This window comes from Polyodon spathula, chromosome 11, assembly GCF_017654505.1.
Source record: "Polyodon spathula isolate WHYD16114869_AA chromosome 11, ASM1765450v1, whole genome shotgun sequence".
Classification (NCBI taxonomy): Eukaryota; Metazoa; Chordata; class Actinopteri; order Acipenseriformes; family Polyodontidae; genus Polyodon; species Polyodon spathula.
The window spans coordinates 5,586,164-5,705,287 of NC_054544.1; the positions used below are offsets into that span (position 1 = coordinate 5,586,164).

Genomic DNA, 119,124 nt, shown 5'->3' on the forward strand with positions numbered 1-119,124 from the left:
AAGTGAATACTATTGATCAGCTTCTTTCATCCCGCTCAGTGGTGCATCACACTTACCGATACTGCCAGCCTGTGACCAGGTTGGTGTATTTCATCAGGTAGCCACAGATGCTCTCCATGTGATCACTATGAAGAATACAATCAAATAAAAGTTGTAAATCAGGAGTATGATCAGTATAAAATGTTAATGCCTCATTTCTGTCACCCTTTCATAACAGAGCCAGTTCTTGCTAATCCAGTATTGGAATTCTGACGACTCAAACAATGCTGAGGAAAAACAGGTTTTTGCGATTCAAAACCTACCTTTGAAACTGCTGTGTGATAATTTAAAAGTTTATATAAAACAAAACAAGTGTCCTGTAACAAAGATAAAATAATACGTTGCTGCATTAGCTGTTGCCAAGAAAACAAAGACTAATGTAAACAGTGGTTGAGCTTTAAGTTTGTTTTCCATTATTTGGACTTGTTTGACCTTCAGTGTTTAGGGAAGCTGGGCAGTTACTGTAGTCAACTCTAAAACAAGCAAGATTTTACACATTTAGCAAACTAAAACCTCCATGAGCAAAATCTCTGTGAACTGTAACGATCAACAGACCAGTGCAAAAACACCACTGCTTCAACAAGCACATTTACAGGACAGTACCTGTAGCCCATTTGGTGCTTATCCTTCTAACTGTGTGGAGTCTAATAATGTGAGTGTTGCTTTTGGGTTGGTCACATGTTTCAACTTTCACAGAGCTGAGAATCTCTTTCACTTTTTGATGTTAATATTAACTGTAGGTCACCGATTACAGCTGGATCATTGGAGTGAGAAATACTTGGCTAGCTCTCCATATTTAACAAACACACAAAACACAGTAAACAGTGCAGTCTAGTGGTTATAACTGAACATGTTCTTGCTATGTGAAAACGGGACTGTAATATTAATATAAAAACTGCTAACAATGTTTTATTTATTTTTAAATAATTAATAAAAAAATAAAATCAGGATAATTTACATGCTTACTGTATCACCTAAAATACCTTCACTTTTTTAAGAACTGATCTCAATGAAATTCCATCAGTCACGTTGTTTTAGTTTGAAATGTTGTTTCTGATAATCCCGGCTAAACTCTTAGTAACTGTAAAACAATTTTCATTGACCAGGTACTGCTACAGTCCAAGGTGCCTCCAAAAATGACCTTTGAATTTTAAAAACCAGTGCTCTCTACAATACAAAGATCAACATCAGGATGAAGTGCATATAGTTAGTGAAACGCAGAGCCCAGCAGGATGAAGTGCATATAGTTAGTGAAACGCAGAGCCCAGCGTGATCTGTCCAAATGATCAAACAGATATTATAGAGAGTTGCATTATAACTGTGTCTATTTCCTACACTGGTGGTCTTCAACCCTATCATGTTATATCTATTAGGGATCTAACCCTTGAAATACAAGGATCAAATCTGTTTCTTGACAACTGAAACATTCTCCTGAAGTCCTGATTTCAAACATAATCAGGTTAGCAGGGCAAGCAATTGTGTCAGTCCTAATTTGATATTCACATTTTATCTTGCTGATAGAAAGTTAGCATTAGCTTACTGTACACTGAAGTCTCTGTCTGCTTTTTTGACATTGTTACTAAAACTGAAATGTGTAGAAAATGTGTTCTTTGAAAATCACCTTCATGCCTTTAAATACCAATATCATAACTGTTCAAATTAACAAATAAAAACAAAATACAACTCAACTCTCAACTCTGCCTACAACCTATTGTAATGTTAATGTAGTCTGAGTAATATGTTAGCTTTTTTGGGTCTCCTAGCAACCTGTCAATTATATTCACGGCTCCAGGGAAGGATCCAGTTACCACGTGTACAGTAATGCGATCCGCAAAGCTCCATGCAATGTTAGCCATGCCTGCAATATCACTCAATCTGCTAAAGTGTAAGCAAAGTTTGAAAGTGACTGCGCATCAAGGTATATCATTTCAAGACCAAGCAGATAGAATAAGCCAGCGCACCAGACATTATAGAACAAGACTGGAACAAAAATAAAAACAATGTACCAATTTAAGAGACCTATAAAGTAGTCATGTCCTGTGCTGAGAGACAGAGTATGGGTTTAATTCCCCAATTCACATTAATCAGTCTAGATTAAATAAATATGGTGTGGAATCACTCTGCTGCTCATGAAAGGTGTTGTACTATTGTATTGTACTGCAGTGGGAGCTGCTGTGCACTACTCTGTCCTACTAAAGAAGCAAGCTTGCTGTGGACCACCCACTAATGGACAGCTGTCCTTGGCTTTCTTTTTCAGGCTTCCTGAAAACCATCAAATGCTTTTACTTTTGACATTTAAATGGATTTGATCCCAGGCCGTTAGTGTTTAGAATATGCAAAAGGCTTCAAAAGTATTCAGGTAGCGAATGCTCGGTAGAGTGGTGGCATCCAATATCAGAGATCCGAGCCAGAACATTACACTTTTGGTGATGTCACTGGTGTAGTCAGGCAAGGCTCAGCTCCTGTACAATAGCCCCATGAAAGTGTCGACTCAGCCAAAGCTTCAGTTCCCTGTCAAGAGAATACAACACTCTCTGCTCCATCAAGTTTACCAATGTATTTTTATTTACGTTACCAGTGTATGGGGTTTCCCTGGAAACAAGTGAGAACAAAAAAAGAGATGGTGGCAGATGCTTATTCTATGTGGTACTCTCAGTTAGAGAATATTTTGAAACTGGAGAAAAATACTTGCATTTGTTCAGCTCAGTTTCATGAAGGTGGCCCTATTAGTGCTTACATTTATTGACATTTTCTCCACATTTCCACTGAGTACTGTGTGCTGCACTTCTGGGATTATGATAGACTTGTGTAAATTGTGTGTGTGCACGGATGGCGTTAAATATGTCCCTGTCAGCAATCACAGGGAGGGCCATTCCCCAGTGAGGTAAATGATGCTAACTGGGGAGTGGTCACACTTATATAAGGAAGGAGAAGTATATAAGGAGAAGTCCTTTGTCTGGTGGAGGGAGTTAGGAGAGTGTTTTGGTGTATTGTTTTTTGACTACGTGTAGTGAAAGCGATTGCCCAGCCTACAGCCACTTAGTCTTTTGTTTAAATGTTTATTCTCAAACAGCCAACTTCCCAACGTTTCTGTATGTTTAACATTCCTTTGTCAAGGGAAAGTGTGTTTGAAAACAATCACTGGAGGTATTTATAGGATTTTGATGTTATGGTGTGCGTGTGTGTATATATATATATATATATATTTATTTCTTTCAATTTATTGAATTTCTCCAAGGTAAGTCTGGAAGTGGATCAGATGCTTTGTAATAACAAAAGCTTTTAGTGCTGGCAAGATAAAGCCTACTCTTTGATACTGTAAAATAACAGAGAGCTAAGGAATCCTTCCAACACCCATACACTTACAGCAGTCAGTAGCACCATTAACACTTAATGTTTCGGAAGGTTTGATGCATTTTATTGCTTCCTTCATTTTACTGTCATGGGAGTAATTGAAAACAAGTTGTTTTTTACCTTTAAAAAACCCACCACACTTAAACTAGATAACCGATTTTCCACATGAAAGTAACTGCCAATTATTGGCCAATATATCTCTTTACCCTAGCGGTAACTCAAATTTTTGGAAGAAATTCAAAAACACAAGGTTGAAGTTCAAATCAATACATTTTGCACAGGACTACAGGCTTTTCAGGAACCATGACCTTCACCAGTGTGACAATAGTCTGTACATTCCCAGTCCCTAACTACAAAACAACAGTTTCACTAGCCCTGAACTGGTGTGGTAGGAAACAGCACTGTGATCCAGCTTCACCTGATACTTTACTGCTGTCCTCAAAGCATGCGGGCATGACAAAGCAAGAGATTTCTATGCAGTCCTTTGCACTGGTTTCTCATCAAGTAACTTCCTCCACAAATCAAAATCGGTGAGACCCAAAAGGGTCTGAATTGAAATTGGTCTGATCTCGATTGGCTGCTGATGTGATCAAACTGACATCAGATTGCTTTGAAGTCTGTTCCAGTGGCAGGTGGAAACATAGCATACGATGACAAGGGTCCGAATCCGAGCCCACTGGATCAATATAAGCTGGGAGACACCCTAACCAGAACTCAGAACAATTAAAAAATGGATCAATGTGAATCAACCGGCAGTACTGGAAAAGTCAATTAATCCAGGTCCAACCAATTGCTCAACAATCAGCTTGGTCAATCTAGCTACCTAACCTACTGTACAATGGTCTGGTTGTAAATATGTCAAAGAAGAAAGCATGTGTGTCTTGCCCACTAATACCTCCTTTTAAAAAGAAAAATCAACCATGTAGTTCCAAAAATTATTTGTCCAGATTCTGTTACAAAAGAATGACAATACTACCAGGTCACTATGCTGCAGCAGATAACTTGGCTCCCACTGCAGTAACTGCTTCCCAAATCATCTTCATTCAGTCACCTCACTGCAGGCAGCAGGTGCTTGGATGGAATATTCTGTGCATTCACTATGAAATCCAAGGGCTTCAAAGGGCAAATGGAATCACAAGCAGAAAGTACACTGAGCAACATGTCTCATTAATCACAGGACTAACGTGCGCTTTCTTATCATTTCAATCAAATCACCCATGTCTTATACTCAACGTTACAATGAAATTACACAGGGTTGTTTCCAACCCTGAGTTGCATAATTCGTTTATGCAACTCAAGTATGAAAGGTCTGTGACAGTAAATAGTGCCATACATGAGGTATTCAGGTCACCCTGGTTTGTATAGAGTAGAAACAAATAGTTATACCCAGCGTATTACGTACATATTTCCACACACATACATCTATATATATATATATATATATATATATATATATATATATATATATATATAGTCTGTCATTTATTGCAGGATATTTATTTTTGTTTTGTTAATACCGTTTATAATGAATGACCAAGAACTGTCTGTCTTGCACTTGCGTTAAAATGCAAATTTCTACTACGACTACAAAAAAAAAAAAAAGTGTGCATGTTTACACTGGCCGTATCTGTACTGTATTATACATGGCACTGAAGCTGTCTGGCTACACAGACACATGTGGTCATTTTGCCAGTACGTTCTTGGTATCAGTCACATTGCACTTAGAACAAACAGTAACACTATCGTGGTTTTTGCATATCTCGAGTCTCCTTCAGTGCAATTCGATGCGTATTGTTACTCACCTGGAATCTTCGCCTATCTCTTGAATTTTCAATATCTGATAACTTATTTACAAAAGAAGTGACCAGCTAAGTGGCGGGCAGATATGGGGGTCGCACAGTGTCAGAAATGTTGGCAAGCCTATATATATATATATATATATATATATATATATATAAAAACAAAAGGGTTCAGTGGGACCTATCTGCAGCATTTTAGTGCCTGCACTAGTGTGAAATAAATAAATAAATAAATAACAGACAGTAGCGGAATATGACAGCAGTCTTTTTCTATAAGCCAGTACAGAAATCCGATTTTAACTGAAGTGCATTTCAAAATTATGAGGTCGACTTTGCACTGACGCACGACAATTAATAGCGTTTTGGCTTTTGGGGATATGAAAGCATTTTAACAAAACAAAGAGCAGGCCGATTCCAGTCTCACCTGTACTGCCAATCTTTTGAGTTCCCCTTCACAGCGGCAGGAGTCTTATTTTGGTTGTAAAGCTCCTGCTTTCCCTCGCTTTCAGAGACTGGCATTGCTGTCGTTTCCGCTTGCATCATTCCCGACTAAACTCCCAGATCCCCTCAGATAAAGTGAGAAGGGGTCTGTGCGGAGTCGCACAGTTAAAAACAGCCACCCTCGGGGTAACAGCGACAAGCACCACCCCCACTGGCGGGGCCTCGCCTCTTCCTTCCAAGCCTCAGCTGTGTATTAACGACTGAAAAGGTGCAGAAATAAAGTAGAACAAATCACCATGTTTCACCGTGCTAGAAAAGCTGGTTCTCCATGATCTTCGGCACAGTATAAGCCAGGAATTATGTCAGAATTCCGTCACTGTTTAGTAAGAAGCACCTTACTCTCTCATCCCTCCATGAAAATGACTCGAAAAGAGCCACTGAATCACGTGACTTGCGTTAAGGGTAAATGATCACTTCCTATGTTAGCTGTTTGAGTGCGGAAATGTTTTTTGATGTGCTGGTACACTTAGAGATATTCTATATCAAGGGCTGTATATAGAATATCTTTGGCACAGTTTAGTCTGTGATCGAAATCTATACGGGTGTTGCTGTGTGAAATGTAACAGCCATGTTATATTGATAATTACAAGCATATGGACGTAATATGAATACAATTGTGTTCACTACACTGGACTCGTATGATTGATCTGATTATACATATTGCTGACAAAGCTGTGTTTTATTTTGATTTTTTTATACTTTTCCTAAGTGAATCCAGGCTATGCTTTGGTCAGCATCTTGTGTTTTAATAATATAGTTTTTAAGTAGGCCAACTATTATTTAACATTTTTTAAACACATTATTCTAATATTTTTGACATCACAAGTGCTTTCAGAACTCATTATGACATAAAATGCAGGTCTGTGACACTATTCTGACCAATGTAATGATGTCATCATGATAATTAAAAAAAAAAAAATGTCATAAAGATAATTTTAGTTAATTGTTTTCATTAAGGTGGTTGTATGTTACGTTGTTTGTGAATTAAGAAAAGCAGCAAGGGTTGGTGTTGGTGCATCTTTAGTACACGCTTCCACAGTTTAGCCAGAAAACATACAATGATGAAAGTCAGGTTTGTTTACATCCGCCAAAGATGGTTATCCTGGTGACTCTACTGATGGTCATTGATATTTCACAGAAAACTGGAGATTTGACATTCAAGGAGTTGAAATGAGCTGACTAAGTTAACTTTCTGGAGTTAGAAACAAAATGTTTTCTTTCACAAAAGTAACTTACTATGTCTGGCACCGAGTGTGGCTGGCAACAACATTAAGACTTAGAGGGCGAGGTCTGCAAATACCATAATTGTGTTTTGGATTCCAAAAGTAGAAGGCTGTGGGAAGGATAGGGAAGTAGTGGCTGGGAGGAGTTAGAATGTTGACACAGTTTAAAAAAAAAAAAAAAAAAAAAAAAAACCCTCCAATGACGCAGAAGGTAATACACGGCCGTAAAATGCTGCAGCAGCAGCTCTAGAGAACGATACAAGTTGCTTTATTTCTCTGCGGAGTCTGATCTGATCTGCACAGCACTAATCGACAACTGAAATAATCACCAGAAAGCAGGACGTGTACTACCGTACTGAGCAGCACCCAGGCTACTTTATGTTATAACATTTGTGAAGTTGTGACACGACCAGTGGAAGAAATAAAGTAACAACGATGCCTGGAAAGAAAGTTTGCATTGTTGGATCAGGAAACTGGTGAGTTACATTATAATTTGAGCACTCTTTACAGTTGATAATTTAGCACCTCTGTTTATTTGGATTAGCATTGCACTGAACCACGCGATTCAGTAATCATATGCCTCTACCTACTATACTCTCGTTGTTGTTGCTGTACAAATCCACCTTATATTTATTTTTAAATTAATACTCGAATGTGTGATTAAGTTTCAACTGACGCTACTTGTGAAAGATTGCTTAACAACCGGCAAATAACTTCTTATTTAATTAAGAGTCCCGGTGTTACGCTCACATGCCCCTATTGCATACTCGTAGTGTAGCAATAGTACTTAAGACGGGAGTTTTGTGTTCCCAGAGTGTTGCAACCCCAATTCCATTTGGAGACTCATATGCCACTAGTTAACAAGCTCTGCAATCGGTGATGTGGTAAAATAAGAGATTACTCCATTCAAAGTAGATAGTCAGAACTACTGTACTTGGTTTCATGGATCTGTCAAAGTTACGTTTGCGATTCAAGAAGGGTTCGCTGTCATTAATTCGGTAATGCTCGCAGGGAGCTCCATGGGATGGGCCGGTGTATCTTACCCTTGCTCTATATACTTACCCTTTGCCCTGTTGTAATAACCCACCCATTAATACTGTTTCAACCTCATGAGCACGATATTGCAGTTTTATCTTTCTCTTTATTTTAACCTGGACTGCATTTAATCAATTTCCCTGCCACAACACCTTACCTTTGTTTTTAGGGGATCAGCTATTGCCAAAATTATTGGCAAGAATGTTACAGGATCCAACAGATTTGATCCCATAGTGAACATGTGGGTTTTTGAAGAAGAGGTTAATGGCAAAAAGCTGACAGAGATAATCAACAGCGAACATGAAAATGTGAAGTATTTGCCTGGACACAAACTGCCAAACAATGTGGTAAGACTTCTTGAGCAACTCTGCTTGTCCTGTAATATGGACTATGAATACTCATAGTGCTGATGCAATGTCTTTTTGGTCTAATCTGTCAACACTTTCACTTATGCTCCAGTGGCTTGTTGCTCAGTATTTCATAACAAAGAATTTAATGCAATTGATTGTTGAAGGTGTCCCATGCCTAAACCCTTCTCTACTGGACTAAAGCTTATTCAGCTTTGATTACATTTAGTGTTCACTCTGGTTTATCTTCTAGCAGAACAATTATAAAGCTTTCATTGATCCTTCACAGTCCCAAAGCAAACTGATCCAGGCACAAACACAAATAATTAATATTATTTTCCCTCAATCACTTGATTGGTGTTGTGGAAGTAATCCATTACACTTATACCTATCTTGAACAACATTGTAACTAGTTACAGTAACTTACTGTTTTGAAAAACATGCAACCAGTCACTGTTACAAATACAGTAGTTAGTTATCAGGTGTGTCCAATTCCTGTCCTCACAGACTATACCTTATGAACTAAATGTTGTCATAGGTAAGACAGTCAGACTAGGGCTAATCAGGCTCTGTGAAACCAGCAGATTTTGGTATCTATCACAAGTAGGTCTTCAGTCTACATCTTACGATGTCAAATCCCAAATGTCCATGTGCACTATTAAATAAGTCATTAATGCATTTCCCAGATTTAGCCTTTAATTCCTCATTTGCAACAACATCTTACCTTCATTAGCCCTGACGGTAAAAGGAGACTTAGATTGTGAAACATGCAGGAACTGGTGCTAAATAGTGTTTCATGACTTTGTCGTAATACTGTGTAAAAGTACTGGCTAATTTACATCTACAATGGATTAAAGTAAAAGGCTATGCATTAATTGCTTTCATTGTACTTCCCTGGGGAAAGTGTACTTCTAAAGGATAACCTTGCCAGTCAATTGCACTGGAACACCATAGCTGCATAGATACCTTTGACGTTCATGTTAAAATGGTGACTAACGACAAGTAAATTTTTGTGCTTGTCAATTGTCAGATTGGCTTTAAATTGTAGAATTGCAACAGGAAGTAAAGTCAGCGTTTAGGGGAATGAGTGCAGAAACTCAAGTTAGTGAAACGTTGCTACTGAAGTGAGATGACCCCCTCTTGCACACCTGATCCATGTTTGGGTTTCTTTTTTCCCCAGGTTGCTGTCCCAGATGTAGCTGAAGCCTCAGCTGGTGCAGATATTCTGGTCTTCGTTGTCCCCCATCAGTTTATTTCCAAACTGTGTGATCAGATCAAGCCCAAAATCAAACCAGCAACATTTGGAATATCACTCATTAAGGTTGGAAAACGGGCACAATATTTTCTGCTAGGCTCATGAATTGTATTAAGTCTTTAACTAGCGATCTGTAACCCTGTTTAGCTGTCCTCCTGAGGGACTGAGAGTCCTATCTGGAAGTGGGGGATGTCAGTCTGCTTCCCTCCACCAACTTCAATGTGCTGCTTTAATTCCTGACTACAGGGTGTGGATGAAGGTCCTGACGGTTTAAAGCTCATCTCCAACATCATTCGAGAGAAGCTGGAGATTGAAATCAGTGTGCTGATGGGTGCCAATATCGCTAGTGAGGTGGCAGATGAGAAGTTCTGTGAAACAACCATAGGTAATCCTTACACGAATTGTGACATAAGAAACAAAAAGAGAGGAGCTGTATCCTATCCATCCTTTATATATATATATATATAGACACGGCTGATACTGCTAGCTAAAAGGGTTAACTGAATGATTGATTACTTGTAATATAGAAATATCCATTGTGCTATATAAAGTACTGTTTATAGTTGGACCGTGGAATGCATTTCAAACGGAATGCTGAAACCAGAGCAATGTACCCCTCTTAGCATAGAAATGTGAAATGTAACACTTGAGACACGATTTGAAATGATCTAGTCTGGCTTGTTGGGTCATGATTAGAGGATCTGAAAGCTTAATTTCTTGTTTGTATACAGGATGCAAAAATGTGCAGCACGGTCAGATTTTTAAGGAGCTGTTTCAGACTCCAAACTTCAGAATCACAGTGGTGGAAGATTGTGATACTGTAGAGCTCTGTGGTGCTTTGAAGGTGAGACGTGAACTTTACCAAACATCTTTTTTTCTGCACCTCCTCGACACTGACACTGTTTAGTCTTCCTGTAAAGTGACTTGGTGCTAAGCGAATGGCTGCCCCTGTTTCACTCTGTGTTTCCCTGCATTTACAGAACATTGTAGCAGTTGGCGCTGGATTCTGTGATGGGCTGGGCTTTGGTGATAACACCAAGGCGGCAGTGATTCGCTTGGGTCTGATGGAAATGGTGGCCTTTGCAAAGTTATTCTGCAAAGGGACAGTATCCTCTGTCACCTTCCTGGAGAGCTGTGGAGTGGCTGATCTCATCACCACCTGCTACGGTGGGCGCAACAGGAAGGTAGCAGAAGCATTTGTGAAAACAAAAAAAGTAAGTGCCACCTGGGACATCTGGAAATGGGTACATTTTCATTTTTTTTCTTCTAAGTTCTCTGCCAATGCAGTCTGACTCATTCGCATAATATTGTAAGATTACATCCTGATTTGAGCTCTGTTCCTCAGCTTTGTTTTATATGCTGAATGTGGGGAGAATTTGTGGCATTTTATTACCATTAAACCAAAGAGAAATCCTGAGCATATATCGGTATGGATTCTAACAATGTATTTTCCTATCTAGTCCATAGAGGAGCTGGAAAAAGAAATGCTTAATGGACAGAAGCTGCAGGGTCCCCAGACATCAGCAGAGGTGTACAAGATTCTCAAAAAATTTTATATGGTTAACAAGTAAGTGTTTAAAAAAAAAAAAAAAAAAAAAAATATATAAATATATATATATATATATATATATATATATATATATATATATATATATATAGCTTGCTTAAATACTTTCTAACAGAAACAAAAGAGCTCATATACTGTAGATTGTGAAACTTGTGGCCGAGATGAGCCTGGCTGATCTTGTAAAAAGCATTGGAATGCGTGCATCTGACTCTGACACATGCCCTGCTGATACCTCGGAGAGGGGGGCACTTGCATCTGAACTGACTTGGCTGTGTGCCAGCTTAATGTACCAAACCCTGCTGGCCTGCTTCCAACTGGGTGCAGCTCGAGAACAAGAGGGTTGTAATCATTGTGACACGCTGCCAGTATGGACTTGCCCTCTAAAGGGATCAGGTTGAAAGTACAGTGCCAGACTCAAACTTGCAGTAACACACATTGTGTGTGTGTCTATACTATATATATATAATCTGTACTTTTTCTTTCTCTTTCTGCAGATTTCCACTGTTTACTGCTGTGTATTTGATTTGCTTTGAGGGCACGCCAGTCCAAGAGTTCATTACTTGCTTACAGAACCACCCCCAGCACATGTGACCAGGGGAACACGTTGTCCTGCTCCCTCCTCCTCTACCCACTCCGTAGTTCTCTCCTACATTTTAAATGCTTTGTACTTTAACCATTAAACCATTTCATTGGCCTACTTGCTGCTTGTCTTCTTGTTTTTAGAATAAATGTGGTGATTCAAAAGCTAAGAGCTATTAATAAAATGACATGAAAGAAAGCCTTATGCTTTTTATAATAACACAAAACAAAAGACTTTCCTCCATTAAGGATTTAAATGATAAAACATTTATTCAGTCTTGTGGTGTGAGAAACAAGGGTACATGTTCAATTGTGATGTTTGAGCAAATTCTGGTTCCCATTACTGTTGTGACTGTTTCCAAGCCAGATGCCCTGGTTACCACAAGATTCTGAAAACCTCAAGCATTGTATTAAATAATGTATGAAATATGAGTGTACTTGTATACTCTGAACCAGAGGATAAGGTGAAGCAGTGATCAATAAGTAGAAACATGCTCACTAATACTTGTTGTTATAGGGACCACGCACACACTAATATGCAAGTCTGTTATTACAGTAAACTTGATTTTCAAAAAATTACGGGCACACACTTTTTCAATTAATTTATTCATTTATTTCTAGCATTCACATTAGTAGTACATACAACTAGCTTTTTAAACATTTTTTTTAAGCAAGCTCAGATTTGTATCTATAGAAATGTCTTTGGTTTCATTACATAGTAGACAACTCTAAACCTATGACTGGAGTACAGAGCCCTTGCAGGTTGTCATATACTATTAACACAGCTCTGGTAACAGATTCTGGAGCTGTATACTGAAGTGTCTTTCACAGCATTCAGTGTGCTTTTTAACAATACAATATACAAGCATAGTGAACTCTCTCCTTGTGTCCACTTTCTTCCAGAGACCTGGGCTCAATTGCAGGAGCTTTGCAGAAGTTCAGGTTCAGCTCAGTTAACACATACATCTTTCCTCGTTGCTCTTGTTTTTAAGATGCTGCGAATCTGCTGCCACTCTCGTCGTGGTCAGAATAGAGGGATTCCACTGTAGACTGTAAACATAATACTTTCAAAGCAGAGCATATTATATGAGTTAACATTATCTAGAAAGGGGAATAACTAGATGTATACTTTCCTCCATACACACATATATATATATATATATATATATATATATATATATATATATATATATTTGGGATTTTGTTGAATACAAACCTTTAAGTATGACAGATTGCCTGGAAACAACTATAAAATGATCCCCTTGCTGGTAACTGGTGTAAAACCCATGTTCTTCCAGATTCTATCCAAACTTGGCATTATGGAACACTACAGAAGCATATTGTATTCCAAAAAGAATGTTGTCTAAAGAAGACATTTCATTAGTAAAATAAATAAACCATGTGACTTAAAAAGGTATGTGCAATTCAAACAGTTTCAGTAGTTTTAAAACATTGTAGATATTGGAGTGTAAATAATACCACGCAGATCATAAAGCTTTACAAGCAGGCGAGTGAGAACTTGTGGCAAAGTGGCTAGTGAAGGGGAACAGGTGTAGCGGTGATGCGATGCAGGAGTGACAGGCAGACAACGGTATCCAGTGAAAAAGGTGCTTTCATATAATCAAGGTCTGGTGACCGTAAAATAATGCATCCCCAGCTATACACAACAATGCGTAAAGTGCGGGGATAACAAAAACAGGGCACAGTCCCGAACAAAACACAAAACGCGGTCACCAGTCCTGGGTGAGTGCAGACGTGCAGGTGCTTGGTGCAGACACAGGTTCTGTGGTGTGTAGTGGTGCTCCAGATCGTGCTGACCCTGGCGACAGCTCCGGAGGCGTGCTTAACTGCCTAGTGGTGAATACAAAAACAGACAGTTACACGAACAGACACAATAACACAAAACACGAATGCAATTCACTCTGAAAGCTCCTCTCTCAGTCCTTCTCTCTCCAAGCGTTAACCCAAACGAAGGAAAAGATCAGCGTTACCCTGGCCTCTATATGTAATCCCGCGTGATATCTAGGTAAACGGTTGCAGCTGTCTTATTACTTGCAGCTGCCCCTCGTTTACCTTTCAAGTCAATACGGTCTTACAACAGAGTATCACTTCTTTCCAGGCTGACTAACTTCCCGGCCCTGGAAAAGAACTGTCAGGCCAGCCCTTCCAGATACTTCTCCTCCCGTTCTTTAGCACCCTCACAGGTTGGGAGGAAGATTTATCACCAGAACTCATTGTATTTCTGTCACAGAACTATATTGGGGAGAACTAATAATTAAAAAAAAAAGCAGAAACAAAAGTAATATTGAAATCCCACTGTTAAGTGCATCTACAATAAAGCATCTACAATTCACTGTAACAATCACAGATCACTAAAAACTGCTTAAATTAATCTAACCCAGGAGTATAATACATTGTTTAAGATGACAGTCCTGCAGGACCCTGGTACCCTGGTACAGGAACAGTGCATCAACCCCTGCAATCTGACAGGCCAGGATACTTTATTTTAAAACTTACCTTGTCAGAGATGTAAGACTTACGCACAACAGCCAAAACCTTGATTGAAACTCTGTTTTCAGAGTTCTTACACAGCAGCAACTTTCATACAACACTTTGCAGAGTTCAACATTATTAATCTTGTTTAGTGTTAGTCAGTGGGCTTAGCCCATGCCAAGTGTGTTAAAGGGGGCATTATTATTAAAAGTGAATGATTTTCAGTACATTGATTAGGCATATAGACGTAACAAGAGGGGGTGTTCATAATTGGTAGGTTTGTTTCTCAGAGCTTGTACAGTACACTATACTAAATGTCAGGCTTTTTTTTTTTTGTTTGTTTGATAACAAAGTAGACATTCTTATAACACATTGAACAAAATATACATATTTCAAAAGGAAACATATACACAAGACTTTTGTACTGGGAAAGAGTAATTAAGCATACATAATATATATTTTTAACATAATGTCATATCATTGTCAATGCAAGTGAAAATGTTATTTACAGCTTCAAAATTGTTTGGACTGCATTTTGTGAATAAACACAAAACATCATCCACTTTGCTGACATAAGAAAACCAGGCCAATTATGTTTTTTTCAAAAGAATAGAATTCTGACATTTTCACTTCTTCATTTACCCTAGCAACATAGCGGTGAATCTGAGCAAACACTTTGAACACAGCTCAGAAAATATCAATTTGTGTTGCTTCATTTTCAGCTGATTTCACCTTCCTGTCAAACAAGGTACTTAAAAAATGAGCTCTCTGGCAGTATCAAGCTGATCCTTTGTTCTTTAATACATGACCATAGCGCTAGGTTTCAACAGCAGCAGTTACAGTATCTCCAGCAATCTTTTCTCCCAGTGATTGTGCTCGGTCCCCAGCCACCTTGGTTCTCAAGCTCCATCCCCTCCAGAATTGAGCAGTCAGCCAGGATTTCGGGCTTCTTCCTATAAATTACACATGAAATCCATACATCTTTTGTCAGGCTTCTTGGACACTTGCATTACTGTACCTCAACCAGGAAACATCCCAAGCTCATTTTTTTATGGCTCATCTGTCAGGGAATATCATATTAACAACTACAACCTGACTCTAAGCAATTAAACAGCTGTCTAGAATGTGACAGTAATGTAGAAACCAACTCTAAAAAAAACACAATGAAACATGTAGTGTTGTTTGACTGATTGCATACAACATAAAAGAGATGGCAGCAAAACCCCCATTGCACAACATTTGGACCCATTCCCGGTTTTACTAGGAGTTTGATAAGACACACCTGAGATTGTTACATACACATAATCAGGTTCATATTAGAACCTGGAATGAGTTGAACTGCAATGCAATAAGAGGCTTATTCCCAACCTGTATAATCATATGCATAACCATATGTTTTGTTGCATGAAATATAGAATGCTTACAAGGACTCGAAGAGTTACGAGAAGGAGCACTTCATGATGCACCATCCTATTGCCATGGATATCCCATAACCTTGATGCTCTTCTCACCACCTGATCACTCCACTGGTACAATCCTAGACTGTAAAAGAAATCAGAAGCACTGCCATACACTTTCCTATAAAACTGACATTGCAAAATATGCACTGTGTAGTTTAAGAAAGACAAACAGTTTCTTTCTGGGGAAAGAATATAGAAATCCACATTTAAATGTTTTATTTAAATTTATTTATGAATAAATACCTTCGATTTTAGTGTTAATTATTTTGAGTGTCAGCTGCTGCTCTATAATATAGTATATAATATACTCGATAATATTAGAACTCTGTGGAACGAGGACATGATAGAAGGTCTATTCAGCAGCAGTAAATCTATCTGGAAGCCAGTTAGAGTCAATTATTGGAGGAAATGATTTAAACTCATATTTTTGCATAAAATGCATAAAGCTCAGCTGGGAAACCCTGTTAGAAATACACATACATTCATTTCCTGGTCAAGCCAGCCAGTGGGAAGAACAATGAGGGGCCGCATACTTTACAGTGTGTCCGTTCAGACATGAATGTCACTTGTAACTGCAGGTCAAAATTCTCCTTCCCTCTTCAATAGAAAACTTTTCACTCATCACAGATTTTTTCAGTGTTGCTATATTGTAAGATAAAAGTGATTTCAAACAGCCCTGATAAGTTATGCCCTAATGATCCCAGCAGTATATCCTTGTTTTCACAATATTTTATTACTGCCATTGCAGAGCTGCAATGGCAAGCCATCTCATCTGCTCCTAATCAATAATTTTCTAGCTCCAATCCCCCAACCCCTACCCCCCACACACTAAAAAAAAAACCCACAACAGCACTACACAATGGCTTCACTTCTGGGAATACCTAAACACAGCCTTTCAATACTTCCTAAGAGGATTTTCACATGACAGTCTGAGTAAAACTGTACCTATTCAATTATTAGACTGCACACAATTAGATCAGGGCTGTCTGGAAGGTTATTTCCAGCTCTCACTTTATACTGTTAAGGCTTTCTTACCAGCGCATGGATAATTTCATGTTTGACAGTGGACAGCATGCCTATAAACTCGTAGAAATCATATTTGGACACAGGTTAGTATATCCAGCAATGGGCCTAAATGAAGGAAGAAAAGGTTTGGTACTGAAACAAATGCATATTGGTGCTCTTTCTCATTTCAGTGTTAGAAGCTCAGTTAAGACAGAGTATCTATCTGTTGAATACGTTTTATTTATTATGACTATGCTTTTGTATGGTGAGAGGTTCAGTAAACAACTAAATGCAAAAAAAAATCATGGTCTACTATGTCAGCAATATCCGCAAGGTTATAAAAAACATTACATATCAGTATTATGATAAAGTAGACCCCATGACCAGCCAGCTACACAGTATAACATCCAAATGGCTATGCCACGTTTACAGTGTGTGGATTAACTTCTCATACAAAGATGTACCTAAAAATATATGTAAGACATGCACACTGTGGCTTATAGACCCTCCATTAAATCCTGAATTTCTAATAGCAGAAATGCTTCATGACGACCACACCGTTGTTTCTCACCTCTCCGGTGCAGCCTTCAGTTGTCAGTATGCAGCATAAACCACAATGTTTTCCTGTCCACAATGTTGTGGTTAATCCACTAACATACAGCACGAAGTCCACATCCTGGACTCCTGCACCATCAGGCTCTCCAGCAGGCCCACAAGACTTGCCATTCTCACTGCACAGACAAGAGCAGTGTTACACAGGCAATCCCCAGGAATTACAAAGGAGAAACGTTGTAAAAGGTCATTCCACAGTGGTGGAGGATTATTATATTGTCATGCAGTAGACATTATTAGTGGTATATTTACAACACGTTGTTGATTGTATACAAGAGTCTTCTTCTAACTGCAAATTGATGTCACCTTGTCATGTAGAAAATACAGTGTTGCATTGTGATTTAGCTATCTTGGATTAAAAGATTGTGTAAGCCTTGGACAGTCAAGTAAGCAACTAAGCCCATAGTAACGCAATTATTCTTACCTGTAGATGTTGCTCTGTCACAATGACTGGACCACAGTGTGTGGTCTCAGCACACGCTCCCTGACAGTATCGGTGAGGGTCATCTCTCTTCCTCAAGTACTGACTGGAACATAATTAATTTACGCATTGACTTCATACCAAACATTCAATAGGTATTGGCAAAAGCTTGAAAGAGGTACATATAAAAAAAAAATATACAATTCTCAAACAGAAGTAAAATTGAAGGGTATTTACAGGATTTCGCTACAGAATGGCAATGAAGAATGGATTTGTTTTACATTGTTGACATGCATATTATTTTAAAACTGGTTGAATTCAAAGTTTGCTTTTTAAAAACATGTGTAGAAATATTCTTGGCAACCCATAATCATTAACAGATCATATGTATATAAAGATGTAATCAATACAAAATCTACTCCAAGTTGAATATAATAAGGAAATAATCTAGAACAGGAAAGTTATTTTGAATTCAGCTCTTGGTATTTTGTATTGTAAAATATTTCACACTGTGCCAAAATGCATTATTATACAATTACTGTTCAAAAGAATTACAGCTGCAACACTGCCGTGCCTTTACTGTGGGTTTAGCATACTGCATATTTTCTCTGGCCCTAAAATGCAAAAAGAAAAAATACTAATACAAATTAACAATGCAGATATTGTGATGGACTTTATTTGGGATAAGACTGAACGATCCACATACAAACTCTTACTCATCCATGCTTGAATCATACATGATCTTTATTCTTAACGGTTGCTCAGCACTTCTCTTGGTTATCGTTTCTGACTCCAAATTAACTTTGTAAACAACCTGGGTTAAAAAAAAAAAAAAAATGTACATCTTTAAAATTCAGGGATGGAAATAAGACTCCTATTACATAGCAGTTTCATTCATTCCAGGTTTTAGTACAAGCTTGATTAGCCACAGTGTATAGGTAACCAGCTCAGATGTGTGTTGGGAAACCCATAGTAAAACCAGGAATGGATCAAATTGATATGCAATGGGAGTCTAATTTCCATCTCCCTTAAATAAATGTGAAAAACACACAACAAGAAATCATAATATAAATGAGATTCCGAGTCAAAATGACAGTAACAAGTGACTAGTATATTCCCATTAACTCATTATTTTATATATGGCTTGAACACAAACTCTTTATAATTACTGCAAGGATATTGTCCTAACAGGGTTACTGTGGATAAAAGTAAAATACAAAAGAGCAGATATGCCTGTGTGTTCTATTTGAATATCCATTCATCTCACTACTGACAAATGGCAAACACACCTGTCTGCAGCTCTCCAGAGTTAACTGTACCTGCCTCAAACGATTTCAAACACAAACATGCTCTTTATTGTCCGCTGTTGACAAATAATAAAAAAGACCACCAGCCAGACTGCTTCGTTAAAGACAGCTAAACACACACATAAATAAGCCTTTACAAAATACCACTAAATTACAATCCCTGGGACTGGAGATGCTGGAATGAAGATTGTAAAGAAGGCAATTCGTCTATAGACAGCTGGTTGTACAATATGTTCAAAATCGAATTTAATTTAATATTAATTTAAGACCAAATAGGAACTCGTGCGTACAGGTAAAACCCTGAAGAACCAAGATTTGGTTCAAACCTTTTGTTCTCCACACCCTCCGGCACACGTTGCTGTATGCATTATATAAATATCTCAGAATCAGAATGATTAAATACTCACTTCGGCTTCCTTTGAAACAGTCTCTGTTAACAAAAAACAGTGGGTTGGCAAATTATTTATTTATTAATGTATTTTTAAAAATGATTTGACTGCCGGTAGTATTTCAAAATATATATGTGAAAATGAAACTACATGTTGTAAACGTGATGTATTTTCTTTCTAGAAGCTATTACCGTACCTACTTAATTTGTACTTTAAATAATAATAATAATAATAATAATAAATAATAATAATAATAATAATAATAATACATTATTTATTTTATATAGCGGATTTAAACGCAATCATCTCAAAGCGCTTTACAAACACAAATCACACACACAAAAAAAGCACAGAAGACAAAAACATTCACAAAAATTCCTTTTTAAAAAAGTAAGTCTTTAAGATAGATTTAAAAGCACTAAAAGTGGCTGAATCCATGATTTCTTTAGGAATGTTCCAGAGTTTTGAGGCATAACAATCTGTCAGAAGTTGGTTTAACATTCCAAACCCAAACATTCCATGTTTGATGTATTCTGAGAATATCCTGAAAAGAAAACCTGTTTTGATCACATATGTTTAGTAGAGCTATTCAAATGTTTGTTGCTGTTTCAGTTCGATTCCAGTAGATGGCAATGTAGACCCTATAAAGAGCAAATTTTGTAACTGCAGTTGTGCAAAAAAAAAAAAAAAAAAATCAGGACCATCTCATTAAGCTTTTGATGTATTTGATGAAGGAGAAACAAAACAACTATATCAATTGGCAAAACATCTCTGCTCTGTGCTGTTTTGCTGTTTCCATAGTTTTTTTTCTTTCAATGCCAACACTTAACATCAGGGCCAGATTAAAGGTCGTGGGGGATTTTGGGGTCCCTACGCATGTTATAGCGAAGGGTGTTATTGGCATATTGGTTAATCCTGCCCTGTGTTGGGGACCTACACCAAGCCATATTTTGTGGGCAACCTACATACTAACTGGCTTGTCAAACTGGACAGGTTTTTAAATTGGCCCTAAAACTGAAACAAATGAATATGTAAATTGAACCTGCTTCATCAATTATATCCCGTAGTAGTTGAACTAGGGACAGATCTCTCCCAGGAGGTTGAGGGCTTGGGGCATTTGGTATTGAACATTAGCAGGAAGCTGCTTGCGTGAGAGACTCGGAGCAGGTATGGTGCAATCGAGAAGGAATCCCTAACCATCATAAAAGAAAAAAAAGAACTGAAAGCAAGCTTCTATGCGCCTCTCTTCCTGTGTGTGTGGGCCCAGCCGCCCACGTGCAGTTTTTGTAAAATGTCCCAAAAAAAGTGACCTCGCGTGGGCCACAATTCTGCTGGGGGCCCTGCACTATAGTGTAATTTGGGTATAAATTAATCTGTCCCTGCTTAATATACTTTCCCACGACTGCAGTCCCTAACTGCAGTACACAGCACTGTCCTTTACAATGCTTTGTTAGACTTTACTACGCTTTTCTATGGCAAACCTTTATGAGGATTGGTTCATATATCCTTTATAAAGAGAGGTTGGTGATACAGTAAATTGTAAATGCCAATATTATTGGGTCATTTGTTGGTTAATTAATCTACAGTTTCGCTAGGGTGTAAATCAATGCATGTTTTTGCATTAATTAAAACTTCTATAAAAATAGTATTATATAATGCCACAATTTACTTTATGAAAACCTTTTTATTTTCTACACATTGTTCTGTATTAAATTTGTAAACTCGCTATTAAAATAAGACGGAGACTAAGCCTTGTGCTTCTATTATAAAAAACATATATATATATATATGTGTGTGTGTGTGTATATGTGTGTGTGTGTGTGTGTGTGTGTGTGTGTGTATATATATATATATATATATATATATATATATATATATATATATATATATATATATATATATATTATTAATATATATATATATTCTTAAATATTCTTCCCTGTTTGCAGTTGTTCTGTTGCCAGGTTCTCAAATACTTGATACACATTTCACACCCTGCCTTAGAGGCTGACAAACAGGCACACTTCTCGCCTCTCGTGTTTTTCCATGAACATGTTTTGCTCTGCACAGCATACAAATGAAGGAAGCCTTTAAGAATGGTGTGTTCACTACACACTGTGCAAGTCAATATAAACAGGGGCTGTGTAAACAGTCTGCTACGGTGCTTGTTAAAAATGCAACAGTATGGTTTATAACTAGAACTAGAAAACTATAGCAACAAGAAAGCAGTATAACTGCAAATGACAACAGTAACAATAACTGCATAACAACAGTACTGTGGTCAAATTCATCTCCTGAGGGGACTGGAGTATAAACGCTCTGTAGTGTAGATGCTAACCATATATAGCACCTTTAAGCCGATTTAAAGGCAACTAATATGGTTTAATTGGACAGGGCTTTAGTTGTTTGGTTCTAGTTTTGTAAAGCTAACTGGTGTTTTACCTGTTTAATAAAATACAAAACTGGAGTAAATGTTTTAAAAATAGTAGAACATTCTATTGACTAAATCAAGATTAGCCTAATGTCAGAGTTGTGTGTTTGTACTCTTCCGAGATTATCTTACCAGCAGCCACCACTTTCTCATTCAGTTTAAATGGTCAAACAGCTGGTTCTGCCAGAGTTCGCTCACAGATATCTCTTGGAAGTGCAAATTTAAGTAAACACACAGATACACAGGCTTTTCCCTTCAGCACTCACTGATCTCAGTGGTGAATTGCCAGCTGATGACAACGGAGTTTCTCCTGTTCCCAGGTCATATATGTTACATAGTAGAGGTCACTGTCCCTGGCAGCCTTTGAAGGCATCATCTGAAGCAGAGAGCTTCAAACACGGGCAATGCAGTCATCTTATATTCAAGTAGCATTCGAGGGAATAACATAGAGAGGCCGCTCAGTGAATTGAAAGCATTTCAGAAACACGGATTTATGATTTCGAGACATCAAAGAAGTAACACAGACCAGGAACCCTGAATAGCAGAAGGAGCCTGACACCTTGGGAGAGGTCACGTTTCTCATTGGAAATACGAGTGAGGGATCTGGAACTGAAACAAGCAGGTATGATTGTATTCTCCCGGCCAGTTTATCTTCTAAGGGAACTTTCATCACCGTCTGATGGTGGCAGTTCTGATGACACCCCTGCAAAGGTTGGGATTATGGCTCAATGTTACAAGCCTGTGTGAAAGAAGATCTCTACTGCTAGAACAACTGACTAGAGTCTATTCATGCTGTCTTGTAATAATGCCTTCCCTTATTCAGGAATGGACAGGACATCACAGCACAGACAAGGCTTTTTAATGGATACCCTTGAATATAAGGAGGTGCTGTTGCTAGCATAAAACTTTATTATGTAAAAACTGAGCATGGGTAAATTAGCTGGAATTCAATAGATCTGTTTTGGGGAAAAAAAAGACTATGAAAAAACATAGGCAATTCCTAAAACAATGTGCTCTGTAGGGCAGGGTGCTCTGTATCGATCTCACTAAATACAAGTGTAACCCATAATTGTGCCATCCATGCACATGTATTTTTTTATATGTGTACTTTTTGGCAGTACTGTAAAAGATAACAGTGATGTTTGTTTTTGAGAGATGAAATGGTCTTGTATTATTAAAACAAATAAATGAATAAATGCCTTAAATCTTTTCTGCTTGGCATACAATTCAATATTCTTATTTGTACTCATTTGTGTTTTGTACTGGTCAATGCTCTGTGCACAGTTGTTGTCTTTATAATTGTCTAAACCTGAAATGGTGTTCTGATGAGTTGATGAGTATACCCTTTTTACCAATGTAAAGAATCATGTGACTATACTGTGCATGCATTCCTTATGCTGAAGGCTTGTGATCCTCTTTGGCATTTTGAAAAGGTGTTAAAGGTTGTAATAAATTAGCTGTTCTACTTTTGTTTTTAATTAGCTGTAATTAAATGCCTGAGACCTGCTGAATAAAACTGTACATCCATTGCAATTGATTACACAGAGTGTGACATTTACAAATGTACATAATCTTTTGTGAAATTCACTTTGCACACAGCAGTGATATTATTTGATTTATTTTATCAGTGGTTTCCTAAAAATAAAGAAATATAAATCACAGTCAATTCAGCCACACACCTGGCTTTAAAATCATGTTTGCACAGGAATCCAGGATGGAGGGTTTTGTAGGATCAGATCTCAGCTCCCCTCAAGGACTATATCATTTTAATGACCAGTCCCAACGGAGGAAGTGGTAATTTTTTTTTATTGATACAGTGTCTAAAAAACTGGAATTTGCACCTGTTTGAAAAAACAGTCAAAAACTAAATTCATAACCCTCTTTAAGTTTGACAGTATTTAACTGTTCTTTAATCATCCTGTCCTTTTGAAATGCAACATTATTGAATTTGTTATGGATTTAATGGGGGATAAAAAGTTGGAATGCCATTTCAGGGTTCAGTAGTTTAGTCTGATCAACCCCCGCCCATATGGCGCCTGCAGCAGGCATTGTTCATCTGCAAGCAATGGCCCGTTCACAGCGCCATCTGTTCTATCCCTCACAATGTCCAACATGAGATTCTGCATCACAGAAAAGCATCTGAATGCACCTTGCAAGGGGAGCAAATAGCTTCAAATGCCTGTTTATCATTGCGCTCCACCATTCTGGATATTAATGGCTTCTCTCGTTGTAGCACTGATTTCAGTAATTCACAGTTTTAATAACCAGTGGCACAAGGGAATTATGCAGAATCCTTCATGTTCATTGTAATGTCACTTTTTATTTTGGAAGATGAACTGCCTACTGGGCTTTTAAGCAACACATTTTGTTATCAGTGCAGATACAAATGAACTGTCTTTAGCCACTGCCAGGCTATTATTAAAATAATTTTTTGATCAATGTCTCGTCACATTCTAAATGCTTAGCTACCTTTCTTGCACAGGGGTCAGAGCAAGCTGTGCAGTTCTACTCAACAATAAGACATGCCAGGTCACCACAGAAGCACAGCTTAGCTATAGCTTAAGGATCCAGGGAAAAAATGATTAGGTCCTCATGGGGAATAAGCAGATGTATTACAATGAATTTCAGATGAAAGAGTCATGCAGATGAGGAATGTGCAAACCCAGGACCAGTGGCCAAATGTGGGCCTGCACTGGCATGTTGTATTATAGTGATACAATCCCAGTGCTATATATTCACTTGACCCAAGTGAATGTAACAGGTTCAGGAATTTATTATTTTGCTTAATAGATCACATTTCCTGTATATATTTACCATACAGCCTGTCATAAAGATGCAGTATTTTACTCTGTATCAATGTGAATTTGGAACTAAAAGTTGAGTGCATTTGGGCCTGTAGCTTAAAAAACACACACACAGTAAAACTGAACTAAAATAGAATTGAGATTTTGTTCCTCATGAAGTGTAACACCCTTCCCTAATAAAGCCTTCATACTCTTTGGTTACATTGTGCAAGTGCTTCACTACGCCACCTGCTGATCACTCTCGCAGTACTGCAGCATTCTTTCTCAAGCAGGAGGCATGGGATTTTAAATCAGCCTCTTCTTCAAAGGAGAACAGCTGAGCTAAAGAAACAGCAGCTTCAGATAAGCTGTTTTTATGAGTTCTGCAGTACAATGTCCTTACTGTTAATTTTCCTCAACTTATTAGGCCATTACAAGGGTACATATATATGAAATAGATTTTTTATTTCTAGTTTTGATCATTTTTTCTTGGGTCGATTCAAGCATAGCACATTTAGGGTGCACTTTCTTCTGGTAGATAACGCGTACGACTTGAGTATAGACTGTTCAGAGAATTGGAGTTAGATTCAGTGGTGTCCCCAGACACACAAAGACGGGAAACAGGAACTCTGCGATTGTTGCTTGCCTCCTGTTCAACAACAACAAACAACAGGCCTGCGTTGGCATGCAGTTGCCTGCAGAAAAAATCTGAAGCATCCAAGTTCTTGTAAAATATGGATGTTTTGCTGAATTACAGTAATTAAACCATCTATCTGTTTGTGGTTGAAAACAAAATCAGCGTTTACTTTGGGAAAAAAAAGAACCACATCAGAAGCCCTCTGTTTATTATATCACTATATTTATTATTAAACAAGCCACTTCTGGAAGAAGCTTTCATTTGAATAATCTGTTCTCTAATTCCATTCTCTGTAGGGTATTTGGAAAGGAATGTCAGTAATTAACAGCTTTGAAACCAATGCTAGGTTACAAACATGGAACTATTTATCAATTACATTTCAATGGTGTCCTAACAAGTCACATCAACATGAAAAATTCTGAGGTTATTTTGTTTACGTAAATCTGGATTCTTTCCAATTGTAGCACATCAGGATAATGGCAAAGCTAGATGGTTGAAAATGTATCTTGTAATTTTCACTTGGCATGCTGAAGTAACTTATTTAAAATGCATTCTTAGTGATCTGTCTGAGGAGGAGATTAGTATCTTCATTGGTTTGCTATAGGTGAAACCCATAGAAATGCAAGAATAATGTTACAAAATCATAAGTCCATTTAAAGCATTCTGTTTAAATAACACATTACCATGTGAGGGACTGACAATCTCCAACCCACTCGGAATTCATTTGGACAGTTACATTACAAATTACCTCCCATAGCATTCCTGTTGCATATCCCCACAATCCCTCCTGAACCTGCTAAAAAGAGGGGGTCAAAGGCCATATCCTTTCTTCTTTTGTTGTGTGTTATGATCCAGACCCAGGCTCTCTCCACAGCTGGCTGCAAGTTTGACGAGGTGCTGTGTTCAATCACCCCACTTCACATCCTCACATCCGGCCTTTCAGCAGCTGGGAGCCAAAAAACCTGCAAGGGAGTGAAGCAGCACAAGAAGAGCGATTAATGTGTATCAGCTCTTATTGATCACCTTGTTAAAAACTCAAGGCAATGTAGGGAAGTAAACTATAATACCGTATGCACCTTTGATCTGCATCTGGTGTGCCGTCTCATTACACTGCTTTTTTTTGCCTCTAGTAAAGCTGTTTTAAAGATTTCTTCTGCAGCACTGTAACCATGTGACCCATGTTATGTATTAATAAAGACGCATCTTTAAAGCTTTTCAAAACCTATTCTTTGTTTTTCTCAGATGTGCCCAGCAGGCTCAATTATTGTCGTAGGTTTAATTATTTTCTTCTAACTTTTTAAAAATGTAAGCTGTGTTAACTTTGAACATAAAATAGTAGCGGTATGGCATTGTTGACTTATTGACGTGAATTTATGAACTTAGAAGGAATTATATTTATTTATTCTATCTATGATTTGTGGTATACAATTCCTAAAGCCTCTATAAATATTATGTGATCAGATCTCTGCAAAAACAGAATAATTCATTCACTACCACCAGTGAATGTGAATATAAAGAATCATTACCAGACAAGGCTAGTCAATCTAATCAATACTCTCTTGACACTTTGTATTCTGAAGTAAAATAACACCTTAGGGATCTAGCATCTATACACTGCATCCACTGCACAGCACTACATCTCCAATGTATTTATTATACCCAACACCTGATAAGCAACAGCAAACAATGCAGTGCAAGCCAAACTCAATTCTGTGCAGTCTAAACAAACAAGTGTTAGTGCATGGAGCTCTTTAGGAATCGTAACTGGTACAGGCTTGTTTTAGTTGCAGTTTCAGATTGGGGGCATCAGAGGATGATTGGGCAGAGCAAGAAGGTTGCGACCAACTTTGATCTTCATTCACAAGAATTACTGTACAAATAAATCAACAATGAGATACTACGCCGTATCACCTCTTGTGTGAGTAAACCACTTTCTAAGCCTTTTTTCAATGGAATGGATACCTTCACTAAACATGTGAGAGGGAAGTAGACTGCTGCTTGTTTCTTCAGCAACCGTCTAAAATGTGTCATGAAAACAAACTTTGTTTAATTGCTCAAAACAGACTTTGAGTAACTCACTGTGGTGGTTTTTGTGAATAGGGTCCATTGTTTCAAACTATCGCCCATTTGTGTCTGTTTGTATGGTTAGTGATTTTTTTCTTTTCCTTTAGTTATCACTGCTTTTCACACAACTTTCACTGACCTCAATGTCTGGACCACAACCAGCTGAGAGTTTGTAAGTCTTCAGACATAACTGATAGTATGAGCTAGACTTATTCTTCCATATACATCTAAATCCAGACTGCAGGATTTAAGCTCCCTTGCTCAAGTCCCTTCCTCATTTGACACCCATGGTAACAGGTATTGTGGGTTGTAGAGAATTTATGAGGTTCTAACATTGCTGAGAAAAGTGGGTTTATCAAGAGTGAGGCTTGGTATCTGTTGGTTTTAGGAGTGACTCAGCTCACCAATAGGGATTGTTAGAGAGGGTGTCCTTGCCAGAAAGCATTATGTAATTAATATGCAATCGCTTCTTATGAATGAGAAGTAAAATGAAAGGGCCAAGTTATTTTTTTTTCTGAAAGCTGAGTGAATACATGTTTGGCACTTTTAAATTAAAATTTTTAAAATGTTGTATTTTAAATATTCACCACTAGAGGTAGCTATGCTCCTTAACTGGGAGACAGTAAAAAAGTGAATGCCTGTTATTGGCTACTGTATTGTGTTACAGAAGCAGTTAACTACATGTATAGATAGTAGCGTTTTATTAAACAAGTACTGGTACCAGAGTTAGTGAAGCCGTGAAACTAGCTGTGACAAAGATGTTTCTCGGAACTAAAAAACTGCGCTCTGTCTGAACCTGTTCACTCTCCTGGGCACTCAAGAAACAGTGGTCACAGGAAAGGTCTAGCTCAGAGGTTCTACTGCTCTGTATCTGGGAATGGGCAATTTAGTAGGGACTTTTATCAAGCATATTCTATTAAACGTTGAAAATCTTATGTTTTACTCTTGCTTATGAGACATTTGAGTTAAAAGCCAGCATAGTGATCCCATTAACAATGATATCCTCACCCTAGTACTCTGTAGATGTTTTTATTGCAATGCACAGTAACAACAACCTTTTTAAAATGCGCGGACTACATTTTATTGGATTTATATTTATGTTCAGTATTTTTCGGGGGGTGTGGATGTGCTTTATGGATGACTTTCCTATTTATTTATTTTTAAATTTCTTATACCAAAATATAGTTAATAAACTCTGCATATAGAAATGTTGAAGGAGGTGTGTGTAAGTTATGTGGTCAGTGTCTACTCAGAACAGCTCTGGGAATTCTTGTCTCGCCACAAATCTGACAATGTCTGTCACTTTCCCATGCAGAGATGTAAACCTCTTTATTCTGTGCTCCAATTACACGAAAATCGGGAATTTCTCTGGAAATTAATCACCAGTCTGAGCCTTTTGATGTCTTTTGACTGATTCCCATCTGTATTTGTGAATCAACAAACCAAAATACATTTCTGTCTCAATTTGCAATCTTTGCAACAATTCTCACTGAAGGGGGATGAATCATCTATCATGCAATTGGAGCATAAACAGTGGACGGCATGCCCACCTTAGCATAGGCCAAGTAATGATTGATTTGAGAACGATTCACTTCATCTTCATCTTAGTTTCTTGTAATATCATGAAGGGACACGTTACAGGTAGAAGTGTGGAAAGACAATTACTATCAAATGGGCCTGCTGGTGTAGGAGTTATTTATGTGCTAAATACGATCCACAAGGATCTCTTGGGGGAGCTGCAATTTAAATTAATACAAAGAACTGCTTTTGAAACAGGAAGTACTCTACTTAATGTTTCCTCTAAAAATGATACCTCATCCGTCATGTTTTAGTATTTGTGGTTAGTGCAGTGATCCGTCATCAATCGAGTGAAAATGAATTGCTGCTTGCTTTGAATGTCTGTAGATCTATGTATAGATATGAAAGTGTGCTTGTATAGCTAGAGTTTTTTGTTTACATCAAACGACATTGCAGATGTTGCCATAAAAAATAAGAAAGCTTTAAACCTTTTTTTTTTTTTTACCATTTTACATATTTGTTGTATGTAAATTATTAATTTGTTTCTTCTTTAGTTTAATGATGATTTGCTAATCAAGAGTAAATGATATGTAATGAAGCAAATAACATTAAAATAATTGAACATTTTTTAGGGCATATATATATATATACATACATATATATACATATATATATATATATATATATATATATACATATATATATATATATATATATATATATATATATATATATATATATATATATACATATATATATATATATATATATATATATATATATATATATATATATATATATATATATATATATATATATTCTTAACAGCAGTCAAACTATTTTGACATGGTCACTGCTCCCCTAGAGGCAGCCTTCATGAATTCTGGACCTTGCTTCAAATGTTTAGTTTCAGAATGACGTTTGAACATTCATTTATTTGTGAAAGCCTCAGTTTTTCATTACTAGTTGTGTAATATATATAATAAAAATCAATGGTGCCGAATTGGTAACTTTGGCCTATTGTTCTACTGCAGGCAATGGCTACAGGAACAAGGCTCCCCAAAACCCCATTCCATTAAAAAGGACACGTTTTCTAACCATAGTGTTTGGGGTATTGTTGTTACACTCCTGTCCGGGACAACGTGTTCCTCAGGCACTTCCTTGCAGAGGTGCGGTGGTGGTCCCATCAATTATAGAAAAAACCAAAAAACTCATAGCACACCCAAATAGGATGGGGAAAGGTAAAGAATAAACTATGTCTTGGTCTTTGCTAAGGTGTAAACAAAACTCTGTGTGATATGCATAGCAAACAGTGATATCTGGTGAATGAACGCTTTAACTGTGGCAACGGCCTTGAAGGGCAAGTCAAATTGAAATTTTCTGCACACATCTGTTTAATATGCACTGGTTTAGTATTTTCCTTTAAAAAAGAACATGGGTGTTTCCTTCACCTTGTTTTATTTATTTATTTCCATGCACAGTTACGCTGTTGTGAGGAAGGTGTGCAGTAGATGACACTCTGCTGTAGATTTACTGTGTGTCTTGTGCTATAGCTTGGGTGCCATTTCACACCATTGACAATTGTTCTGTAAACATTAACCCCAACCTCCAGCTCAGTCCATTCCACTTGTCCCATAATGATTAGATTTCTCGTGCTAAGTGTCCCACTCCTAACACCAGACTGTGCCTATCTAACCGATAATAACCATATGGTTGTGTCAAGGCAGCATCAACTTTAATCATTGAAGTACAGCTTGAGGGGTTGGGTGACACAATGGATTGGCAACAGGATATGATGACCCTAGGTCTCGGCTATTGATTCAGTAGTGACAGATAATCATTTCCACGTGATAGCTGGTCAGTGACCTATGTGAAGTGAGTTATATGGTCTCAGCCAAATTCCTCGAGGACAGGTGTCCATGTAGGATCCAAAGCACGTCTTTTTTTTTTTTTTTTTTTTTTGCAGAAACTTCTGTAATGGAGGGTCTTTGTGACAGCCCCCTGTATTACACCAGAGCTTTCAATAATAATAATGTATAACTGGGTCACACTTATTGCTTATTCAGGGTATGAATGGGTACCATGGATGCTTACTTGTTATAAATTTAATAGGATCTCATTACTAGTATTTTACTAGTTAATAGTTACCCGTAGTTTTACCAGTTACCTTTTTTTTATGTTCATGAACTGCTTGACAATATCGAGTAGAGCTCTAGAAATTGGAACACTGTTATCAAGGTCTCTTTTCCAAACTGCTTTCTTCACAGTTTTTTTGTGAGAGGAAAAATAAAAAGCAGCATTTTACAAAACTCAAGATAGTTCAGAAGATTAAAGGACTCTGAAACTGTCTGTTGCAAGTAATAGCTTTGTAACATTAACAGTTTGGTTTTCCTGTCACAAAAAATTGTGCAAATTGCATTTAAAAGTCCTTGATATTGTCCAATTAACCAACCTGTGAATTTCCTTATTTAAAGAGTAAGTAGCGGTGTTCTGTAAAATATAGTATTATATGTCCCCACGTGTTGCTACAACTGTTTAAATAATGTACCTGTCATTTTCTTTTCATTGTTAATGTCCTGACAACTTTTTACACTTATAACTTTAAAATCTGTTTAAATTTTTGCCCACATTGTCAAACAGGTAGCACAGCAATAACGATCCATGATGTGGTACGGAACAGAAAAGGCAGAGCACTTGTTGTTATGTTTTTTGTTTTTTTAATCTCTCTTCCTTCAGTGATGTGGAGGACAGATCTCAAACCCCAGTGCACTAGAGCAGCCATTTTTTTTATAGAGTTTTGAAACAGGCGTAAAAGTTATAAGTGTAAAAAAAACAAACAAAAAAAAAAACAAAATAAGCATGTTATTTAAACACTGTGTGATTATTTTTGAATGACATCAGACGAAGCTCTGCAGCAGCAATCACAAGTATCTTTAGTGAGATTTTCAGAGTGCTTCTCCAGCCAGTTACATCTGCCACAGCCATGCTTCAAATGTAAATCACAGCCAGGTGATTTTGTATTAAATTCCAGCAAATTTAAAAATGAATCTTTAGCAGCAGCAGCTGCTGTTATTTGATGACATGAAAAAAATAAGACTTCATAGCTTGGTGACAGATATAATCACACACGCAATCAATATTTGAGAGACAATCACACACACAATCAGTATTTGAGAGACAATCACACACACAATCAATATTTGAGAGACAATCACACACACAATCAGTATTTAGAGCAATAACCTGAGAATCTGAGACAATCCACTTTTTTTTTGTCTCTTTTTCAGACTGAATAACAGTAGATTCCTAACTGTGCCTTTCAGCGGCGCCCACCAGCAATGCTAATTCTTTTGTGCTGTCTTTAAGGAAACAAAGCGGGGAGACGTATTTGTTGGGTTGTCAGTTTTCCGCCCACTTGCCTTTTTAAAAACTCTGCAAGCCTTGGCAGCCTGCCCGATGTGGTGCTGCATACAAATATTGACAGAACACAGTGGCATTTGTTAGACCCTCACTTAGGAAGCCAGTGAATTTGAACTTGGAGGAAAGTGTTTAGAACTGCAGGCATTTAAAGAGCCAGTATGACTACATTTCTTTCTTTCTTTCTTTCTTTCTTTCTTTCTTTCTTTCTTTCTTTCTTTCTTTCTTTCTTTCTTATTTTTCAGACTCAAAGCAGAGATGAGCAATCAATTTAAAGCACAGAATCAGCATGTCTGATCTGGTTTGTATGTAAGATCAGTTTCTTGTATAGTGAGGATGAATGTGGGAGATCCTAATCAAGAGACCCATTAAAAATAAATACAAATGACATGTTTATATTGTGGATTACAAGAGTTAGGAAGATTAATGCTAATGCTAAAGCTAATGCTAGCTGACTATTAGCAGGGCATCTCTCACTCTATCCCGAGACAGATTCACTGCTTCAAATATATATATATATATATATATATATATATATATATATATATATATATATATATATATATATATATATATATATATATATATATATATATATATATAATTGACCTAGTAGTAGTGTGTTAATATCTAGCCCAGTTTTCGATTCGTCATTGAAATTTCTATAATTGCAATACTAGGAAAACAATCCCTGTAGCCATTATGGTTGTTAATGGGGGTACCAGTGGGACTTGCAAGTAACTGTTTCATTTGCTCATTTGAGGTAATATCACTGGTCTAAAAAATGTAAGGTTATTAACATACCAAAGTGAGGGGGGGTCCTTCTTCCTGTGGTATTTCTGTATCTGAAGTTTATTTGCTGCGCCAGTAAGAGATCCCCAGCAGATAATTCCAGTTATTTATGCACATATCTGAACATCATGCCTCATTTATTTTCTCAAACAGGAAGCCATTCTGAGCGTAGCCCATCTTGAAATGACAACGTGGAATGCAAGATAATCACACAATTGCCAGAGGAATAAGACATTTTGCAATTTAATAGCACACGACTACACATGCTGCAGACATCAGAGATGGAATGCATTAGGTATAAAAGTAAAACACGACTAGAAATAGCACAACAGATAAACCTGATAGAGACTTAGTCAAATATCACATTGAGGGATTCACTGAATCTTTAATGTAAGAAACAATAACATCACAGAGCCTACAATGAAGGCTTCTCTTAGAGGGAGATTTTACTAAGCTAACATCTGATGCTTCTTTGCCTTTCTGCTATTCGGAACAATTTCTAACATATCCTGCCAGACTGGGAGCCTGTCTAATAAGCCAATGATCCAGCTTAACCTCTACATTGTTAAGAGCCACAAACATATATTGAGACTGATTTTAATACTATTAATATTCCTACCTGTTTATTTGTACAATGCCAGCATTGCTTTCCAGTCAACGATACCAGCCTTTGATAGAAGTTATCCATCCTAGCAGTACTTTTCATAGAGAAAGAAAACATGTTGAATGTGACTGCAATCTATCTATCTATCTATCTATCTATCTATCTATCTATCTATCTATCTATCTGTCTGTCTGTCTGTCTGTCTGTCTGTCTGTCTGTATCTATCTATCTATCTATCTATCTATCTATCTATCTGTCTGTCTGTCTGTCTGTCTGTCTGTCTGTCTGTCTGTCTATCTGTCTGTCTATCTATCTATCTATCTATCTATCTATCTATCTATCTATCTATCTATCTAACTATCTATCTATCTACAGTTGTACTCAAAAGTTTACATACTCCAATGGAAATTTACAATTTCTAGAAATTTCTCAAAAACACATAATTATAGGAAAAATATTTTGTAGCAAAAAATTTAATTTTGTGGGTAAGGAGAAAAAAGTTACAAGAAATAGATTTATAAATACAATTATTTATTTCAGTAATTTTTTTGGGGGAAAACTCTAAAAATACTAATTCAAAAGTATTCATATCCCTTGTTTCTATGATAGTATTGTTTACAAGGTCCTAGAAATTTCAATATGATAATGCTGGATTGGAGATGAACATTCTTAGAGAGTATAAAAGGGTTAGGCATAGGATGATTGCTTGCATTACCAATAAGTCAATATGGGAAAAAGTAAAGAGCTACAAAATATTTTTCCTATAATTATTTGTTTTTGAGAAATTTCAAGAAATTTGCAATTTCCAGTGGGGTATGTAAACTTTTGACTACAGCTGTATATATCAAGTTGCCTTCACGGTCCTTAACAAATATGTCCCACTGTAACTAAATAAGTACCCCATTAAAGACTATTCCACATTGCATGTCTGGTATTTATGAACAAACACAAATATGATTTGTTGTTTAGATGAAGGACATACTGTAGCTAAAGGTCATGTACTCTCCTTATATAAAAGAATGCTTGTTTACCATAAACAATTCCCACAGCAACTGATTGTGCTCATCAGCAAATTAAACTCCTGTGAGTTAACTAAGCTAATTTAATTTGACATTTGCTGTCTCTGTTCTGACTTGGCATTTCCCTAAATCAGATATGAAAATTAGGTTTACTATGTGATGTTAAATGTTTATAAGATGTGGAACCTGCATAACTGCAAACAGTCCACCAGAAATGTGAACATTTAATATCATTCGAGAGAGGCATGCTAGTAGGTGCACAACATAAGAACAACAACATAAGGAGGCCATTCAGATAATCTAAACTGGTCTGGTTCTGAAAAGCTGACAGATTTCAAAACTCTGTCAAGTGGGGTCTTAAAGGATCCAAGAAATTCAACCTCAAAAACTTGACTAGGTAACTTATTTCATACCCTCACCTCTCTCCTTCCTAAATCTATCTCAACTTCATTTCCAACTGTGACCTCTGCTTCTGTACCTAGTTTAAAGTATTGGTTAGGGTTAACTTTAAGATTTTAAAGACTTGCCCCCTCTATTTCTTATACAGCGGTCCTCCAAGTGTGAAAGCTGTGCTCAGGGTCAACTTCGGCCTGTCTTAGGACCTGATAGTTACCATGCAGTGTATGTCAGCTATTGTCCTATCCATGTTGATATTAGAATATAACAGAAAAGAAAGTGTGTGAAATACTGACAGATGACTGAAAACAAAACTATTCAAATGTTTGGATGCAACATAAAAAGTTCTCATATAGTTCCATTTTTTGGGGGAACCAAAACACCTGGACTGCCCAGACATGAACCCCCAGATTTTGAATTGTGTGCCTCAATTAATAAATTATTCTTTACTATTTGATGTCTTCCATAAATTAAACATCTTGACAGCACCTCTGTGGTGAACGCCATATACAATAAAGACATAATAGTTTTTTCCTCCATGAGATTCTCTGACCAGACTGTATAAAAGTTTTTAAACTCAAATTAAAGTAAATAATTCACTACATTCAGGTCCCAAGAGCGTGCACTAAGTAACCTCGGGATAACCATTTTCTCAAGACACAGAATTCCTCTCCTCCTTATCATAATTGCATGTAATTGCTTTAACTTGGGTTCAAATAGGCTGGACTGTGGAGGTATTCAAGTGCACGTGCCAGAGTCCCAATACAACAGCTGTGGGAATTAAAGAACGACAATTACCCCAAAAGTGTAGCTTGTTTTACAGGAAAGCATTCACCAAATTGCTTTACTCTAATTATAGCAGATAACTTGCACACTTTTAATTGGGTAATAATATACTGTATACAGTATTATACTACAATGTATTTTATAGGGTAGTGCACAATACATATTATATAAGAGGTGTGCATTAAAACAAGCCTGCTCATTCATGCATTTGTAGGGTGAACTATATACAAAGGGTGAGCGTAATATAACAACAATGACGGTATCAATTAACATGAAGTGTCTCCAATTACTCTGTATTTACATAGTAGTTACTTAGCAAATACAGATGTACTTACACATAATTACAATGTTATTATGCATAGTTACAATGCACTTAATGTGTAATTGTTTCCATGCTATAACCCTGATTCTAACCATAACCTTAAAACCCTAACTCTAAACCTAACCCTTTTCTAATACAATTGTGTACTTACATATATTGTGCAAAACGATTTCTACGTTGAGTATATTGTAAAGTGTTACCAAAATGACAGTGCGTGGTATTGGACCAGCTTTTACCCCAGGACAGTATGGTGAGAGTTCACTGTAATGGGACAAAAGCAGTGATGTCTGTAGGCCATTTTGGTGCCCTATACTTGTTGGAAAGCTCCTCTGTATAATAAAAGCTGCATCTCGCTGTCAGTTTTGGTCATGATAGACAAGACAGACGATAAGGTCTTTGACAGAGGGCTGAAAGCGGGCTTTTGGTCCAAGACTACATGACACTGTATTGATAATGAAATACTTTATCTTAAAAGCTATGCACAAGCATGCTAGTTATTACATGTTTTAACATTTCAGTGTGGTGGTATTTGTTGTCTGGTTTTTATTATCCAAAAGGCTTTAAGCCTGCCGTAATTAGGAATGAATTGCAGGCAGTGCTGTTTAACGTTGTGGACATGGTTAGGACGAGATGTAATGTTTGTTGTAGCATTACAGCAGTACAAATGGAATGCACTGGGGATAATCGTGTCTTTATTTAGTGCAACCCTTCCAAACTAAAAGCTACAAAGAGTCTGAGGGTGGATGGGGTGTGTCTAAAAGTTTCAGAAAGAATTGTTGATTTTATACTCAGATGTGTGTATACAGCAGTGAATGGTATTTGAAACTTTGTATATTATTGGACTATTTGTAACATTTCAAAATTATTTTAACCTAGCCTTCCCAGACAGCTGGATTCAGTCTGGGAACACAGCAAGCAACCAACAATTAGTGATTCTGTTGTTAGCAAATATGACGTAACCTCTTATTGTAAAGTCTTATTTTACTCCCACATGTTGTTATAGAAACATTCTTAGCAAAAGCACCTGTCCATGGTGCCAAGATGTACATGCTGTAGATAATAGCAGCATTGAGAATTGCATTATTTTGTTCATAGCTGTTACATGAACTTTCATAAATTTGGTTTACTACTACAAATACTGAGGTCAAGCGCTGTTGGCTGGGAGGACACACTTGGTTTCCATATTTTGTAAATGAGACCAACAATGAATCTACCACACTCAGATTAAAACTATTACTGTACGATATATATTTTAAACACTTTGAAAAATATTTTTTGTCATAAGCTTGGGTTTACTGTTGTGAAATGGCCCTGTTCTTACAAACAGCAAGGTTTTAGCCCAGCAAGCAAACATGGTACTGTATCTCTGTTATGTGTTGTTACTATATATATTGTATAGAAATATAGAAAGGTTAACCTTCTTTTGTAGCATGGTTCCATCCAACTTAAAGTAACCACTGTCCAGAAGTCATTGTCACGAGAGTGAGGCTCGTGAGCGCTATACAAACTGGTGCAATAATACGCTTTGAAGGGATATGTACTCAACAAGGGGGCAATTGCTGACCTGTTGATATGTCATATCTGCTAGAATGTAATAACTTCAATTAAGAGAATTATTTTTAATACTAATACAGTTTTTACGGAAGTGTGTTATTGGGACTAAAATCCTCTTTGTAAAACGGAATCTCTCTAAAATGATGCCTAATTGTTTGTATGAGTTGATACTGTCTCCTGCAGTGTTGATGGAGCCGGCACAGGGGAATTTTTTATGAAAACTACTGCTGCTGAATTACAGAGGGAGGAGAGCAATTAATTGGGACACAGTAAATACAAGCATGATATTCCAACTCTAATGCACTCCTCAGCACGACAATGCTTCTTTTATGTGTCCCTTATCATGCACTGCAGGGTGTTGGTGCCCACTATCATGCCTTTAAAATCCCAAATCCATTATATAGCCCGCTAACTAAAACCTGCTCTAACCCTTATATACAGCAATGTCTATCACGAGACAGGTCACGAAGTTTCCCAGCTTTTGGATAACATTTCCACATACAGTTTGAGTGCAGTTAATTTATTGAATGCTGTTGATATACAAGCTACACAGACAATGCAGGAAATATAGTAAGATCTAATTTAAAACTAATAGAAAAAAGAAAAACTAGGCAGACTTGTGAATAAAGGGCTGTAAATTACAAGGGAGGCTGTCTGTTTTGAAGCTGACAATTCCTGTTCCTTTTATTGTCTTACAGGCGTGCTGAACACCGCAAATATGCTTAGGTTGCAATGCTAACTTCCAGTGGGATTGGAGCCGGAGGGCTGAATGTGAATTGACAGCTGAAGTGCTTTTGATCAAAATAAAGCACAATAAGTTATCTGTGCACTTGAGAGCTGTGCAAGGAAACTGTGAACCAATTGATTAAGAATGGTACACTGGATAAAATGAAAACAGAATGACATTTCTTTTGTACAACTTTAAATACAGGACACAAAATACTGGCTAATGCAATGCACCTGTTCTCCAGATACGAAATGATCCAGTCCCTGAGTGCTGGGCTTTGCAAATCTGTACTACACTCATGTACTTCAACTAAAGAGGTTTGGGTTCCTGTTTTAAAAGCAAGGAAATGAAATAATTTCTGCTAATTTTGTGGAGCACAGATGTTTAGCTGATAATTTGTTTAAGTAATCTGGAGGTGTGACTAAGGATTCTTAGCAGTCCTAATCTTAGTGCTAATCAAAGTGGATTAGGCAATGTTTACATCATTTAAATTATAAACTGGGAAGAGAATGAAAGGTAATCACAGAGAATGTGCTGTGAAGTGTATGACAAAACTAAAGACTTTCCAGAATCAATAACTAATAAAAATGAGTTCAAGTATCTCCATAAATAAATCGTGTCACAACAACAGAGTGACTTTGTCATTGATTTTGGCAAAAAGGAATATTGAGTTTATGTTCATGAGAACATCACACCTTATGAGACACAGCCCAAAAATAACTGAAAGATTGAATGGGTACTGCAGCTAAATCTAGTTGCTGATCCTATGAAATTTTCTATTAAAGGTAAAAGTTAGCTAGATAAAACTAACCCAACTAAAGTGTTAACATTTGCAGATGCTTTGCTATTAAAAAAAAAAAAAAAAAAAACATGTAGCATTGTTATTAAAAAAAATCACATCCAAATGAACAAACATAGATGGCTAGATTCACAAGCAAGTATTCCATATAAAAAGGAAAAACTAAATATCATTAGAAATGCTTTTATTTCAGATCAGCCCTTCTCCGTGATTCCCACTAAAACTCTAAATATGCTGAATTCAAGAAAAGCCTTTAAAATGTTTACAAGCTTCATACAGTGCTAACAGTAAATGCCTACTGGATTCCTACTATGATTGAGGTACCCCTGATGTCTATCTGCCTTACTGCAATCAAATTGCCATGGCTCAGAGGCTTTCCTCTACACAATGGAAGTTAAAGTAAAAGGGCCAAAAAACAAACATACATAATGTCTGAGAGGGGCTGGATCTGAGCCCCAGGCCTTTTGTTTAGCGTACCAGGTTTAGAACCATCACTGGAGGTTCCAGTCTCAAAGCAAGGCCTTAAAACCACCGTAATGAAGAAGAATTTACAGACCACATGGTCAGAATGGTGGGCTGAGAGTATCATTAGCACAGAAATCAAATGAGCAGGAGTGGCTAGCTATGCAGCAGAGCTTTCCCACTGCGGAGAGGGGAAGGTCAAGAAAATAAATACCCCAGGATGACACAGCGTGACACATGGAAAGGCAAACACTGCAGCAAAATGTCAGTTATTGTAACATTTCAGTAGCATGGGAAACTTTCTCTTTGTTGTTGGTCGTGTTCAGTAGTGTAAAGCATTTGCTGGGAATCTGAGTTATACTGGAGATATTTACTGGCTGTATGTATGTCACACTTACATGCACTTTGTACGTCCCTTGATATTGTCATTGGGAGAAAGAGCTGATTTTACAGTGGTGCACAGGACTTTACTGGCTCTGCAGTACTATTCTGATTTTATAGTGGTGCACAGGACTTTACTGGCTCTGCAATTCCATTCTGATTGTACAGTGGTGCACAGGACTTTACTGGCTCTGCAGTTCTATTCTGATTTTACAGTGGTGCACAGGACTTTACTGGCTCTGCAATTCCATTCTGATTTTACAGTGGTGCACAGGACTTTACTGGCTCTGCAATTCCATTCTGATTGTACAGTGTTGCACAGGACTTTACTGGCTCTGCAGTTCTATTCTGATTTTACAGTGGTGCACAGGACTTTACTGGCTCTGCAGTTCTATTCTGATTGCACAGTGGTGCACAGGACTTTACTGGCTCTGCAGTACAATTCTGATTTTACAGTGGTGCACAGGACTTTACTTGCTCTGTAGTACTCTTCTGATTTTACAGTGGTGCACAGGACTTTACTTGCTCTGTAGTACTCTTCTGATTTTACAGTGGTGCACAGGACTTTACTGGCTCTGCATTACTATTCTGATTTTGCTAGTATCCGTTTCTACCTAATACCGGATCTATATATGAAAAACATTATACCCTGCCAACATGCTGTGTAACCTAAATGTGCAGTGGAGACGTAGCTGCGAGGGCAGAGGCAGAGTAACATTATCAAGTTCAGCAAATAAGTAATTGACCTGATTGGGGCTACCCCGCATGAGTATGGAGTCTGGCTGCATGTCAAAAGCATGCATATGGAAACACACTATTTCTATTGGTCGTTGCTATGCTGCATGAACCTCTGATCCTGGCTGAACACCTATCGAAGAACAATAGTGGCATGTGACTGGCCTTGGCAGCCTTATCAGAGGGTACTCTTTGATTAATATTAATTAAGATATATATATATATATATATATATATATATATATATATATATATAAATATATATATATAATATCCTTAAGGAATAGAGAGAAGACAAGCGTTGAATTGACAACAGAAATGGCAGAAGGCATCAAATCAACAGCACGGAGGTCACTCTTGAAATCAGGACTTAAAGGTTGTGTTGCAGTAAGAATACCTCTGTTAAGAAAGGGGAACAAGACTAAAAGGTGAAAATGGACCAGTTCTGTTGTCAATTCAATGCTTGTCTTCTTTCTATTCCTTGAGGTACTATTTTCAAGTATTGCTCATCCTTGTTAGGCAGGTTCAATTCAGCTTGACTTCCATCCACAAGTAAAAAACTGGGTTATGCCCAATCTTCACAAACTTCACTTGCATTTCCAAAAACAACTAACATTTCAATTTGTAATTGCAGCCATTTGTTTACAACAAATTAACCTGTTAATCACAATTTTAACTACACAGTTCAACAAAAAAAATAAATGCATGTGTGTCTATACTGTTGTTATGCTATTTCTTTTTTTTATAATTCGACATAACCAGACTAATTTCACTTGCTGTATGAGTGCTCTTCAAAACATTTGCTTCCATGGATTTTTGTAACGTTTCTACACAGTTCCCTGACAATAAGGACTTCCCACCAGCAGTCTTCTGGGATCTTTCTGCAGACACTTTTTATCAATGTCTTTAGATGATAAAAATATTGATAAACATAATTCTTCACTTCAATTCTTTTAACACATTATATTGAAGATGCATAATGAATGTGCACCAAATGAGCTGACTGCATCAGAGGGAAACATAGTCCTCCCTACACAGGAATGTCGGGAGAAACAGAAAGATCTCCTTCTTGCTGCTTTGCCCGGGATTAAACAGCAGTGTTCTCGTCCTCCTGGGGTTTGGAGAATGCAGACTTGTATATTCCTACTGCCCCACTCCACTGTAATTCATTAACTCAAGCTGCCTTCTGGGGACTTGCCAAGAAATTCATTTTAATTAACTGTTGCGCAAATATTCAAAAGTAATTGCTTTCAGAAATCAGTTTCCGACATTGTTCTGGGCAGATTGAGGGTCGTGTGTATTTCACTGCACCACAGCAAAGTGTAAAAATTATTTTATATCATACTAGGTCATACATAATGCAGCAATTACAATCTTTTCTGTATAGCTTTGTGGGCAATTATTAAACATAATAAGAACATGAATATGCAATAAAACTGCCTGGATTCATTCAGAGTGCCTAAAAAGATTTGATGCAAGAGTCAATGTTTTCTAGAGCTATAACAATCATGCCAGGCTGAGGGAAAATACGTATTTTAATACACAAAATAGGTTATTGTGAATATGGTACTTAGAGACCAGGTTAAAGCTGACCTCCATTGTGTTTATGGCAATTTCAGTGAGGTTGCATTATATATCATAATAACATGTCTGGTTTAATCAAATAACAGTCAAAACAGCTTCATTAGGTCTGTCTTTTTACAGAGCTTGCGATGGGTATGAAATATTAGATTTATCTTAAGTGATATAGTCTTCTTGTTGTTTTGATTCAATTTGTATCATTTTGTGTTGCAGTCAACACACCCTGGTGACTTTTTACAAGAAATCACAAGCTGAAAGGATCCCAGTGGCGTCAATAGAGCTCTCAGCATCCTGTCTAACCTCCACACCCATCTTGTGCAGTGCAGTGTAACAATGTACCTATTCCCCAGAAACAACTGTCTCTCGCTGATGTAACAAATACATCAGTGATAAATCTCAAATAGCACAAAATACTATTCATTACATCCCTTGGCTCTTCCAATCCATTCCACTGCAGGACTTTGTTCCAACCAGAACTTTAATTGTTTAATTGACCTCCAACAGGGTGAATTAAATAATGAAGGGTCAGGTTGGAACAAAGTCCTGCAGTGGAATTGACTGGAAGAGCCAAGGTTGCCTACCCCTGCACTAGACTATTGTTCTGTAGTTCTTTCCAAGATCCCCATTGCTGTTATTATAATTTTAAATCATGCTTCAAGGGCTTTTCCAACAAGAAGTTGAGTAACTCCCGTTGTTCCGCTTGAGTTGGGATTACCCAATATGTAAAAGCTGTCATAGAAGGGAATCTATTTTAATAATCCAGAAGACTATGGGAGGCAACCCAAAACACATATTTATACTGGTATGAATTTGCAGGAAAAAGAAAACCTCTTCGGAGCAACGTCAGAAATTTAAATTGAAAGTTAAAGAGGGGTTAAAAGCTTTGGGCTGTATGATAAATACCTTGGACTGCACATTTGTTTTCCACAAACATCATCGTACAACATTTGGCATTGCTGATCAAGTGTCTGTGTCCAGGGAGCAAGATTGTTTGATAGTACATATAAACACCTGAAGCAAAACAAAATACCTTAGTGATTAAAGTACAGTAATAAATATCAGCTGAGAAAAGTAAAAAAAAAAGAAACCCTACTGGCTTTTACATAGCAGCTGTGTGCTGTGAGCTTTACATCTGTAGCAAACTGCAATGAAAGCAAAGAAAGTAACTTAACAAAGTCCCTGGTAGGGCATTTGTGTTTCAAAATACAATATGCACAGTACAGACGTACTTCCATTTTTTAGCTAGATATAATCTTCCAAATGAAAGTTCAGTGAACCACATAACATAATAACATATAGCTAACCTAACTGAGTAATGTATCCTAAATCATGTACTGCACGGTACGGTTTGGAAAGTATCAGTTATCTATACAATACTATTATTGTAAAACCCAACAAGCTTGATTTATCAAGATTTTGGTTGAGTCTTTGCACTGGAATAAAAGCTCAGTCGTATGAATGTGTGAATTTAGTGCTCATAAAATGTTTGGCATGGCTATTCTGTACGCAACCTTGTATTTTTTATAAAGCTGCCTCTGTGACAGTGTGAAAACCTTATACAGTATCTCAGAAAACATTTGAGATAGTGACTTCATATTTGCAGAGTGACATAACACCTCCATATTAAATGTATGTCATTGACCTCGACTTAATGTAGTTGCCATATTGAGATCAATCTGACTTTTTAAGTTTCTGCTGTGTAGAGACACAACATTGTGTTAGTGTCCTAATGTTTGGTAGACAGCTTTAATCTTTAATTTTCTTACTCAGGTTCCGTTACAAGTGGTTTCCAGTAGAAATGAACCATTTCACATTCGCTTTAGGTGATGCCCCTGGGTAGGCTTGGTTTTTGTTTACTTGCGGTGTTTTTGTTTTTTATAAAGGCCTTCTGAGGTGTCAGGCAAGTAGAGCTGGCGGCCTAGTAAGTTTTGCTTTCGTAAGGATCATCTAAAAGCCTGAACATCTGACTTTTTCCTCTCCTTCAAAACCCATTGCTTGTTTGTTACCCTTCTTGTTTCATTTCTCAGTAATTCCTTCAGGGGAGATACTTGTAGGGGTGGGAAATCTAGAGCCAATATTTATTTTCTAGACAGGTTTTTGATATTTTTCCTGGTGAAACAGCAGCAATTTGTACAGCTGAGCACTCACTGTGGCCCAAAAACATCATAACTGAAACAGGATGATGCTGCTTGTATGTATTACAGAATATGTGTGTGTGTGTGTGTGTGTGTGTGTGTGTGTGTGTGTGTGTGTGTGTGTGTGTGTGTGTGTGTGTGTGTGCGCGTGTGTAAGTATCCCAGGTTTACAATCTTTATGTTCTGACTAACTTTAAATGCTGTAAAAAACTGGATTAACATAAAAAAGTTACATTTCAATACTGCCAAGACCGCATAACCTTCTTCAGTCTCAATTAATAATACAAAATAAATAAAAACATTCCAAGTACATCATGCAGTGCTGCAAAGAAACACAGTTAAAACTGAACTTGGACTGGGTGGCTCATCAATATTCCCTTGCTGGCAGTGGTAATGCAAGTCACATGTTTCCCCTTTAAATTCTGGAGATCCTTGTGTGTGTGTGTGTGTGTGTGTGTGTGTGTGTGTGTGTGTGTGTGTGTGTGGGGGGGGGGGGGGGGGACTCTGCTGCAAGGCACTTGAGGAATGTTTTCTGCTGCTACTAATACTAGTCTTACTACTACCAGACTATTTCCTGATACATTTATATTGCATTTCTCCACAAAGAAAAGAACAAAAAAAAGAAAAAGAAAACATTCCAACAATTTGCTTTGCTAATGTATGTTTTGGAAAGTTGAAAGGGAGAGTGGTGGTTATCGCCTTCCCTCATTGAAATCACATGGGCGGTGTGTATCTGTAGATGCAGAACTGAGCTCGGGGGTTGGTACTTGGGCTCTGTTTGACAGCCTGTTAATGAAGACTCAACAGTAAACAACTGCCTGTGATGTAATGTGGAACTTCTTCCACAGAGCTTGTATTTACAAGCAGAGAGGCGTGCGAGAGCAGCACTGTGCTCAGTGAAAGTGAAGAAGTCCAATGTTGTGTAAGCGCTGCCAGTTATTAAACAAGACTCACAAGAAAGAGTGCAGCTAGTGATTACACCCCTCACTGCTGGAGAGAGGTTTAGAAGGGTCAGCCTCAGATGGTTACCTGCTGCAGAACTGGATTCACAAAACTACAGACTGAACGTAAGTGTGTGTTTCTGCTAGATTGATACAGATACTGAAACAGAAATGCTTAGTTTAAATCACTTTAGAATGCATAATGTGTGTGTGTGTGTGTGTGTGTGTGTGTGTGTGTGTGTGTATATATATATATATTATATATATATATATATATATATATATATATATATATATATATGACTTTGTTTAGAATTTGAATTTGTAGTTTCTTGCTGCCACATTGCAAAGTTGCCTTATTTACATTGTTTATATTTACTTGAGATGTGGAACTATTTTTTCCTGAATTGACCAGTATTTATAGTTTAACTCATGTACTTTAAAAAAAAAATGTTTTGCCAACAAACAGAGTTAGTAAAAGGTGCCATGTAGTAATGTGCTATTTATTCCTACGTCAATCACATTTTGGCACGGAGCTTCAGGAAATATTAGTTAGAAGCAAACAAGCTTTAATAAACTGGGACTGCAATACAGTATCTCAGACACATCAGCTATGCAGATGCCAACATGCCCAGTAGCCAAACAGGTATGCATGACTCTAGGGACCTGGTTTAGCAGCGCTCTACCTCTGCTGTAGCTCCATCAATGTGTGTGGGAGTTTACATGATTCTGCATTTACTCTGTCCTTCTCATAAACTTGCCTGTCTTACTGTGCTGTGTACATTTCACATTGTTTAAAACACGAAAACACAATCAAAGAGTAATATTTAAACTCAGGAAATATATCATTTCTTCATGTCTTTCTCTGCAGGAAACTGAACTGTCTTCAGGATATTGCAGAGCTTCCTAAACTGCAGTGTTTGAGGTGTGCTCTCATAGGAAATCAGCTTTGCCTTTATTAATTGGTGGCATAAGGACTGGACGTCTTTGTGCTCCATTATGCTATTGGTCAGGAAACTTACAGTATATGTACAAATAAGAATGTTCTTAATGTTTGCTTCAGATTGGAACAGAATAATCCATTCCCTGTCATTTTCAAGGCTGACTGACTGTGTCTCCTCTGAATGTCTTGATGTTCATATTAGGATATTGGGCATGAATGACAGGAAATGTTATCACAAGCTTAAAATACACAGCTAAATATAAATATTAAGGCAGTAATATTGATATTTCTTCTCATCATTACCAATGGTTGCTACAGTACCTGTAAAGGTTTGAACACCTGGTCTTTATCCAAGAGTGGTCCATACTGCTGTAATGAAATAATAATGCTGATATTGAAGAATATACACGCCTCTATGGTCAGTGTCAGCTGAGCTGTAGAGCCCAGGTTATACACCAGGGCCACCCCGAATGGAAGCCACTTCTGTTTTTTTGTTTTTTTTTACTGTACTTTTGTCACTACGGTGTGTGACAACTGTTGTGACCTTTGTGCATAAAGTGAACGGCAATCACATGGTTTCAATGGGTTTATCGTGCACTATTTAGGTCCTGTGTATAAGGTATACGTTGGTTCCTGACCTGGGTGCAAATCTACACTCGCAATTGAGCAATGCTTGTAATCTGAAGTAGCAGACAATATCACTGTAGTTAATAATTAGAATCATTTGTTTGATTACAATTCCCATATGCAAGCTTACCATGGTATTTTTGCACTGTATTTTTGCATGTTTACCCTGCTTTTTCCATGGTAACACCGTGCATAAACCATAATTTACCCTGATTTAACATGATATTGAATACGTTTTACCATACCTCACTGTTCTTTACATTGCTTTGCTGTGCTTTCACTATGATTTGTTACACTAAGCTAAGCTTTTACTTTTATAAGGGTTCTTCTCAGTGTTGTTTCTGATAAGATGATTTAGACCTACATGCTTATAATGCATCTACTATAGTACTGTATGTTATTAAATATGCTAACAACTGAATCAATACGTTAGCCGTAATTGAAATATTAGTTCAACCAGATACCTGTCGGTAGTTTGAAAACCATTATCCTCTTATTATTATTGTTATTATTATTATTATTATTATATATTATTATTATTATTATTATTATTATTGACTCACATTTAAAAAATAAAATCTATTTGCAATTAGAAATCAGTGACAATAAAAGAGTTATACAATGCAACATATTGCCATCGTGCTTATAGAAACATATCCCAATTTGTTTTCTGCTTGTGCTGCATTCAGAAGGAAAGACCCATTAAAGTTACTTAGTACGTTATACTCTGATGCATGCCCATGGAAATTTGGAATTTCAAACTATACTGAGATTATTAAAGGCCACTCATGTAGGAGTGCTTATCTTAAAAGTATTTATAAACACTGTACTTATTATATTCATAACGTAACAGATATGCCAGCAAGGCACAAAAATAGTAAACACAATAGGTGTATTGTTCAGTGCAAAGTGAATTCTCAAAATGACTGAATTATACAGTGAGCCTGTCACCTGATAAGGGCTTTAACCTTCTGACTGTCAGCCCTGGGTCTGATTTTGACGCTGACTGAAAAGAGACGTCTATCTGGTGCCAATTACAAGTTATAATAATCTTCCTTTCTATATAGCACCTTTCATAGTGGACCACCATCACAAAGCACTTTATACGATACGAGACTAGGGTGTGTGAACTATCCATCAGCTGCAGAGTCACTTACAACAACATGTCGTCTGAAAGACGGAGCACAAGTGACCTGCTCAGGGTCATACAATGAGCTGGGATGTGAACCGGGTACCTCCTGGTTACAGGCCTGTTTCTTTAACCACTAAAACACACAGCCTCCTATAAAGTTATTTCCAGTGAAATCAGTGTGGTTTACATTGAACAAAGTTGAGGTAATATGGAAATATGTTGTTGTTTCTAAAATAAAAGTACACCAAACACTGTATAGACCTTCTGTGTTAATACTGATACATCGTGTCAGCTATAACGAATCTGCTGGCAGAATGTTAAACTGCAACATCTCTTCTATATGTTCAAAGTTCAATGTTTCCGTAGCTCATTTAAGAATACTGTGTACAGTATGTTCCATATTTAGTTACATGGTTTTAAAGTGAAGGAATATTATTGTATTACATACTCCAAATTTGGTTGAGACTTGGCAGGACTCAATGTTTATGGCATATTCAAAACACGAGTGTGTAACTGCTATCCTACACTGGGTTCTCAGGTATTCAAGCTATGCTGCTTTCTGGGCAGTCAACTCTGAGGACCCTTTCATTCCTGTATACATGCATAGACTCAATTTGTGGTGAATAATCTCAAGCCATTGTTTAAAGACAATGCCTGGTGATAAATATGGCATTTTGCATATATTTGATGAGACGATAAGCAATTCAAATTTTTGTCTTGTTCTTTAAATGTCAAAGATGGAACTGAATGGTGGTGATACAGTGTATAGTACCTAATGTAATAGTTTATGACCCACTAGGACCCATGGTGGTTGTTCTAGAATTGTTTGTGTGCGAGTGACCTTGGAGCACATTATATTGTCCAGACCCCTAAAAGGGGTAAATAAGGACAGTACTAAAAAAGTTTCTGTAAATGTTTTATTGGTGCATAATAGTGATTACAGTAATTGATTACAATAATATAATGCACGACATGTGTATGACTAACACTTTGGGTCAGACCCTTTGTTTAATGCTCTCTGTGTATAAACCACACACCTCTTGTATAGCACTCTGTTATAACACCAAACTAGAATATTAGATAGAATACTATTACCCAAGTATACCACACATCTTGCAAGTAACACATATTCTGGCAGCACAAGTGGCCCCCAAGGTCTGAGAGCTTTCTGGACTTGAGTATGTGTAGGAGTCAATCTATCCCTGCAAAATACGCGCATGTATAAAATTGTCTTTCAGAGAACTACAGTATACAAAGCAAGACACCACATACAGCCAAACATCCCTATTGTGTGTGTGTGTGTGGTGCCACCCATCGTGTCTATATGTAGGTCTTGCTGAATTACAATAGAGCAATATATGTGATAATAAAACAGCTGCTGATTTGCTTTTGCCCTAAGCTGTGCCTCCTATCCACTTGCTTGTGATATCCAGCCAACTCTTTCTTCATTGCAGTGACAATGTGTTAACTATACAGGTGGACTCTACAGTGTACGCCACATTGCAGCAGTTTAACATGAGTGAGAGAGAATCGAAACCTTTCCATAAAAGGATCAAAGGAATTTGATAACAATATTGCCTTTTAAACAGTTTAACTGATGCCGAGGTATCAGGTGTAAATCATATGAACCTAGCTTGGCCCTGTACAAGACATACATATTCCATATATTTGTTTTCAGATGAGATACTGCACTGCTATCTCTTCATCAGGTGCGTCATGTAAGATGAAAGAAATGATTCCTTAATGGAAATATAGGTGTGCATTAGGAAACACCCTGCTAACAATACCGCAGCAGCACAGAAGAGGTGTGTGGCTGACTTTGAATCAAACAAAAATGTGTGGATTGGAAGCAATGTAGTGCACTTGAGAAACTGATTTTGGAAAACACTTTATTATTTAGAAGATAACATTAGACATGCAATTTGAATTGGATCATATGGGTTAGATGACGTGGATAGTGGTCGCTTCTATTAGTGCTTTAATTATGCTGCATCTTCATAGAGACCCCTTGTGATAACAGCCAATTATTTCAGTTATTTTAAATCTTCGGTAGCACTCTTTTTATGCAAAACGTAAATATAAATCTGAAACAAAAACATATTGGAAATGTGAAAAAATGCCAAGTTATCAAAAATGCCCAGCCATTTAAAGTTGAGATATCAAAAACATAAGCCAAGTTTTAAGAAACCACAAAGCAAATAGGCACAACTGTAAAAGGTTGCCCCAATTGTTTCTTCGAACTTAGCTTGTGTTTTTGATACTGTAATTTGCAATAGAAAGAAGACAAGTGTTGAATTGGCAACAGAACTGCTTGTTTTTTCAACTAATTGTGTAGCATTGACAGTAACACAACACACTTGCAAACCTAAGGTTATAGTTTCAAATACCATACATGCTAGATATTATATTACATGCAATTTATTATATAAAAAATAGTATTTTTTGCAGGCAAATGTTCCATTTTAAAAGAGAAATAAATCATTTAATATAAATGAAATAGATGTCACAATAAGTGCGCTCCCAGGTATATTTTCATGTTGACAAAACAGGTTAATTGTCATTAAACTTGGATGTCCTGTAATGTACATATGCGTGGATAAAAGTGCCTGGGGTCTGCAAAAATCAGCAAAAAAATGTTGGAAGAAGGAGAAGGACATTTCTACCTTACTTTGAAGACTTATTTCTCTAACAGTGTGACAGAACCTAGCTTGCCCCTTGTAGTGTTAAAAGTGTAATAACTCAGTCAGCAGGCATTGAAACCTTAAAGTATATTTCTACCCTTTGGATAACTACAATATATTTTCTAGAAATGGGGTATATGAGTCACACATGTAAAATATACAGCTTCACAAAACATATGATGAACCTAGACTAAAAAATAAATAAAATACAAATTCTATCTATCTATCTATCTATCTATCTATCTATCTATCTATCTATCTATCTATCTATCTATCTATATATCTATCTATATATATATCTATATATATATATATATATATATATATATATATATATATATAATATATATATATTTATATAAACGTATGATTTCTCTCGTTTGAGCATTCTCTCACTATGAAAATTACACGAAAGAGAGCAACACTATGAAATTATTATTCTGGAGCTAAACCAGACATAAAAAAGGACATTACCGGGCTCTAAATCTGTGAAAATCACCCTGTTAAGAATATTAGACCACTCAGTGCAGGTGCTATGTTAGAAGTAAAAGAGCAAATCAGTATTGTGCAGCTCCAGATGCATTATTCTAATCTTACATGGAATAGTGAAACAGGTGATTATGCAACACAGGTCTGTGCACAAGTATGAGTTTGCACAAACGTATATGTAATAAAGGAGACATTCAACATTTCATTACTTGTACATTTTCAATGTGTTTTCTGTGTAGATCAGAACTAACAAGATAACATCTGAAAAAGGTACATTAATCAAACGGTTACACTTTACATTAAGTATCTCTAATTCCTGTGTACTTACATAGCAGTTAATGTGTAAATCTTTTTTGCATGATATAACCCTAATCCTAAGTCTAACCCTAACCCTAACCATTTTATGATACAATTGGGCACTTGCATATTTTGTGCAAAAAGATGTACACATTAAGTGCACTGTAATGAGAGACAATCAATGTAAGGTCTTACCAATTAAACATAACTGGTAAGACCTAAACAGTAGCACCCTTATACTGAGCTTCCCTTCCTCTCTTCTCGTATTACTGAACACATGTGGCACTGCAGCACAGCATGTAACACGTTTCTGTCAACTAATAATCCAACAAAGACCAAAATTAGAAAACACATATATAGTAAATGCCTCACTTTGGTAGATCAATATTTCAATAAGTGATTGCAGTAATGTCCAGTTCCCAAATATATGACTACATGCTTAGCTACTACAGTTGAAAACAGATATCCACCAACAGTGAGTGCTGTAGTACTATCCATAACCTCCTTTACTACAAAGTCTTCAATCCAACTACCTAGTAGGTAGTACCTTTTTGTCTGGCTCTCACTGTTTTTAGACTGCCCTGCTCTGTTAATGCTTTCTTGGAAGTATCTGGAGGTAGTACAGCTTCCATCATTCATTAATTGAATAGGTTTTCAGCTTTTTTATTCAAGAAAGGAAAAACATGACATGGCCACAAGAAAAGTCAAGAGTGTTGTAAAAAGCATATGATTGGCTGTGAGATGACCCAGACCGAAACAAAAAACAAAAAATCAAAAAACACAAAAAAAAACATCAAGCATGCAAATGAGATATAAGCATAGGGACACCTGTATATAGGTTGAAGAAATTGTTCATTTTGGTGTTTGTATTCATCCTCAAAAAAAGGAAAAACAAATCTGGACTGGATTAAAAGTACTTGGTGCAGCTGCAAAGGAAGCTATCACAGGAAGGTTCAATGTTTTCAGTGTCTATTCTCAAAGTATCTTCACTACTCCAAAGTATTCTGATGCCTCTGGGTAGTGTGTTGAAAGTCTTAAGGGTGAACCTGTATTCCTCTTTTCTTTATAGTGTTTTCTTCGGCAGTTACTGTTTTATTTTTTAATCATTGGGGGAATGGGAAATGGCACAACCTGTTTGATATTCGTTATTCCCTATTGTAAGAGCAAAAGGCCCTTTTGAAGAACTGTGGCTTATGGAACAATACAATCTCGGCTCGCAGGTCTTTCTTGATCCAGTACAATAAAGAAAGAGAGTGGGAGGGAGACAGCTGTGTTTAAATCGCACTGTTTTGTTTTGGAAGTGCACACTAAAGACAGGGACATAATGTGGAGGATTATTTTTCTGGTGGTGTGAAAAATCACACTGCGACTTAGACCCCCTGCTAATTTCTATTGACCGTGGGGCTCATTCAGGGCCTACATTGACTTGACAGCAGTTTATGAACCCAGTTATGGGGGGTGGTTGCAAAAGCACATGCCCTGGAATTGTTGCTGTCTGCCTGCACCTGTCACGACTCAGTACCCTTCTTCTTCTTCTTCTTCTTCTTCTTCTTCTTCTTCTTCTTCTTCTTCTTCTTCTTCTTCTTCTTCTTCATAATAATAATAATAATAATAATAATAATAATAATAATATAATTATAATAATAATAATAATAATGGAAATTCTAGTATAATATCTCAATATATTGGATTATATGAAAACAATCTTCAAAATGATACATAAATAAAGAATCTCTACAATACATAAAATATTTCTGTCTTTTTTACATTCATATGGCACATCAAGTGTTATACAATATTACACACACATAGTAATCCCATAGTAAAGAATTATTTCAGATTACAGTTTATTGTGGAAGTACACTGTATCAGACACATGTATTGAAAAACACTGCACACTGAAGCTGGATTTAATAGCTTCACCAGTAGAGGGCCTTGCTGAGCTGAAGTACAGTACTAGTGATAATGCAGAGTTAGTTGTGTGTGGGTTTTTTTCCCATCATAAAAATATTGTGCATACAGAGGATTTTGTATTAATCATTTATAAACTAGGTCTTTGCTTCAGAATTATCTTAAGCTGACCTCTTTTCTGTTGTCCTATGAAAATAATATTTTACTTAGACTGTGAAATATTAAAAGGTGTACTGATCAATCTTAAATAAAAAACTTTATACCCCACCCCACACCCCATATAACAGTTATACATGTTCTATATGAAACTTACTTCTGTCCATTTTGATATTTATTACAAATATTTTAAATAGAAACTAAATAGATATGATGAATATAAACTAATCCAAGAATATAACTCATCTATTTCATGTAGCTAAACAAAACTCTGTGTAACATACAGTAAGACTGAATACTTTCATGCTATAATCATTTAGAATAAGCACTTAGCAAGTCAGAAACTGGTGGACTAAGCTGGCAAAATATACCAAGGCCAACCGGAGGACCCATTCAGAATATTATACCACAATCTTCTGGAAGGGGTTTCCAAGTCTAAGTATAGCATAGTCAACTTACTGAAATAGTGTTGCAGGTTATCGGTTGCTGAGGTTTTATTTAGGGAACCCCTCTTCCTTTACAGTTTGGCACAGACAATGCACACACTGTAATGCAGACTCTGAATAGGCTGCACTACCTTGTTGGAGAAATTATACAGCGAACTGAAAGTGAAAAGGAAAGCAGGTGATTGTTTAATCAGTAACATGCAAAAGATACGTCAAGAGATTCAAGAGATAACATGATACACTCTCCTTGTGTAACACAAGATAGCCACTCTCCTTGCGGGGATTCACAATCAAAAGCGAAGCGAAGACGGTTTTGTTTCTTCAGTTTGTAGTAAGGCTTCAGCTTTCTGTAGTTTTGTATTTTGTCACACTTTGTCACACTGTTCGGCTTGTATATTCAACGGGTTGTGTGTTGCTGAAGGAAAACTCCTCTGCAGCATCTGATTATTGACGAGACTAGCAGATGTTAGAATTGTCTTCACTCTTGAGGAAATCGTTTCTGCTCGGGCTGTTTACTGTGGTTTTTTACTGCGCTGAATGTGGTGCTGATGTGTGTCTTTAACTGCTGGGCGAGGGATACTTTTACATATTGATAACTGACTTTGTTATAAATCAGTTAACAACAGCAGAAAAGGAAATGGGAAAGATCTCTGAATGACAGATTGAACCTCTGGACAATATAAGAGTGAAGCACACCTGACATTTATTTTGCAAGGAATTGCATTCCTTTTCTTTAATTGTTCTTTATAAACAGTTTCTCAAAACCTTTTCTGCTTCCTAATTTTGACGAAACAGTTTAGTTCTGAGGATTGTTATCTTGTTAAAACTGCTGAACATATAATTCTGTAATCTAATCAAAAGTTATGGATATTGATCTATCATGTTACAACCTAATTAAGAAAGTCACATATGTTTTATTATTGAAACCTACCTACATGTATGGCACTGTGAGAAGCAAACAGACAGGGCCCTGCTCCTGCTTGCAGCAGTAGAAGATTAAAACAGTCATCATCAAACTCAGGAAACAAAACAGTCATTTGCAAATAATGCTTTGTTATTGTGATAACTTCTACAGAGTGGGTAGTTTCAGCACTGTCTTACAGTATAGGAAAACAACCTTCTAGATTCTACTTTCAATACAAGACATACATATTCCATTTATTTGTTTTCAGATGAGATACTGCACTGCTATCTCTTCATCAGGTGCGTCATGTAAGATGAAAGAAATGATTCCTTAATGGAAATACAGGTGTGCATTAGGAAACACCCTGCTAACAATACCGCAGCAGCACAGAAGAGGTGTGTGGCTGACTTTGAATCAAACAAAAATGTGTAGATTGGAAGCAACGTAGTGCACTTGAGAAACTGATTTTGGAAAACACTTTATTATTTAGAAGATAACATTAGACATGCAATTTGAATTGGATCATATGGGTTAGATGAAGTGGATAGTGGTCGCTTCTATTAGTGCTTTAATTATGTTGCGTCTTCATAGAGACCCCTTGTGATAACAGCCAATTATTTCAGTTATTCTAAATCTTCGGTAACACTCTTTTTATGCAAAATGTAAATATAAATCTGAAACAAAAACATATTGGAAATGTGAAAAAATGCCAAGTTATCAAAAATGCCCAGCCATTTAAAGTTGAGATATCAAAAACATAAGCCAAGTTTTAAGAAACCACAAAGCAAATAGGCACAACTGTAAAAGGTTGCCCCAATTGTTTCTTCGAACTTAGCTTGTGTTTTTGATACTGTAATTTGCAATAGAAAGAAGACAAGTGTTGAATTGGCAACAGAACTGCTTGTTTTTTCAACTAATCATGTAGCGTTGACAGTAACACAACACACTTGCAAACCTAAGGTTATAATTTCAAATACCATACATGCTAGATATTATATTACATGCAATTTATTATATAAAAAATAATATTTTTTGCAGGCAAATGTTCCATTTTAAAAGAGAAATAAATCATTTAATATAAATGAAACAGATGTCACAATAAGTGCGATCCCAGGTATATTTCCATGTTGACAAAACAAGTTAATTGTCATTAAACTTGGATGTCCTGTAATGTACATATGCGTAGTTAAAAGTGCCTGGGGTCTGCAAAAATCAGCAAAAAAATATTGGAAGAAGGAGAAGGACATTTTTACCTTACTTTGAAGACTTATTTCTCTAACAGTGTGACAGTCTTCACTGGGGATTCCACAGGGGTCAGATTGGCTTTGGCACTTCTGCAGGTTCAGGAGACAATTCTTGGTAAGTATGGGCAGTTTTCAATGTGCTGTTATGCATTTAATTTCAAGCAGGTGGTGTTGGCAGATATACTGTAGGTCTGGCTGTATTTGAAAGAGGTGGTTTGGTCTAGTGGTCAAAGTTAAGACTGGTCTTGGTGTGCAAGTAAAAATAACAGCATGCTTGGAATATATAGAAACAGGACAATGGTAACAGCCAGATTTTCTGCGCTCTTCTGTTTCATTGCACACATAGGCTATGAAGATACGTGTTCTATCTCAGCTGCCTCTCGGTAGAGAGAAACAAAGTGGATATGTATAAGTTGCAAACAGACGGCAGGGAGTGTTGTAAACAAAATGCTTGTACGTCTCAATTGGGTACCATTCTACAGCCACTAGTCTACACAGCACAGTTAACTATTAACACGATGAGTACAATCTGCAGGCCTACTCTACACATACAGCCGGGTGTGCTAATAATATAAAAATTCATCTTGTTGTACTGCAAAAGTTGTTTGAAAAAAAGATACAAAAACAGGTTGTGCTGTACAGATTCCTGTCTCTGACAGTAGAAGACAGCGAGGGACCATAAACTGAACGTGGAGCTCAGGCTTGATGATTACTGTATGTGCTCCAGAAAGAAAGTGATGGAAGGGTTAGGCGGTGATTAACTTTTTGCCAGACTTTCCGCACATACTGTTGGATATGTCAGCACCTAAGAGTTTCTGGTTTCCAGGGATTCATTTTTTGATATAGTTTCTTCAAATTCCCTGAATTATTTCTGACTACATTAATTAGTCTGCTAGTTTTAATCCCTTAATCTTTGCTGGCACAGCCCTCTCTGGTGCGGATCATGTAAGCTTGTGGTTTTTCTAAGGTTTCACATGATAGACTCATCCAAAGGTACATGCATTATGATATTTGCATAAAGGCACAGTTGAAATATTTCTGATCTCCCAGAGGTTTTTCAGTCCTATGATTACCTGTGTTTTTTATTTGATGCAGCTGTGACGAACAAACATGGGACTAAAAAGGTTAAGGCCAAGACAGGAAGCAATAGCAAAGCTCATTGAAGTTTTAGGGGAGTTTAATCTTCGAGTATAAATCTCCCACAGTACATGAATATGTACCATTGTTATTTGTAGAAGATTTGTTTGATTGTATACATGGTTGTGTGGTTGGGGTTTTTTTTTTTTTTTTTTGGAGCTGTCTGTGCTTCAGCTGTGCAGACTATGAGTGTTCACTAAAGGCAGGCGTGTGTTTGCATGTTCCAGTATCCAATGAGAAGCAGTCACAAAACCTTCACACTCAAGCCTAGACTCAAAGCAAATTTATTCAGGAATGTGGGTGTGGCAACCTTCTTAATTTAGAGTATATTCTTTATGTTATGTGTTATTTATATGTATATATGTATGTATGTATGTATCTATATTATTTTAATGAGTAACTTAAAATGTAGCACCCAAGTTGCTGCTCTTCACTATTAGTTCCTACTGTAGATGTAACTAACTCAGCTAATATGTCTTTATAGAATTAGAAGCCACGTGCAGTGATTTCAAACCTGGTTAAGGGGACATTGTAAAAAAGAAAAGATAACTAATAATTGAATTAAAAAATAAATAACAACTAAGAATCTTTAGGATAATAGTAGGGAAGTTTCAGCAGCTAAAAAAAAATCAAATCAGTTAATGAGCAGCTTTCATTTTCAAATACTGGACCAAGCAGTTACAACTGAAAATTATTCTTTTTTTCTTTTATAAAATAAATCTAGGCAAAAATTAATTAATAGTCTAACATTTGTCATTTAAGTGACTTTACACTTGAGCAAATGCTTTGTAAACCTGCCCAATAATTCCTAAAATTCACTACAGATTGCATGGCTGCCCTCATTTTTACACAAAGGTGCTGTCTGTGAAAAGCTAATAAGCGATCTCATCTCAATCACCCTGTTCCGAGTGGTCTGAGATCTAGACCACAATCAGCAGTACCTGGAACCTGAGTCACATCCTTACCTTAGAGTCTCAGAAATAACAGACAAGGGACTGATACAGCAGGGCTTCTTCTGTAAGCACATGGGTTACTCCCCTCAGATTCATCTTCCCTTTGCAAGCTTTCCTACTCTCTTCTGCATAATGTGTTGTGTTCTCCACATGTTCCTGTTGGTTCATTTCGCTACATTCAGAACCAAACAGTGCAGGTGAGTGCAGCAGTGGGGAAGCACTTCCTTGCTGCTATGTACTGAACCCCAGTCTCTCCATGTTTGGTTTCCAGTTGTCCTGGCTCATACTGCATATGTACTATGAAATCCTTGCATCTTATAAGACCTTTATCATAGGAAGCTTAAAATATAAACATTTACCTAAGAAGCAGCAGAAGAGGTGTCTATTACACACACACACACACACACACACACACACACACACATATATATATACAGTACTGTGCAAAAGTTTTAGGCAGGTGTGAAAAAATGCTGTAAAGTAAGAATGCTTTCAAAAATAGACATGTTAATAAATTTATCAATTAACAAAATGCAAAGTGAGTGAACAGAAGAAAAACCTACATCAAATCAATATTTGGTGTGACCACCCTTTGCCTTCAAAACAGCATCAATTCTTCTAGGTACACTTGCACACAGTTTTTGAAGGAACTCAGCAGGTAGGTTGGCCCAAGCCCTTGGAGAACTAACCACAGTTCTTCTGTGGATTTAGACAGCCTCAGTTGCTTCTCTCTCTTCATGTAATCCCAAACAGACTCGATGATGTTGAGATCAGGGCTTTGTGGGGGCCATACCATCACTTCCAGGACTCCTTGTTCTTCTTTACGCTGAAGATAGTTCTTAATGACTTTCGCTGTATGTTTGGGGTCGTTGTCATGCTGCAGAATAAATTTGGGGCCAATCAGATGCCTCTGTGATGGTATTGCATGATGAATAATTATCTGCCTGTACTTCTCAGCATTGAGGAGACCATTAATTGTGACCAAATCCCCAACTCCATTTGTAGAAATGCAGCCCCAAACTTGCAAGGAACCTCCACCATGCTTCACTGTTGCCTGCAGACATCTATTCGTGTACCGGTCTCCAGCCCTTTGGCAAACAAACTGCCTTCTGCTACAGCCAAATATTACAAATTTTGACTCATCAGTCTAGAGCACCTGCTGCCATTTTTCTGCACCCCATTTCCTATGTTTCCTTGCATAGTTGAGTCGCTTGGTCTTGTTTCCACGTCGGAGGTATGGCTTTTTGACCGCAAGTCTTCCATGAAGGTCACTTCTGACCAGACTTCTCCGGACAGTAGATGGGTGTACCAGGGTCTCATTGTTTTCTGCCAATTCTGAGCTGATGGCATTGCTGGACATCTTCCATTTGTGAAGGGAAGTAAGCATGATGTGTCTTTCATCTGCTGCAGTAAGTTTCCTTGGATGACCACTGCGTCTACAGTCCTCAATGTTGCCCGTTTCTTTGTGCTTCTTCAAAAGAGCTTGGACAGCACATCTGGAAACCCCTGTCTGCCTTGAAATTTCTGCCTGGGAGAGACCTTGCTGATGCAGTATAACTACCTTGTGTCTTGTTGCTGTGCTCAGTCTTGCCATGGTGTATGACTTTTGATAGTAAACTGTCTTCAGCAACCTCACCTTGTTAGCAGAGTTTGGCTGTTCCTCACCCAGTTTTATTCCTCCTACACAGCTGTTTCTGTTTCAGTTAATGATTGTGTTTCAACCTACATATTGAACTGATGATCATTAGCACCTGTTTGGTATAATTGTTTAATCATACACCTGACTATATGCCTACAAAATCCCTGACTTTGTGCGAGTGTACCTAAAAGAATTGATGCTCACTTTGCATTTAGTTAATAGATAAATATAATCTATTAACTTGTCTATTTTTGAAAGCATTCTTACTTTACAGCATATTTTCACACCTGCCTAAAACTTTTGCACAGTACTGTGTGTATATATATATATATATATATATATATATATATATATATATATATATATATATATATATATATATATATATATATAATATATGTGTTCGCGTACGTTTAGTCACATGTGCGGTGCAGTGCACCCGTCCTCCAAGCGCAGCTTTGCAGGCGCACCACCGCCAGACAATGCCATTGCATAATAAAGCTCTGCTTGCCTGCATATGCAGAATCTCTCATGTGAAAATAGGAGTCTTTTAAAGACAAACACAAAGAACACATTATGGCTTGTTTTTATTGCTTGGTTAGTTTTGAGCATTTTCAGTGGCAGCTTTTGAACAAGGTATTTATCTGCTTTGGTTATCCTGTGAACTCCAAACTTTTATGTATGCAGCTGTTGTTAAAACACATTACAAATGCTGTTTTAACCACATTTTGCATTCTGTTCCCATTTCAGTAAGATTTCTTTCAGAGGATAAGTTGTGTGCACAATATACATGTTTGTTTAGCACACCCTTGACAACTGAACGGCTTTCTTTCACATTCAGGAAACTGAGAAGGACTTTGTTGCAGAGCTGACAGACACATCTATGGGATGGACATGTATGTGGAACAAGTCTGTCAATAGCATGACATCCATGCTTCTGGGGACAAATGCAGCTGTTTGCTACAGTATAACCATTACTTTAAACATGCAAACAGAAATCCTGAGGTAAAACTTAGCAAAATAATGAGAAGACAAATGTTTCAACTTCATCTCCACTTTGTAGTTTAACTCATACATTTCACTTACTGTGTTGTAAAATGACTTTCCTGGGGTAACTGCAATGTTGTAACTGCAATGTTGTTGTTGTTGTTGGCTTAAACATGTAAAAGCCCTGTATTAATCTCCTCTGAGCAGCACAATGGTACTTAGTCCAAGAACCAGTTTATTCTTCTCACCACACAATAGCAGAACTGCAAACAATTTGCAGTGATGGTTCCTGTAATTACTTCCACCCCCTATTTTGTTTTCACAACCTAATCATCAACATACTTTTTAATCCTTTAAGCTCTTTTACAGTTTTACAGTCTTTGTCAAACCAGCTGAAGTCCATGCAATCAAAGCTGCTATTGCTTATAATTGTGCTGTTTTGTTGTAGAAAACATGATAACGACTCCCTTGTTTCTAAAATGAGCATTCAGGTGTTAAAAGCAGTCTTTTTATATACATGTTGTCTATGTGATCAAGTAAAAGAACAATTTTAATCTAAATATGATGCATACAGTTCAGAAAGTCCTGTGCATCTGAGTGGAATAATTTAATCATCGGTGACTCTTGTACAGCAGCATGCAAGCACGATACAGTGTAGGGCAATGTGTACATCATCAAGCTGAAAAGGGAGTCATTCGTACTGAAAGTCTGGAAATCAAAATACCACCTTTATCACTTTTTGCATTGTTGTCTTATGATATAACTTACAAGTAAACAACTGAATTTAATATCCTTTTAGCCATGTAGCATGCCAGTGTTTTAAAGAACAGGGAACACAAGAATAAGGCACAAGCCAAAACTTTTGATTGGTTGACTTTAGTTTTATAAACGATGACCTCGTTCTTGTATTAGATCAATGTTCTTTGTGATACATGTTGGCAGTTACTGAAGTGATTATACTGTGTATACATCTTACATATTTTGATGATTGTATGCTTATAAAAAAAAAGTACATTCATATGACAAAATCCAGGATAATAAACTGTAATAATGTCATAGGCAGCACAGTTATTGTGGTTTTACTCCTATTGCTTGCCAAGGTGCTTATTTACCTACAGTATATACCGCAAGTGACTTTGAAGAAAGCACTAAAATGTAATCTCCACATTCAGGTTAAAGGTTGTAAGGCCCTTCACATGTGTTTCTTAACAGTTGTAATAAATTTAGTAAATAAATACTGTGCTCGTGCTGTTGGAAGAGTCATTGATTGCTCCAAGGGTTGTATAGAAGTAGTATACTTGAAGTGAACTGTTTATTTTTTCCAGAGGCCCCTGAATGGCCAGCCAAGCCCATTTCCCAGATCTGTTTGGAAAGGGTTAGAACAACACAGGAAGGGATAACTGCAGACCATATAGACATTAGGATGATTGCTGCTTCAGCTATCTCACACACGACACTTTCACATTTCCAAGCTTACTGCTGGAAAGCAAGAGGAGAGAAGAAGAAAAGCATTTGCTTGTAAAATGATGTCTCATGCAATACTGACCGAGTGAACTCTAAACAGAGGTTGAAAGGGATTTCCACCCTCGTGATTATACAATGGGAAACATGCAGAGACCTTCAGTGTTAATGGACTGACTTTCTTTTTCAGTGGCTCTTGGAGGTGTAGCGAGTCATTGAGAGAAGCAATACATTTGTGCCATGGCTGGAAGCAGACAGCAGGAGAAGAGAGAGCTCTGGAAGCGACTGTCTTTGGACAGCAGCCTTGTGGTAAGGACCTTCCATTCTGACTGCGTTTACAGCAAGACCTTGTTTGAAAGCCAACAGATTAGATGAAGAGGTTTTAGTCAGAATCCTAGTGGCTGTATTCTGAACAAGTTGCAAGCGGGATACCACACATTTTGGGACACCAGAAAAAAGTGCATTACAACAATCAATTCTAGATGAAAGGCATGCATTAGTCTTTTGGCATCAGATACAGAAATAATGGATCTAAGTTTGACAATATTTCTTACATGGTAAAAAGTTACTTTAGTAAGTTCCCTAATATGAGTCTCAAATGATAGATCATGATCAAAGATGACCCCCAAACTCTTAATTTCTGGTTTTGATGAGAGACTGCAAGGGCTGAGTTCATGTAATCCCACATTTCCTTTTGGTTGGTTCTGTGATCCCACTAGCATAACCTCTGTTTTATCTGAATTCAACATTAGAAAATGCTGTGACATCCAAGACTTGATGTCTGCAAGGCAAGTAACTAATAACACCCAGGCAGAAGAAATTCCTGGCTTTAGGGACAGATATAGCTGGGTATCATCAGCATAGCAATGGAAATTCACTCTATGTTTGTGGACAATGTCACCTAATGGTAGCATATATAATATAAATTATATTAATTAATCCAAATACATGCTGCTCAATTACTACTAAGCCACAGACTTACTTTAAACACATCAAGGTGATTGTAACGTCACTCGATATGTCTGCCTGCCACGTAAGTAGAAATTATGGCATACAACTTAATTAGACACCTTGGCTGGGTTTATTTTAGTCACTAAATGACTGTTTATGGCTTTCAGAAATTTTGAATAAAGTAGACTATGCAGGAAAACATATCATGGATAGTTTCTCTGGATACAGGAGTTATATTAAGGTACAGTTGAAATCATTGCTGTTCTGAGCATTGTTGAATGATTCTAAAGTCCACCTGATTGAACAAGCGGTGTCGCTTGGAAGTTTTTTAATCATACCGCTACGTCTAATTTCGTTTACCTTGAAAGAGAAACGGAAACAATGAGTCCCTCCTTACTTATCATAAACCATGATTCATCATGCTGAGCAAAGAGGTGACATCCTGTTTCAGCAGCAATCGTTACCAAGCATTTATGATTGAGTTTATTGCTGTCTGAAGACATAAAATGATACTTTTAACAGACCATTATTACTAAAACAACAAAAAATCAAGCTTTACAGTAAGTGATGGGAATTCATGTGTAGTTACTTGTTAATCAGTATTTTCTGTTGAATTTCAATGATGTAATCCTCCAATTATAATTTACAATTCACACACAAGTTCTTATTCATTCAGCCGGGCACTTACTGACATGATGTATTACTTAGGCTCTACTCAAAGTTAACCCATAATGTTTCTGAGCCAGGGATTCAGCTGTTTCCTGAACTTTATTTTCATGTTTGGTCTTTAATGTTACTGGGAAATTGAAATTCAGCACAATCTGAACTAAGCATTCATAGAAGTCTGTGTTGTATAAATAATTTCCATCTAAACAATAAAGAGATATTCTATGCGCCTAGCATTGCCTAATCCTGGATCGATTAACAGAAAGCTGTAAAGATGACAGTGAAGACGATTAAGCAATACTGTGAAAGCCTTTATTGGACAGTAAAAGACATGCTAGAATAGTTGTAGGCATATATTGCTCTAGCCAGTCATCTACTCTGTGATTAAAGGCATACTTTAATTCTGCAGTCACAAATCAAGTCTCTTTTAAGCTACCCAGGCATTTCAACACTTTGTGTAGAACTCTAATTAATCACTATTGAGGGGGTTGACTACTTTAAAGAAGCATTTATGTAGCCAACAAGAACAGTTTAGTTTGAAGAGTGATTTACCTTCCTACCGTGCATAATCATGAATAAAAAATTAAGACAATGTTTCTTTATCAAGGCACTGAGAGAAACCCAGGTTATGCTGCCAACGAGTTAAAGAGCTTCCACAACTATTAAACAATCACTAGAGTGCTGAATTTAGAAGCACTCAGAGAAACGTCATCATTTCAATGCCACGTGTTTTAACTGAAGTTCTTTTTTATTGCCTTTAAATGAAACAGCAAAGATTTAGGTTAAAATATAGAGGCACCATTTGCAATTGAAGCTGGCTATGCCTCTTGAGTAGAGTATTAAGAGTTTACACAACTGTTTGAGATATCCTGGCTTATATGGGTTTACATAAACATCTTTTCGCAAGTGGAATTAAGTAATTCTTGACATGCTTCAGTGTAGGTGGTATTACATTGTAATTACACATGTAGTAAATTAGTAATTACAGCTGCAGTACACCATTGCATGTTCTAACAACTTGTCATTAAGCCGAGAAAGTTTTCCCGTTGTTATGGTTCTAACACCATTACTATTACTGCATAGTGAGCTAATTGCATAATGCCTTAATTATCTATAATACAGATTCATGTCTTTGAAGCTTGTCTGTGTACACAAAGCAAAAAACAAACTATAGTAATAAAACAATCAAGACATACGTTGCTTTAATATAAAATGCTTTCACTAAGCTTATAAGCATTCACTGAATGTATTGACTTTATTTACCAGAAGCATCATGTTCAGCTGCCTAGCCAGGATTGAGAATTACATCTTCTTAGTTTCAATGAGGCATTGCTGTACTAAATGTCTATCATATTTTACTTCATGCATCTGCAAGCTTTTTAACCCTGATATCCCTCATGGAGCTACATCCATGAAAACATTTCCTGGAAGGATATGAGATTGTGCTACTGTACATTTGTTTTTTCAGGCATCTTCAAACAATAAAAGGCTCATTTAAAAAACTCAAAACAAACAAACAAAAAAACCCCATTAAATTCCTCCTATGAGTACAGCCATGTTAAAATTCTTTAAAGCAGAACTGAAACTTTCCATTCTGACTTGCAGAATTAATACTTTTACCGGTAAACCTTTTCTCATTAGCTGCAATACAGAACCGTAAGCACTGTAGCTGCTGAACTATCAACGATAATGTACTGCTATAGTGGGCTCTTTATTGCTTAATTAGACTACAGATTTTAAAATACTGCCCTGGAATGTGTTGGTTGGTTTTTGTTCCACATTTGAAAAACAGACTGAACTGAAAAAAGTATTTTATTTATGATTTTTAAAAAAAAATATTTATTGTAATCAAAGTTTCAAAATATAAAAGCCAAGTGTCGTTAAATTTGGCTTAATTGCAATAATAATAATAATAATAATAATAATAATAATAATAAAATAGATGGTAGACTGCAGGTTTTCATTAGTCCTCCAGGCTAGGATAGAGCAACTCTTAGTTTATAGACCTGTAATTCTAGTGTGGGGGAACTGCATATTGATTTGAGTGCAGAGGTTAAAGTAAAAAGAACAAGGATACTCTCTGTAAAATGCCAGTTCTCTTTTATTATAGGGACCTTAACTTTGTTGGCAGTGTACATGAAACCTGACTTCCCAAAGTCAACTCATCCATGTCCAGTAAATGAATAGAGCCATCATGGCATGAACCCTACCTGTATATACATATTCCGCTTAGCCAGCCAGCCCCTAGAGTAGTGAGTACAGCACATCCTCTACACCCAGCTTGTATTTAAAGAGAAAAATGACAAGGTTAAATATTTACCCCCAATCCTGTTGAGACATGTGTTGTATTTAAATACACTTTACACACGGTCCAAAAGGTCATTTTTATTTATAGTATTAACAGTCACCTTCAGATGAGTCGAATGTTTTTATATTCAATAGGCCATGCTAATTCTCAACCAAATAAATAAATAAAGCACGCATTTATGAATGAGTTCTCCAATTTTTTAAATTTTATTTCATACAACTCTATATAATTTATTGGAAGGCAGCATGTTAATAAAAAAAAAAAAAAAAAAGACCCTATAGTGCACGTTTCTTCAAGCATCCACCTCCTCATTTTGAACGAGCAAAGTGGATCCTATAGTATCCCAGTGGAATGCAAAAAGCTGCTGTTCTTTTGCGAATACACTCCAGTATTTAGAGCTCTGTGATCTCCAGATTTAATTTACAAGTTCATTTGAAGTGTTTGCCTGCATGTACTGTACCTGCAGGTCCCACACAGCGGGATAGGTGCCTAAATAACAATGTGTAGCAGTGCACACTAGGTTTTACTGACAGAATTATTGCTTTTCATTGTTTCCAGCAGTTTGCTTTCTGCTGTCAGGAGAGCTATACATGGAGGCACAGTACAAAGAACTGGGAAATTTATTTTTGCAAAACTTAATGATTACTAAACATGGCTAACCAATCAGATGCCAACCTGGTCAAGAGACTGTGATGAATTTAGATCAAGGATGGTTCTAATTTAGGGGTGTAACTGGGATAAGCCCATCTCCCGTTCTTTATTTTGTTGAACAGTATTAGAGTAATAGATCATTTTGTTTTTCAATGCACGTATTGTAGATTATTACATGATAATGCACAGATTTTGATTTTACAGGAAGGGTTGGTGATTTGGCTGTAATGTCTTAAGTCAACTTGGTCCCATTTTGGACCCGAAAGCTAATTTAGTACCATTGTAAACTGGACCGCGTGATTATTAATCCTCATCAATTAGATTCCACTTGGGATTTAAAAGGTCATATATTTCTGTGAATTTTGTGGTACAAGAAAACAATGTGGTTGCTACAAAGGCTGAGTGAAAGCCGATTTTCCTTACTCACAATAGTTCTTTTGCAGCACATTTTAACCTGGCAAAAACTAAACAGCATGTATAGAAATTCCCAAATGTGTTTTGACTAAAATTCAGAGTTTAAAAAGTACTTAATATAATATTTCATATTATAATAACAGCTATAATAATGCAAATAATGGAAATAATGACGGTTATTATAATTATAATTTATTCCAATGTAATGAAAGTTCCTTCATGCAAAAGTGAAGTTGACTGATCTATGCATTTAAAATGCACTCTTTAAAATTGCCAAGAAAAAAAAAACGAACAAAAAAACAGTTAGCCTGACAAAATTGAAAATGTTTCTGACCCTGAAGGCTGGGTCAGTGCGGTCTGGCAGAAACCTCCCAGGTCTTGAATCGCCGTCTTAATCATTAAAAAAGTTTAAACTGACATTATTTCTTTCAAGTGCAATGGAACAAACCAGCTGCAGTAAAAGGCACATGTCTAGAACTGTGACCTGTATACTTATCACCCTCATTGGTAATGGCCTCTGACTTTCAAGTTGAAACCCTGAGATTTGTCAGGGTTGAAGATTATTTGTCTCATTCGCTTGGTTGCTGCTGTCGTTGGTGGACGGATGATTGTAAATCTTTACAGAGACAGATTTGTTAAAAGTGTCTAAAAAGCATGAATTGTGGTTTTTGTTCAGTGATTTAAAACAAGGCATTTTGTTTGAAAGTGGTCGGGGTGCACAGGAGTCAAATATGAGTAAAGGTCAAGTATAATCTTCTAGACGAATATACAATTTTTACGTCACTAATGCAGTATTATGCATTTTTTTTCAAATGGCTCAGGATGCAAATATAGCCTTCATCCATGTGTGTATACACACACACACACACACACACACACACACACACACACACACACACACACACACACACAGAGACAGGCCCAATCTTACCTCTGTGCACCCCATGCGGAGGACAAATGGGGCCCCCTTTGCCACGGTATAATTAGCTAAACAATGTCTTAAAGGGGCTGGTAGCCTCGACAGTCTCGCAGGGTTCATTATAGTCTTTTCTGGTTAGCAATCAGTAACAAAGCCGTCTAAATTATATGTAGATATATAGTATTTCTTAAAAACGTCCTTCAATGTTGGCTATACATTTAGATATCGAAAGTAGTTAGCTGTGAACACAAAGGCTGCATGTTCTAACTTTCCCTTTTTATGTCCCCTAGACAAATATAGATTGTGTGCTGTACAATAGAGGGCTGGGTGCTGACTTTGTTTAAGGTTTTGTTGTTGTTTTGTGGGTCAATATTATTTTTTTATGAATGTATCTAACGTCAGCATTGCGATGTACACACCCATACAATGCTCCACTTGTTTCATCTTCAAGTAAAAGTAATTTTATTATTTTTATTTCCGTTTTGATTATTCTTTATTGTTTAATACCTGATGTAGGACGGGCCTCTGTGAGCCATACAGTGACTTCTGCTTAACTCAACAAAGGGCATTCAACGTAAAAAAGAGCCTTCATTATTACTGAACACGTTCTTCCTATTCACCTTCAGTGCAATGCAGAAGAATCAAACTGGTCCCTTCCAGTCTGACTGGTCGGCAGGATCTAACTTCATTACCATTTACCTCTGTTTACCTTGAATTAATCTGACCTTGGCTTCTGGACTTTTGCAAAAACAAAATGTATCCAGGTGAATTGAGCAGATAGAAAAATAAAATAATACAACAGTCCAGAATGTTGAAATAAACATCTCAGAATAATAATCCAAGTACTGTACTCTGGGCACTGTGAATCTTAAATTGTTGTGTACAAGGTCTGTTAAAAGCTGGCCTAATTTCTAATGCTTTTCTCTTGAGCCATCATTTCCTCATTGTTTTCTGAATTGAAATACACCTGTTGATATTATAGCAGTAGTAAAAACTCAATTTAGAGACTCTCTCTTAGCAAGCACTGAGCCAGTCTTTACTAATAGTTTCTTAAAATGAGACAGGCATGTGTTCCACAAATTACACTGGATCATAAAGTTACAGAGGCAACAGTATTATTTATTTATAGATAAAAAACAGAATTACTGTAAATATTGTCAGTTTTACTTGTTTAGGTTTTCAGAGGGTGGGAATCAGAAGGATATTGAAAAAACACACTAGTTTAAAACAAACAGCACCATATTAATTCCTTATTTTACCTCATTTGATTTTGAGAAGCGTAACAGGTCAACAAGGCTACTGATGTGCTAGTCAAGTGTCTCCCCGCTTGCTGAGTGCCTCCTCTCTGGCTCATTGAAAACAAGTCCATTGTTCTCAGACACTGACATGGCAGTGTTATTGAAGAGCTCTTTCTGTTTACGAAGAAGATACAGAATCCCCAGGTGTTTTCCCTAGGTGCTTATATACATTCATTTACGTGTCTTTGCTTTGGTATTGACAAGGTAGTATTAGCGGAGCACAGGGTCTTATTTATAAGCTTTAGTAAACCTGTATCCCAACGTTGTTACAGGAGACGCACAGAGGGATTTAACTAAGCTGGTGCTATTGAATACCATTTTTGTACTACTCCACTGACTTCCACTGGATTTAGGATCATTACAGGCTTTGTCTACGATTACCAGGATCCTAGGATGTATCACTCAGTAGATACAGTTAAGCGATGAGCATCAGGGATATCATTAGATGGAGCTTGTTCAGAACTTGTGAGAATTATACTAGCAAAGAACAGACTGCAATATGTGTGGGCAAAGACAAAGGTAACACTTTCAATAGCATGCAGATTGCAACAATGGCCAATGTGTTTATTGTGCTAAACCAACTTGCACGGATTTCAGAAAGCAGATTATCAGTCTGATGTTGATGGCCTTTTGTTTTATTAATAATATTGTTATAACAATTAGAATAATTGGAAGTGCAGAATGATTTGGTAACTAACTTTTGTCCTTAACAGTGATGCACAGTATTGATCTTAAACACATTACATGAGCATAAATCACATTAAATGAGCACGAACCCAATACTTTCCCTAAAGAGAAATAGACATTTGCAAAAAAACATGCTGCTTGGCAATGCAACAGAATTTCTCTGACAGTATTTCTTTCTGTTTCAAACTACATTGCAGTCCAGGAGGAAAATGAAACTAAAATCAACCTCAAATGGGGAAAAAAAAAACACACTGGTGGTCCACCCGTGAGACAATTCTTGTGCAGCAGAGCAATGATGCATTGAGGCGATCGAGTACTATAATTGATTTTTGTGGAGACCACTTGATATGATAACCATGAGGTTAATAATCAATTATTATAGATTATTGACCAAGCAACAGTGCAGCATTTGTTATCTGTTATACACTAGGGCCACTTAAAAACACAGCTTAGATCAGAAGATATCCAAGTTACTAGTACTACTCTGGGATGTTTTTACAAGTGCTGCACAGTAGATTGAACCTCAATATATGCATGCAAACTGTCAGGATGTAATGCAGCCTCCCCCAACCCCCAACCCCCTCGCTGTCATTATTCACAATGAGTTCCCCCGAAGTACAGACAGTGTTACACGCTGCATTACTGGCCAATCACACCCATTGTAACAGTGCTGGCGAATCTGTGGAAAGCACCGAAACGGGAACCAGAAAACAAAAGACTTATTTTCAGGAGCGGGGGATGTTTGGCAGCTGATTAGTTTAGTCTACGCTACATTTAAGTGCAAATGATTTGGAAGCAGCCTTGGCACAGACAACCCAAAATAAACACGTAATTTTCTTTCACTGTAAGCACTGTTAGGGGTGGTAGTGCCAAGTAGGAACATTAAAGCTTTGCAGGGGACCAGTAAGTGCTGCTAAGAGGCGCAGAAGTGCAGACGAAGGTGGTTGACACATCACTCTCTCTTGCACATAAACATGCAGATTAGAGGACTTTAATAAAAGTCGAGTCAATGGTGCAGGGAGCTGTGTACAGGTGAAACTAATAACTTCAGGGCTTTCTCAGTGGGGGGCCAAATGAAAAGAGATATTTCACCAAACCACAGGTGCTGAAAGGCAGCAGCTTTCTGATTGCAACGGGGGCATATACAGTTTTAGTTTTAAAATTAACCACACTGTGTTCTTTTGTCCATCAGTTTAAAGTTATCTTAAGTTACCCAGGCAACAGTACTAAACTTCATAGTTAACACGATTATAAATTGTACACAGAGTTGCAAGTCAGCCTGCTTCACTGTAGTTGTCCCAGTGTTTAAGCTTTTGGTCTGTGGCATGGGGCTGGGTTTTAGGGTCAATGAGCCGTGGTTAAATCCACAAAGTGTGACCATCCAAGTGTGGAGCTGGGTAAGGTTGAGGATGGAGGAGGCAGGGCTAACTTTGTCATTTGAGGCACCTTTTTCCTGTTGCATGCTGACTAGACGAGAAAGAATAAAATCAAAACCAAACAAGTCACAAGAACTGTACTGTATGTGGTCTTTTGGAACAGGTAAGAGCCATTGATTTATTTTACTTTATGTATTAATTATAAGGCATTATCATCAGGCAATCTTCACTCAAGATGATTTTAATCATTAAATGGGACACTTGCCAAGGTCTAAAGTGTTTTCTATAGTACGGTATCCTATCCTGCAAGATCTACAATTACAGGGTTACAATTAGAAACAACACAAGGTTTGCTCAAATTTACAGCAGATGCGTTTTTAATGAGCTGTATGTTCATCCAATAAAGTAGTTAGGCATCTTACACAAAACAAATGCCTCCTCATACCAAAGGCACTTGCTTTCCTTCATTTCCATCTTGATGGATTTGTTCAGTAAAAAAAAAAAAAAAAAAAGCACGGCAATGTTTTCTTTTCTCGTGTTTCAGGTTCTCTGTGATATCCGTTGGTAGGACTTGCAGTAAGATCGTTTGTAATGTGAGAATGACCATTGTGAAGAAAGCCTTTGCTAAGCAGAGCAATTGAAGTGTTCATATGGCTGGCATGACCTTTTATTGAAAAGGCCCTGATCCTAAGTCCTTGCCCTTGGCTGGTCACTAGCAGGGCCTCAGGGAAGATTGCCATGGCTGAGCTTCTGATAACTAAGAGAGAAGCATCTCTGCTCAGGGACAAAGTGACCTTAAACATGGGGGCTAGGGAGAGATGCTAAAACGGAAGTCTTTCTAATCTCAAGCGAATGAATGGCAGCTAATAACCTGCTACAGCACACCTAGTGGTTGCAGAGGCTCTTTCGATCCTATAGATTTGTACTGTTGTAACTTAAATTCAAATAATTCCCTAGTAACTAAATAGGAAATGTTATGTTTTATCATAGATCGTCAAGGAAATACAGCTGAACTGCAGTTTATGTACATTTTCATGCACCGAAACCTTAAGACACCTAGATAAAGTACAAACAGTTGAACCAAGGAATCATTGAATAGCCAAGTAATATGTACTGTACACTGTTATGTCTTAATTAAACACGCACAATAATACTTATTTTACTTTTTTTGTATATATATTGAAACAATTAAAGGCAAATTATTACCCATATATATTAATGCTGTGTTAGAAAAAAAACATTCTATTAATCTAATCCATGGGTTTAGTAACCTGTCTCAGTTTTTTTCCTCTGCCTAGGAATGGTGTAGTAGACATTTCAAGCAATATTTATAGCAGCTTCATATGAGGATACATTGGATCCGTTCGACTCCACTGCTTTCATGGTTGTATGAAGCAATTGATTCATGAAAGAAAGTGACAGAAAGGTAGATAGATGTCCTAGATTTATTCATTAACTCATAAGCAACATGCTCCAATAATCCACACAGCCAGGACATCAACAGAAAAGCACAAGGCTAGCTGAAAACAATAGCTTTTCAGTGAAATTTGGGAGCCTTTTCACATACAGTTTGTTTTCAACTCAGTTTAGAGCTGACACATCCTGAAGTGCTCTCTGTCTGGTTTGATTACTCTGAAGGGGATTCATATACGCTTTCAAACTAACCGGACCACACTCGGTTACGAAGACACTTTCCAAATGAACAATAATAATCATAAGTAACAGCTGTATCACATGGATACTATTAACTGTTGTTTTGTGATTCTGTCAAGACTATACCACCTTTATTTACCTGGTGTACAAATATTTAAAACAATGCTGTTAAATACTGACTAGGGGCCTGATCTCCTCTGACTGTTTATACAAGCCTTGTAAGTAACAGATGACATATTTGACATGCATATGATAGCCATGTGATCTGTATCGTGAGATAGCACTGGTGAAATAGATGAAAGCTCTGGGATTTAGGTGAAATGAATCTTATTTAAATAATGGGCAGTCCACAGGAAGAAGTTTTCATTATTCTTAAGAAGCGTCTTTGTTCTAATGCAAACAACATCACATTTTGACCTTGTCTTGTCAACTGACTCTGGTTTGATTACCCAAATGACTTTGCTGTTACACTTTCACTGAACAGTGGTGTTGGTGACAAATGTAATGCACCCGGAATGCTGGAAAATGCACAGTAGATGTAATTAATAACCAGAGCAGAACATTTGATCACGGCAACAGTGAACTCTATATGTGTCCCCTTGTACACCATAATACTGTTATTATTATGTGCCTGCCATCATATTTTCAAGGAATGCTGGCTAGAATTAACCCTTTTCTTCTTAGAAAAATCAGTGCAAGATTAAAGTACTCACTAGAAAAGATAGCTAGGATTAGAGTCTTGGAATATGCATTGTTTGGACCTGTCCAACCAACTGGTTAGACTGCATCAAGAGTCATCAGAGTATATCATCATTGGATCTTAATCCAATTGAGCATGTTTGGGATGAACTTTAGGGATGCATTAGTCACCCATGATCCTCTGCAATTGCACCAACTGTGTGAAATATTAATTACTGAATGGATTAACATTTCTCAATACATCTTCCAGCACCTTGAAGAGTTTATGGCAAATTACATTTAATAGAGAAAAGTGTAAGGTACTGCACACAGGCAATAAAAATGCTCATTACAAATACCTAATGGGAGATACTGAAATTGAAAAAGGAATCTATGAAAAAGATCTTCAAAATGTCTTCATCTAGGCAATGTGGGGAAGCTTTAAAAAAGGCCAACAAAATGCTTGGACACATAATGAAAAGTGTTGAATTCAAATCAAGGGAAGTAGTGCTAAAACTTTACAATGCAGTAGTAAGACCTCATCCAGAATATTGTGTTCATTTCTGGTCACCTCACTACAAAAATTATATTGCTGCTCTAGAAAGAGTGCAAAGAAGAGCGACCAGAATTATTCTGGCTTTAAAAGGCATGTTATATGCAGATAATCTAAAAGAATTGAATCTGTTCAGTCTTGAATAAAGAAGACTACGCAATGATCTGATTCAAGCATTCAAAATTCTAAAAGCTACTGAAAATGTCAACCCAGGGGACTTTTTCAACCTGAAAAAAGAAACAAGTACCAGGGGTCACAAATGGAGACTAGATAAAGGGGCATTCAGAACAGAACATAGGAGGCACCCTTTTTGGAGGAGAATTTCAGGAAAATTGTTGGAGTCTGGAACCAGTAATGTTGTTGAAGCTGACACCTTGGGATCCTTCAAGAAGCTGCTTGATGAGATTCTTGGAACACTAAGTTAATAACAACCAAACGAGCAAGATGGGCCAAATGGTCTCTTGTTTGTAACCTTTCTTATGTTCTTATGTTCTTATGTGTCGTGTCAGGGCTATGAGCCGGGTAAAATGTGGCTCAGCTGGATACGAGGTACACATCCTAAAAAAGTGGCCTGGCAGTTTATGTTACAATATACAATAGACAGGACTTCTGTATCCCTTACAGAGTCTAACAACACTTTTGACTGTAATCAATATCACGTGGGGTTACAAATCTGTGTTCGATCAAACTTAAAAAAAAAAATAAAAAAAATAAAACCAGTTCTGAGCTGATCAGAACCCCAGGGGGTGCACAAAGAGCCCCCGTAGTGTCAGAGGGCACTGGGTTTAGCCCTGATAACGGAATAAGTACAATTTATCTTCTCACTTGTACTTGCTGATGTTACCAACTAATGTTTCAGAAAAGTCAGATTGATTGTAACACCTGAAACGTTAATTTAATTTATTCTTTAGTCCAGGCACTTGAAGAAAGCTAGCAAATGATTTGCAATCCAGAACTAAATGACTCATGGCTGGCCATATGGTTTGCATATTGAATTATAGGCTGAGCCATCCTGCCTTACAGCGGAATGAGCCGTGGAACAGTGAAGCAAGAAACAAGCAAACTCAGCACATCTGGCTCAGGTAATGTGGAATGCATGCTCCCTCTGGGAATAAGACTAGCCCAGTGCTTCATTGCCTTCCCTTTTGTTAATTAACAAATGCACTGTGTGTGTGATCTTGCCTTGCCCTTCAGATTTCAATAGGTTCCATGTTAGCATTTTAAGTGTTTCAATTAATCACATGAATCACATTCTACCCTAAAACATTGATCAAAATACAATTATTTTCATTTATTCAATTGTATTAAGCAAAAACTACTATGACATACCACAGCAGAGATGGTAGTTTTGGATAAACACCTGGTTGAGCTGTCTTCATATTTTAGTCTATATTATTTAATATAACAAATTACAGTGCTTCTCCGGTTCAACACAAGCCCTGTGTACAGCACACTTCCTAGGCATAAAACACTTCCTGTGTATAAAACACATGATTCAGCAGCCTTGGCTTGGATTCATGATATAACGCAAACTTCTTGTGAAATGTGCACGACTTGAATACTATCCTATCAAAAAAACATATAATACTATATATAATAATATACTATAGGAGTAAAACGGGCACCCGTGTATAAAATGCTCACCCTATAATGTGCAGAAATTCTTTCATAAAAGGATGCATGTTGCATTCTGAAATTCACTGCAGATTTTTTCTTTTTACTTCATGATATCCCCTTAATAACATACACTAAATAAAATAACTCATTGGTATATGTATATAGATATTTAATAATGAATTCTGAAAAATAAATTGGGAAAATGTGGTGTCCTACAGACATATTCATTTTTAAAATAAAATGTAATTCCTCGGTGACTCTCACTGCATGCTTATCATACGTAGCTTTGAGCTCGGCACACACTGACGCAGATATAAGTCCAAGAAGTTAACAGTTAAAAAATATAGCTTTGTTGAAGATGTAAGTACATAATCCTTCACCCTTGAAACCTCCTTGTCATAAATATTCAAGCTTTGTCTAGTATAGCTCAGAAAACAAAACAGAAATTGAAAAGGGATCACCTTTTATTTTCAAATGTTTTATTTGTTCTACAGATTGTTTTTTTAAAACATTTTTGGTGTGATTTCAACCATAGTAGCAACAGCTTGTGGCCTTGGGCACATCAGCACCTAGATTTATTGAATTCTGAACAGAGCTAATATTTGTTTCTGTGAAAACAAAACATACTCAGAGTTCAAAGGGATCCACAGGCCTATTATCAAATCTCCACAAAAATCTTGCAGACTATTTCTCCTAATAGTCAGTTTTAGGCATAATTAAAATGTACTTTTTCCTGCACACATTCGAGCATATACAGTAGTTTGTTCTTGCAATCTTTAATTATGTTGAGAACAAAGCCAACATAACATCTCTTCCTACAGGAAGTTGTCTGCTGTTCTGTCTATGGTACATGAAACACTCTGTACACATTACATCAATGTGTATGAGGCTATAATTAAGTTAATTACAGACAGCATTTGTCATGGGCATGTACTGTAAGACTTACCTCAGTGGATCCTGTGACATTCAGAGGAACGAGTCCTGCAGGTTTTCATCATCCGAAGAAGGCAGTTCATCAATCTGTATGTCAGATTTAATGGTTTTCCTTTATTACTGTTATTGTTATTTTTTTAGGCTGCTTGTGGTAACCTTTGTTCTTCAGTGAAGCATTGTCTTAATTTTATTAGACGGTTAAGGGAATTGTACCTGCCTGAACTGTAAATATTTGCTATGAGATTAAAAAGTTTAGAGGCTTAACCTTTGAAATAAACGCAGATCTCCTGCAACTGAAAAGATCAGAGGGGAGGGAAATATTCTTGAAGGGGTGCAGTATTAAGAAGGAGTTGAGTTAAGTATTAAGAATTTCTTAACACAGTGAACAACAAGGTGTTGGGAGAGATAGTGCTTGGCTAAAGCTGTGTCTACTGACTTCCTTTACCATCCTATCAGCTTCTATTGCAGCCATGCTATGCGTTACAGCAGCAATATAATGGAAAGAAAGGAATGCAGGTGCTTATGATTTCTAAAGGGTATTCCTTTCAGAATACAGGAATTTACAGTTTAAAAAAAATGCAATCAGACAAGTATAATCCCTCAGACCTTTATTTACTGTCCCATTATTTCTCAAGGGGGAATGAGAGCACTCTAACGATTCAGTTGATGTGATTTTAAAGCTCTTGCCAACCTGTACTATATCAGCTGTATTGTATACATACTGTACATAAGGGAATTAGACCAGAAAAGGGGAATGTTCCATGTATTTAACTAAATTGTGCTTGGAAAAGGACCATGCCAGAGTGCTGAACAATGAACGCAGTGACAAAAACCTACTAAGGGCTGGAATGGGTCATCAGCTGCAACCTCTCAGAGGCATTCCAACTAATAATCTAGAGGGCTCTAACAGAAACCCCTTGGCTGACCTCTTGGGAAAGAAGACCAGCTCTAATGGAATCAGAGAAAGTAAGAAAATTGCTAGAATAAACAAAGGTGCTCTGGATGGTTGGTGTTACCCTCGGTGTGTGCTCTGCCTTGGATGGCAGCGTCATTTCTCAATACTGAGATGCAGGTTAGGGCTTCTAAGTTACATGGGGGTTATGTTTCATTTTGTGATTAACACAGGCTGATGGTGACATTCTCTGTGGCCAGTAACTACTAAGACTGTCTATTAGATATGACCTTGTTAAAGATGAGTAGGAGGAGTAGGGGGGGTTTCTTAATGCCATTCTCTGACTGAACGAGCCTCAACAGGTGTGGAGAAGGGTTGGGTTAGGGTTAGGGTTAGGGTTAGGGTTAGATAATGTGCGTACACAAACCTTGAGTGAAGCCAGGGATAACTCTTGGAAACAGCTATGTATGGTGTGTTATTGAAAGAGGTTTTAAACCCAATATTGTACTGTATAATTACAGTACTGGAAACATTTCGTTGACATCAGCCAGCATATGGGAAGAGACATTTTAATATGTAATCCAGTGTTGCCAGACACAGTCAGGGTCTAATTGAAGAGGCACTGTGGCAGACAAACATCTGAGAGACTATTTAAAAACCCATATACCTAATGTACAAGCCTTATTCATTTAAAAGTGTTACATGCCCTATTCTACAGCATGTATTGAGCATGTGTGTTTTGCAGGGGGGTGTAGTCAATGTGTTCCATGGTATCTCTTGCAGGACTACAAATACTTCAATAGGAAGCAAGCACTGTAAATACTGCAGACAGAAGCAATTCTGGCTTTGATATTGGCAGTGATAGTGTTCAATCATGATTATTGTTATAGGAAATAATTCTGACACATGATTTGAAAATTCCTGTGGCACTAACTGTCAAATGATAATCTGTAGAATTACTCACATGATTTGAATAAGACATGTTGAAACATGATTTGACCAATGTTGCTTAAAACCCACCTTTAAGCAGAATGTCATTCTTGCAGTGATTCACCATTGAATAACAAGTGCAGCGCAAGAGCTGTAGAAAACTCCAGTGCTATTGCTCATTTCTGCTGGAACTTGAATTCTTATGCAACTGAACTGCAGCTGCATATGAGCATGAGTCTTTACACTCCCGTGACGCATTGATTGCTCAAGCACTGCGCGAGGTCCTTGGATTCCCTATGAGTCAGGAGGACCCAGAGAGAATTCATATTTTCTCATCACTCCAAGTGCAATGGCTGTCAGTATACACACCCCCTTCTTTGAGAGCTCATTTGTGCCAGAGCAGATTGTGATAACATTTCTAAAGATTTATTATTCAGGGTACATTCTTCCCTCTTGGCTTGTAATTAAGAATCCACGACCCAGTCAATCATAGATATTTGCAGCCTTGTCAGCTGTCTTTATGAATAGCTTGATTTGGTGTAAGATCCTGTTAATTAATAATACAAGAAACATATATTTTGTTATCCATTTTCAGTACTGTACTAGACAAAGGATACATAGAAACAAAGACGCATGGTCCCCTTTTTCAACTATCTCTGTTTCATCTAAAAAACCTCTTTACCACTTTTAATTGGGAAAGTCGAGGGTAATTGCACCGCTTCTAATGAGGCACAGTTTTTAGTGTTTGTCAATTAGCACTCATTCAGCACAAAGAACCTTGGGTGCATCCAAACTAAACACTGTTTAGAGATTTTAGCTGAAGAAAAAAGAGCAGAGTGGCAGCTGAAAAAAAAAAGGATTTTGCTTTGCAGATTAAAGTAGGTAGGACTGCATTGGAGCACTGCATTAGGCACCTGTCACAGCCAGAGACAAGACCCTTTAGACCTTTTCTTTACACAGCAGCTGTCCAATAGGGGTTACTACTGTAAACAAAACAAGCCAGGGTGGGTCATGTTTATTTTAGGTTTTGATTCTGAACTCACTGTGACACTGACTCACTGTGTGACCTTGAGAGAAACTCACCAGACCCTTTGATGCTCCAGCCCCAAACCCGGCTGCTGCAATGCTCCACCAAGATAGAGAAAATATATCCTGCGTCAAACTGGTTTAAATTTGTCTACCCATATATAGATTTACTGTAGTAAAATTGTACAGCATTGTCAGTTTTAACCACGCCTTAGTGAACAGCATAAGTTCACTTGCAACTAAGAATTTCTCTACTGTAAATAAAGTAACAGCAGCTGTTTTTGTCTACATAAAATCACATGTTGAAGTTCACCAGGAGTTATTGTAATTTCATATGCTTATACTGTACCTTGTGTTTTATACATTGAAATTATAAGAAAGGTAACATACATGTGCGGTTCAGTAACCAAATACGCTGGGATCAGAATGACAGGTATTAGGCCCTATCCAGTATCAACCATGGTTAAAAATGATCAGAATGACAGGTATTAGGTCCTATCCAGTATCAACCTTGGTTAAAAATGATCAGAATGACCAGTGTTAGGTCCTATCCAGTATCAACCTTGGTTAAAAATGATCAGAATGACAGGTATTAGGTCCTATCCAGTATCAACCTTGGTTAAAAAATGATCAGAATGACCTTGGTTAAAAATGATCAGAATGTATTAGGTCCTATCCAGTATCAACCTTGGTTAAAAATGATCAGAATGACCAGTGTTAGGTCCTATCCAGTATCAACCTTGGTTAAAAATGATCAGAATGACAGGTATTAGGTCCTATCCAGTATCAACCTTGGTTAAAAATGATCAGAATGACCAGTGTTAGGTCCTATCCAGTATCAACCTTGGTTAAAAATGATCAGAATGACCAGTGTTAGGTCCTATCCAGTATCAACCTTGGTTAAAAATGATCAGAATGACCAGTGTTAGGTCCTATCCAGTATCAACCTTGGTGATCAGTAAAAATGATCAGAATGATCAGAATGACCAGTGTTAGGTCCTATCCAGTATCAACCTTGGTCAAAAATGATCAGAATGACCAGTGTTAGGTCCTACCCAGAATTAACATTGGCTAAAAGTGAGCAGACCTGTTCCACAATGCCTTCCAGTAATGAGCAGATTGGAATTTAGTTGCTTCATAGGTGTGTACAAAACATGCAAATAATGTTCTTTTTGCATGACAGGGTTGTTAATCATTTTCCATAGCATATCTGTGTCAGTGCTTGATGTTTCGAGTTCATTGGTTTGAGGTCTTCTTTGGAACAGCAGGTGAGTTCAATATTAAACAATCATGGGTTATTTGAAAAAACAAACAAAGCAAACATACAAATAATTTGTTTCGGGATATGGACGTCTGTTTATTCACTTGCAGTGAGTTTAGAGGTTGGATTATATTTTTAATATCGCGACAAGCCAGATTATGTTGTCTTTGGTGTTTAGACACTGTGGTGTTTAAACAAATGTGTGGTGGTCTGAATGTTTTCTGGTTTATAAATCTGTGAGAGAGACATATGGTAGTAATAAATTAAATTCTTTATTTTAGTTTATCGGATCATTATAGTCAAACTGGACTGCATTAACTAGTAAAATTTTGTGTTTTACAGAAAAAGTACGTGACAAGTGTATGAGGTTTCACAGACAGACTATTTTGTGCCTCTATAGTACTGTACAGTAATGTAAACCAACAGTTTTTTTATATGCATTTCTGTTTTCTTTTGGCTAGTATAGTACTTTTGCTCAATTTATACATTGAAACTGTGCATTATTTTGTTTATATATTATATATATATATATATATATATATATATAGATATATATATATATATATAATTCCTGGATTTTAATTGTTACACTGAGTTTTGAGCTCTCATACACAACTGGATCTTCCCCCTGCTTATTCCACTTATGGGACTTTAGGCCTTGACCAGAAAAACTTGTTGGAATGTTTCAAGGAATGTTTATTTGGAAAGTGTTTACTCCTACATTATAAATAGTGTTTTGAAAAAATAGAATCCTCTGGTAAAGCCTCTTCAGAACAGCTGAAGGGGTTTTAATGAAGTGCAAACTTGATTCCTTGACCCTGACATTCCTTAAAACAATCCATGAAGTCTCGTGGACAGACATCAGGTACCCCAGCATCTTAACTGAGTAAATAATGGAGTCTTAATGCACAATGCGATCACTTTGGTCTAACACGAATTATTTCCTTTGTTGTGTTTTATTTCACTTTAATGATTTAACTAACATGTTTCCCTACACAAGCAATACATTATTTATCAGTCTCTCACTTGAAATAATAATGTGGTGATTATGATAATTTGTAACATTGAAATACATTAAAAACCTATTTTATTGTAATAGTTAAGTGATATATTTTTGCAAATGCCTGGTGGCTGGGCTGAAGGTTGTTGACAGTAATGGATCCCCTCCCCCCTTTTTTTCCCAAAATATAATATGATATTATACCCTGCATTCCATTCCTTTATATCTCCTTGTGTGGGTTTAGAGAACTCAAGTCATAAATAACCAATATTTGTTGGGAAAGGTATTTTCCTTGCTATACAGTACACTAAATAAAATATCATATGATCTTCAACATTATCTTCAATCAGACTGAATGCCAGCAGATTGTCGTTTCCGTCTGCCATATTGTTGCAGTCTTATCTCTGAGCCTCTCTCTTATGCACTGCAAGCCGGTCCTTTTCCAGCTGTTTTGTGTGCTATACGACCTAATATCAATCTATAGAAAATATCCTAATGTCTGTCCACAGCACTGGCAGGTTTCTTCACCTGTAGTTTAATTGAACTCTCAACCTTCCCAAGAGCACAGTGCTGTAACGAGTACTGGGGTTTCTCGCTTCTCTGCTGACTCTCACACTGGCTTAATTTTGTTTGTCAAGCCAGAAAAGTGAGCTTGTGCCTCAGAGTATTGGCTCATACTATGCAGGTTACATGGTATGTCGAAATATGTCATAATAGATGCACTTGTGCATTTACATCACCATTGAATATCATGGGGCGAGTTGCCCTTTGACATATACTGTATGGCAAAGTCACTTGAAAATGTTGACGTAGGTAGTTAGCAGTCAGCTGCTCAAGTCAACCTCATCTGGATCTAATGAAATTACAATGGCTACATACAGTATGGTGTTCACTGGCTAACAAAGAAATTTGATTTGAGTGTGAGGCAAGTTTTTTATTCCACTGCTGGATATTCTCGTAAAATTCATTAGCCATGAAATAGTGTATGAAATCCCTCCCTCCCTCCAAGTATGGTGTGTTTCAATTTGAGCATGTTGAACCAACACATGGCTGAATTACATTAAATGATGTAATAAATCAAGCTCTGTTGTGTAGGGGACAGGAGGTGTTGCGCATGCAGCCGCAAAGCTTTCCAATTTCACAAACTGCGCCGTTGATTGTTCACTGGGATTCAGCTGCTTTTTTTTTTTTTCTGGGAGTGAGGAATGTGAGAGAGGGTTTTTAGACAAATGTGCTTTATGTCTTTGAAGGTTACATGTGTGCGGCATGGGTTGTAAAAGAAAAACAAAACAAGTTTGTGATGATCGCATATTACCAGAGATTTCCCATTTTGTGAAATGGAGCTCCATTTTCTCAATCTCTCTGCTCATCCAATTTTTGTTGATACTTTTCTTCTGGTAACTGGTTTGAGAACCCCCAAAAATGTAGAATGATGTTGGCTACCAATAGAAGTCATCTCCAATGATATTGAAAAATTGTTGGTTTTTCCCCCTATACAAATTGTACATCCTTCCTCAGTCATGTTTAAATTCAAACTGTTAATGTATAGTGTGGCCTTCATCTGCATCTTGCTGCTGTTTTGGTTTTATACTTCAGGGGTAGATTTCAACAGTATGAAGCACATTTCCACTCAGAGCTCTTAACTTAAAATGCAAATCAAGTTTCCTCCGCAAAAAATTCAGAAAAAAAAAAACTTAAATAAATTCTTCAGTTTTTAAATTAATATGTACTGAGATTTTCATTGATTTTAATGTCACCAAAAGTCGTGACACAGCAGCAATATTTAAAAAAAAAAAAAAAAAGGTTATTTGTATTTCTTTCCACTCTATTGCATTCTCTTTCTATATATTTATACGTCCGGGCAAGAACCAAAGAACAGCAGCAAATAACACACTGCTCAGGTCTTTAAAATGCACTGTCACAGCTGCAAAATAATAATGCACATCAATTATTTAGGTTAAAAGTTTAAACTGGTAATAAAGGTAGACAAGACAGACAGGCAAGCAAGACAGACAGGCAAGCAATTTCCAGTGCAAACATGCAATTAATCTAAGCCAAACACCTGGTCACACTAGAGAGCTAATATCTGAATAAAAATTATACCATTTTATGTCTGTGCAGTGGTTTCAAAACCATAGCCTTGGGCCCCTGTTATTGTTACTGGGGTGTATTGCCATCTACAGTACGTATAAACAAAGGGACAGGGTTTGAACTGGACTGATTTAATTTGTTAACGAGATTATAAGATCAAGTGGAATTATTTTTTATCAAAAATGGTTAATTGTGAACGAGATTATAAACAAATCCTACTGACTAAAAAAAAAACAAATGGTTTAAACCTGTTTTCAAAACCAAAAAACACACATGCAATTGAAACCCACTGAGATTCTTCACAGTAATCTTGACAGCTTTTGAGTGATGACTTCCAAGAGCAAATTTCTATCATTTCTTAAGCCAGCAATTTTAAAACTATGATCCCTGTTTTGTGCAGCTATTGGCAGTTTGTTACTGAAGTGTAAATTTTTTTTGTGTTGTATCCAGTAATACTTTTTTTTTAAGTTTGAATATTAGGTGTGACCCATATAAGTTTTTTTTAATAGAATAGTTTTTGAACATTCCAATTCTCTGGAGAGGTTTCCTGTGTTTCCCATTGAAATGTGACCCTTGTGAGTTTGGGTCATGTCTTTGTAAACTGTATTACAGGACTTTGATTGTTCTGTTAGTTACTGTTCTTAAAGCCTGGGAGTGGCTCGGGAGGTGGAGCAATATCATAACCGATTAGCTTAAATCCCTGGATAAATCTCACTTGTTTGCTACCTCCCCCCTCTGCCAACCCTGAAACAGTCTTCCTTTTCTGGGCAGGTTACTTGGCTCGGATGCTCCTCATCAGGTCCATATCTACAGTACATGTTCTGGAATGAAAGGGCTGTCTCTTAGAGGGTGGTCAGAGAGGCGACAGTGCATCCAAGACTTTGGTCAAATGCCCTAGGTTTTTTCACTCAACTACATTGTTTGACATTCATAATTGTAACAGAAGACTACTGCATATTAGACTGAGCTGTTTGGAAGAGTAACAGAACTGCTTTTCTCTTTCACAGTGCTAGCTGGTGTGTTTTGGTATGTGTTAATGTTTAATGTGGATTTGTGCTTACTGCATTTCGTTCCGAAGCACTATCAGTAGTTAGAATAGTTGATTTAATCCAACTTGACAAACTACTTAAATATTGACAAGACTCTGAGGAGCACACAAGAGCTCAGGCTAGAAGACCCCGACAAGCGAACGGCTTCCTGCATCGTTCCGGTGCTGGCTTTTTTACAGACTGTGCAGCAGCAGCAGCAGCAGCTATAAAAGAAACAAAACAATGAACCATTTAGGTGATCATGCTATTGTCCCTGCCTGTGGAAGATTTTGCAGAGTTCATCTTCTTCAGCTGCTGTTGGTAAGTCATTTTTTTGTGAATTCCGCAATACTGGATCATGAATCTGCATTTGTGCATGTGGTTCATTACAGATTGAACATTTATGCAATTGCATTTTACAAAGCATGCTGCAATTCCAGGTGTTTTGTTAAAGTATACTGTAAATGTAAGAGGGTTTTGACTGAATCTGTAGCAATGTTGTAATGTAGGTCAGTGACCCACTAAGTGTTAAAAACTCTGCATTACAGATCTTCCTGACTTTAACCACGAATGGTCATGAATGTTAGGGCTTACTGTTTAAAACTGGGAAGTGACACTGGTTATGTTCACAGACTGGCTAGTGTAAGAGAACAATACTCTGGTAGACAAATCCTTATAATTTTAAATGGTAAAGCTAACCTTTTAAGCATGTCTTTTTACTCTTTCTGTTAAATGGTATATGATTTATTTCTGTTTGTTTTCCAAGGTTCCTCTCCTTGGCTTCATTCATAATTCATACACTGTCTCCTTCTGAAATCTGCTGCACAGGTGCATGACAGCTAGAAATTGCTTCCCCACTCATACACTAATCTGTACTGCTTGGTTCTGCATTTTGATTTTTTTTCACCATAAGCACAAGTCAGTCCTGCTGAGAAAGGTTTAGCTGTTGCTGGTAATACTGTGGTCCGCTCATATTTCTTTTCATGTTTCTTTGACGCTGGCATTATACATGGTTTGGATTTCTCCTACACTGCTATTGTAATTGTATTCCCAATGGTATTACTAAACCTTTCTGAAAGGGAGTTTGATGAAAAGACCCTCCACTTTGCCGGCAGCAACAAAGAGTGTCACACTGCAGATGTTTGTTTGTAACTCCACGTCGGAGACTCTGTATGTGATGTGCCAAGCTTTGCTCTTGCTTGTGGGGTCCTGTCTCTTCCCTCTGTCTCCAGCACTGCCTGTTTGCTGGGCTCGTCCAATCCCTGCCAGTCACTTCATTATCGAGAGCATTCAGCATGTAACAGAGTTTCTTCACATGATAAAAGATCACCTGCCTTAGTTTACCAAAGCCCAAGGGCTTCTGCAATCATTGTGGAAATTTGTAACTTATATATAATGAGAACGGCTGCACTGACCTATTCAATGGAGGGGGGGGGGGGGAGGGGGGCAGACACAAGCTTCTCTATTGTAGCTATCAGCTGCAGGATCTTTAAAGAGCCTTTTAATAGCGGCCTTGCCATCTTTATTGAAATGTCCACCCAGCTGTGACAACTTTATACTTGCAGAATGATTTTCTCTTTCATTAACATGACTGTGGATGCGCATTACTGAACAAATGTTACAATGAGTTGAAATGCTGGTATTATGGGACATCTCTCTGTGAAGGACTAATTCTTCAAATGCAGCTAAATGCATCCTGTCAAAAACATTCATAAACCCTTGAGTAAGCCTGCAGTCTGATGACATCCCAAACATACCTCAGGTGCATGGCAACCTTTTTCTATATGCTCAGACACAGCTGCTATTAACAGCTTGGAAAATACCTGTAAGCACGACAGAATGATGGCGTATCAACATAGTTAATCCAAATCTAATGATTTTAACAAGTTTTTGACTCACCTAACAAGACAGTGGATTAATTTATTGTATATGTCAGTTATAGTATCTGCTCATAAAACAATTCTCCTCACAATAATATAATGCTATATGATCACACTGCCAGCGGCAGAAAATTAATAGTTACTAAAATATATATTTACACAGCGCTAATAAAAGTCAGTAAAATGGCAGATGTTGTTTACATTCCTCTGGCGGTACTGCTCTTGTTTTATGTCAGATGTGTTTTATTATTCACATTTGAGCTCTAGCCCACTTTTTAAATATCTGTATCATTTCTGGGTTGATGAATGTTTGAAATGACATGGAATAGTCTGAATGCTGATGAATGTCAGGAAGAAGAGAACAACAGTGTTTATGAGTGTCAATGTCACAAGTGTCCATCAGAGACAGTAAGCATGTAAGTGCTGGGAAAAGGTCACAAAGTTGATGCATGTTGGTATAAACATGCTCTTGAGAACTAATTTGTATTTGTTAATGTGTTTTGTTATTTATTTTTTTTTTTTCATACTCTGTTACCTACTGAGGATGTACAGGCATCAGGATACACAGGATACACTATCCTACAAAATTCCAAAGTTTGATATTTTCAATATTAGGGTAACACTTTACATTAAGTGTCTCTATTTATTGTGTATTTACATTGTCGTTACTTGTTAAATACATAGGTTCTTACAAATAATTACAATATACTTATATATAGTTATAATTTACTTACTGTGTAGCATTTGTTTTTACAATATAACCCTATCCCTAACCCTAAACTCAACCCTAATCCTAACTCTAAACCTAACCCTATCCCTGACGCTAAACCTAACCCTAACCCTTTTCTAATACCATTGTGTACTATATCATGCAAAAATATACGATAATTAGAGATCAATATAGTATGCTTGTGTTTACACTATGAATATATTTTGTCATTTTGTTTAATATAGTTTTTGCAGTGGCCAGAACCACTGTTTAAATGAAAGTAGTGACAAATCCAACTGTGATACAATAACAACAAACAAAGATGACAAATACATACAAAACACATACACTGTGCTACATAATAGCTGCAGCACTGTCCGACATCTTCTGAACATAGTCATAATTGTTTTTAAATTAGGTTCTGTATAGACGGAATCTTTTTTATTGAAGCCTATAGACACATATGTTACATAACTTGGGTTATATCAACAACGATATTTATCTTTAAAAGCCAAAGGCTGTGTTTCTCGGACATGATTATTTGTCAAAGTTGAAAAGAGAGCCTGTGATTATGTATGTATAGAGCACTCAGCTTTTCATTAAAAATGGAAGATTTCCACATTGATAAAAAACCAAAAAAATCCCAAAAAATAAATATATACTGACAAGCAATGCACCGCCAAACAACGAGTTGTTTTAGGCAAGATGCTTCCCACTGATACAGCAGTGTATAAATCACATTCATTGCGACAGGTTTGCCGTATATATTTGCTTAAACCCTTCAATAATAGACCCTGTCGTCATTCACATGTTTTACTGCCACAAACCAATAAGCCCCCTGCAGGTAAAACACTTCGGTGTTAAGTAGAGAGTCTGAGGACCTTTGACTCTTTGCCAGTTATACAAGGAGGCCGCGGTCAGTGGTCTGCCACGCTTCACTCCAACACCCATCTGCTCTGCCAGCTGGCCATCCGACACCTGGGAGGGTGGCTCTGGGAGGGGGCTCTGGGAGGCTGGCTCAAGGAGGATGGCTTTGGGAGGGGGCTCTAGCAGGATGGCTCTGGCAGGATGGCTTTGGGAGGATGGCTCTGGGAGGGGGCTCTGTTAGACTGGCTCTAGGAGGATGGCTCTAGCAGGATGGCTTTGGGAGGCTGGCTCTGGGAGGATGGCTCTGGGAGGGGGCTCTGGGAGGATGACTCTGGGAGGATGGGGCTGGGAGCGGGCTCTGGGAGGGGGCTCTGGGAGGATGCTCTGGGAGGGGGCTCTGGGAGGCACTCTGGGAGGATGGCTCTGGGAGGGCACTCTGGGAGGATGGCTCTGGGAGGATGGCTCTGGGAGGGTGGCTCTGGGAGGATGGCTCTGGGAGGGTGGCTCTGGGAGGATGGCTCTGGGAGGATGGCTCTGGGAGGATGGCTCTGGGAGGCTGGCTCTGGGAGGATGGCTCTGGGAGGGGGTTCTGGGAGAGGGCTCTGGGAGGATGGCTCTGGGAGGGGGCTCTGGGAGGATGGCTCTGGGAGGATGGCTCTGGGAGGGGGCTCTGGGAGGATGGCTCTGGGAGGGAGAGACCCTCGCCCGAGAGACCCCTCCCCGAGACCCTCCTACCGAGACCCTTCCCCGACACCCTATCCCGAGACCCTCCCCCGAGGGCTCCCCTGAGGGGTTCTGGGTGGGACACCCCCTATCGCGAGAGCCCTCCCGGAGACCCTCCCCAAGAAGGGGTTCTGGGAGGGGGCTCTGTGAGCGGGCTCTGGGAGGGGCTCTGGGGCTCTGGGAGGGTGGCTCTGGGAGGGTGGCTCTGGGAGGGTGGCTCTGGGAGGGTGGCTCTGGGAGGGTGGCTCTGGGAGGGTGGCTCTGGGAGGATGGCTCTGGGAGGATGGCTCTGGGAGGGTGGCTCTGGGAGGGTGGCTCTGGGAGGGTGGCTCTGGGAGGATGGCTCTGGGAGGGGGCTTTGGGAGGGTGGCTCTGGGAGGGGGCTCTGGGAGGGTGGCTCTGGTAGGATGGCTCTGGCAGGGGGCTCTGGGAGGGTACTGTGGGAGGGGGTTTGGGAGGGTGCTCTTGGATGGGGCTCTGGGAGGATGGCTATGCGAGGAGAGCCAGCTGAAGTATCATAGTGCTGACGCCTCGGTTCAAGAGGCCACAGACTTTCATCCCCAGTGCATTTTTGAATGAGTGAAAGCTATTTGTTTACAGTCATCTCAAAATGGATCTACAGTGAGGCTTTTGTGTACTGTACGTGTCTCACATGGTATTAAGGTCGGAGTGACACTAACAGCTTTAAGCTGTTTGGAATGTTTGTTTTTCCTTCATTTAATGGAAGACCATTGCTGAATGTGAGAGTTCATTGTGTTTCTAGACTGGGGGTAAGAATGGAGAAATATGATATTCTGAAAGACTGTTATACAGCGGAATCCCACCACTAGGAATACCAAGAGACTTAGAAGATGCTAGTCAGGTCTCTTATAGGTATATGAAATTGCCCCGCCAAGACTTTGAAAAAAGATACATGGATTAAATACTATAGAAAAGATAATACACATACATGACCATCAGTGTTAAAAAATGTTTAGATAGATTTAAAGTTTTATATGTTGTTGTTGGTTTCTTTTACATACATATAGAAAAGTTCCATGAAAATACAACTTTGTTTAATTAATTAAAGCAGACCTGAAACAGAGTGAAACTATAATTAATTTAATAGTACAGACAGTGAAATAGGTCAAACAGCTTGGCAGCCTAGAGTTCCTTATGTTCCCCATTTTGCGTTAATGAGAAAATAATGTTGTTTTCTGCACCACTGTATCCAGCCCAGCATTAAGAATGCAATAGAATTCCTCTGTAGGGATTAGCATATAGATCCTTAAAGAACTTTTGAAGAAGATGACTATCAGTGTGATTACAATGTTCCTTTAATTTGTGATTATTTTAGCATGGGCAGTTAAGGTCCGTAATCCTTCCGGACAGGAATAACTCAGTTCATTGCAGGTTTTATAGATGGGGCTTTCATCTTCTCCAGATGTATTAAAGACAAGCTTTGCAGGAAACGTATCTGGAGAACATTAAACTTTGAATAATCATTAATAGAACCCTTTCAGGACTACCTATCTCCAACGAGTCTGCAATGAGTACCCTTTAATGTACTGTATGGTAAAGGGCTACTCTCCCCACATTTTTTATTTTGTATTGTACTTTGCTGTGCTGCAGCACAACTTGCAGCTGGTAGAATATAATATGCACAATAGACTACATGTTTGGAATGTTGTTGCTTGTTTTCTGGCTTCATATTTGGTATAATCAGGCTGTTGTGTAATTATATGGATTGTGTTGAATAATTGATTGTGTTGACAGAAGTTAGTGTTGGTTTTCAGTGTTCGTTGTAACATATTGCAATTCTCACTGTATGATGCAACCACTGCCTTGCTAGACAATGGGGCAATAACAGTAAGAAACTATCACAAGAACTGATAATTTACATTTTATATACAACAAAACGATATGCAAAAGTATAGGGTTAGGCTAGGGGTTAGGGTTAGGGCTGGGGTCAGGGTATGGGTTAGTGTTAGGGTACAGTAGAATAATAACTATATTTTAAACCCTACATTTGTATTGTTTTCACTACTGAGTTGATGAGTTTTGTGGTGCATTGAGATTGACAACACATACTATATATTCAGACAGAGAGCTTAACATGTTCTGCCTCTTCTCACTCATTTTCGGATGGATGTCCCTCTGCTGGAGTGAGGTGGTACTGCAGTTCCCATGGTTATCCAGTCTCTTGTCTTTAATGGGAAGTCAGTCATGGATGATACAGAGAAATGGCAGAACACAGGACTCTATGGGTTTGCCCTGTGGTTCAGTGTTGAACAAGGCAGTGTTTTAATGGATCTGCAGTGTATAAGTCTACCACACAGTATATATATATATATATATACACAGTAACAGCTGTTTCTGGTGTTTTGCCCGTGCATATGTTTTGCATACTGTAGTTTAACATTGTTATACAGGAGCTTTAGGTAAAGGTCATGACTCACCAGAGCTTTTTGTAATTACAGAACATGCTATGAATTATGACAGATGGTGCATTTTTTAATGTAAATACAAACTAAAATAATCATTCAGCAATGTGATTGGCTGGCAACATACCATGAGTATCTGCAGTCCATATTTCAGTATGAGTGCACAGTCAGGTCTGACTACTGCTGCCTCTTGCAATTCTTAACGTCAAGCCATTTTATAAGCTCAGTAACACTTTCCTGGGTGTTTGGTTGTTTTGAGATATACAGATGTGTCAAACTGAAATATACACCTTAATACTTGCACTTGTGGCATCCATATTTCTCACTAGTGTATTATTGCTTATGTAATAAGTAGGCTATTACCCAATGTGCCTCGCAACTGCTCTGAATTTAAACAATGGTATTTTGGATTTAAAAAAAAAACAATAATTTGTTTACCTCTAAAACAAACAGCAGTTAAAATGTTAATTGCTCAATTATAGCAGGTGGTGGAATGGCAGATGGACACACTGTAACACTGTGCATCAGGGCAAATTACCTTCTGAACACCAGTCAGTTTAGCCACAGAACATGATTATTGCTGAAGGTTTCCATTGTCATCCTACTGTAAAGTGAGATGTTCCATGAGTGAAAGCCAACCAGAACTTTAGATCTTGCAGGCTGGTAGAGTGTTTCTCAAATGTGAGGCCAAACATACCCCTTGTAGAGCCCTCAGCAGCTCCTCTCTTAATCAGCCTAACAATGATGTTGGCAAGAGGAACGTCAGCAGTTTCCATTCAATCCATTGCACTTCTATTGTTTGGGAGACTTGCTTTCTTATTCCTCCTAGTGCTGTCCTTTTTGCTGTAACTTCTATGGGCCAATTTAGGAGTAAGAGTACAGCCACCATTGAGTGGTGACTTGACAACCACTTCCTTAGTATAAATTCACGCTAGAAATAACCTCCGTCAAGGTATGCTGATTTATATCGGGATTGTTTTCTCTGCTTTTTAAAAATTATTTTGCAGTGTTTAACTCTTTAAACTCTTTGATGTAGCTACCTATGTGTTCAGGATAAAGCATCAACTTTAAAATCAGTGTCATCAATCTGAACAAAGCGAGCTGATCTTTGAAAAAAGGTTATTTCTGGAATGTGTTAATCAATTCTCTGTATTGTATTGTTTGAAGATAAACAACAGATAAAATGTGTAAATACACAACAGATTGTAGACATGCTGTTCAAGCAGTGATTTCATTAGACAGGAATTCGGTCCCCTGAAGCAAAAATGAAGAATATTACACTACATGTACCAGCATACAGTATATGTTTGTTTGACTGTTTTTTTTTTTTTCAGTTAATAATAATTCTTCTTATATATATATATATATATATATAATGCTTTCCCTTTTACATGGGTGTGTTGCAGAGCTTGGTCTCTGTTTGTTGTAGCTAAGTTCTCAGCAGTGAATTCACTGTGCCTCTACACCAGTGGCGTTGACAGCTATACTGCTTTAGGCCTGGCTTGTGTAAACAGAACGCGCATGACCCTCGCTCAGAGTTTTTCCTTCTGCAGCAGACTTAAGCACTTTGAGCTACTGTGGGAGTTGTGGCAAATGTAAAAATACAAAGACACAAAGATTAAGAAAAGGTGTCTTCTGTTGTTTACATACAGCACATTTACAGTTAAGTTGAGGAATATAAAATGGATTTTTCAATATATCCACTTCTGTCACAGTGTGCATAACTGTACCATGTTAAGTTTCCTATCTATGTATTTGCTTTGTAATGCATATATTTTTTTTTCATAGTTATGGGAGTGGACAGACTCCATAGAGTTCACACAAACTATTTTAAACTTGGGACTGACAGGGATATATTTGAACACATATATTGTGTTTTCTGCACTACAGGTCAGTGGATGTTGAGGCATTGCTTTGCTCCTATACCTGGTTAAGAACACATAACTGTTACATAAACCCTTAAAGCTATTCTAGTCATGAATTTGATAGAACTGTGTCTCTTGTCATGCAGATCACGTAGTCATCATTAGCAAGCCAGATCGCTGCAATTCTAGCACTAGAAACTTTGTTGTGACACTGCACAAAACAATGTTCTGAGTCTTGAGTTATAACATACTGCAGTGATTACTTGTTTGAAGTTATGGATAAGTATTGTGTCAAACCACAAGACAGGCTTTGGACCACAGAATAGGACTGAAGTGTCCTGTATTATAGTTGTATCTAAGGTTACACAGTTTTCTTGAACAACATCACATTGTTTTAGTTATACCACAGGGCTAATCAATCAATCCACTGCCAAAAATCCAGGTCACTTCCGTTTTGAACTTGTGCCAAAGCTTCAGATTGATACTGATTTTAGCAACTCAGTTACATTAGAGACAAAAAGGGACTTTTCAGAAGGGGCTTTGGGCTGACTCAGAGCCAGCTCGCTCATCTGTATTTAAAATAATACTTTCAAATCACAGCTCACTTTAGTGGATTATAGATTCACCCCTCACAGGGATATAGGATCTAATCTTTCGTGTAAATACTTTATAAATCTGGTGTGAAACTAAAACAATTGTGCTTTTGGCTTGTGCTGTACGGGGTTCTGCAGCATGTGTGCCAGATAACAGTACATAAAATACATGTGGGAAATGGATACATTATATTTGACTTTCCCAGGGTATTCTGTTGAGCTGGGGCTGCAGAGGTCTGTTCAGTCATGGTTGCCTGATGCAGCATGTAAACACCATAAAAATAAAACATTTTAATTTTTATTTTTGGTACACTGCTGTAATCCATCATCAGTGTATTCAAGTTCCTTTATTTATCAGAAGGAAAGATCTTTTGGGTGCCAATACATATAAGCACTCTTTGTACACATTATAAAATCATGGTGTTAAAATGTCTTGTTATTTAAATGAGGCTTGTCAGCGCACTGACAGGCCCTTTTGGTGGCATGCAATGCAGGTTGTCATCTGAACAAGTTTTTTGTATACAAATGTTATACTTCCTGTGTGAATTTGCAACAGTTGTAGGGTTGTGCTTATCCAATAGTTTAACATGCCAGAAACGTATAACACTACATTCTTCACTGAAGCTGATTTTTTTTTTTTTCTTGTTATCTGCACTCGCCTTAATAAGGTACTCTTAAAAATACCAACAATAGCTGCCTTTCTAATGTTAGCTAGTGGGGCATTCCAGCTGCATGCAGCTGTGAACTCTAGGTAAAGGTCTATTTTCACCATTAGTATTGTATTTGTTTAAAAATATGCAGTATATGAATAGAGTATGTAAATCACAATGATATTAAACAGTAACTGAATGATGGCTGGGCATAACTTTGATTAGATTTTCACATTTTTTGCACATGTTTTAAGTTACTTCCTTATCTATTTATCCATCATCATATTTTTTTTGCATGCACAACCACTTGCGTATAACAAAAATAATTCTTTCTGTTGTAATGGTTTAAATGCAGACTACTGTGTCAATGCATTAAATCGACTGTTTCTTTAATGCAAGCATGCCTGGTCGCAGCCCATGGATAAAAGTGGTCCAGCTCTAGAGAAATTACAAAACCTATGTGTAGTTTTGTAATTTGGATATAGATGAAAATGCTCAAAGCTGTTCATCTCCTAAAGCCCTCTGGTTTGATTGCCTATATACTGTACAATATGTAAACATTAATTACAGGTCTCCAGCGCGCTATTTGCATAGCACCATTAGCTTTCTAGGTCGTTTTTTGTTGCGGCTAAAAGATCTTCATCATAGAGGGCTATGGAACGTGTGGACATCTCGTATAGATCCGTTCGATATGCATGTACCCTGCAAGCCATTTAATAATGACCTTCATTAGGACAATCAAATGTGCATTCAGGTTTCAGCAGTGTTTCAGGTCAGAATGAATACACTGTAAAAATGTAATACTTTATTAATCCCCTGAGCAATTTACTATTTGTCATCTGCCTCCAGGTGTATGACTGGCATTTATGTTGATGTTGCCTAATCTTGCATTACAATGTTTTGAATTTGAAAGTTTGCCACGGAAACAAAAGAGCACAATGAATTCGTTGAAATTAAACTGAAAACCAGATCAATCAAATCGATGCCACTGTTGAATGCAGGCAGTTATTATATGTATTGGAGTAACGAATACTGACTACTATTTCTGTCTGTTTGTCAACTGCTAAAGAACATGAGAGGGCCCTGTATGTTTGAAATAATAATTAGTACATTAGCACTGTTTACATAGCATACAATTAAAATAATCATTTACTGGCTAATCTGGAACCTCTTTGTTGACATACTTTACAAAACCTGAAAATCACGTTTTGCCTGCCTTAATCCTTTGTTTCTAAATTATATGCCAAGTGAGCTCTTGACCTTAACAACTATATAATAGAAACAGGTTTGGAGAAAGACAAGACTGTTTCTGCACCCCACAGTGCAACACAGTATGGTAGTTAAAAGCACTTCTGGCCCGTACTGGTTGCTAAAACAGCTGTTACACACATGAGGCAATCCTATCAACAGCCAATAGATTAGACAGCAAGAGGCCAAACATGAAAGCAAAACATATTTACAGATATTTTATCTCCATGGCACACAGTGACATTTCATATGGCAGAAGTCTCAACAAAATACCAAACACAGGAAACAGAATTGAAAATTACAATTCCAATTGCACCTAACCCTATTCAACAGCAACGTTGTCTGCAGTTTTGTGAATAACCTGTTCAGAATAATGGTGGCGTCTCTCAGGATGGACTGATTATGTGAGCCTAATATTTGTCTTTTTTTAATAGGTATGATAGAAAAATACAGTAAAGGAAAATGATAGAAATAATTGCTATTACTGTTAGTGTACTGTACTGAATGTAAGACTGCTAACAAACTAGTACATAATGTTGCATCTACTGTACTTGAAATTAGCTGTTTATTTATTTGAAGGGTGGGGTGAATCCCGTATAGTAAAACCTGCTCTACTGTACAGTGTACAATGCTGAATAGAGATGGTCTGTGCTTACTGCAGTAGCAAGCTCCAATCTGTTGCCCAGGCCCGAATTAGGGTGCCCATCAACTCTGGGATAAGCAGAGGCTTAGATCCACAGTGAATGCACATCTGTTCAACATCAGGGCTTTCAACAGTGAAGTCTTTGCTTCATCTTTCTGCAGCAGTTTCTGCTTTTTTTTTAAAATGGATGAATGATTTAGGGCCCTGGTATTTTTGTTTCTGCAAGCCAGTGTTCATTTCTGGAACCACACTTAGTCTTGTTATATCTGCTATTGGTCCCCAGTCAGCAATAAGGTTACAGATTGCTGATGTTTCTTTTTCAAGATTACTATTAAAAAATGACTTGAAAGGACTTGAATTGGCAGGTACTGTATACCCTTCCTCGTCTAATATTTTGGGACTATTTTAACTACAATCGTTGAAATAGAATCAGTATTACTATATAAATCTCTGTGTTTTTCTCTGCTTGTTACAAAGCATATTCACAAAGTTACAACAGACAAAGGTTGGCTTTAATGTATTAATTGCCAGAAGTGATTTCTGGTGGAAAGGTTCGGCATTTAATAAAGCTATTATTTATTAGCTCCAGACCCCCCTTCCTCATGTGACATCCTAATTACACATTCCTGCACCTTCTACAAGAATGAAAGACTGATTTGTTAGATGAAGTAAGTCATCTAAATGGGGCATATTTTTTATGTTTTCAAGGATTATCTAGAGGATTCAGGAGCCTTACAGCAAGTCCCTAAAGACTGATATTAGCTCACTGTGGGTGAGCTGGGAGTGTAGATTTAGACACCTGATAAGAGGTGGCTGCAAGAAAGGCCCACATTGACTCAGACAGGGCTGATCAGGTCTAGGGCTTGTGCTTAAGTGAAGGTCAGTCTTATCCATGTATAGCTTCATTTTCCAGTTGAATGGCAAACAGGCTACCCTTGTATTAACGAAATCTATATTCTGTAACACATCCAGATTCATGTGTGTCAGGGACAGCGATTACACCAAAGGACTGTTCGTTTTTATAACCTTGGCAATTGAAACTAGGGTAAACTTGAGAGCTGGGTTTTATCCTTGATGAAAGTGCCTTGATTGAAAGAAAGTATTGAAGTACGGGCACTTTGCTGAAAACTATACCTAATAACATCTAATGGACCTCAAATGGTCCTTTGGTGTGTGACCAAAGAACCTGTGATTCTTAAAGTGTCACTGTGCTTTATCATCTTATTACCTTATGGGAATAAAAGCAGGCATTTTCAAGCATTAAATAAGGGAACCAGACAAGGAAATCATATGGTATATTATGGTATATTGTCACTGTGCTAGTGATTACAGATGGTCATAGTCATGTCTACCAGTTTTGTTCACAGCTTTGTACTTAAATGAGAAACAGGCATGAGGTCTAACCCTCTAGCTGACATGCTCAAGATATATATTTTCTGTGTGTTTTTGTTTCCACTGTGATGGAGAAATCCATCTTTTCATAACTCAGAACAGAGGTTTCTCTCATTTGTCCTTGTATAGTCCGCTAGCACCTCACAGAGTTTGTTAAGCTGCTTTTCTTCCATTTGGATTATTTTTATATTAATATAAAATCAGTTGCATGTTTTTGCTATTGTTGTATAGTAAAAGGGATAGCAGTTTGTTGTTTTTAAAAAGCTATATGACGTTTTTCTGTCTTGTTTTTAAATGCGGTTAGGTGTATAATATCATAAGAAATTCAGGTATGTTTTGGCTATGCAGTATAAAGTGTGACTATTTTCTATTAACAGGGATTATTTGCACATTTTGTGTAAACAATATTTTCACACAAGTCCTACGGTAAAGGTATTATTTTTTCAGAGAAATTGTTCTGAGTAATTTCTTGCTAGATTTATACCAATTAATACAGTTGCTGTAACAGAGAAAGTCTTGTAAATTAGGCATTCACCAGTTCAGCACATAGTGAATTGTCAGCAAAGAGATCTCTGTAGTGTCATTCACAAAAGAAGAATAGAAAAATCGCTTTACAACTAACATAAAAAGAACAGCTGGCCAAAGACATTTTTATGTTAAATAGTAATTAATTTATTTAATATTTGCTTGCTACACTAGCCAGAAACATGCTCAACCTGCCGTGAAAAAAGGAATGAGCTGTGGACAAGTTATTGCTGTTGAAGCTTAAAACTAAGCTGCCTATAAAATCGGGTACTTAGATCTAATATTGTGCAGTTCGAGCACCAGCAATAGTCTGGGTATAAAGAAATTGAATGCAGAGAGTTGCCAATGTGGCTATTTATGAGTTGAATCTTCCAGTGCACAATGGACTTTCCTCTTGACGAATCACATATAATCACCATAGTAACTCCACATAATTATGCATAAGATCTCGACGTGCTTACAAAGAGAAGCCTGGCTTGAACTGTGAAGAATTATTTTGCAGGGTAATGGGGGACAGATGTGGGGGGGGGGGGGGGGGGGGGGTTGGTGTATGCAAAATATAAAAAGTGTTGACCGTGGATTTGAGAAATGAACAAGAGACAAAGATCACCAGCATTGTGCTGCAGAGCATTGAGATAAGTCCTAATGCATTTTCCGGAAGCGGAGACAGCCTAATGTAGATATGTCCAAATAAATGACTGATACTTACCCTCTTTCTGTTTTGTATTTCCTTGATATCAGTCAGTTAAAAGTCAGTTTTATTGTTCTTATAATAATAATAATAATAATAATAATAAATAATAATAATAATAATAATAATAATAATCTTTGTCCTACTAGAGTAGAATGGAAGGCTTATAAATCTGAACGTGAGCTGTCAATCATAGAGAAGAGTAGACAAGCCTGGTAACGAACAAACAGTGATTACGGCAAAGTGTGGTCAGAATCATGGCAGACTATAGTAAACCATGGTGGTGTTTATTTTAATGAGTTTCCTCCAGAGACCCACTTAAAATGCAGTTTAAGATAATTAGAATCCAGTTTATGATGGTGAACGATTGTATTATAAGGAGATTTTATCCAGATGAAAATCATACATTTATTTCCACTCACAATGTGATTTTTTACCCAATGTAACAAGAAAAATATGGTAAGCGCAAAGAATGTCCCGCTGATTTAGCCATTCTGTTAACATCCTGTCTACCAAAACATAATGACGAATGTGGCTGGAGGAAGCAGTTTTTCTTAAAGTGGCTGCTCTCTGTGAGCATGAGAACATGTTCTGATTGTTTTCAATTCCAAGTCCAAAGGCCTTTCCCAGGCCAGTGCAGATGAATCAGATTGGTTTCACCAGACATTCCGACGTTACTTCAGGCTCTGTGCATTATAGTGGGCTTAGAACACAGGACCTAAAGGGGTCATTACCTTGCCTGTGACCTCTCCTGACAGAGCCACAGTGTGATCAGCTAGTCCAGCCATGTGCTTTGACAGGTCAGAGTGCAACTGTGTGGCTTCTGCTTCCACTTGGGAGGAAGATCACATAGGAAATTCAAGTTCAAGCCTTGTCAGTTTGTAAAATGTTATTTTATGCCAAGTACTGTATGTTTCACTCACTGGGTCTTATGCCTAAACAAAATAATGCAGGTAGTGAGCTAGCTGTATAGACCAAAACAGGATTTTCACCAAGTGCTAATTTTGTTGGTCTGTTTGAGTGAAAGTAAAATAGTTTGACTGAAACACAGTGATGGGATGACTTGAGGTCCCTGCATTAGAGGTGGTAGGTTGTAGCAGTGGGGGACTGCAGCTCATTTTAAAATGTAATAAAGATTAGGAGATCACACTGTGCACCACTATTGGTGCCTAGTCCTCATATTAAATGGGGTCAAGCAATATATATATATATATATATATATATATATATCATCTATATACTCTTATATTATATATATATAGATATATATTATATATAATATTATATATACTTCCATATATTACCTAAATAAAGTGAGAAGATATTAGAAGGATAGCTGTGTACCTAAAGTACAATGTCAGCATGACAGGACTAGAGCTTTTGATTTTAACCCGTTCCTCCTTGTAACCACTGACAATGGCAGCAGATAAGGAGAGAGACATTTAGACCACAAGAAAGAAAGGGAATCATGTAAATACATTACTGTACAGTATGTAATAGAAAAAATGTTATTACAGAGAATATGAAGTCTGGGAGACTATATTTCTCCAAGGATAACATTCTCTCCAAATAAGAAAGACTATCATCCATCGTTTAGCAAATCCATTGGATTATCTATCCCCTACATTTATTTCCAGTGATTCCTGTAGGTCTTTTTCATAGGCTTCTTGTGGCAGACTAGTCCTATAGTAGGCACTGTCCTTATTTTATTAAATGCCATATTCCTTATTATTAGGGTAGTGGATATGAAAACTTGTTTGAATTACCAATAGCTTATGTTGACAAGTTAGCGAGGACAGTGTCCCCATATCCCCATTCTATTGGTTCAGTACAGTGGTTCATGGTCTACTTAGCATATGAATTTTGACAAATTCAGAATATAGTTTGGCTTGACTGCAGGCCTGCTGTAAGTCATCTTATTACAGAACTACATTGGAGTAAATGAGAAGCAACACAGAGAAAACATTACATAGTGCTCGGCAGCATGCTTTGAATATCACATCAGTATTAGATACTAAATCTAATCAATGGGGGGGGGGGGGGGGGGGGGGGGGGTTAAGGGCAGTAATCCTTTTTATGTTATTTTCTGTGTTAAACGAGCACTGTAGCAATTTCTCATATTTTCATACAACCACCATCATTTTAGTATTTAATAGAAATGCTGTATTTAAATTATTTTATGTTTGTGTTTATTTTAAGGCAAAAACAGATACAGTCTATACATTGCATGTTTATTCATTGCATTTATATAACACTTTTTATACAAAATGTATCGCAAAACAATGTACAGTACGTTTGTATAGCATGTCACACATACAACGGCAACAGTCAGACCATTTAAATAACAGTATACACATAATAATACAAAACCAGCAATTTTATAATACATTAAAACCCACTAAGATAAGAAAACCGTTTTTATAAAAGTCACATTCATAAACCTCGTCCCCTCCCTCCAATATTCCCCTGAGAGTACAATTAATTCACAGCCCTCCGTTCTGCCAACATTTATTTTTGCAGGTCCACCTCTAACTGCCTTCACATTGAACACTCATTGGGTAGCTTACTGTAGTTGGGGAGACTGTTTGTTGTCACGCTGCAATCTTAACAACTCAATTTCCAGCTGAAAACAAGGAGGAATGATTTAAAATTGTGTCCTCATCTGTAGTAATAAAGCAACCTGAAAGACACGACCCATAATATTATAAAGGATACACCTAAAAGCAAACTGGGTACATTTAAGCATTTGCTTCAGACAACACATCCAGAGACCTAGGTTATATCATAGAGGGGCTTGGTGGTGTGGTTGGGAAGGGCTTGCTGTTTGCACTGTACTACAGATCCCACAGGTTGGAAGACAAGTTAACAGCAGTGTAGGCAGTGTCAAAATGACTGGATAGCCACGGGTCCTTCAGAGCCGTCTTGAGGCTATAAGCAGAATAAAACATCCACCTACACATGCTGTTGATCCTTTCACAAGATATAAAGATTTAGAAACCCAGCTTGTGGTCTTTTTCATTTTCTCTGTGATGTGCAGTAAGAGCTCAGGGGGTCGATGAGAATCCATTTTAAATCCAAACACTTGAAAACAATAATGAAACCAGTACTATTTATATTATCTGGTTTGTACTGTGCTGGCCCATAGACTTTCATTGTCTCAGAAGACTAAAAAATACGAATAAACCTCTTTACTGTATTGGATAGGTTACAGATGTCTCAAACTGTTGTATAGTTGAAGAGAGCCTGTTTAAAATAATCCAACACAGAACAAATGTGCGCATGGCAAATATCTTCAGAATTATATAAAAACAATTTAATGGATGTGTGGAAGGGGTGTGGGTAATTCACTGACCAGGAGACAGACAGGTGTACTTGGAAACACCACACAGGTACCCAGTTTTATTTTGGACTGGTTTTTATTTTTCTCCGGCAGAGGGCACTGTTGACCGTGGGCTGCCTATCAACGATGATAGACAGCACCACGGAAATACCACAGCTGGTACACGAACAGCAAGTGCACTTGCAGGTGCTCAAAGAAATAATAATGAAAACAGAAGGCGAAAAGAACAAGGGAAAATAAAACAGTAATAAAACTACAAATAAAAGGTGCTGCACTCGGCAGCGTTATCCCGGTCGCCGCTACCCGCACGACCCGGATCACCGTCCTATTCTATCGGCTATCTCGCCTGCTCTTTTACAATACGCCGGGGTCTGCCCCAAGGATTCCCCGCTCTCTCTCTCTGTCTTGCCGTGAATCTTTATTTTTCTCCCGGCTGATTCCCGGTCCTGAATCAAAGCTTCCGCACTCTTGGCGCGTCTAAGTGGGCAGCCCTGAGGAAACAACAGAGCGTTATTTTATAGGACCAACAATCACCCAAGACCCGCCTCTCAGCCATTCAGAGAGGGGGAAAGTCCACACACCCACTTTCCCACCTCCCTGTATCACTGCCATGACTCACAGGCAGTTGTTGGGCGACTGCCGCCCTCTTCCTGCAGCCCGTGAACACGCCAGCAGAGTCAGCACAGATCTCTCCCTGTTACAGGATGTAAAATCTTAAATGCGTTTGTTGGGAATACTAACCTGTGTTGCAACACTATCAAAATCAGGAGTTGATTACATTGGTACTGTGTCAACGAAAAAGCTTCTGTTTGACTGTTAAAAAGTTGTATGTGTTTTTATGAGGGTCAAGAAGTATAGAATTTGGAGAAAATGATTGGAGAAAATGCGACAGTGTGAGAGGGAAGGCATGTTGCTGGGGTGTTGTGATATTTTAAAATGACACTGAGGGAAGAGAAACAAAGGAGGTACATCTGATCTAATCCTTTCATAGTTAAGTACCCTTCAGTCAAGCCATGTGTGCAGAAAACAAAGCTGAGAGAATTACTCAGATTCCATTTTCTTGGTTGGACAGATTGATTGCTGTTTGTTGCTGGTATGGTAAATTTAGTTTTGGCAACTTTCCTTGCCCTTAATAGTGCCCTGATGAGGCCTCCGCTGGCATCTCAGCTGGACGTCCTGACATCCGTTCACCTCAGCTGGACCTCCTGACATCAGTTCACCTCAGCTGGACCTCCTGACATCCGTTCACCTCAGCTGGACCTCCTGACATCCGTTCTCCTCAGCTGGCACTCAAGGCAGCTTGCTACATCAGAGTGCGTGTAGGCTGGGTCCAAATATTGCAGTTCCAGAGATTAAAAAAAATGTGATAATTGCTTCTCTTTCAGGGGTATGTGAGTAATTTCCATTACAGGCAATAAACTAATCCCACTGCTTTAATGCTTGGATTTGGAAGCCATAATGAGAAACTGCAAGAGCTTCGAAATGCCTTTTTCTGCTCTTGAAATCTTGCTCCGTCTAGCTGGTTTCTTTGTTAATACCATTCGACAATAAAGCCTTTTGTGCTGCAAGGATGGCTGGTATATTATAAGAATATGAATTTACCCGTGGCTCTAAATAAAAGAACTGTCCTTTGGGGTGGAAGTATTATTTTTTTTACTCATTCTTCCAGTATGAACCTTTATGTAAAGTTCAGTTTTTGTATCAGGAGAAAAGCCATGGTGATTGCAAACTGTAATGAGTTTCTTTTTACTGTTAGATCAATCCTTACACATAGATTGTCTTTTTTTTGTGCATGCTGAACAATGGCTATTGTATACGAAGTGGTCCGTAGTTAACCCTTAGCTGTTATTTAAGTGATGGCCTTTTGAAAACCAGGTCTTGATGAAGGCTTGAGAGCAATTAGTTAGACAATTATACGTTAGACTGTATATATGAGATGCCTACATTGGGTGGTTTACCCTTTGCATTAGGCGTCTATTTTGAAAAGTATATTTCTGCCAGTATGTTTTATGTCTGGATTTTATACTGATTGAGGTTCTAAAAAGTTAAAGTTAAAAACCCTGGTATGTATTGTAGTACAGGCACTGGCGTGGTAAATACACTTCATGTTTCCCAAAAGCATTTAAACAATTAATTATACACCTAGGGAAGTGACACAATTACAGATGAATGGCACATACTCAAAATGTATCATTTTATCAGGAGACAAGTTAAATGCTCCATGTTGAGTTATGCAACAAATTAATTGTATGCAAATGTTGCTGGGTTGACTGGAATTTAAATAGAGCCCTTAAAAACGCTAGTTGCATTCAATAGAATGATTTCTCACAAGTGCCGTCCCAATTTTTATTTTTTTGTTTGTTTTTGGGTGAATACATAAAATCACACAATAATTACTGTTAAAACTCTGCTCAGATATTATAGGCTTTTAGTGAAATCTTGCAAAAAGATTTAAAAGTTAAGTACATTGTAAATGTACGTAATAGCATTGTAATTATGTGTAAGTACACATGTATTTACTATGTAACTACTATGTAAATTCACAGTAATTAGAGGCAAATCATATAACCTGTTACCAACATATCTCAATTCCATTAAGTACATCTGTAAACATTTATTAATGCTGTATATGGTAGAAAAACCCCATTGGCTTAGCCGTGTAATGATAATCTTCATTGAAGATAAGTGTAAAACAATAAATATGTCAAGAATGCAACTATTGTATGTCAACATATCTATTTCTACACCAGATTATATTGTGTTAATAGATATCATCGAAGAAGCTTACAACTCAGGGAATATCTGCTCTACAAGGGTGATGATAAATCACATTCTATAGTAGAGGCTAACTTATTATATAATTTACTGAAGTATACTAACAGAACACTATCATATTCTACAGTCAACTAAACTATTTATTTTTCAAATCTTTTATATTTAGAAACATATTTCCAATCATATATTAGCATACAATTTTCCAGTGTGTTCTTCTAATATCATCAGGACTCTTTGTTTGAATACCTTGCCTGCTGTGTCTCTCTCTCTCTCTCTCTCTCTCTCTCTCTCTCTCTCTCTCTCTCTCTCTCTCTCTCTCTCTCTCTCTCTATATAATATATATATATATGATATAGATATATATATATATCTATATATATATATATATATAATATATATATATATATATTATAACATATAGGTATTTGACTAGAGCATTTCAGGTTAGGTAAGTAAATACATAAATCAATAAAAGTGCTGTGTGTACCGTTTACGGGAACACCCTCCTACACTCCTGTACAATACATACCCTCATGCTCTTGAGACCTTTTTACTGGATATGTTTTTCTGTGCATTATGGAACTATAACTGTATCTTTATAGATATACATCATAGATATGTAAGATATGGGTTATAGATGTGCATAGATATGCATTTTACAGACAAGCACAGGTGCTCACATACTCATGTGTCTTCCTTTGAGATAAATATGCATTAAAAACGGTTGGCAGGCTCAGTACCCAAACTGCAATACCCTGACCCCATCTCACCTTCACTGTCTGTGTTGAATTGATCAAAGAGCTGTCACTTTGGTTTTACTTAAAACCTTAGATAGTATAGCATTTCTTATAGAAAATGTTTTTGACAGCACATATTAAAATCGTATTTCAGCTAAAATAATGTTTGTAAGTTCATTAAATAATGTTTGATAAAGTACTTTACTGCTACTATACATTTAGACAGTTATATTGTATAAAATATGAATCACATTATTTTTGTTTTATGTGTCCCTTGTAATGAAACATGTTTATTTTATTACTTTTTTCAACTTTTTTTTTTTTTAGCATTATAGTTTGAGATATCTGAGGTCTTACAATACATTAATTTCAAGGAGTGGCGAGATGACATTTTCCAGCACTCCTAAGTTGCCCTATTTAGAAGAGTGAACGTTTTTATGCATTTAGTTCAGGTGAAAACTTACATAAAGCTCTGTATGCATTTATTGTAATGTTATTTATATACACGCAGTATTGTAGGTGCATTACTCAATGAGAAAAGCTTGGATTTCCTTATAATAAATGTTTCTTGTAGCCTAGTCTTTTGCACTCTTTATGTATAAATCTGTTGTTGTGGGGGTTACAACATACAGCATTCATGGTCTATGATCCTCTGTGAGAAAGCCTGCAGGTGTATCCAAGCAAACAAGATTTTAAAAAAATCTTGCTAGCAGAAATGTGCATATTATTTGTAATAGAAAGATCCCAAAACAACAAACCTTCAAACTATAAAAATCAGATAATAATACATGGGGATTGTTTACTGGGTGTAGTCATCTAAATCACTGTGACCGATCAACAAACAATGACACACTGCCCTGGGGCTGATGTGCTACAGTACTCAAGCTGATGGGCAAAGGTTCTTGTTTGTTCCCATCATTTATGTTCTTAAGGTCTTATGACAGCTTAGGTCCAGCCTTGTTTTAACATGAAACCAATCTGTGCTGATTACATTTTTGCTGCTTTTCTACAGGAGCACATAGACTCCAACAAGTGCATAGAGGAACTGTTGAAACAGCTGGAGGAGGAGCGCAGGAGCGTGCGAAGGCAAGTGAAGCTCTGTTTTTACATTCACATTTTAACTGAAGGACATAAAAATATACAGCAGCACTGCAGGCATGTACAGTGACTTCATTTATGTCATTTTTAAACAGCACAGAATATTTGAAAGGAAGAATGCAGGAAATAGTCAAGGTCGTCTGTTATTTCTACTGTAGCTCAGGGAAGAACGAATTTTAGCTGAGTAAAAAAAGAAAGGATTTATAGAATATGTAGAAACAGTTCTTAAAAACATGTGGTGCACTACACCTTGAAGGACAGAGGAAGGGCAGCCTTTGTTTGCTATTAGTACATAACCTTAGAAAACAGGACCAACCAGAAGAAACTTGTGACACAAAAGACACATGTCCGGAGTGTGTGTCTGCTGGGCGAGGACGTTTCATTGGTGTTACACAGAATGCATGAGTGTTTAAAGTTATGAATGAAGCATTCAAAGCCTCATCTTTCACTTTTGCATGACTCAGTTTAAGTCTTGCTTTGTTTGTTGTGGGTTTTGAGGTGGTCTAATTTAATTCCCACCATTGTCTGTTTCACAACACTGCCTTGCTTATCTGCACATTTTAGCAATCTAGACGGTCTTTGTTGAAAAGCGAAGCTGACCTTTTTTCCCCGTTGAGGGTCTCTAGGTCAGTCTTGATATGTACATTGTTGGAGCAGTGGAGAATGCTTCTGACTATACCTGCCCTATAGATAGATCAGCAGGTTCAGTTTGCTGTGTGCTTAATTTTATCACCAAAAACCATACATATGGAGCATTAATGCACAAGCTGTATTTACAATGAATGTGTGCCATTTTCATTTGGATAAAACCGTATATTTGATTTTGGATTATGTTAAGTGGAGGAAATGCTGCATTTTGTTCCACATCAGATAGCCAGCATAGTTTTCTTTTCCCTTTTTGATGATCTTATTAATGTTTTACTTCTCTCCCCTCCTACAGTAAGCATGGGTTTGCCCCTCAGTAACTAGTGTGCTAGTGCCAGTTCCTGATCAGTAGGGAGCTGGGAAGAGGTTTGTCGGGGACAGATTGTTATTCTTCTCCCTTCCCTTCTTGCTAATGAAAGCCTCTCCTCCCATTCTCACAGAGAGTGCGACCCCAATACTGTGCAGGATTGCCAGGCTGTCAGGGCCCTGATGAGGTCGAGATTGTTATCCTTTCCCTGATTTACACGCCTGTCCAGTTCATAAACAAGGGCACTCACATTTCCTTTGAAGGGACTGCCATTTCAGTGTTAGCCACACTGCAGATAGAGAGGCAGCGCATTTACAGAGTATGTGAGTGCAGTATTAGGAAATTCATTGTTAACTCTGGTCCCTTCTGCATTAAGCACACACAGGATTTCAACCACCCGCCATCTAAAAATAGCAGGTCTATAGCAGGTTACTGCTTTTTTTGTTTATGTATTTATTAATGTATGTATGTACTGTAGGTAAGATTGGTTTGGAAATCACTTGGTAAATAAATATACAATTAAAAATACTACTACTACTACTACTACTACTCTATTCCAAACAGGTGAGCATTACATACCTATTTTCTAAAAGCAACATTGTTGGTAATTGCTTGAAATTAAATACGGGGATCTGGATTGACAAATGGAATGATACAGGATACACATTGTCAGTGTGTTTGTTGATAAAAAAAGGCCCACTTTAAAAAGCAGTGACTGTATATCATTTTTACAGTGTTAAATAATAAAATGTCAACAAGACAAGTAGTTGATGGTTTATAGCGGTGATCTGCAAAGACAAAGCCAACACTATCTCATGAATAAAGGCACTTGTATAAAACTGAAAGCTTCATAACAGAGATAGATGTTTTTATCTCTGTTTATAATTGATTTGTGAATTGTATAAACCAGCTGATATATCATTGAGGATCTCTATGGATCACAAGCATAATGGCCAATATATAGGGGTGGGACTACAGTGTCTGTAGTGAGACAGATGTCCTTATAAATCAGCACTGGACTTTATTATGGCCGTGATTTGTGACTGCCATCAGCCTAACCCATTGGGTCAGTGGACATTGAACCTGACCGTGACAGATTGTCTTTGGTTTACTCTAGTGTAGCTCATAGAAACCCCACTGACACATACTCTGAAGATGTAGCCCTCCCACTCAACAATGTAGAGAGGTCTTGTTATAAAGTGGGAAATCCCTCTTCGCCTCATGGAAAACTAAACACACCTCTCATAAATGAAGAGCATTGCATCAAAGTAGGGTATCAACACAAGGTCCATGCTGTCTTGTATGCTGTTAACATAGTGTTACGTTGCAATGCTGCTGTAGCTTTGAGTATGCGCCACTGAAATTTCAATTTTAGGAGATGCTTCAAATGACCCAGTTAACAATAATCTGAGGATATATTTAGAGTTACAGCTGTTTTTGTACTTGCAGTAAATGCTACTGAATACAATACATGCTCATCTGTGGCTACTGTGCGTGAGTATTGTCTCTTTATTTTTTAGTTCTTTTTACCATTTGTAACTGAATTGCATTAATGTATCTATGTATACAGTATAAGCATATATTTATTTTTGCTTTTATTAATTCCACTTGCCAATTCAGAAAACCCATACTGAATTGTACCTTAAGGTAGATGACACCCCAGAAGATAAATATGGTAATATACAAATACAGATGTAAACATAAGCAGATCATCTGTGAAAATAATTAGCTTTTCAGGGTAACTATTCTGGATTCCCACAAAATTACTAAGAGAAGTACAACGCTTTAGAACTTACAACTGTGTGATGGGACAACCATGTTCCTTTTCTCAGTACTCAAGCCTACCCCTGCATGAAGGGTGGTAACAGATCTGCTACTTCCTTATTGTTCAAAAAATTTAAAAATAATCATAGAGCAGGTAAATGTTGCTCTTTTCCCAGGATGGTTTTAGTCTGGTAAATAATAAGTCTAAGCTCATAAATTCAAAACATTATTTCCATGAAGATAATACAGCTGATAACAGCAGGCTATTTTAAAGAAAGAGTTCTTCATTTTAATGAATTTGTTTATTCTTACAGATGCTTTCCTATCTGAAGGTACAAATTAATTAACAATGAATAAAAACAGAGTGGACTAATAATACATTCTCAGAAACCTATTAATTATACCCCATCTGTAAACAAATAAGAGTCCTCAGTCCTTCTCTCTAGAAATGGCTGCCATTTTGTTTCAGTTAATAAATGGTTCCTTAATGTATTAAAACCAACATTTTAAGAATTCATTTTAAATATCTGTATGTATTTTGAGTTATTGAGACGAATCATCCTCTCTTTGGAACTGTAAACGAGATTCCCACCACCCCTTTGACACGACAGCTATCACACAACAACCAAAAGCTATCAGGTGTCACGTTTGTTAGTTGATTCATCGATTGTCAAGAGTTAAGAACATAAGAACATAAGAAAGTTTACAAACGAGAGGAGGCCATTCGGCCCATCTTGCTCGTTTGGTTGTTAGTAGCTTATTGATCCCAAAATCTCATCAAGCAGCTTCTTGAAGGATCCCAGGGTGTCAGCTTCAACAACATTACTGGGGAGTTGATTCCAGACCCTCACAATTCTCTGTGTAAAAAAGTGTCTCCTATTTTCTGTTCTGAATGCCCCTTTTTCTAAACTCCATTTGTGACCCCTGGTCCTTGTTTCTTTTTTCAGGCTGAAAAAATCCCTTGGGTCGACACTGTCAATACCTTTTAGAATTTTGAATGCTTGAATTAGGTCGCCACTTAGTCTTCTTTGTTCAAGACTGAACAGATTCAATTCTTTTAGCCTGTCTGCATATGACATGCCTTTTAAGCCCGGAATAATTCTGGTCGCTCTTCTTTGCACTCTTTCTAGAGCAGCAATATCTTTTTTATAGCGAGGTGACCAGAACTGAACACAATATTCAAGATGAGGTCTTACTAGTGCATTGTACAGTTTTAACATTACTTCCCTTGATTTAAATTCAACACTTTTCACAATGTATCCGAGCATCTTGTTAGCCTTTTTTATAGCTTCCCCACATTGTCTAGATGAAGACATTTCTGAGTCCACAAAAACTCCTAGGTCTTTTTCATAGATTCCTTCTCCAATTTCAATATCTCCCATATGATATTTATAATGTACATTTTTATTTCCTGCGTGCAGTACCTTACACTTTTCTCTATTAAATGTCATTTGCCATGTGTCTGCCCAGTTCTGAATCTTGTCTAGATCATTTTGAATGACCTTTGCTGCTGCAACAGTGTTTGCCACTCCTCCTACTTTTGTGTCGTCTGCAAATTTAACAAGTTTGCTTACTATACCAGAATCTAAATCATTAATGTAGATTAGGAATAGCAGAGGACCTAATACTGATCCCTGTGGTACACCGCTGGTTACCACACTCCATTCTGAGGTTTTTCCTCTAATCAGTACTTTCTGTTTTCTACATGTTAACCACTCCCTAATCCATGTACATGTGTTTCCTTGAATCCCAACTGTGTTCAGTTTGAGAATTAATCTTTTGTGCGGGACTTTGTCAAAAGCTTTCTGGAAATCTAAATAAACCATGTCATATGCTTTGCAATTATCCATTATCGATGTTGCATCCTCAAAAAAATCAAGCAAGTTAGTTAGGCACGATCTCCCTTTCCTAAAACCATGTTGACTATCTCCCAGTACCCTGTTACCATATAGGTAATTTTCCATTTTGGATCTTATTATAGTTTCCATAAGTTTGCATATAATAGAAGTCAGGCTTACTGGTCTGTAGTTACCTGGTTCAGTTTTGTTTCCCTTTTTGTGGATCGGTATTACGTTTGCAATTTTCCAGTCTGTCGGTACCACCCCTGTGTCAAGAGACTGCTGCATGATCTTGGTTAGCGGTTTGTAAATTACTTCTTTCATTTCTTTGAGTACTACTGGGAGGATCTCATCCGGCCCAGGGGATTTGTTTATTTTAAGAGCTCCTAGTCCCTTTAACACTTCTGCCTCAGTTATGCTAAAGTTATTTAAAACTGGATAGGAACTGGATGACATGTGGGGCATGTTGTCAGTATCTTCCTTTGTGAAAAGTAATCATTTAACATATTTGCTATTTTTTTTTCTTCCTCTACGATTTTGCCATTTGTATCTCTTAAACATTTAATCTCCTCTTTGAATGTTCTCTTGCTGTTGTAATATTGGAAAAACATTTTGGAATTGGTTTTAGCTCCCTTAGCAATGTTTATTTCTATTTCTCTCTTGGCCTTTCTAACTTCCTTTTTGACTTGCGTTTGCAGTTCTGTGTACTCTTTCTGCGTACTTTCTTTTTGGTCCTTTTTTAATGCTCTGTAAAGTGCCTTTTTTCGCTGAATATTTTTTTTTAATTGATCTATTAAACCATTTTGGCAATTTAGTTTTACATTTAGATTTGTCTACTTTAGGGATATAATTGTTTTGCGCCTCTAGTACTACATTTTTGAAGAATAACCATCCTTCTTCTGTGGGTGTTTTCTCTATTTTACTCCAATCTACTTCTGTTAGTCTCTGTTTCATACCTTCATAGTTTGCTTTTCTAAAATTGTAAACCTTAGCTTTAGTCTTTACTTTTGGGGATTTAAAAAACACTTCAAATGAGACCATGTTGTGGTCTGAGTTTGCCAGTGGTTCTCTGACCTCTGTTTTAGTTATTCTATCTTTGTTATTTGAAAAGACTAAATCAAGGCATGCCTCCCCTCTAGTGGGTGCCTTCACAAATTGTGTTAGGAAGCAGTCATTTGTCATTTCCACCATTTCTATTTCATCCTTCGCGCTACCCACCGGGTTTTCCCATTTTATTTGGGGGAAGTTGAAATCCCCCATTAGTATGGCTTCTCCTTTGCTACACACATTTCTAATGTCATTGTATAACAGATTATTGTGCTCACCGTCTGAATCTGGCGGTCTATAGCATGCTCCTATTATTATGCCTTTTGAATTTTTGTCTGTTAACGTGTCTTTGTGTGACATCAGCGGTTTTACATTAAGGAGAAATATCCGATTCCGATTCTAAAGTAAAGTTGTGTTTTTTTTAACCATTAGCTGTACTTTGAATTTGTATGCTACAGTAGCTGACTCTAGACGTGACCAGCAAACAGGTCATACGATTAGTGTGGTAATACCTCATTCAGGTCCAAGCATGTTAAATGGAGCCTGTGTTCTGCTTATGTAAAAGGTATTGCAATTGTATTAAATATCAGACAAAGAGTATCAAGAGGTGCACTGAAGGCAAGAAACTCAACTAGCACTGTAAGGTATCAGAGACGCTACATGCTATTCTGGTGAAACGATCAATGAATTGCTGTACAAGCAGTCTGGTTGGACACAGTTGGTGAGCGAGTTGTTGCTGAATAACAAGCTGGTTCAGATCAGAAAACAAGATTGCTTTTGCACGGTCTCCTATGGGAAGCTTTAACTGGCTTCACTGGATATTCTCAATGAGGAACTCTTAATGGAATTTAAGGCAGTGGTTAAGACTGGGAACTTTGTTTTCACGCTCCACAAATGAGTCCTCAGTGAACAAAATGCCAGTGGCAAACAGAAAGATTCAGCTTTTTTAATTTGAGGTGCACATGTAAATGAGGGAGAGAACTTGGGGGCTATTGACACTGTCAACCTTGCAGGATTCTCCACTCTGAACTTCTGGAGTCGTTTGTATATATATCGTGTCTTCAAAATTGAATCATACAGCTGTTCCTCATCAGAGTGCACTATTTATATGCAACTTGTTTTTCTGTTGCTAAGCAGGTGCAATCACCATTGCATGGTATACAAAGCTGTTGGTTTGTTTTCCCTAGACAACGGTAGGAACTCTACACTAGTGAACGATGACTTAATAATACAATAAGAAAGGATATGCTGCCTGCTTGTTGAGTTGGGAGTCTTCTATATGTAAATTAATATACGTTTCAGAAATACTGTAGGAGTAAAGTACTATTGTTTAAGATACCAGTCTGCCATCATTTAAATATCAGAGAAATACAAAAAATGAAAAAGTTGTCTTTAATGTGTCTTTGAAGACTAAACCAAATAGCAGACGTTCTACTTCGGCCTGTTGGACGATTAGGTCTTTTGCTTGCACTAATGGATGGAGAGTGAGGTTGTATAAATAATGTTTGTGAAATCTGTCCATTTATGATTTTTGAATAATTAACTTGATGGAAGTTGAAAAGAAATTTCACTCCCAGTCACTCAAGTGGCCTTGTTATAGTTCAGCTGCTGGTGCATCTGGACAGTAACCAGGGGGTCTGGGTGAAGCCCAAGTTACTTCATACACATCATTTCTTTCCATAATATAAAACATGTTTCCTATTACACTCAGAACCTTTTCATATGTCTGTTGATTTATTACGTCAGAGTGATGTTCCACCATCCATCACTACAGAACATAAGATTACATACGTGCAAAAATATATCAGCATGCCTTTCTTATCACGTCAGGTAAAACTATTTGAGAGAAATGACCTCAATGGTTATTTAATATAATCACACTGGTATTGCTTTGTTTTTAAAGTTATTGAAGATAGGTTTCCTGATTATCTTAGTACTTTGGTCAAAAAGGTCTATACTGGCTATAGTTTGGTAATCCCAAGGATACGGGTATGATTAAGAGAATTTACTTTTTCTTATCGACTCCCAAAAACCTGGAACACTTTTTCACATGGTTTAAGAATGGAGTTTGATAACTTCTCATTTTTTGGTTATAAAGAGCGGATTAGAGATTTGCTGAAAACTCCTTGGTATTGGTTTTCTTTTAGTCCACATTGAATACATACATATATGTTTATACATATACATATTGTCTAAGGCTGGACCACACACACACAAATATGAATTGTGTTGTTTTATGTATGATTGTGTCTGTGTATGACAGGACCCTCTTGCAAATGAATTGGTTAATTTCCTGTATGTATAAATAAATAAATAACAAATAAACATAAAACACATAGATGGGCAACAACAGCGATCTAAACAGTTTTTTTCTCCACCTGAATTCACGACTCTCCAATGGCTAATAACACACAACAATATAAATTTCAATGACTGCGGCTCCAGCAGGCAGCCCTATAGATGACGTGTGGGACATATGGAGGTTTTTGGACACTAAAAAGCATGACGGGCCGGGAGCGAGGTAGCCTTCCCTCTGTGAATAGCAGCTGTGGCAGGAGGACCTAGATTTATAATCACCCTCCTGACTCAAAATATGTTGTAGTTTTCAAGAGTGGACCTTCGTGAGGGGACCCAGATGCTCTCCCTGCCTGCATCAGTGACTGATCTCTCTCACAATGAAGGAAGTTGTGAGTCTGGGCTTACCTGATCCCATCTGTACAGTGCAGATGGTTATTATCTGTAGGCCTTGACTCAAAACACTGGCTGAGTCAAAGGGGAGAATGGACAGACTATGTGTACAACTGCAGCTCCCCGGGAGCTCTGCAGAGGTCTGGACGCACGGAGGAGTCCCATTCAGGTCCATCAGGGCCCATGCAGGGCTGGAATCTGTGTAGCGCCTGGGGCAGTACAAGAGCAGTAGGGCCCTGTCACTTCTGGAGCAGCAACTGAAACAGTAAATCACCTTTTGGTGTGGCCACTGTGGATTCTGCTCTTTCCAGGGGATTCGTTATATGCTGCTTTATGGGCCATTGCATCCAGCACATAATGTACAGCATTTAGTATTTTTATAATCAAAATGTAAAGAGAATCAACACATTGTTTTGACCTATAAATATAACCTTCCTGTTTTTAAACCTGTATCTACCTGGAAAGCAAAAACATATTCAAAATCCATGCCAAATAATATTAATATTAAATATTAAATTAATATATATGTTAATTTTAGTGCCAATGTCTGTATCAGCAGCACCTTGATTGTTTATCTACTGTCTAAAGAGATGAATGGCGTCAGGGAGAACACTACAAATGTTCTGTAATTTGACTCAACGTGAACAAATAATCTTTTCATTACTATGAAATGTAACTTTATACCTCCAGTAGCTTTCCCACATTGAATCAATTTGTAAAGACAGGGAGAACACATGCACTACACTTAAGCCTTAGGAAATTTATGTTGAGAGGTAAGATTTCAGGATTATTATTGTAAGTGCCTTTACAATGCTGGTTCACACTAAACACGCCAGATACTGTAATTATTAAATGTTCAGACTCCCAAAAGGAGCTGTTATTTCAGCAGCGATGTTAAGTTTGAAGCTGAGCTTTGTTATTAATATACGATGAATGAATTAGTGTGTTAATGTGTTTCTAAATGGAAAACTATTTAAATAAAATATCACTCTGTTTTCCATTTAAGCAGTATGTGACCCTGCACTGTATGATTTCATTCATTCTATGATTAAAATAGAAATTATATGTACTTTAAACACATTAAAATTGAGAATGTAGGGCAGATACAGGGTAGAAGGGTATTGCAGTGGTCATGTTTTCTTATAATACAATATCACACGTAGCATCTCAATGCACAGTAAGCCATTGTAGTAGCATGGTATCAGTTCTGTTCCCATATTCTACAATATCAGTAATACTTGTTCCAGATCCATTGTGTTGCCATTGCCTCTACTTCTTTGTTCTGTTAATTGTTTTGCTTTAATAAAGACGTGTCTGCTCCTGATAATGTCTCGACTTTAACATTCTGCAGCTCTAAAACTAATGTGGTTTCAAGTTACCAGAAACTGTAGACTACTTTTTTTTACTTCAATGTGACTTCCTGGTAAGGGCATTTTGTTCTGTTTTCTGTTTAAAAAAACAAATGAGTTTTGTTATTACAGTAGCCTACCTGTCATTTCTTGACGTGTCCTAATTGCATCTGCCTGCTACATTGCCTGGACCCCTGCTATTCCTTAGCATCTGAAGCAGCCTCAGTTGGTTCACTCCTGCATGAACCCATAAAGCAAAAACAAATGCATCAGCAGAATCCTTAGGCAGTAGCGGTAGCCAGTGAGCGCATTGGGTTAGTTAAACAGCCAAGGGTGCTCCGATTAACCTTGGTCCACGACCTGGAGACAATAATGCTTGTCAAGAACATTTGAAAGATGGGGAATATTTCTGTTCCTGTGTTCATTCTAGCTTTCTGTATTTCAGTTTCTTCTTCTCCTTAGTGATGTTAATGATGCTCTCCAGCGCATCCATGAATATGCTGCAAACCTGTCATCTTGGATTTGGTTTGGCTCAGGTCCTCCTTGTTTTTTTTTTATATAAATCCCATTTAAACAAACAAACAAAACAAACAAATAAAAAAATTATATATATATTCTAATATATCTATATAGATGTTATAGGAATATCCTTTAGATATATATATATTAGCTAACATTTCGTGGAATCACTTAGAGGAAAATTTTGTCATACAGTTTGAACTAACAAAAATTTAATAGAGGAAAACTAAATAATAATAATAATAATAATAATAGTATTGTAACTTTCTTTTTGTTGCTATGCTTTTAAATACACCCATCTTCACATATCCAGTGCAATACATACATTCAAAGCGATTACAGGCCGTAACGGGGCCCTTGTTTGCAATTACATATATTTGCGCTTAAAGTGACAATGTCACTCACTAGAAGGAAGTTCTAAATCCTTTCCACTAGCCATACAACTACAATTTGCCTTACTGTTAAGGATTGCAATACTGGAATGATATGCTGCAGGATATTTGGTTTCTGCATGCCCTGGTTCTCACTCAGGGTAACTACAGACCAATAAGCCTGACTTCTATTATATGCAAACTTATGGAAACTATAATAAGATCTAAAATGGAAAATTACCTATATGGTAACAGTATCCTGGGAGACAGTCAACAAGGTTTTAGGAAAGGGAGATTGCGGCTAACTAACCTGCTCGATTTTTTTGAGGATGCAACATTGATAATGGATAATTGCAAAGCATATGACATGGTTTATTTAGATTTCCAGAAAGCTTTTGACAAAGACCTGCATAAAAGATTAATTCTCAAACTGAACACAGTTGGGATTCAAGGAAACACATGTACATGGATTAGGGAGTGGTTAACATGTAGAAAACAGAAAGTACTGATTTGAGGAGAAACCTCAGAATGGAGTGAGGTAACCAGTGGAGTACCACAGGGATCAATATTAGGTCCTCTGCTATTACTAATCTACATTAATGATTTAGATTTTGGTATAGTAAGCAAACTTGTTAAATTTGCAGATGACACAAAAGTAGGAGGAGTGGCAAACACTGTTGTAGCAGCAAAGGTCATTCAAAATGATCTAGACAAGATTCAGAACTGGGCAGACACATGGCAAATGACATTTAATAGAGAAAAGTGTAAGGTACTGCACGCAGGAAATAAAAACTTGCATTATAAATATCATATGGGAGATACTGAAATTGAAGAAGAAATCTATGAAAAAGACCCAAGAGTTTTTGTTGACTCCGAAATGTCTTCAACTAGACAATGTGGAGAAGCTATAACAAAGGCCATCGAGATTCTTGGATATATTGTGAAAAGTGTTGAATTTAAATCAAGGGAAGTCATGTTAAAACTGTACAATGCATTAGTAAGACCTCATCTTGAATATTGTGTTCAGT

General features: G+C 37.4%; 2 protein-coding genes and 1 long non-coding RNA gene across 4 annotated transcripts in view; 2 read left to right on the plus strand and 1 right to left on the minus strand.

The window, feature by feature from the left end:
• LOC121322836 (oxysterol-binding protein-related protein 11-like) overlaps window positions 1-6,074 on the minus strand; it is a 22,340-nt gene extending 16,266 nt beyond the window's left edge. Inside the window, exons 1-2 of one of the 2 annotated variants that reach the window (XM_041263222.1) lie at window positions 5,617-6,074; window positions 57-125 (exon numbers count right to left, since the gene is read on the minus strand). In XM_041263222.1, the coding sequence (XP_041119156.1) occupies window positions 57-125; window positions 5,617-5,735 (188 nt within the window). In that variant the 5' untranslated portion in view covers window positions 5,736-6,074. The remainder of the gene's footprint in view (window positions 1-56; window positions 126-5,616) is intronic. The other variant, XM_041263223.1, reaches the window with a different exon arrangement.
• Window positions 6,075-7,104: 1,030 nt separating this feature from the next.
• Window positions 7,105-11,817, plus strand: LOC121323390 (glycerol-3-phosphate dehydrogenase [NAD(+)], cytoplasmic-like). The gene is made up of 8 exons (XM_041264427.1): window positions 7,105-7,392; window positions 8,121-8,298; window positions 9,479-9,619; window positions 9,800-9,938; window positions 10,285-10,397; window positions 10,534-10,767; window positions 11,014-11,120; window positions 11,615-11,817. Exons 1-8 carry the CDS (start codon window positions 7,352-7,354, stop codon window positions 11,709-11,711), a joined length of 1,050 nt encoding a protein of 349 aa, XP_041120361.1. The 5' UTR covers window positions 7,105-7,351; the 3' UTR covers window positions 11,712-11,817.
• A 33,470-nt stretch (window positions 11,818-45,287) lies between these two features.
• On the plus strand, window positions 45,288-107,614 carry LOC121323049. Its single transcript, XR_005951113.1, has 3 exons — window positions 45,288-45,596; window positions 62,668-62,786; window positions 107,483-107,614. It is a non-coding gene; the product is annotated as an uncharacterized LOC121323049 (long non-coding RNA).
• Window positions 107,615-119,124: the final 11,510 nt, after the last annotated feature.

Bases quoted from the DNA above. Each gene is read 5' to 3' on its own strand.
- LOC121323390 (XM_041264427.1), top strand. From the start codon at position 7,352: ATGCCTGGAAAGAAAGTTTGCATTGTTGGATCAGGAAACTG. The intron at 8,299-9,478 runs GTAAGACTTCTT...TTTTTTCCCCAG, and splicing joins ACAAACTGCCAAACAATGTG to GTTGCTGTCCCAGATGTAGC. The intron at 9,620-9,799 runs GTTGGAAAACGG...TCCTGACTACAG, and splicing joins TTGGAATATCACTCATTAAG to GGTGTGGATGAAGGTCCTGA.